The sequence below is a fragment of the Sus scrofa genome, chromosome 9, assembly GCF_000003025.6.
Source record: "Sus scrofa isolate TJ Tabasco breed Duroc chromosome 9, Sscrofa11.1, whole genome shotgun sequence".
NCBI lineage: Eukaryota > Metazoa > Chordata > Mammalia > Artiodactyla > Suidae > Sus > Sus scrofa.
Window position 1 is genome coordinate 32,199,929 of NC_010451.4, and position 121,896 is coordinate 32,321,824.

Genomic DNA, 121,896 nt, shown 5'->3' on the forward strand with positions numbered 1-121,896 from the left:
CTAAGTTGTTAGCTGTTCTCTGTCAGACTCAGGAGCTGGCTGGTTGCAACAATAAAATAAGATTATTTATGGACCTCTGTTGTTCAGTTTTTTATCTCTTAATCTCCATGGAACTCTTTTCTGGCTGTCCTCCAGGGGGCAGCCTCTGGTTTGGTTCTGCCGCAGCCTTGATGTAGAACTCAGGGTTTTGTAGCCCACCCCCCTGCCACCTCCTGCCCCAAAGCAAACCTCCTCCATGAAGCACTGGGAAAGAGCGATTGTAATAAAGATTTCATGTGGGTCGGAGAAAAACGTTTACATCTCACACCACAGAGCAGAGCAAACAGTTTAATACCATTCCGCATTTAATATTTTTGTTTTCATCCAAAGTTCCTAATTTAATGACCAAACTTTAGGATTTCTCTCTTTCCTTCTCCCTGTCTTTTATATCTCTGCTGTTGTATCAAACAACCCAGCTCTGACCTCACATTTGTAAACAGTGCTTTGCAAAATAAAAACACCCATAATTATTAGGGCCCTCCCTTTTTATAAAGTGGTTCAACAGCCATCTAAACTTAATCCAGCTGGTCCCTTGAGGATGCAGGCAGCATCTCACATTCCACCCTTGCACACACACCCTTTAAGCAGTTTTTCTGAGTATTAATTACCAAAGAAGTTCATATATTCCACCAGATTTGGAGTCAAATTTTTAGGTCCTAGCCCTGTAACAAGGTTATGTATTTACTCAAGACAATCTGCCTGAGCAATGATTTCTTCATTTAAAATTTGAGCCCAGCTTAACAGAAACACTTTGAATACTCTACTGTTTGATCCTTACAACACCCTTATCAGATAGACAAGGAAAGTATTGTCCTCAGTTTCCAAATCAGAACATCAGAGAGGTATAGGGTCTGACTCCAAGATACACAGTTCTTATCTGAAGCAGGATTAGACCTGAGATGTTCTGATTTCCATCTAGTGTTATTTCCACTCTATTTTTCCATTTTGGGGGGTAGATGGATGAAAGTAAGGTGTATGCTAGATATTAAAAAAAATAGTGTCAGAAGTAAGTTCCCTAGACTCCAAGGGAAAAAAACCTGGGAAAGTCATTGTTTTAGACTTAAAACTGAACTGGAAGTAACATAGTATAAATAATAGTAAAAAGCTCACAATGAGTTCATTCGATTAGACATTCTTTCCTATTATTAATTTCCATAATTTTATGAAGAAGGAAAGTACTCCTATCTAGAGTTTTCAACATTCATTACCAAGGCTTTAGGTTTTGTGAGTGTGTATGTGTGTGTTATTGTCTGGCAGTCACCCCGTCATGAGATTAAATCACCAGCATTTAATTTCCTCATCCAGGAGACACAAGTTCAGTTTTTTGTCACTATTAATATGCTGCTTGGCCTCTGAAATGGAATCCAGAAGATAGCTTTATAAATAGCAGCCTAACATATCATACAGACACAAAGAAGAGAAAACAAAAACAGCAATTTAAGTTTCTTTTATATCAATTTCCAAGAACAGGAACAGTACCATTTAGTTAACTTTTTTTACTCCAAAGCTAATGAGAAAGACTAGAATAGCTATGAGCTTATGCCACAATGGGATCACAGTGAAATCAATGTTAAGGCCAATGTTGTCATGTGAAGTGAAGTGCGTTGCCACTTGTTGATAGATTTTGGGAAAACCTGATTAGGTGAAAAGGAAAAAAAAAAAGGACAGAGAAAAGGGTCATAATAATAATCTTTCCAGGTATTTTTAACCTGGGGTTTATCAGAGGATATATAACACTCTGAAATATGTTTCTGCTTTGCTCTGGGGAAGGATTTATAGTTTCCATGAAATAATCCAGAGAAAGGAAAAGCTGCAGAGTCTAAGGACTGCCTGGGAACCTGGGTCAGCTGACTCAAAACTCCTCCTCTCATTAGCATCTCATCAATACCTTGGCTCATTCAGCCATGTCCTTTCTTTGAACTGGCCCCTAGTAAAACTCATGATAAACAAGTCTCACCCAGTCTTCACTACAGGCACAACGTTTAATGACCAGACTTTGAATCTCCTCTGATCAGAGGTCTTTTAGTTTAGTTATTTGTTTTTGTTTATGTTTTGGCTTCCATGGCTATAAAACTACTCGAGTTATACTTCCTTCAGAGAACACTTTTCTAACTCTAAACTTTTTAATATCCTACTTGCAGCCTGATGCCCTCACTTGGGTATCACACAGACTTTGCAAATTTAACATGTCTAAAACAAAATTCATCATTAGACAATGGTAGGTAGTACAGTATCATGATTCCCACATTCCGGGTTCTCATATCCCTGCCAGCATTCAGCATTATACAGAATTTTAATTTTTGCCAATCTGATGAGTGTAGATCTTGTTTAATTAGAACTTTTCTAATTACTATTATGTTTGAGTTATTTGTTTGCAAGTCCATCTCCCAATTAGACTGTAAATACCCTGCAGGTAGGGGCCATATTTTCTGTTTTACCTCCCAAATTTCCAAAACGGTGTTCGGAAAATGCTTAAAATCAGTGACTTTCTTTTTAATAAACGAATAGATGAATGAATTTGCAAGAATCCAAAGACCGCTGAAAAAGCGACCTCTAATTAAACAGATGTGCTGTATATATTTAGTTGAAGCTCAACCAAAGTTAAATGTGAGTAATTGACAATTTATTTTTTAAAAGTTATCAGTTAAATTAGTTTTGGCACCCCATTTGCCTAAGTGAATAAATTCAATGTTTTTCTCAGTGTGTGGCACAGTGAAAGGATATTTTTTGAAGTCAGGCATATCTGTGTTTGAATCCTGGATCTGACCTGTTTAGTCTATGGAGGGCAATTTAAACTCTGTGGAGAAAATAATATTTATTTCATAGGGATAATTTATAATTTGAATTTAAATAGGATAGTGTGTTACAAGTATCTGTCATTGCATCTGATATATTGAATCAATTTCCAAGAACAAGAAAGGATCATTTAGTGACTTTTTCCCCAAACCTAATGAGACAGTCTATCAGTATTTTGTTGTGAAGATTTCATAAACTTCAAAGCACAGTTAAAATTGAATCCCAACTTTATTCCACATGAGTCATTTTAAAAAAGAAGTATACTGTATACTCCTTGTGCCCTGTAACGCCATGCACAATTTATTGCCATTTTCAGGATGACTGACATTGACATGGAACAGCTGCATTGAGGTGCTGTTTTGGGGGGGGTTAATTGAAGTATGGTTGGTGTGTAATGTTATGTTAGTTTCAGGTTTACAACATAATGACCCATCAAATACATTACAAAGAAATCACTAGAACAGGAAGAGTAACTATCTGTCACCAAACAAAATTATGACAGTATTATTGGCTGTATTCCTTATGCTGTATTTTACATCCTCACGGTTTATTTTGTAACTAGAAGTTTGTATCTCTAAATCCTCTTCATCTATTTTGCCTGCCACTCCCCTCCCCTATGGCAAACCACCATTTTTCTTTCTGTATCTATTAGTCTGTTTCTGTTTTGTTTTGTTTGCTGGATCTTTTGTCCTTTTTTTTAGACTCCACATATAAATATATTTGTAAGTCTCTGACTTATTTGACTTAGTATAATACCCTCTGCATTCATCCATGTTGTCAAAAATGACATTTCTATACATTAATTATGTATTCTGCAATTTTACTGAATTCATTGATGAATTCTAGTAGTTTTTTTGGTGACATCTTTAGGGTTTCCTATATACAGTATCATGTCATCTGCAGTGGCAACAATTTTACTTTTTCCTTTCCAATTTGGATACTATTTTATTGCTTTTTCTTGTGTTATTGCTATGGGTAGGAATAAACGAAGCTATGTTTAATAAAATTATTGAGAGTGATTCATCCTTGTCTTGTTCCCGATCTTAGGGGAAATGCTTTCAGCTTTTCACCATTGAGTATGATGTTGGTTGTGAGTTTGTGGCTTTTATTATATTGAGATATGTTCTCTCTAAACCCACTTTATGGAGAAATTTTATCATCAATGTATGTTGAATTTTATTAAAATAGTTTTTTGTGTCTTTTGAGATGATCATATGATTTTTGTACTTCAGTTTGTTAATGTGGTGTGTAATGTTGATCGATTTTGGATATTAAATCATCCTTGTATCCCTATAATAAATCCTACTTGCTCATTGTGTATGACTCTTTCAATATATTAATGAATTCAGTTAGCTAATATTTTGTAGAGGATTTTTGCCTCTATGTCCATCAGTAATATTAGCCTGTAATTGTGTGTGTGTGTGTGTGTGTGTGTGTGTGTGTGTTTATGGTATTTTTGCCTGGTTTTGCTATCAGGGTGATACTGGCTTCTTAGAATGAGTTGTGAAGCATTCCTTTCTCTTTAATTATTTTGGACAACTTTGAGAAGGTATTAAGTCTTCTTTAAATGTTTTATAGAATTCACTTGTAAAACCATCTGGTCCTGTATTTTTGTTTGTTGAGAGTTATTTGATCACTGATTTAATTTCATTTGTAGTAATCAGAATATTCATATTTTCTATTTTTTCCTGATTCAGTCTTGAAAGATTATATGTTTCTAAAAATTTATCATTTCTTCTAGGCTGTCTAGTTTGCATATCATTTTTTATAGCACCCTCTTAGAATAATTTGTATTTCATTTCATTGGATTTAACTTCTTTTTCATTACTGATTTTATTTATTTGGGCCCTTTCTCTTTATTTTTTAAATGAATCTTGCTAAAGTTTTACCAATTTTGTTTATCTTTTCAAAGAACCAACCCTTAGATTCATTGATATTTTGTGTTTTTTTAAATTTAATTTATTTCCAATATGATTTATTATTTTCTGCCATCTACTAACTTTGGACCTTGTTTGTTCTTTTTTTTAGGTGTAAGATTAGATTGCTTATTTGAGATTTTACTTATTTCCTGAGATAGGCTTGTATTGCTATAAACTTCCCTGATAAAACTGCCTTTGCTTCAACCCATTGACTTTGGAATGTTGTGTTTCCATTTTAGTCTCCAAGCATTTTTATTTCTTCTTTGATTTATTCAGTGACCCATTGGTTGTTTAGTAACATGTTGTTTAGACTCTATATAGTTTTTTTTTTTTCAGCTTTTTTTCTTTGAGTTGATTTCTAGGCTCATACCATTGTGTCAGAAAAGATGCTTGATATGATTTCAATCTTCTTAAATTTATTGAGACTTTTTTTGTTGCCTAACATATGATTTATCCTGGAGAATGTTACAGGTATACTTGAAAAGAATGTGTATTCTGCTGTTCAAGGAATGTCCTATATATATCTAATAGCTCCATATTGTCTAAGGTGTCATTTAAACAACTTAGTGCCAACTTTTCATATTCATTTTCTGTCTAAATGATCTAACCCCTGATATAACCGGCCTGTTGAAGTCCTCTACTATTGTATTACTGGCAATACCTCTTTTATGTTTGTTAATATTCATTTAATGTATTTAGGTGCTCCTGTGTTGGCTGCATATATATTTATATGCTTTATTTGTTCTTTTTGGATTTATCACTTTATCTTATGTCTTTCTTTGTCTCTTGTTTAAGTCTTTGTTTTAAAGTCTAATTTTCTGATACAAGTATTGCTAGTTTGGCTTTCTTTTTGCTTCCATTCGCATAAAATATCATGTTTCACCCCTCACTTTAAATTTGTGTGTGTGTTTTGATCTTTTGTAGGCAGCATATATTTGTCTTTTTTAAATATTCATTAAGCCACCCTATGTCTTTTAATTGAAGCATTTATTTCATTTACAATTAAAATAATTATTGGTAAGTTTGTACTTATTGCCATTTTGTTTATTTTTTTCTGGTTATTTTTGTTGTTGTTCTTCAATCCTTTCTTCTTTGCTCTCTTCCCTTGTGATTTGATGACTTTCTCTAACATTATGTTTACATTCTTTTCTCTTGATTTTTCTGTATCTATTATTTGTTTTTCATTTGTGGTTACCATGAGGCTCCTTTGTAACAACCTATGTATGTAGCAGTCAATTTTAAGTTGATGGTTGCTTAAGTTTGAGCATGTTCTAAAAGCACCACATTTTTACCCCTTGCCCCCAACAGTCTGTTTTTTTGACACTTTCTTTTACATATTTTTTGTTTTGTGCATTCCTTATCTAATTATTATTGTTATACAAGATTTTACTAGCTTTGTCTTTTAACTGTCATACTAGATATATATAGGTGGTTGATCCAGTACCTTTACTATGTTTTTGCCTTTACCAAGGATATTTTCATTTTCATAATTTTTATATTTCTAGTGTGGCCTTTTTTCTATTTAAAAAAGTTCACTTTCACTTTTTTTGTGAGTTCAATTTAGTGGTCATAAACTCAGCTTTTGCTTCTCTGGGAAACTTGCTTCTCCTTCGTTCCTAATAAACTTTCCAGATAGAGTATTCTCGGTTATAAGTTTTAGTTTTTGTTTTTTTCTTTTTTTAAATATTCAGTGTTTTGAATATATCATGCCATTCTCTATGGCTTGTAAAATTTCTGCTGTAGAGTCAGCTAATAGTCTTTTTGGGGCTCCCTTGTTTGTAACACGTTCCTTTTATCTTGGTGCTTTGAAAATTCTCCGTTTGTTTTTAACTTTTGACATTTTAATTAAGTGTCTTCAACTGGGTCTCTTTGGTTTCATCTTATTTGGGACTCCCTGTGCTTCCTGTACATGGGTGTCTATTTCCTTCACCAGATTAGGAAAATTTTTAGCCATTATTTGTTCAAATATTTTTTCTGTTCCTTTCTTTCTCTCTTCTTCTGGGATCCCTATAATGTGAATATTAATGTGCTTGATTTTATCCCAAGCTTCCTTAGACTATCCTTTTTTGTCGATAATGTTTTTTTTTTCTTTTTGCTGTTCTGATTGGATGAATTCTACTAGCCTGTTTTCCAAATTGCTTTCTTTTCTTATGCATTATCCAATCTCAAGTTGGTTCCCTCTACTTTATTTTTTATTTGTTATTGTATTTTTCAGCTCTGATTTTTAAAAAAATTTTTTCTTTGTTGAAGTTCTCAGTGTATTTGTCCATTCTCCCTAGTTCTGTAAGTATCTTAATAATCATTACTTTGAATTTCCTATCTGGAAGATTGCTTATCTCCATTTTGTTTACTTTTTCTGAGTTTTTGTCTTGTTCTTTTGTTTGGAGCATATCCCTTTGTCTCCCAATTTTGCCTAACTCTCTGTTTGTTTCTATGTATTTGGTAGATTAGCTATATCTCCCCAATCTTTGAGGCGTGGCTTTGGGTAGAAAATAGCCTATGTGGCTCAGTAGCACATCCTCCCACCACCTCCCACCCCTGGTCAGCAGAGCCAGGGGCTCCAGACATGTCTCCTATGTTGGCTGCATGTATTCTCCTATTGTGGCTGGGCTATGTATGCTGTGGTTTCATTAGGGTGCAGAGCTGGCCCCTGGTGTGGCTTGCTGAAGTTGCTCAGTTGCAACTGTTGATGCCATAGTGTTCAGTGCCAGCCTTTATATCAATGTGCACTTTGAAGGAGCACTGGTGGAACTGGCAAAGCAGGAGACAACGTTAGAGGGGCTTTAGTGCCAGGCAATTGTTCCCACCAGGGTTGGTGTGGTGCAGGGCCACTTTAGAGATGCTCTCTTGCCAGCCAGGACTGGAAGGTGCACGTCTACTTTGGAGGAGTTTTGCCAAGGGTGTACATCAGGTTTGGCACTGCCAACTGAGGATAGCTACTGGGCCTGGCTGAATAGGGGAACTAATTTGGAAGCATGCCAACTTTTGTTCACAACATAATGCATACAAACACACATACACACACACACACACAAACACAAACTAGTCCACTAGTTTCTTCATACCCAGAGTTCCGATTGATCCATGACCCTTGAGCACATGCCCTAAAATTAGTCAATGAGTCTTTTTCATGTATGATCTTCACTTTTCAGTCTGCTGCTTCTATGCTGAGACTAGGAGCAAGTCAGTTTATGTATGCATTCTTTAAGAGTAGAATCTTCCTACAGCCCTCTGACTCACCCAGATGTAAGCCCCTCTGGTCTTGAAAGCCAGTTGCTATAAGGCTCGTTTTCCCAGTGCAGGTTCCCTAATTGGGGCAGACCAAGGTGGAATTCAGAGCCTTTGTTCCTCTGGGAGAACTCTAAGGCTGTGATATCCCTCCCACAGATGGCTGCAACACTGTGAGTATGGGTCCTGGCCAAGCCATGTCTCCCTCCTACCTATCTCTATGTGGTTTCCTTTTTATCTTTAGTTGTGGGAAATCTTTTATGTTAATCTTTGTGTTATTCTCAGAGATAGTTTCTCTATGGGAAGTTGTGATTATAGTTTGTGTCCATGGGAAGAGGCAAGCCCAGGATCTCCCTACTCCATCTTGTCCCACCTTCTCCAACCTGGTGGTTTGTGAATTGCAGTTTCTAACAATGAAAGAGCTAGGATCTTATACAATTGGTTTTTTGCTAATATAATTTTTTTATTTAAGGGAACACAATTATCTGTATGTGATTACAGTTGTTACTTGAATCAAATTTTGTAGAATTTATTTAGTGTCTGTTGAGTGTAGTATGTTTAATATTACAACATGTATCTATTAGTTTTGTTACAACAATACTTTATAGCAAACTACTCCAAACTCATTGGCCTAGGACAACAAATCATTTATTCCCATACCTACATTTGTGACTTGACTAGGATTTGGCTAGACCAAGGTCTTGGCTGTACTTCTTCCAAGCTATAGATTGTGTTTAGATCTATTTCGTATGTCTCTTATTCACCTTGTACTAGTGGACTACACAAGACATTTTTATCTTTTAACAATAGCATGGGAGTAAGAGAGAAAACCCAACTACACAAGCACATTTATATTTGGGAATTTATCTGTGAACAGACTAGCCAAAACTGTAAGTAATACAGTAAGCTTAATGGAGGAAGTAATTACCATAAATAGGCAAAATTTCAATAGATAAAAGACAAATTGACCTTAATTGAATACTTATTATCCATAGGCACTTTATTAAGGTCAACCGTACTTATTCCTATAAACAGCCTTGTGAAGCGGGTGTTTTTATCTTCATTTAGAAGTGATGAAACAGAGTCTTAGAGATATTAGATGATTTGTCAAGGTCAACAAGCTAGTAGTGGGGCTGAGATTAGAAATAAGTTCTCCAGAGCCTATGTTATCTCTAAAAATAAGGTAAAAGTTAATTTAAAACTGCAGAATAGGATTACCAAGAAGTGGGAAAACACAGGATTTATTTATTTGGGTATTGGCAGCTCATGTTTTTTGGAAAGTTTGGAATAAAAGCAAAAAACATAGAATACAAGAATACTCAGATTGGACAGCAGGCTAACTTGTGTTTATTTTTGTGTAGACTCTGAGGAATCATTGATTATAAAAGTAATAGTTCAGAGATATGCTTCGGAAAGACTACTTTGTCAAGTTATATGGAAAATTGGGAAATATTTGGAGCTGTGCAGACAGCTCAGAAAGTCATCACAATAATTGAGGTAAGCAGTAATGAAGAATGGTCTAAATTGGTGATGTGGAAGCAGAAAGAAGGAGAAAGATGTGGAGGGCAACAATCAAGAAGAGCATAATATATTGTCATCCAGTTGGATATGGGTAATGAAAGAGAGGAAAGAGGCAACCGTTACTCCAGTATATTGAGAAGGAACAACTAGAAGAATGGTGATGACATTAACAAATGTTGAAAAAGCAGGATGAAGAGTTGAATATGGGGGAAAATAATAAGTCTGTTCTGTTGAGTTCTGAACATGCTGAGTTTGAGGATAAAACAATTTCAGATACCTGACACTGATAAGAAAGGGTAGAATCAATATCAAGTAGAACACTTTCCTACTTTCTATCATACTCATGGAAGTGTAACTAGGCTATGATTGCAGCCAAGCATTCCCCAAGCCCTTGCGAATTATCTCACATGAATAATAAAATAATAAAAAAATTTAAAAAATAAGTTTAAAAAATTCCTCTAAATATGTGAGCAGAAGAAATCCATGCCTCTTTAGGCTTGTATACATGTGCCTTCATGTTTGTTTTTTGTTGTTGTTGTTTGTTTTGTTTTTTTGTGTTTTTTTGTTTTGAAATTGCATCTGCAGTGTGTGGAAGTTCCTGGGTCAGGGGTTGAATTGGAGCTTCAGCTGAGGCCTGCACCACAGACACAGCAACATCAGATCCGAGTTATATCTGCAGTATACACCACAGCTTGTGACAATGCCAGATCCTTAATCCATTGTGAGCCACAATAGAAACTCCTCCATACTCTTTAGACTTGAAAAAAAATGATGATCAGAGCCACCATGTTGATGATGGTAGAGCTGCTATCAAATTGCTAATCCATGTGAAGCACCTTCTCTAGAATGTTTCATGAGAAAGATATAAACTTCTGTAATTATTAAGCCACTGAATTGTTTTGATTTTTTCATTAGGTCACTCTTACTACTACCTTGAATTGGTACCCTGAAGTCATATTCTGCTCATAAGAGAAACCCAAACTATGTGGCATTGTCTTAGCAGTTGAGCTTGAAATCTGCCATCCTTGAACATTGTGGTAAAATATTTAGTAAGTCAGTTCCCTCTGATAAATTGGAAGGCAGGATGAGTACTTACTAGGCCTAAAACTTCAAGGGAAATACTTGGAGAATGCAAAATTTCCTGTGTTGGCTACTCCTTGATGTTTTTAACAAGGTCTAGCAGCGTTAAAAAATGAACTTAGTTGAGAATCAGTAAGGTTTTCCAGCAGAGATTAAAAGGAGGAGAAATTTCTTTGGGGACTTTGGAGGTATAGAAAAGTCTTTGTACCTCAAATAGCAAAAGAGAAGGCTTTTCTTGCTCAAATGTCTCTCATGAAGATTTTTTTTAAGCAAAAGAACCTAGCCCTGCTATAAAAGAGCAGATTGAGGTATGGACTTCTCAGTCAAGCCTATATTCAGATAGCCTCAATGGAGGTAAATTAAGGTAAAATAGATGCATAGGAGCAAGAGAGTGAGGAAACAATGTTAGCCTATGTGCTATGTCTAGAAAAGAACTTATGGGTAGAGCTGCTGGCATATGAAGTTGATAGCAAACAAATACATCTGGAGCTTTCTAAATTTTTGAAGAAGTCATTTTGCCAAAGAAACCATGAGCCTAGTCTGAAAAAGTTTGTGATTAATCAAGCCATACACTTTGGGTTTCCAAATTTGCAACAAAGATGAGTATTCCTCAGAGGAGGCAAAGTCCCTTGTAGTCATAAGAGGTATGACATAGGAGGTAGTATTTAAAAACCCTATCCCTATCAGAGAATTACATCAATGACCATGGAAAACAATGGATGTGAGAGTTCTTACCAGAAAGCAGAACTGGGGTTTAATCTTCCCAGAAGGATAGAAGTGGAAGACAGAACTTCCTCCACTGTCAGGGCAGGGGTCCTCACAATGCCTACCCCAGTATATGTTTATCATTGCTTTCACTTCCTACCCTTCTTCTGCTACCTCTCTCCTTTACTTTTCACAGAAATTTTACATGCAATAAATGTCTTGTGTGCCTAATTCCCTACTGGCATCTTTTTTCCTGGAGAACTATATCAGTGATATCAGCATTGGCCTAGGAAACCAGGTTGTAAGATGAAGTTTGAGGACTGACTCACTCACTCCCCTTGCTGGCAAGAGGGACTCCATCCCAGGCAGAACACTGAGCATGGAAAAACCATGGCACAAGATGACTGGTCAATGGCTAAAACTTTCACCAATACTGATCTGATAAAAAGTCCTGGTGGATGTAAAAGACCTTGATGGTGAGATGATTCAGGCATTTCAAAAGTGTGGCTGGAACAACATCTAGAGGGACAAGGAAGTTGGCTGGTTATTAGTAACTTGTATGGATGCTTAGCAGAGGTATAATGAAAAAAATGAGAACAGTTAACAAGATTATATATGAGAGCCACAGGACTCTTGGCCCTTATTTCATGTAGTGGAAGAGTAGAAACAGCTTAGGAGTGAAATCCGACCTTAAAATAATAACTTCAGGGAATTTTAATTCTCAGTCCAAAGAGATCTGTTATGCTAAGGTCAGGATCCTAGTTGGGAAAAATCTAAGACCACTGAAGTACAGGAGAGGGTTATATGGGGGCTACCATCCTAAAAATTTGGCTTAGAACCCAGAGCATGATATAGTAACCAACTCTCCTAATGAGTTAGAACTTCCCCAGTATGGAAAGACAGTGTGGGTTTATCTCCCTCATAACAGATGACTCCTCAGAGCATTAACCTCATCTCTTTCCTGGCTTCCATGCCAGTAGTTAGGACTGAATCCCAACATAACCTGGATGGAAATGGGCTAAGCCTAAATACGGAAGGGAAAATTATACCCACAAAGGATCTGCAAGAAAAGCTAGCAGGTTTATTAGCAGGAGATAAGGAATTATGCCTGGTATTTTAAGGGTGCTTGGTCAAGGGATCGCAAATAATATTGAATATAAGCAAGAATTCACTAACTTGAAAGCACTTTCTCAAGACATAGAATTTAACTTCTTGATAAGGATGTTAGACAGGGTGAATTTTAAGCATGGCTTTTAAAACTTGGAGAAAGTGATGGTCCACAGGGGTGAAATAGAATTGCCTGAGTTGTCATGGCAGGTGGTATAGGAAGAAATGGAAAGGCTAGGGAGTGAGCATTCTGACATGGATATATTTTGTGAGGCCAGAGGACTCACCAAAGGACTATGCCTAGGTTCAGAGGACCCCCTGACATGGACACTAAGGCCATCAGGAATCGGGTGCAAAGGGACAAACTTCACTAATAAATTCAATGGTACATTTCCCTAAAGACTAGGGATAATGGTAAAGATGCAGTCATAGAGCTGGATTCCTTAATGGCCATAGGGATGATAGAGCCCCAAAATAATAGAGGACAATTGGCATTGCAGAAGGCAGTCAGCTACAACTACCATAACAACTGATTATGTCACTGGGGCTGCCCAGGAGGCTTGACCACAGAGTTGTGGAGTTGCTTGATAGAACATGGTGTCCCTAGGGACAAATAGATGGGCACCTAACAAGGATGCTACCTAATATGTACAATCAGAAGGCAAGACTAGAGAAATAGGAAGTTGAGAGCTAGGCTCACTTCCTGAACCTGAGTCAATTTTCAGATCTGGAATCCATTAAATAAACACATGGCTGGGTTGTCAGGGGTAAGATATTATAGCACTGTGACAATTCTACCCTAAAAGGGCCTGCAGCCAGAGGTGTGCTGGAGTTTATTCTTACCATGTCCAATGAGTTGAAAGATGCATCTCTTTGCAGATCTTTGGTGGAAGCTTGGAATTGGCCATGGTGGGCATATTGATGCTCTGGAAATCAGCAAACATTACAAAAGAGAATGTTCCCCCCTCCCCACTACCCAATCCCAGAGGGCTAATTATGAAAGTATCTACCCATACATCACTGTCTATAGCCATTTACTCAGTGACTGTATACTGGGAAACATAACAATTTCCTATTGCAAATAAGTAAACATAGCACTCTATAGGCTTCTTTGAGTTGTGACGGCAATGCATTCCAAACCTAGGACCACTGTTATGATCCAAACACCTCTTACCAGTATTGAATGGAGCAAGAACTGGTAAAGGCTTTGTAGCAGGTTTAACTGCAAGTGCAATCCTGCAGACTTTTTGATGTTAAGGTTTCCAGATTAGAAAAGAGATGCAGGGCATAATTAATGGCAAGCCTTAGTGGGAGACCTGCAATGGAGGCTCTGCTTCTAGAGCAGAACTATGCTATCTGCAGCAGACACTTTTTTAGTAATACCTTCTGGGATATCACTAGGCATCCAGTGACAACAGAATACTTGGCTCTAAAGTACCATGTGACTCTGTGTCCAGAACTGCTGACTTGTAACAGAGTTTTGCTGAAATTAAGTCATAAGGATCAGTTTGGCCCAGCATCAGTCCATCATAAGAATGAAATGAGGAGTTCTCTTGTGGTGAACTAGGTTAAGGTTCTGGCATTATTACTGCAGTGGCTTGGGTTGCTGCTGTGGCATAGGTTTGGGTTTGCTGCCTGGCTGGGAACTTCCATGCCGTGGGCATGGCCCCCCAGAAAAGAATAAAGTGAAATGGTGCCCATCCTCTCAATTCCCACCCCAGAGAAGGAATTTATGTTTCCTGTTCTGACAATTCTAGGGTATGTTGGTTTAGTGATCCTGATCTGTGAAGTAGCATGCTCTTACCAGGGAACACAAGGATCTCATTGAAATACAAGACATGACTCCATTTTGGGTTCTTTGTGCATAATAATCATCAGATAAGAAGAGTCACTATTTTTGGAGAAATGATTGCTTCTAATAAACAGGAGGAGGTAGGGTTGCTTGTATATAAAAGAGGTAAAATAATATATATGGGGTTTAAAGGATCCAGTTGGACATCTCTTGGTTCTCCCACACCAATTGTAACCTCCCCTACCAATTATAAACCCATATCAGTTGTAATTGTAACAACCCTGGCCTAGGAAGGGTAAATTACCTAGGGCCCAGACCACTTAAGAATGAGAGTTTGGGTCACACCACCTGGTGGACCCCAAGACCTGTAGAGGGGATAGTTGAGAGAGGAATTTAGAATGGATAGTGGAGGAGGGAGAAGATGAGTACCTGTGTGGTCCTGAAACCAACTGAACCAATGTGTGCTGTGGTTCACTCTGTTAACATCTCTCTTCTAAGTTTCCCCTTAGGTAGAGGGGTCTACCAGAACCATAAAGGAGCTTCTTCTGAACCTGTATAGATGTATGTATCTTTGTAGCGTAAGGGATGGACTATGGAAGCCAGTGAAGGTGCATTGCTAAGATCTCTAAAAGAGCCTACAGCAAAGAAGATTTTTGGATAGCAGTCTCCACCTGCCTTACCTTCCCATCCTCAGCAGCATTCAAACTGAGTCATATCCTTCCCAGGGAAGCTTCTATCCAGTGACTGAGCATGCTGGGGAGATCACAACTACGTCATTCCATAATCTCCTCAGGTAGTTAACATGCTTCTTCTGTTCTTCTATTGTAACTTCTAGTTTCCTCTGTTACTATACGCAGAGCAACAATCCAGAAAATATGAGAAAAAGCTATATAAAGATAAAAATAACTATTTTTAAGATTTTTGTGTTTTTCCAGTCTTTGAATTTTGAGCTATTTTTCTAGTTTTCTTATTATCTATGTATGAATTTGTACACAGATATTAAATAAATATTTTTCACCTGATATTTAAAGTTTTGTGCCATACTTGTTTTCTCTTAACTTCAGATAGTGAACATTTTGCTGTTAAATGTTGTTTGTCTTCAAATTAAAAAAAAAATTGGAGTTGTTATTATTGCCTTTGAAGTGAAGGGCATGACTTTGAAAAGGAACAAGAGCTATTAGAAGAGAAAGGAAAAGATATTTTAACACCACAAAACAAATTGGAAAATAGATAAATATTGGAATAGAGCAAATAATGTCCTACTTAGTACTGATGCCTTGAGGAGGAAAGACATGAAAGTATTGGGATAGTCATATAAGGTACTTAGAGATGCTGAGCTCTGTGTTTTACCATTCTTAGCCTTGGGAAAGATTCCTATTTCAAACATACAGTCCAGAGCAAAGACCCTCTGGCCTTTCAGATACTGTAGACTTGTAGGGTGTCCATGGTGGCCATAATGGACAAGAGGCTAGAGGCCCTTCCCCTTCCAAATAAATGATTTGAGAAAATCAGATTTATTTTAACTAAAAGACAATAAAGGGACCTATCTTGCAAACTTGCATTTAGAGACCAGGATTTATACCCACTGTCTCTTAATCCCTAAACCAATCCTGCTACCTCCTAAACCAAGGTCCTACTTTAGAAACCTCCTGCTACCTTCAGTCTGTTCCCATACCTTGAAAAATGTTTACTCATTTCTCCTGGTCTGTAGGTTCTATTTCTCTCAACCACTTCACAGTTCTTCACAAGAAAACTGTATGGTAAAGATTTTTATTCTTAAACAAAAGATGAGATACCTAAATTAAACTAAGTATATTATTATTTTGAATCTGTTAGATTTCCCAGAATTGTGTGTACTGGATGGAGGTGATGGTGGGAGGGAGAGATTAAGCTCATTATTCTCTTTGCATTAATCCCACTCCCAGACTGATCTTCCTTTCAGCCAGAGTAAGAGAATCATTGTCAAACGCAGTGGCTTATTGGAGTTGCATAAAATGATCAGAAAACCTGGGTTGAACAGCATCCTTCCTCCCAGGACTATACTTGGGCAGCACAGGCAGTCCTGTTTCAGTCCGTGTGTTGACTGAGAACAGATGCTCTGATCCCATGCTGGGTGAGCACAGCTCTCTGTCCTCTGGGAACACTGGACACACCATCTCTAAGGCTACCAAACTAAGGCATGCGTGAAATTCCAGCCATTTGCCCAATCAAAGAGGCAGCAGAGAGAGATGGATAGAACCAGGGTTGAGATTAGATGAACCTAGGTAGAAAACCTAGTGGGGAATCCTTGGACTTTCTGCCTACCTTTGCATTCTCAACCTCAGCATCTTTATTTGTAAAATGAGAATAATCACATTTTATCTTGCAGGATTGAATATTTGCAGAAGTAAATGAGACACAAAGATAATGTGTCAAGCACAGTTCATAGTATATATCAAGTAAATTTACTCATAATTAAATGGTAATCATCTTTAAGAAAATAATATTAGTGATAATAACATTTTGAAAATTGACTATATGATAGGTATTGGGGTGAGCACTTTGCAATTCACATAAACTCCATGAGATAAGTACTGTTATTGCATCAATTTCACAGACTAGGAATTTAAGGCACAAGAGGAGTTAAATAAATTTTCCTAGCATCCCATAACTAGTAAGATTTCAAACCCAGGGATTCTGCCTCTAGAGCTTATGCTATTAAACCCCATGCCAGATAGTAAGGACTCTTCTTTCACAAAAAAAGTAGAAAGAGGTTAAATTATCTAAGGACTTTAAACCCATAGAAATACTTTATTATTCCTGGTCTTAAGTTTATCATTCAATGGAAGATTTTCCTTTGAAGCTCAAAGAGAATATTGAAATACACTTTGGATTGAAATCGTAAGACCTATGAACATTGTCTAGTTTGGATATTTATTGCAAGTCACTTGACATATTTGAGTTTATTCATATATGAAAGAAAATAATCACCATCTTATGAAGAGGTGTGAATGAAACAGATGTGAAAGCACCTTATAAATGTAAATGCTTCACCAACATTAGTTGCCATTAGTAAATGAGTATAATTATACATTATTTTTAAAAGTCTAAAATTGAAATAAGAATTAAAATATTTTTCTCCATTCTATTTGAAAAAAAGAAGCATATTATTTAATTGTGCTTTAGTATGTAACATATAGCTAATTTTAAAATATTTTTAATGTCCAAATTTCTAGAACCATTTTAAGATTGCAAAATTCACTTGGATAAAAACAAAGAATGATGCCACACAATAATACCCTCTTCTTTTTCTTTTAGGTTGTTTCATAAGAGAGGATGAGAAACAACATGTATCCAGCATTCTGAAGGATGCCGTTATGGTGTTGCGTAGGTGATTCACTAGGATGTATTATCATGTTATGCCTCATATTCTTTTCCAGTGAGTAGAAATGGGAAAGATGTTAAACATGGAGATTAAGCCTTTGGAAAACAAACTTGCATCATCACTCTGATCAGGAATGTGAAAATATTTATTCGTCATTTTTTCGTTGAATTTTTTCAATAACTTTAGACAAGTTCTGCCTATTGCACTGCATGAGGTATTGAAGGAGATGTAGCTAGAAGCATTCAGCCTGGTTGAACATACAGGATATATACATGTGACATAAATATCAGAAGGGTATATCATTAGGTGACAAAGCAAGTGATACAGCTGGTAAATACAAAGAGTTCACAGATGCGCATAATTGGCATGAACAAGACAGCCTGGGAAATCTTACAAGAGGGATAACAAAGGCTGGCTGTCAGGAATGTCTTTGGCTTTTCAGTTTCCTTGGCAGAAACATGGTGGATTAATGAAAAGGAACATGTAGCCAAATGACTCAATAGGTAGAAATATTTGACTATACCTAGCTCTGAATGTAGGCTAAGGAGCCTTGATATGTATTCTGAGTGGCAGGAGGGTAGAGGAACAAGAGTCCCTCTATCTACGCAGAAAGCAGCCTTCAATGGTAGAAGGTCACACTGGTTTTCTGTGAGCTGTAAACCCCAAACATAAAAATTACAAAGAGTAATCAGAAATAACTGACAGTGGCTTTATATACATAGGCTCCTGTTTTTGCTTGCTCGTTTTTATGTAACAAAAGGCCACAAGGAAACATACACAGGGCAGGTATGAAGACTTGGCTGCGCCTTACTATTCTTCCATCTCTACCATGAGGCTTTCCATCCTTACCATGAGGTGACAACGTAGCAGCCATGTTGCCAAACAAACAAGGAAAAGGAGAAAGGGCAAATGAAATGGGTTAAAAACAAAAACAAAAAACATGTGCAAATATGAGAATCTGAGACTTAAAAATGCTTTTTCCTAGAAATTGTACCCACTTAATCACTGCTCACATTAACTTGCTTGACTGAGGTTGCAAGATTAGCTTGAAGTGACAGCTTTAGCTGGACAAGTTGCTACCAACAGCAAAACTGAAAGTTGTTCTTGAAGAACAGTTGTTCTGTTCTTATCATATATATTAAATATATATCATATGTATTAAATATGAATGCCTTCTCATTGAATGTTTGAATCAAAAGGCAGTGGTGAAAGTTCCCATTGTGGTTCAGTGGTAACAACGAGCCTGACTAGTATCCGTGAGAATGCGGGTTTGATCCCTGGCGCTGCTCAGTGGGTTAAGGATCCGGTGTTGCTGTGAGCTGTATAGGTTGCAAAAGTGGCTCAGATCCTGAGTTGCTGTGGCCATGGCTGTGGCTGGCAGCTGTACTTCCAATTTGACCCCTAGCCAGGGACTTCCATATGTTGCAAGTGTAGCCCTAAAAAGCAAAAAAAAAAAAAAAAAAAAGGCAGTGGTGAAGATACAAAATGTTTCCTAAGTATCTCTTTTGAAGGTGTGTCCGTTCTATGTAGATAAGTGAAAAAAAAAAAAGCCTAGTGGATTTTTTCCTAGTTCTATCAGCTGGATAGTTTGTGGATATTCCTTACATATTCTGACATTATCATTATCAGTCTAAGTTTTCTCTTTTATCTTGTCTTTTTGTGACACTTCAAAAACTATATTATGGGAAAGTTTGGAAAAGCTACGCTAAGAGATGCCAGCCAGATGCTGTTTTAAACCAGTATTTCATATTTTCTTAGGCTTTAATTCAATGTCTTTATTCACTCTTTGATCTAAACAGAGTAGAGTATTTTAAACCTTGTTTATGAGTATTTTTTTAAAATGTTAAGTTCTTATTTCTAGTTTTATTATCTCTTGCTTAGTTTGTTTTTAGAGGCTTTTTCTTCCTTGTAGATATTTCCAAGCATGTTTTCTCTAGTATTAAACATAGTGCCTAGTTGTTTTACAACTATAAATTCTGATAACCCCACTATCTCAAGTCTTTGTGAGCTGGTTTTAGATGTCTCTTATTTCTGCTGGCTCTTGGTCCTTGTGTGCTACCCTCTGGGCCATTCAGGTGATAATATGTGTGTCAGCCACAAATCTACATGAGAGCTGTTTTATTTTCAGTTCACCCTTATTCTGAGTGTGGAGCCCTTCCATCCTCAGAGTAAGGGTGTCGTACCAGACCTTGGCTGTTTGAAGAGATCAGTTACCTTGGGCCAACTCTGGCTTTTGTACTCCTGCCCTACAAATCCATCAAAATCCGTTTGGCAAATGCCCTTGGGGAAAAAGTGACTTAGAAAATGAAGCTTCCAGATTTGGGGAAAATCATTCCTTACTGTGTCATTAATCATTAATACTTTTAAGATAATTTTTTTCTTTTTCTTTTTTTCAGTTGCCTTCAGTGAGATGGTTGTCTCAAATTGCCTATATCACTATTACTAGAAATTAAAATCCTACTTTTCTATTATAAACCCTTCTTTTTCTCCATTCCTCCCTCTGTTTTTCTTTCCTTCCAACCCTTTCTTTTCATTTTTTCCATCCTTTTCCTTTTTTAAAAAATGTATATTTAGAATCTACTATTCTAGGTCCTTTCTTGTATTATTGTTTATATTTATCTGACATATATATTCATAGTTTCTTTTATTTTTAACGTTTTTGTGATTTTGTTTTTGCGGTTGTAAATAGCATATGGATTATTATTTTTAACCTAGTATTGGCTATATTTTTCTGTAAAGGGTTTATAATTTTATATTTAATATCATAATACTTTGCTGAATTTGGAGGCAGACAGTTCTTCAGTCTTAGCTCTGTGTTCTTGGGCAAATTAATTAAACCTCTTCACTCTCATTTTCTTCATTTCTTTAGTAAACATAATAAAATTGATTTATTAATAGGGTTTCTTTGAGTTAAACAAAATAGTATATTTAAATATTTTGTAAGGTCAACATATTTAATCTCTGTTATTATAACCATCATTTTTTTAATTATAAAAAAGATTAACTCCTTTACACTTATTGTCATTGATATATTTCCTTTATTTGTAAGGTCGACATATTTAATCTCTGTTGTTATTTTTTTTTTTTTTTGTCTTTTTGTCTTTTTAGGGTCATACCCCCGGCATATGGAGGTTCCCAAGCTAGGGGTCCAATTGGAGCTGTAGCCTCCAGCCTACGCCAGAACTACAGCAATACAGGAACTGAGCCACATCTGCAACCTACACCACAGCTCACAGAAACATGGGATCCTTAACCCACTGAGCAAAGCTAGGAGTTGAACCCGCAACCTCATCGTTCTTAGTCGGATTCATTAACGACTGAGCCACAACGGGAACTCCTAATCTCTGTTGTTATGACCATCATTTTTTTAATTATAAAAAAGATTAACCCCTTTACACTTTTGTAATTGATATATTTCCTTTAATTCTATCATATTTTTTACCTTTAAAAGTATTTTTTGATATGTTTTCTATCCTTGTTTAAACAGACACAGAGATTTATAGGAACAAATTCTGAGTTAAGCCTACCAGTGGATTACCTGTAAAACATATGTAATTAATAAAGTATAAAAACAATTAAATGAATGTATTTTAATTAATTAATTGAATTAGAAATTTAATAATATGGGTCTAAATTTAAAAAGATATAGTGAGAAAATTTCCACCCTGTTTTCTGGCCACTTAATTCCTTTTCACAAAGGCAACTAATTTTTCAGTTTTCTTAAGTATCATTCAATACATTATTTTATGCATTTGAAGTTACATATTTTGTGGTTTTTATATTATATTACCTTCCATATTTTAATTATATATATATATCAATTTATCTTCTTTCCCTCCTTTTACACAAATAACCACATATTGCTTTATTTAACCATATGTTAGAATTCGTTGCATATTAACATAAAATCCTTGAGTCATTTTTAATGAATTCTCTGAATTCTATCATATGGATTAATCATAGCTTGTTTACTTGCTTATTTAAGGACTTTTAGGTTGATTCCAACCTTTCCCTTATACAAACTAATTTTAGGAGTTCCCATTGTGGCACAATGGGATTGGAGGCTTCTCTGGAATGCTAAGTCGCAGGTTCAATATCCAGCTCAGTGCAGCTGATTAAAGACCTGGATTTGTGGCAGCTGTGGCGAGGCTGTGACTGTGGCTTGGATCTGACCTCTGGTCTGGGAACACCATATACTGTGGGGTGTCAGAAAGAAAGAAAGAAAAGAAGGAAGGAAGGAAGAAGGGAGGGAGGAAGGAGGAAGGGAGGCGGGAGGGAAGGAAGGGAAAGAAAGAAACTAATTTTCAGTAAATAAATTTATACATCTGACATTTTTCATATATGCAAACTAATTTTAGGTAAAATCGTTATGAGTGGAACTGCTACATCATGGGACATTCATATTTAAAATTTTGACTAAATTTGTGAAATTTCCCTTCATAGAGATTGTATCAATTTACACAGTTACTAGTCATGTGTATAAGAGAATGCCTATTTCTCCACATAGTTGCAAATATTTTAATCTCTGCAAGTTTGAAGTAAAAAATGGCATCTGTGTATAAGTTTGTTTAAACTTGATGTCAAAAAAATGAATGAAACAGTAACTTGTGACTCCCTTTTACCCAAGCCAAAATTCAACTCTGCTTTCCTCCTCTATTCCTGTGATCAATAATTAAAATATCCCCCTCTCACTTATTCTCAGAATTTCCAGGACCTACAGTCCTTTGTTCCTTCGAGTTCTCTTATCCATCAGCCTTTTCTGGTCCCAGCTTTCCTCCTATCTAGCTTAGAATCCCCCTTTACACACTAATTTCATCCCTTATTTGATATATTATTCTACTATATCCATGTGGTGAACTCACCACTTCTGATTATCCAACTCTCCATCTCCTTGTGAGCATCTGGGCAGCTGGACACTTCTGCAGAAAATCATGGCAACTGGACAGCAAGTGCCCACATTATCAGACATAGGTCTCAAGTCTCATCTAGGCCCTCAAGGCCACTAGCAGTTTATTCAAGTACCTCATTCTTTCATTTCAGACTGGCTATCCCAAACCTTTTTCATTTTTCTCAGACTCTGACACTCCTCACACATACTTTTCATTTTCCATGGAAGACTCCACATCTACCTTGCATATAAAAGAGAAACTTTCACTGAGAATATTCCTCAATTTTATACTATCACCAAATACAGACCTCATCCATTTCCTCTCCACTTCCATTCTAACTGGAAGGATGAATATCAACATCTCTTACATAAGATCTATTTCTTTACCTTAGCTCTTTTTTAAAATTATTTTTCATATTTACTCAGATCTTTTTTTATTTTATAATTTATTTTTTCCATTATAGGCTGGTTTACAGTGTTCTGTCAATTTTCTACCTATACAGAAAGGTGACCCAGTGACACATACATGTATACATTCTTTTTTCTCACATTATCGTGCTCCATCATAAGTGACCAGATTTAGTTCCCAGTGCTATACAGTAGGATCTTGGGGGAGGGAGGGGGATGGATTGGGAATCTGGGGTTAATAGATAAGTGATGAGTACTTAAGCTCTTAAACGTTTGTCTTCTTGCCCTCTCAAGGAAATTTCACTACTGAGTGTTTTCTTCGTCCAGTCAGCTTCTCTCCATCCTGGTCTTTTGCATCAACATTTAAACATGCTTCAGTCACTCTACTTCGATAATAAAGAAACTGCTTCTCTTAATTCCCCTTTTCTGTTCCAAGAGTTGAAATCCTGAAAGGGGTTTCAACATAAACTATGCTATTTCTATTTGCCTATTTGCTTTCTTTCCCACTCCCTCCTCATAAATCTACTCCCAGTTTACCACCTCCCACGTCTTCATGGGGATTCTCCCTCAAGTCTGCAATAACTTCCTTGTGCTAATTGAAAGAACACTTTTTTGTTTTTATCTCACTTGACCTCAACTGGAGGGGGAAGGGTGTGGGATGGACAGGGAGTTTGGGGTTAGTAGATACAAACTATTACATTTAGAATAGATGAGCAATGAGGTTCTACCCTATAGCACAGGAAACTATATCCAATCTCTCTGGATTGAACATGATGGAAGATAGAATGAGAAAAATAATGTATATGTATATATATATATGTATGTGTGTGTATGTATGTATGTATGACTCGGTCATTATGCTGTACAGCAGAAACTGATACAACACTGTAAGTCAACTACACTTTAATAAAAAAAATAAACTAAATAATTTACATAATCTTGTTTGAATTAAATGGGTAATTTTTCATCTGAAAGAAAAAAAGACGCCATTGGTCATTTGTTCCTTTTTGAAAACTTCAGAGTTGTATGACACCCATTCTCCTAGTATTCCTCCCTCCTTCCTGACTATTCCTTCTTGGTCCTACTTTTCTTCTCTCCTTTCTCTGCTCATCCCTTAAGTAGATTCTCTCTTCCCAAATCCTTCTATCTTCTCACATTTAACTTCTGAATTAGAAAGGAAGACCAACTCAACCTGCCCCAAATTAAACTCTTGTTTCATCTACCCTTCTCTTTAGTGTTTCCTATCTCATTAAATAAAACTACCACATACCCAACAGCTGTAGCCAGAATCTTAGTAAGCATCACCAAATTCTGACAAATTTTACCTTTAAAATATCTTTTAAATCATCCATTTATATCCACCCAAACTGTCTTCATCACTTTCTTCTCTTTATCTTGACTAGTGCAGTAACCTCATAAATGTCTCCTTTTGGTTATTCATGCCCAGATACATCTATGTCCCACTCAGAAGTCAGAATGATCTCTCTAAAGTGCAGATTTGATCATGTAACTTTCCTGCTTAAAATGCTTCAATGACTTCTCATTTTCCCCTGGGATCATGTTTAAGATTAACATGGCTTATGAGACTGTATCCTGTCTCCTGTTTGCCTCTTGCCTCCTCTCAAACCAGTTTCCCCTTTGGTCTTGCTGTTCCAGGTAGAATGCACCATATTTTTTATTTTGTCCTCAGATTTCAAATATACTTTTCCATTGAGGTGATGTAATCTTCAGCCCCTACTCTTCCTTCCCCTTTTCACATAGGTGATTAGCTGCCTCTTATTCTCCAAGTCTTCTGTTGTAGGTTATGTGCCTGGGAATGTTTTTTTCTGATAAGCTCTTCTCACTTCACCCACTTCCACCATTCTAGATTAGGACCCTGTCTAATGTTCTCCTTTGGCATCTGTTCTTGTCTTTTATTAATATTCATTATGCTTATATTTATTTTTTCACAGCTTTATTGGGCATTTTCATGTGTACACAGCCTTTTAGATATACATTAATACATTGGAGCTTTGAAGTTCCTTAGGGTAATCTAGTTCTCCTGGGTCCCTAGCCAGGTTCTGGTTGGCCCCAAATGAAATCACAACCTTAGGCCCTTGGATGTTGCCTGCAGTTTGCTATTGTTTTGGTAATGCCTTTAGGGTCACCTCCTTTCCTCCCCCAGTCATGAGTTGAGGTCTGAGTCAAATCAGATAGACAACACTCTCTGAATAGAGATTTTTCAGAGAAATGAAAGTTTGGACAAAATATTGATGGTGCTCTGAGGATAGAAAATTACTATAGTCAGATTTTTCCATTGTCAGAAATGCTGTCAGTTTTTGTCTATTATGCCACTGAACCAAAAAGGAAAGATGGATAGGAATAGCCCCAAGGTAAAAATGTCACAAACCTCACTATTTTACCAATGTTTAGTAGATTCTTAGACAATTTGCTGTTCCTTTTGTAGTTTAGGTTAATTGCCAGAGTTCTGAAGTCATTAATTTAAGTCATTTCATTTGTATTTTCCTTATTTTTGAGTAGTTGAGGAGTTCACTGAGGTCCTCATTCTGCCATTAGTAAAGGTGATTTGCTTGTTTGTATTGTTAATTCCTGTATATCTGATTAGATTCTAAGTTTCCTTTCTCCCTTCCTCTCTCTCTCCCTCTCTACCTGCCTGCCAGTAATACAGTGTTTACCATAGGGCAAGTGCTAATTTAGGTGCTGGAAGCATAACAGTAAAGAAATCTAATCAGGTCCTTGGCCATTGTATTGTTCACTGATTTATCACCTCTGCAGAGCATAGGATTTTGGCATATGTTGGATATACTAAACAAGTAACTGATGAAGGCCACCTTGTCTCAGATTCTGTTTACAATCCAACCCACCGTCTCAACTGGCAACCAATCACTTCAGAATGCAGTGAGCTACCATGTATCTCTGTCTAACTTCTGAAAAGATGTCTGAGAGTTGTAGGACACATAGAACTTACTTGCAAAGATTACTTCTCAATCCATCTCCATAAACCTGACAGTTAATAAATATTTAACAAGCAAGAGAATTACTAGATTTAGTACTTTCATATATTTTTGACTATTTTAAAGAGAATCTTAAGAGAGGTAATATCTTATCAATTATCATGTTAACCTATGTCTTCTTATTTTGTTTTAAATTATTAATTTTTTGTAAATAAAATATTGCCAAACTCACAAGTTGGTGAATAAAAATGAGGTGATTTAGTCATTTTTATTATACTTTATTTTTAATGTAGAGAAACACAAACATACATGAAAAAGTCAACCACAATTCTACCCCTTGAAACCACCTAAAGAGAGAGTCACTCATCTCCTCTGCTCCTGTGAATCTCTCTCCTCTGTGATAATCAGTCTTAACTCTTGGCTGCATTTCATTTCTTACTTTTATCTTTATTCATGCACAGAAAATTCTTTCCTTTTGATGAGATTGAAATCATTTAAATCTAATATTTACTTTTGGTAATTTTATATCACATTTCCAGATCAGTAATGTTAGGTCCAGATCATTAGTTTTAATGATAGCATAGAATTATTTAAATTCATGCTTTACACTTTACTCAGTCACACTAATTAATAATCCATTGGTTTTCCTTTTTAATGTTTATGTGAGTGCACTTTTGTATATATAACTTTCTCCAAACTTTCACTTTTTCATAAAAGGTAGTTAGTTTCATGAGTCTACAAGTCTCTGGTTTATATTTTCTTAACTAGTTCTACCATTCAGATAGGTTTGTTAGAACACACATTCGGTACATGTGTGACCCAAGCCTATGCCACAGCCATGGCAGTGTGGGATCCAAGTTGCATCTGTGACCCAATGCCACAACTTGTGGCAACACTGGATCCTTAACCCACTGAGAAAGCCCAGGGATTGAACCCAATCCTCACAGACACTATGTCTGGCTCTTAACCTGCTGAGCCACAATGGGGACTCCTATGAGCAATTTTGAAAGGTGGTTTTTTAGGGTTTTTTTAATTGAAGAATAGTCAATGTATACTATTAATTTCAGGTGTGCAATAGAGTGATTCAAAATTTTTATAGATTATACTCCATTTAAAGTTACTGAAATATTTTTTATATCCCTGTACTTACAATATATCCTCATAAGTTATTTAAACCACTAATTTGTTCTTTATATAAATGAGTTTGTTTCGGTTTTATTATATTCAATTGTTTGTTTTAGTTTTTATATTCCACATGTAAGTGATAACACAAAGTATTTATTTTTCTCTGTCTCACTTATTTCACTAGCATAATACCATCCAGGTCCATCCTTGTTGTTGCAAAAGGCCAACTTTCATCCTTTTTTATGGCTAATATTTCATTGTGTGTGTGTATACCATTGTCTTTATCCATTCATGTCTTGATGAGCACTTGATTGCTTCTGCGTCTTGGCTGTTGTAAATAGTGCTGCTGTGAACATTGGGTTGTATATATCTTTTTGAATTAGTGCTTTTTAAAAAAGATATGTGCATGAGAATGGAGTGGCTGGGTCATATGGTAGTTTCATTCTTAATTTTTAAAAGAACCTCCATACTGTTTGTCATAGTGATTGCACAAATTTACATTCCCATTAACAGTATTCTAGGGTTCATTTTTCTCCACACATCATCATTAACATTAGCTATTTGTAGACTTTTTGATTAGAGCCATTCTGACAAGTGTGAAGTGATATGTTGTTGTTTTGATATACATTTTTCTAATAATTTGTGTTGATGGACATCTTTTCATGTGCCTGTTAGCCATCTGTACGTCTTCTTTGAAAAAAAGTCTATTCAGGAGTTCCCTGTTGTGGCTCAGCAGATACGAATCTGAATAATATCCATGAGAAAGTAGGTTCAATACCTGGCCTCACTCAGTGGGTTAAGGATCTGGTGTTGCCGTGAGCTGTGTGTAGATCACAGACGTGGCTCAGATCTGGCATTGCTGTAGCTATTCTGTAGTTTAGTAGCTACAACTCCGATTCAACCCTTAGCCTGGAACCTCCATATGCCATGCCTGCAACCCTAAAAAGACACACATAGAGCAAGTCTATTCAGCTCTTCTGACCATTTTTTGATTGAGTTTTTGAGTTTTTTTGTTTTTTGGTTTTTGGTTGTTGTTTTTTTGCCACACCAATGGCATGCAGAAGTTCCCAGGCTAGGGATCAAACCAGCCACGGCAGTGACAATGCTAGATCCTTAACCCACTGTGCCACCAGGGAACTCTGAGTTATTTTTTTATATTGAATTGTATAAGCTTTTTATATATTTTGGATATTAATCCCTTGTCAGTCATACCGTTTGCAAACATTTCTCCCATTCTATAGGTTGTTTTTTCTTGTTGTTGATGGCTTCCTTTGCTGTACAAAAACTTAAGTTTAACTAGGTCCCATTTATTCATTTTTGCTTTTGTTTCCTTTGCCTTAGGAGATAAATCCAAAACAAAATATTGCTACAATTTATGTCAAAGATTGCTCAGCCAATGTTTTCTTCTAGGAGTTTTATAGTTTCCAGCCTTAAAATTAGGTCTTAAATCTATGTTTAGTTTATTTTTGTATGTGAGAAAATTGACTTATTTCATTCTTTTACATGTATCTCTCCAGTGTTCCCATCACTACTTATTGAAGAGACCGTCTTTTCTCTATTGTATATTCATGCTTCCTTTGTCATAGATTGACTAAGTGAAAAGGTTTATTTCTGGACTCTCTATTCTGTTCCATTAATCTATGTGTTTGTTTTTGTGCCAGTACCATGCTGTTTTGATTACTTCTGTAGTATAGTCTAAAGTCATGGAGTATGATACTTCTAGCTTTGTTCTTTTTTCTCAAGATTGCTAATCAAGGACTTTTATTGTTCCATATAAATTTTAGAATTATGCATTCCATTTCTGTGAAAAATGTAATGGATTTTTTTGATAGAAATAGTATCAAATCTGTATACTGCTTTGCATAGTATGAGCATTTTAACAATATTAATTCTTCCAATCCATGATATAACCCACAGGATATTTTTTTTGGATTATCTTCAGTTTTCCTCATCAATATATTATACTTTTCAGGGTATAGGTTTCACTTCCTTGGCTCAATTTATTCTTAGCCTTTTGTTTTGTTTATTCTTTGTGGTGTAATTTTAAATGGCATTTTTTAAACTTTCTCATTCTGATGTTTCAAATTTTGTGTATAAAAACACAGCAGATTCTGTATATTAATCTTGTATCCTTCGGCCTTGATAAAATCCTTTATTAGTTCTAATGGTTTTTTCCAGCGGAGAGACTTCAGGGTTTTCTGTACATACTACATGTCATCTGCAAATAAAAAGAGTTTTATTCTTTTCTTCAAGTTTGGATGCCTTTTATTTATATATCTTGTCTGATTACTGTGACTAAGACTTCTAATACCATATTAAATAGAAGTGGTGAAAGTGTGCATCCTTATCTTGTTGCTCATTTTAGAAAAGAAAAGCTTTCAACTTTTCACCATTCCATGTGATGTTATCTGTAGCTTATTCAAGAATGGCCTTTATTATTTTGAGATATGTTCCCTTTATACTAATTTTGGTGAGAGATTTTATCATGAATGAATATTGAATTTTGTTAAATGTTTTTATGCATTTATTTAGATGGTAATGTGATTTTTATACTTCCTTTTGTTAATATGTCAGTGTGATTTTTAAACATTGATTTGTGGATGCTGAAATATTCTTACATCCCTGGAACAAATCTTGCTTGATTGTGGTGTATGATTCTTTTTATATATTCCTGAATTAAGTTTGCTAATATTTTATTCCATCAATAAATCACAGATATTGGCCCATAATTTTCATTTTCTTTTTGTAGTGTCTTTGGTTTTAGAATCTAGGCAATGGTGGCCTTGTAGAATTCATTTGAGAGTCTTCTCTCCTCATTTTTTGAGGGATAGTTTGAGGAGGATAGGTATTAGTTCTTTATATGTTTGCTGGGAGTTTTTTGTATACTAATTCAAGTACCAATAGCCAGTCTCTTCAGATCACATGTTTCTTTCTGATTCATTCTCATAAATTTGTATGTTTCTAAAAATTCACCCATCCCTCTTATGTTGTCCAATTTCTTTGGCATAAAACTGTTCAGAGTATTCTCTTATTTTTTTTATCTCCATGGCATCAGTTGTTGTTTCTCTTCTTTTATTTCTTATTTTGTTTTCCTCTGAGCTCTCATTTTTCTTAATGGGGCTTGCTTAAGATTTATTAATTTGTTTATCTTTTTTAAAACACAGCTCTTGGTTTCAGTGATGTTTCTATTGCTTTTTCGGTTTCTATTTTCTTTTTTCTCTGATCTTTATTATTTCCTTCCTACTGCTGACTTTGTTCTAATTCTTTTAGATGGTAGGTTGTGTTGCTTATTTGAGGTACACCTGTATCACTATATACTTCCCTCTTAGAACTGCTTTGCTGCATCCCAGAGATTTTGGAAAATTATGTTTTTATTTACATTTTTTCAAGGTATTTTCTGATTTCCTCTTTGATTTCTTCATTTACTTTTTTTTAGTAGCATGTTTAATCTCCACTTGTTCATGTTTTTCTCGTTTTTCTTGCTGTCATTGATTTATATCTTTATACCATTACAGTTAAAAAAATTCTTGATGTAATTTCTTCTTTTTTTTTTTTTTTTGTCTTTTTAGGGCCACACCTGCAGCATGTGGAGATTCTCAGGCTAGGAGTTGAATCGGAGCTACAGCTGCTGGCCTATGGCACAGCCACAGCAATGCCAGATCTGAGCCATGTCTGTGAGCTACACAATAGCTCACAGCAATGCTGGATCCTTTACACACTGAGCGAGGCCAGGGATCGAACCTGCATCCTAATGGATACTATTCAGATTCATTTCTGCTGAGCCACAATGGGAACTCCATTGATATAATTTCTATAGTTTTAAATTTGTTGAAACTTCATTTTGTGACCTAACATGTGATATATACTGGGAAAGTTTCCATGTGCACTTGTTAGGAATGTTTGTCCTGCTGTTTTTGGATGAAATTTCCTGTAGATATTAAGCCAGATCAGTCTAATGTGTCATTTAAGGCCACTGTTCCACTCTTTCTTTATTGATTATCTGTCTGGATGATCTGTCCAGTGACATGAGAAGGGTATTAAATTCCCTTACTGTTATTGTGTATGATCAATTTCTCCTTTTTTGTCTGTTAACATTCGCTTTATATATTTAGATGTTTCTATAGTGGTGAATATATACTTACAAATGTTATATTCTCTTTTATTGATCCTTTTATCATTATGTAATCCATAAGCTTATTACTATCATAGTATTTTATTTTATACTTATATAATCCTTAAGCTTATTCACTATCATAGTATTTTATGTTATACTTTTTCTACCACAAAATTCATTTTATAGTAAAAGAAATGTAATTGGCTTATATTCATTTCCATGTGCCGTTTTTTTTTACCTTATCAAGTGGCACATGGGGGACTGAGTTAAGATACCATCTGAGAGCTATCTCTTGATAAAGTCTGGTTGCTTGTGGTTAGCCATCAATATATGGTTTTATTTTACTCACAGTGAGAATGATTGAGTCCAGGAATCAAGAAGTTGAAATAATAGTCAGATATTTTATATCATTTACATAACAGTTTTGCTTCCATCTCCACAATTTTGTGTCTTTCTGGCTTAAAATTATTAGTATCTAAGAGAAAAAATGCTTTCATTAGGGATACCGCAGTGTTACCTGACCATCAGAACCATCTTATTTTCATAAACCAATAGTTTAGGAAGATCTGTATCTAGAATCCAAGGGGTTATTTAGGGTGCCTCTTAGTACTTTTATATATAAACCAATAAAAACAAGAACTGTATAGCTGAGGGCAAGGGGACTATAGATTCTTTTATTAAAAATAATTAATATGTTAGTTCAGTTACATATATGGGTGTGATTTTACTTGTCTAATTCTTTCCAAAAAGATAACTATCTGAGAAAAAGTTTGGAGGGTTGGAAGAGGGAAGGAAGAGCATAATGGCACTAAGAATCAGCTTTGACAGAGGGGTAATACCAGGCGGAAAACAGATGCCAGAAGTTAGAAGACTGTTAAGCAAATTAATGGCTATTGCAGAGCTTACACTGTGTTGGCCTTTCCTACAGTATTGTTGCATTTACCTGCTGCAGATACTGACTGGGTCATACTGACATTAACCTCTAAACAGACGTTTTTCAGAGTTGACTAGCCTGACCTGTTTCTTCCATGTCATATGAGCAGCCCTCATAATACCTACTTCCGTATTATGGTGTTTGGCTACAAAAATAACACCTGGCCCACTCCAACCCACCTCTTCTTCCCAGAGACTCTCAAAGAAGCCTGTGCATCAACTAGGTCTGGGAAGTAGTCTTTTCTCTGTAACCCTGAATATACTTTAAGTACTTAATACAGTTTAAGTACAGATACAGATTGTAGGAGCACTACAATCTGATATAATAGAAATTCCTAAGGAATATTTTCTTCTTAAATTTACTCTCTCGTTTGATTTGAAGAATAGATTGTCAAGACCCACTTTTGTTACCACACATCAGGTCAAAATGTATAAATGGGAGTGAATCAAAAAGCCAGAACGACCTGAGAAATATCTAATCAACTGTCTTGTACACTGTAGATGTCAAAAGCTTATTATGCCAAGAGCACATTTAACTGATTGGAGAGAAAGGAGTGATGTTTGAGCTTTTACACTCATCTATTTGACAATTTTAAGTTTTGGGCATTTAACTTCAAGCCTGGGGAAACAAAGGGAATGTGTTTTCCTACAGTTTCTGAGGTTTTGGTTAAATATTTCTCAAGTTCTGTCTAACCAGTGGTGCTATATCTTTAGGTTATAGAATTATAATCACAATTATTTTAAAATAGTAATCATTAAATTTGTTGTGACATTAATTGAAAAAATTGGGGAGCCAGATGCCTTAAAATGATTGAAGAAAAAGGACAAATATTTTCAATATACACTTGTGTTTTCATGTATTTTCTCTAGTATTATACATAAAAATATTTTAATCTAAATAAGGTTATAAAATGTATATTGATCTAGATGTTTAGTTATGAAGTCATTCATAGTGCTTATCTATCTATATTAGTTTAAAATGTGTTAGAAAAGAACCCTAAAACAAACAAACCACCTAACTCAAGAAGCCATTAACGTGTTTCCCACTCCATATTGTGTCCTTTATCTAATGTTGAAGGCTGATCACTATTTTCAGTTTTGTGATTCATATGTATATATATGTGTGTGTGTGTGTGTGTGTGTGTGTATAATGTTTTGTTATGTTAGTATATGTGTTTGTATACCTATTATTATTTATTTACTTTAAAATTTAAAATAATTGGTATCATACTATTTGCTTTTCTGCAACTTACTTTGTCCATTCAACATTTTAGTTTGGGATCCAATGCCTAGTCCTTTGTACCCCAACTTCACTCAGTCACCAGATGCTGGCTGCCCTGGGAAGACTGTGACCTTGGGCAAAGGGGCTTTCTAAAGCTGAAGCTGACCCTGAAGGAGTCAGGCTTCATTTAAAATTTGTTATTTTTATAATGAATTTTTTCATTACTTTTTATTTTTTAAAGATTTTATTAAAATATGCTTTCTTTATTGGGGAGTGTTTTGGTGCCCCTTTAAATTTTGCACCTTAGGCAAGTGCCTCGTTTGCCTGATTGACCTCAATTTAGTCCTGGTCCTGACAGCTGAGAAGCTGTCCCGTGACCCTACTCCCTGAAGCTAAGCAAAAATCGCTTCCTCCAACGGGTTTCTGGGCAGTGCATTTTAGTTTCTACCACCTAAAAAGAGTGATTCCCAATGGTGGATTCTATCTCACTCTGCATCATTAAGTTAGTATGACATGAAACAGAATCTCTAGCCAATCTGTAGAGTGAGGCATAAATCTTTATTATTTTAAGACCCAGAAATCTGGGGAGTCATTTATTACCTAGGCCAACTTGACCTGTACATAAATTGTTACTCAAAGTAGAATGCCTAACAGAAACCTAAAATATATAAAGCATTTGGCACCAGTGTAATAATCAGAGTGTATACAGTGAGAAAATTGCTATTAGAAGCTGGAAAGAGGACAATCCATTTTGTGTAGTGGCAGAACATTCAGTGAAATTAGCCTCTTTGGTTTTTGGGATGAAGACTTTCTACATATTAAACTTTTTGTTATAGAAATGGGATCAGAAAGAAAAAAATTGTGGTGTGTTGGTTTCTATGTCTGTCTTTGGTGACTTTGGTAAATTATCATAAGACATGTGCTCAGAAAAAAAAAAAAAAAAAAAAAAAAAAAAAAAGTCAGTTTACAAGCAGGAATGAAAAGAAATAGAGCCCAAAGTTCTTGGATTAACAGAATTAGAAGAGGCAACTGCCTCTCAGTCTCAAACATTAACAGACAAAATTGAGAAAAGCTTGAAACAATAAAGTCTGGTAAAAACGAGGCCTTTCAGTAAGGGTCAAATTAAAGATATGATTGTAAATTTATTGTTAAAGTACCATGAAGCATAAATGTGTGATGTCCAGTAAATTGCACCATCTAGATTAATGTTGATTTTCTCTCAGTCTTTATAAAGATATTATTTTCCTATTTTGAGCTACCATCCTTGCTGTTGAAAAAGAGAGCCTATCTTTTCTTTTAGATTTATATTTTATCTATATATGCTTTGATGATCTTTTCTTTGTCTTCATCGACCTGAAATTTGATTTTGGTGTGCCTAGGTATGGTTTTATTTATATTTCTTGATAAACTTTGTGCCAGTGCATTTATTCTCAGCCACTATCTTTTCCAATATTGCCTTTCTCCCATTCTTTGTTGTCATCTTTTCTGGAACTGCAGTTGGAAATGTTAGACCTTGTTCTATTGTTTAGATTGCTTAGTGATTTTTCATATTCCTTTATCTTTTCCTATCTTTGGGCTGCATTCTGAGTAACAAAATTTTAGATCTGTTTTCCAGTTAATGAGTTTTTCATTAGTTAGCCTACAAACACATACAATAATTATATTTTTATTACTGTAGGATTTTTTGGCACACTGTCATTTATGCCTGGTTATTTTGAAGGTGCATTATTTCTTCCTCATTTTTAAAATTCTAGCCTTTATTTAAATGCATTAAGTATAATCATTTCATGTTCTTCATCTGAAAATCTCAATATCTAGCATCTTAAGTGTTCCAAATTTATTTTTCATTATTTCTTTTGACTCTGGATTTTTTTTTTTTTTTTTTTTTTTTTTTTTTTTTGTCTTTTGTCTTTTTGTCTGTTGTTGTTCTTGTTGCTGTTGTTGCTATTTCTTGGCCGCTCCGCGGCATATGGAGTTCCCAGGCTAGGGTTGAATCGGAGCTGTAGCCACCGCCTACGCCAGAGCACAGCAACGCGGGATCCGAGCCGCGTCTGCGACCTACACCACAGCTCACGGCCACGCCGGATCGTTAACCCACTGAGCAAGGGCAGGGATCGAACCCGCAACCTCATGGTTCCTAGTCGGATTCGTTAACCACTGCGCCACGACGGGAACTCCTCAGTGGATTATTTATTTATGTATTTGGTAAATTTTTACAGTGTGATCATAATTAGTTGAACTTCATCTTTGGGAATCTTCAGAAACTTGGCTGAAGATTCTTTTATCTAGAGAGGGTTTGACTTATTTCTGCCAGTGATAAGGGGAAATTGCTAAACTGGGACAAGTTAAGTTTAACATATACTGAATTTTTTCTGATTCTTTCTGCAGTGTAATTTTTGATATAATTTATGTTAAAATAATTTCAAGATTCTATAAAAGTTGCCACATCTGTCTTTCACCAAGATTTCTGAATTCTTAGTATTTTACCACATATGGCCTTTATTTATCTAATTATTAATCTTTTTAAGAACCATTTGAACAAGCTTTAGACATACTGTGTCATCCCTTGTAAATCCACCAGTGTACATTTCCCAAGAACAAGGACCCTTTCCAAAATTACCGTCATACAACTGTCCAAAAAGGAAATAACTATTAATGTAACAGTACCATCTATTCCACAGACTCCACTGAAAATGTTCCACCTGTATTAATAGGCTTTTTCTTTCTGATCCAGGATCCACTCCAGAATGACATATTTCATTTCCCTTTACTTTATTTCAATCTGGAATGATTCTTTGGCCTTTCCCTTTTATGAATTCGATAGCTTTTTTTTTTTTTTTCCTATTTTCAAACTATTGCTCACATTTCTGCCTATACTTCCTGGAGAATAATTAAAATCTTCATGCACTGCTTGAAAGGTCTTCCAACTCCTTAATATCCTTTACTCCAGGCTAACTATTCTTAGCTGTTTTAACACACTTAACTGTGTCTAATATGTCATATTTTTATTTTGATTCTTCATCTTTTAAAATACATATTCCAGTTTTTAAAAATACTTTGGATTAAGTTTCTTCCTTTCTTTCTTTTCTTTTTTTTTTTTTTTTCGCCATGCCCAAGGCATGTGGAATTTTCTGGCCGGGAACTGAACCTGCAGCACCACAGCTGTGATCCAAGTGGCTGCAGTGACAATGTCAGATCCTTAACCTGCTGTGCCACAAGAGAACTGTATTAAGCTTCTGAGTAGGATAAGCAAAGATGATTCTGTAGACTAGACACAGATTTGCAACCAAAACTTTGGAGAATTTTTGACAGTGAGAGACTAAACATGATTATAGGAGGACTGCTGCTTTGAGAGTGTTTCCTCTTTGCTGTAATAGTTTGATTTTGTCTTTTTCAGTTTCATCTCAGACACATCAAAGGAAGTATTAAAATTAGTTGAATTAGGGTGATGGGAAACAACAGAGTTATAGTGTGTAAACAACTGACTAAGTTGGAGTAAAATATGTAAGCAAATGGACTAAAATAAAGATTGGAAGTATTTAATATGAATATTTCTTCCAATCTTTATTTTAGTCCATATCCTTACATATTTTGCACACTTATAATGTGTACTCCAACTTAATCTGTTGTTTTCAATTAACATTTATTCATAAGTCTTTCTTCCGTTGCTATATGGAGTTCATAAGTAAAAATTTTAAATTTCGTAACAATTTTAATTTTAGATTTAAAATTTAAAACTGGTTTTCCATAATTTCCCTAATATGTCCATATTGCTCTGTATACTTATGAATAATTTTATAATTTTCTATCATCATGGATAATTTTGGGAAAAATCCTTCAATGAGATGCTTTTTTCTCATTAAAAAATTCTGTTAATACACATTTCCAGGAATGGTATTATTCGGGCAAAACAGAAACATTTTTACAGTTTATGTAATTACGTTCCTTAAGACTTGGGACCAAATGCAATGCCATCAGAAAAGAATTCATGTACAAATTTCACAAGAAGTTCACAAATCAGATTTTTATCCACATATTTTTATAATATGATCATCTGGATCTTTTTAAAGAACTATGGTAAACCATCACATTTTTTGGCTCTCTTTTCCAAGTAATTGTATCACTGACAGTCAAATAGTGCATTTTCTTCTTCAGATGTATGGATGGTCATAGAAAATCTGTGATAAACTATGATGGCTAAATATATCTGTATGATCAGCCTTTGCTGTAATTAAAAAGAAATCTCAAAAGCTTATAATCACAAGTATTTGCTTTTTGCTCATGATACATGAAATGGTTTTGGTGCAGCTCAGCCTGGTATGATCTGTTTGAAAGGATATACATTCTCATTAAAAGATATAGGAAGAAGAAATAGTCCCTCTCTGGGATATGCAATTTTTGTGGCAAAGGGAAGAACTACAAGAGACCAAGCCAAAATGAGCAGTTCATTTTAAAGCTTCTGCTTGTAATTGGCACAGTAGCACTTCTGTTCATATTCCATTGACCCATATAGCTAAGCCTGATAATGGAATGGAAAAATATACTCTAGCTACAGGCATGTACTCCAAGTTACATACCTTGATGTAGATGTGGATATAAATAATCCTCATATGAAGTGAAAAGATAGTTGGGGATAGTCCCTGAAGCTTTCTTAGCAACCCTTGTTCCCTATGTATTTTCTATCATAGGATTTTAAAAAATTTTATCATTTTTATTGATAGATTTATTTCCGTATGCATTTATTTACTTCAAGTTCCGTAAGAGTAGACATAGTGCTTTACCATTATTTTTTATAACCTCAGTGCCCAGGATACAGTGCAGAATGTATAGGTTCTCAAAATAGATATGTTGGACTGAATGGTTTTAGTCTATGCTTCTCCTGGAATAATGATCAGCTTCTATGTTCTTTGGTCTTAGAACTAGAAAAAGGTAATACAAGTTAGTATTTTCCAAAATTACTGGACTCCCTGATGTGTCTTTTTTAATGTAAGAAAAGATTGCTACTCATATTTATTTTTAAATTCATTTCAGGACTGCAGGAAGAAAAGCAGTCTTTTCATTTGTATTAGGTAACAGGACAGGGAGCATATTAACACTACTCTCATTCAAAACCCCAGGGCATATTAGACTGCACTCTCAATTCAAAAGAAGCTCTATGATCAAGCCAGGCTCTGCTTGAAAAGAAGATAAATGTAACACTGGCTGACTTCTCTACTCTTGGAGAGAGAAATTAAAGGTTGCCTGCTGAAGAAAGGGCATTTTGTTTTAGAAAACTATCAAAAATTATTATTCAAAAGGGAAACCTAACAGGCCCAACTTGTCCATTGGCCACAGAAGGGACAGTGCCCAGGGCCCATGATACTAATAATGGTGCATGAAAATAAAAATGCTTTTAATATCATTTAAATTTGAAGAAAAATGAAAATAATAAGCATATGCCAATAAATCCGGTCAGGAAGGAGTATATTTGTCTTCATAACAACATGGTCATAAAATATAATTTTAATGTTTGATGGAGGAAGAGGCTGCAAAAACAAAGATGCCCAGCGCCCGCAAAAGTCGTAACACATTTACGGGGAGAAGATCTTTTTAAGAAGGAGGAGAGGATATAGAACCATGGAGTTGAGCAGATCTCCCAATAATTGTAGGTTTGGCCTCATGCACACAGTTACTGGTAAAATGATCTTCATCTTTTCCAGCTTTGTTTTGTTGTTAATGATGGAGTTGACTTGGTGCAAAATCATGAAGAAAATTATGTAGGGGGCCTCCAGCCCCTCTCTCTCCCTACCTCCCTCTCTCCACCCTATAAACAGAGGTGTATTAAACAAAAATATAAGAGTTTGAGCAGGAATCAGTTTCATTTGGGGAGCACAAAACTGGAGGTGGTTAGGAGCACTTGGCAGACAGGAGCAAGGGAAAGACGTATAGAGAAAGTGCAGAAACAAAGAAAGAAACTATTTATTTGGCTGCAGATTAAGGCTAGTTGGCTGTTTTGGCTGCTTGTGATTGTTTATACTTAGTGTTTTGATTTTGTAATCTTGAAGAATTTGTAGGCTTAGATTTTGGTTTGCTTACATAGACTGCCATGGAATTATAGCCCCCTCAGTCTAATAGCCTTCTTGTTTAAGTAATTTAACATTATGTACGTATACACACATATGTATATCACCATTTATACAGTTCAATATGTATTTACTCACTATTTCCGTGTAATATGTTGGGGCATATTCTAGCCACCTAGGACATATCAGTTAAGTTATAGCTTTAAATATTTATATTATTAAAAAAATTGGGCCCAAGTTAAAAGCTAAAAAATATGTGCAAATTAAACACTAAATAGGAAGAAGGACTAGCATAGATATCAATGATGTAGAAAATTGAGAAAACTGAAAAAAGCAAAAAATGGTTCCTCTAAAAAGTTAATAGAATTGACAAATTACTAGCAAGGTTAATCAAGAAAAATAAGAAAAAAATAAAGAATTACAAATCTTGAGAATTAAAATTTGCCAATCACTACAGACTCTACAAACAGCTAAAGGATAATGAAGGAACAGTTTTATGCCAACAAATTCATCTTGCTTCAACTACCTTTAAAACTAAAGCTTGCCAAAAGTTGAAAAATAAGATATGTATAGTTCTATACCTACTAAAGAAGGAAATTAAATGTCTTTTAAGAACATGCCCACTAATAAATTTGTAGACCCAGATGGCTTTACAGGAAATTAATGAAGAAAGAAAGAAATCTCAATAGCCCCTGCTTTTGAGAGCAGTGGAACTTAAAATGTGGTCTGTGGACTAGCTGATGGCTTTATTCTTTAAAATGAACAATATGTCTTTATGGTTTAGCAATCAGGTTGTACGTATTTTTTTTTTAATGGCCATTAATTTGTAGTGGTTTTCATTGCAATGAAGATAATTCAAAAATGTATTTTTATTGATGGGCATCTAATTTATGTAGTGATTTTAGCTATTATTAATAAAGTTTCTATGGAAAATCTTGTACAAGTCTTTTTTTTTCCTTTTTAGACTTTTTTATTATTTCTTTTGGGTAAATACTTTGGTCACAAAGTATAGGTTTAGGGGTTTTTTTTGTTTGTTTTTTTAAAGAATTTAACACTTTCCATGGTACCATCACAAGTAACACTTTTTTTCCCATCAACTTGTATGAAAAGTCCAATTATCTACATGTTCATCAATATTTTCTGCTGTTAGTTTTAACCATTCTGTGCGTGTGTTGTGATTTCTCATGGTAGTCTTAATTTTCAGTTCCCTGATAATTAATTATGTTGAAAACTTCTTAATGGTTTTTTTTTTGCCATTTACGTATCTTCTTTTCTGAAGAATCTCCAAATTTTTTGCACATTTAAAAAATTGTGTTATTTGTATATTTATAATTGAGTTGTAGTTATTCTTTACATATGCTAGATACCAATCCTTTGTCATCTTTATTGAATATATGCATGGTAACTCTATCTATCCTCCCAGTGTTTCAGTTGATTTTTCACTTTCTTAGAGCATCTTTGATGAACAGAAAGCTTTAAATATTGATAAAGTTTATCGTTTTTTTTTCATGCTTATTGCTTTATGTGCCCAGACTGAAAAATCTTTGTCTAGCCTCAAGTCACAACAATGGTCTCCTGTTTTCTCCTAAGCTTGATGGTTTCAGCATTTGTATTTAAATCCATGATCCATCCATCTCAAATTAATCTTTGTGTGCTGTGAGTTAGGGGGTCAAGATTTATCTTTTTCTGTTTGTCTTTCCAGTTGTGTCAACACCATTCATTGAAAAGAATTTCTTTCCCCATTGAATTGTAGTATTGGTACTTTTGTCAGGAATCCAGTCATTACATAGATGCAGGTCTACTTTTAGGCTGTCTATTCTTTTTTACTGCTATATTTGTTGATTCTTATGCCAGCTATCACATTGCTTTGATTATTACATCTTTACAAATGGATGTGTGTGTGTGTACATAGTTATTTTGATGACATTTTATATTTTATGTCTATATATATGTGTTTATATATATAAAATCATTATCCCAAATATATCATACATCTTTTTTCCTTCTGGACTCAAAGTTTTCTTTTTTTGTTTTGGAGGAGTTTGATTTTCCTCCTTTGTAATTTTACTGAGTATGGCTGATTTTTTAATCTCCATTTAGTTTATATTATTTCACCAAAATTGTGGAATTACTTGGCTATTATTTGTGCAAGTACTTTTCTACCCTGATAATTTTTCCTCTTATTAGAAATATAATTGTGTTATGTTAAAATGATTTGTATTATCCCTCAAGTCATTGAACCTCTATTCCTTTTTCTCCAATTTTTCAACTCATTGGATTGGAAATTTTCCATTAATACGTTTTTCATATTATCTCTTTTATCTTATTACCTCTCCAATCTGTTATTAAATCCACCCAGTTAATTTTTTATTTCAATACTGTAATTTTAAGCTTTATAATTTCCATTTTGTTCTTTCATATATTTACCATGTACATACTAATATACATCATTTGTTCATCTCGTGAGCATATTTTCTTTATCTCTTAAATATATGCATGACAATTATTTTTAAGTCTTTTCTCTGCTAATTCACAAATCTTGGTCTCCTTGACTTCAGTTTCTATTGCTTTTTTTTTTTTTTTCTTGACTGTGGTTCCCATTTTCCTGTTTCTTTGCATGTCTAGTAATTTTTCATTGACTTCTGGATATTGTAAATTGTACACTGTAGAGGCTCTAGATTCTGTGTCTTCATCTGAAGATGGTTGGTTTTCTTTCGCAGAAAACTTACTTTACTTGGACTGAATCTAAACTCTATCTTTCCTTTAGTGTTTGAAAGCTCTGGTCACTCTTGTCAGCCTTCTCTTTGTTGTCATCTTCTTGGTCATTGTGGATGCAAAGATCAGGGATTCAGCCAAAGTGTTTGGAAAATTTTTGCTCAGATTTAAGTGCTCCTCATCTGTAGCAACCCACTTTCTGTGCTTCCCCACTTCAAATCTCTCCTGCAGACCTGAAATACATCCTTTTACTTCCCGACATGTTAAGACTGCATCTTTCTGCTTAAGTTGCAGCTGCTCCACACCAGGGAGACTGGATAGTACTTTTAGGTAAAAAGCTACATAAATACATTTCTTACCCAGTGTAGTTCCTCTCTGTCAAGATTTAACTCCTCTCCATTTTGCCCCTGCTTTAGGGGACTCTCCAATGCCTTTAAATTGTTGTCTTTATATATAATGTCTACAGTTTATAATTATTAATTGTGTGTGGCTACAGCATGCTACTCTGTCATTACTACAAGTGGAACCCAATGTCTGACTGACTTCTAAATTACAAACTTTAAGAATAATTTTTCACAATTAAGGTGGCTATTTGTTTGAAGTCTTCTCAAATTCAGTTTTTTTAAAATTCTCTAAAGTGTATTCTCTGAATATATTTATCTCAATATTATAAATTTGAATTTTGTATGTATGAATATGTGAATTTGAGAACGAGTCTTCTGAGAAGTAAAGTTCAAATAACAGAAAAAGAACAATACACTGTTGAGAATATTTGCCCAAAATTTTGACTGATAAAATTATTTGTTCCCTTGGACCTTAGAACATGTCTGTCTATGCCAGTATTCTCTCCCGTAGTAAATTCTTGGAAAAATACTGGGTTGGAATTCTGGAAATCTGGATTCTATGGTTGCATCTACTACTAACTATGATGTTGGTCAATTAGGATACTTGTACCTCAGTTGTTGTTTTTTTTTCTGTAAAAAGAAGAGATCGCATCTTAAAGACTTTTGAGAATCTTATAGTCTCCAGTTCATAATTACATATATGTATCAATCTCACCTCTTGACTTTATCTTTTTTGGCTAGTTATCCTAGTATGGTTTAAAAATGTTTCCATTGTTCCTTTCTTTGTCACTAATTGAGTCTTCCTTGGCCGTGCCTTACCTGGCACTCCCTCTACCCTACACCCTCCTTTCCCTGCTCTTTGCCAGACACCAGATTCTACTGTGCTCCAACTGCTATTCTGAACTGCAGATGCTATGACTTAATCTGGTGTCTATCCTTCTCAGATCTAGAGAAAATGTATCTTCCCAGATGCCTGTTAACAATTCTAATTTATAAGATGGCTTGTTAACTGGAGAATATAAAAGCAAACAGCAGTGTTAAGAATGTGCACTATTTTTTTAAATTTTAAAGAATTTAAGTGTAATTGACTTACATTATAATATTAGTTTCAGGTTACCATATAGTAATTTAGTATTTTTAAGCACAAAATGATCTCTACAAGGATGCACACTAAGTTTCATCATGTAGAAGAGAATGTTAGACATCTTTCCCCATCCAAATTTGAGGAAAAATAGCACATATAGAATTTCCAACATTTTATGTTTAAAAACTACTTATTTTTCTCTGTACTTTGGGATCTGCTGCTAGTTATATACAGTTGAATTTAAGATATTGAAGACTTCCACGTACTATGGTTTTATTTTTTATTTTTTTAAAAGAGTTCAGAGACACATTATAAATTTAATTTTAAAAAGAGGTCATGATCATGAGAGAAATACAAATTAAAACTACAAGATACTGACAACACCAAATGCTGGTGAGGATGTGGAGCAACAGGGACTCTCATTCCTTGTTGCACTGATGGGAATGCAAAGTGTTGAAGCCACTTTGGAAGACAATTTGGAGCTTTCTTACAAAACTAAGCATAATCTTATCATATAATCCAGCAATTTCATTCCTTGTTATTTACCCAAATTAATTGACAATTTAGGTTTATACAAAAATTGCACACAGATTTTTTTCTTTTTTGGCTTTATCTTTAATATATTGATATTTTATTCTGTTCTATGAGAAGAATTATGACTTTCTGGGAGTCCATAACCTAAAAATATGGAATACCTAGGTAATAATTAACAACTTTTCAATGAATTTCTTTTAAAAAATACAGAAAAAAATTCAATTTTATGTTAAAGTTATAGCTATACATCCTATATAGTTAAGAAATTTTTAAAGCCTCTATTTTGTTGACTGTAGGCAACTTTAGTAGTTGAACTAAATTTTTGGTGACTGAACTGAATTTACAGTTTAATTTCAAACTCTGATGGTTTTTGCAATTTTATTAGGGAGTCAGGTATTTCTATATTTATTGTCAATGAGTCCAGTTAGGACTCTGTTACTACATTGAGTTAATAGAAATTAAGAATAGTACCCTGATATTTGTATTACTTATAAAGAATTGAGCTTGCTGCAAACTCAAATTTCTGGTAGAAAATTTGGTAGAAAAAACAAATTTCTCTGGATTGTATATAGCTACCAGTTTAATAATTATGCCAAAGTAAATCCAGAAACCCTATGGATTTATTTACTTTTGGGATAGAAATTTAAACAGTTTTGTTCAGTATACTTATAATTACCTATGTCTTATTTTTTATACATATGTGTGCATATTTCACATATACATATATATATTAAGTATATCTTCTATTTTTTTACTTCTTGAGAAAGATATATAATTTAGAGCAAATATTAAGAGAGTCAAGTACTCCTAGCTACCAGTTAAGTACCATTTCATGAACTAACCTCTACTTTTCTAAACATTTGCTTGTTTATTGTTCTTTTACCTGTCAGTTGCCCTCTGCCCATTTCATAGCTTCAAGCTCTTTCCTACGTATTCTGAGATTTAATTACCTTATTAATATATTTCTATTATTCTGAATTTTAAATATTTCCACCCTTTTTTCCAGTCTAAACTGTCTTTCCTATCATTTGAAGAAACCATGTTCACCTTCAGTCTATATTCTGTAGGGCTTAAGGAGATAAGTAACAATGGGTTATTTAGTCCAACTATGCTAAATTGACGCACCAAGCATGGACAGCTTTTTATTTCTTGTATATTTACTAAATAATTTTTTAAACTATTAAATATGTTTCATGTAATATTAAAAGGTCTAGTCATATACAGTTTCCTATGCTTGGTATTCTTGTTTTTTCATCTGTTGTTATAAATATAAATATCTATTCTTCAAGGGAAAAAAGGCAGTTAAACACAATCTCTTGATATTTTGGCTACTTTTATAGACTGCAATGAATGGATGAAATTCTGGTGTTTCCTCTTTTGGATCGTAAATCTCTATATTATATTTTAATTAGTTAATTATTTTATTTCTCTATTAGTTTAAGCATTTATGTCAAATACCTTACTAGACAGAGCATATAAAGATGTATAACACACAATCTCAGCTCCCAAGAAGAAACATGTGTGAATAGCACTGTATACACTGTGAACAAACATGTGTTATTTGGTTGAGTCCCTGAGTGTTTATTTACATGTTTCCTTATCTATTTATTTACAGTTCTTTTTTTTTTTTTTGTCTTTTTAGGGCCACACCCATGGCATATGGAGGTTCCCAAGCTAGGGGTCCAAACAAAGCTACAGCTGCCAGCCTACGCCACAGCCACAGCAATGCCAGATCTGAGCTGCGCCTGCGACCTACACCACAGCTCACGGCAATGCCAGATCCTTAACCCACTGAGAGAGGCCAGGGATGGAACCCACAAGCTCATGGTTCCTAGTCAGATTCATGGGAACTCCACTTATAGTTATTTTTATACTTTAAAATGTGTCACTGTTTGGACAATAAATTATAGATACTATCATAATTGAACTTAAATAGCATGGCTAATTTCTTTCTTTCTTTTTTTTTTTTTTACTCTTCTCTTTTTTTTAAATGGCCACATCTGCAACATATGGAAGTTCCAGGCTAGGGGTTGAGTAGGAGCTGCAGCTGCTGGCCTATGCCTCAGCCATAGCAATGCCAGATCCAAGCCACATCTGCAACCTATGCTATAGCTTATGGCAACACCGGATCCTTAACCAACTGAGGGAGATCAAGGATTAAATCTGCATCCTCATGGACACTACGTCAGGTTGTTAACCTGCTGATCAACAATGGAAACTCCATTCTGACTAATTACTAAATGAAACTTGAATATATAAACTTTTAACAATATAAATTAGTCAAAATATCTACCTATATTATTGGCATTTAGCAATTGAATTATGAATTCATGTTTAAGATTTTCTTATGTGTAATGCACTAATTCAGAATTTTCCATTTTAACATTTTATTAACCAAACTTTATCTAAACGATCCATCTGATTATTTAACATTTGTATTTTTGTCTTTAGTAAATATTTTCGGGGATCTAACACAATTTTTCGAAGTGTATATTTATTTGAGATAAATCATTTTTGGAGGAATTTATGTGTGAGGCAGAAATTTCAACATTTTTCATTAACACAGGGACAAGTTCACCCTCCCGTTCATCATGTAAATATATATTTGAGATTTTCTTCTTGCAACCAACTATCTAGTGGTATTAAAGTGTAAATTTTTTAAAGAATAAATTTAGGGATTTTAAAACTTCTCATATTTGCATTTGCAAAGTTCTATCCCTGCACCCCAGGTATAATTAGTAATTCTGAGTTAAATTTATTTCTCTTATTTTTTTTCTCCTTATCAGGTGACAGATAAACATCCCAAATTAGCATCATTTGAATTATTTTAGACTTGCGTGTTCTTACCTAAGAATACTTTGTCATTTAAAATAAAAACAGTATTACCCAGCAACAAGAGACTTTCTAAGGACTTAAAATACAAAATTATGCTTCCTTTTCTTAGGGATTACTTTATATAAAAACTCAGTTGGACATATTTTAAAATTATGAAAGTGTGGTAAATGCTATGACAGAGAGGACTATATGAAATTTGGGGAGCAAATAACGGAAAGAATTGTCTTGCAATGTCTTCAATAGGCAGAAGAGGGAAGGAGAGGAATATGTCCCAAGAAGAGGGAAGAACAAGGAAAGTGAGAATGAAAAGGGTGCTTCAGAGTCCTGCAAATGTGAAAGAAATGTGAGAGACAGGTCTGGCAGGACTCCATACAGGTGTGGCTCATGGTGGTCATGCCTTCCAAACCTCAAAGTGAGACATATGGTGACCACAGATATTTCCAGAAAATTCTGACAAGGCATAGACTTTTAAGCCACCTTTGACTATTCATTTAACCGACTGCTTTTATTAAAGAGATAAAATCTCTATTAAATTAGATGATTGGCCATGTGGCCCATCACTGCCATATTTTATGTGAAGCCATTGTGAGCTCAACTTGAAAGACAAAATGAGAGATTATCTTGCACATTTATAGTTTGTAGTACACAGCATAGGAAGGTTAAGAGACTTTTCACCTAACATCCTTCTGACATGTGCCAGTCCATATTCACCTGTAGAGCAAACACAGAGATGAGACAAATAATTTTCAAAGACTTCTGTATGGTGAGCTGGAATTAGGCAACCTGAAAAGAGCAAGCAAAAGAAATATTGGGAAAGCCTGCAAAAATGGAGAAGTACTCTAAACCTCTAGAAAATGCCAACGGCTAATTCAGAACAACTCAGGATGGGAGCAGTTCTCTTGAGAAGTCTCATGAAATCAATCAGTGAATATATTTGCCGGGAGTACACATGGTGCAGAACTCCAGGGGGTGTTACAACAGGAAGAGCAGTGTCCTTGACTACGTCACAGAGACAGTGTCAAGAACCAGTTGCCCAAGGAGATTCAGTTTCTTCTTACTTAAGGTATTTTTAGATCATAAAAGTTAAAGCTGCTTACTACAAAAACATAGAAAAAATCAAACACAAAATAGAGAAAAAATTAATCAATATAATTCCATGATCCAGAGTTACGTGTCCTGGGTCAAAACCCAGAGTATTTTGTTCCCCTAAGATTTTAATATAATGAAAGATTTTGAAATCAAGAGAGAAATCTTGAGTCCTTTACCTGTGAGATCCACTAGTATAAATGGATATGAAAAGAAACCAGAAGTTTCTTATAAGTTGTACTTTTCCCTTACTTAGTATTTAAAGCAAACCTATACAAGTAATAGGGTACTTCCCTACCAATATCTCTACCAGTACCACTACCCTGCTCTCTGTCAGGTAAATTGTGTGTGTGGATGGGGAGAGTGAAGGCTTGATCTGGAAAGAACAGTCTGGAGGAGAAAGAATTAAATATTTAATAGGTGGCATCAGTGCAACTGCCCTGTAGTAAAATGTAACACAACTAAAACAGAGCAACTTCATAAGATTTGGGGAACAAGCAGACCTCATTGGTGCAGACGAAGAAAGTTCCTCCTGAAGAGGGCAGCCATTCTACTTGCCAGAACATATACCTATAGGCATAGGTTTCATTGTCCTAATCCACGAGGCTTTCCTGTCTCCATTGCCTCATTGCTGCATTTAGGGAACAGAAATCTTTTGCAATGTTGTAATATTTTTTTTCTTTTGGGGGAGGTCTTCTATCAGTAATGCTGCTACAAAGCTGGGTAGAAGGTGAACCTACAGCAGTCTCGATCCCTTCCCCTACCTCTTCTAGCCCGAGAGGGTCTCGTTCTAGTCAACAAATGGGGTTAGGTTGGTTGGGAAACAACATTCTTCTTTCAAAATATTTTGTCTAAACATTCACCTCTTTGCTCATTTAGAGACACAAAAGCCGTAAAAACTTGCAGGTCTTTCTTTTTTTTTCCCTGACACATACGTTTCCTAAATCAGTGAATACAGAGTCAGTAACAAACTTAAATATGGGGGAATGAAAGGAAAAGGAAAATTCAGAGAGACAAAAATAATATGTAAGTTGATATCTCAAAATCGATTTCAGTTACAATTTCTGACCCATGTGATTATTTGTTATGATAGATTTCTAAGCAGATCCTACTGCTGTATTTAGCAGCTTGATGGATGCCCAAGCAAGGCCTGCAAAACTAAGCTCTGAAAGTATAAAGAAATGTGCTATTGGACCTGCTCACATCTTTAATATGGATATTGTGAAAGAATGTAATGGTGAGAAGCAGCAAATTGCTTTCCCCTGATATGATGGTTTCTATAGTGCAGGTACCACAGTTAGAAAACCAGCATCCAAATCCCCTTCTACTCATGAGTTATGTAACCTTGGATGAGTCACTTATTAATGGTTGCTGCATATTTGGACAGAAGTTACTTATATGTGGAAGCTGAAAAATGATACCAAAGAACTTATTTATGAAACATGAATAGACCCACAGACACGTTTATGTTTACCAAAAAGGAAAGGAGGGGGAGTTTCCATTGTGGCTCAGTGGTAACAAACCCGATTAATATCCATGAGGAGGTGGGTTCGTTTGATCCCTGGCCTTGCTCAGTGAGTTAAGGATCTAGTGTTGCTGTGAGCTGCTGTGTAAGTTGCAGACGCGGCTTGGGTCCCCCCTTGCTGTGACTGTGGTGTAGGCTGGGGGCTACAGCTCTGATCCGACCCCTAGCCTAGGAAATTCCATGTACCTCAGGTGAGGCCCTAAAAAGACAAAAAAAAAAAAAAAAAAAAAGACAAAAAAAACAAACGAGGAAAGGAAGGGAGGAATAATTAGGATTTGTAGATATCTTCACAAAACTGTTTACAAAACAGAAACAACTCACAGATGTAGAGGACAGACTTGTGGTTGCCAAGTGGAGAAGCAGGTAAGGGAAGGATAGATTGGGAGTTTGGCAGAGGTGAACCATTTTATTTTATTTTATTTTAATGTCTTTTTATTTTTTCCATTATAATTGGTTTACAGTGTTCTGTCAATTTCTACTGTACAGCAAAGTGATCCAGTCACACATATGTATACATGCTTTTTCTCATATTATCCATCATGTTCCTCATAAGTGACTAGATATAGTTCCCTGTGCTATACAGCAGGATCCCATTGCTTATCCACTCCAAAGGCAATAGTTTGCATCTATTAACCGTCTAACTCCCAGTCCATTCCAGTCCCTCTCCCTCCCCCTTGGCAACCACAAGTCTGTTCTCTAAGTCCATGAGTTTCTTTTCCGTGGAAAGGTTCATTTGTGCCATATATTAGATTCCAGATATAAGTGATATCATATGGTATTTGTCTTTCTCTTTCGGACTTACTCAGTATGAGAGTCTCTAGTTCCATCCATATTGCTGCAAATGGCATTATTTTGTTCTTTTTTATGGCTGAGTTATATTCCATTGTGTATCTTTATCACATCTTCCTAATCCTTCATCTGTTGATGGTCATTTAAGTTGTTTCCATGTCTTGGGCATAGTGAATAGTACCGCAATGAACATAGGAGTGCATGTATCTTTTTCAAGGAAAGTTTTGTCCAGATATATGCCCAAGGGTGGGATTGCTGAGTCATGCAGTAGTTCTATATTTAGCTCTGAGGTACCTCCATACTGTTTTCCATAGAGGTTGTACCAATTTACAATCAACAACAAGGTCCTACTGTAGAGCACAGGGAACAATATTCTATATCCTGCAATAAACCACAATGGCAAAGAATAAAAAGAATATATATGTGTACAAAACTGAATTGCTTTGCTGTACAGCAGAAATTAACCCAGTATTATAAATCAACTATATTTCAATAAAAATTTTAAAACCTCATTGCCTATTCACTGTTATTTACTTCAGGTCTTTAAATTGAAATGGTCTTTGGGGAAAAAAAATGGCCTTCAGTTTTCTTTGATAGGCTTTTATATGCCCATAAATGTACCATGCAGTTATAGTGATAAATAATGCCTCTCTCTTATCAAGAACACACTTTGTGACAATTATCTTACATTTATGTTCTCAGCTAATCATTTATAGAAACACTGCAAGGTAGGTATGTTATTATTCCCAATCTACATTGGAAGAGAGGATCATTAAATTTCTCCAATTTAACTACTAATTTCAAGTTAACGATAGTTTCACAATCTCTGACTGCAGGGCATCAGGATTGCAGCCATGCCTTGATAAAATAGGAGCCTGTGTTCACTCAACTGATGGTATGTGATGTCCTGTTTATCCATTGTTTGTTAAACAAAAGTTTAGTGTTTATAGGTATTAAGAATATGGAGAACATTTCATCTATGACATTCTCTCTTTGGGAGGTTACAGTATTTTTTTAAGGTTATATGGCCTGGAAAATCTCAAAGGAGTAGAACTCACAGCATCTGGCTTGGCTAATTCTAAGTTTTCAGAAAGGAAAAGCAACTCTGTATCACCAGTGGGGCATGAGGAGGTGAATAAGTGTAGGAGGTTTTTGTTTTATTTTATTTTTTTAATGATTTTTATTTTTTTCCATCATGGCTGGTTTACCTGGGGATTTTTTGTTTTTGCTTTTGTTTTTTAAACTCATATCAATGTTATTTGTTAAATTTTATATTTGTATACCTGTTTTCACTCTTTCTGCCTCAAATGCCTTTTTTGAACAAAATGTGAGATGACCTGAGTCTTCTTTATTTATGGCCTTCAGGATACAGAGTAATGATTTAAGGTTTAGGAAATTTTAAAATGGTAGCGGTCAGGATTTGAACCCAGGCAGTCAGATTCCACAGCCTGCCTTTATAGCTTACTCTGCCAGTTGTCTTCCATGGTAATAAACGTATTCATAAAAGCACTCATTGAAGAGTTATCAACTCCTCATACTATACATTTCCCAAATTTCCTGGCATTGGATGTGTACATGCTGAGGCTAATAGACAACTAGTTGAATATGGTGGAGCAGATTTCATTATTGGGTACAAAGTTGGGTTATGTGGACTTTTAAGTATAGTATTTTAAAATTGAAATATGGTTGATATACAATATTATATTATTTTCAGGTGTGTTATACTTAATACCCTTCACTTATTTTTCCCACCCCTGCCACTCTCTGCCTGTCTGACAATAACTTATTGTTTTTCTTTTTTTGGTTGTTTTGTTTTTTTAGATTCCACAATAAGTAAAATTGCACTATATTTGTCTTATTTTATTTCACTATTTCACTTAGCATAAGACCCTTTTGATATACTCATGTTTTTGCAAATGACAAAATTTCACATATATATATCTCATATCTTCTTTATTCATGATGAACACTTGACAAACACATATATGTATGTTAAACTAGTAATCTTGTTTTCTTCAGATTAATATCTAGAAGTGAATTTGTTGGATCATTAGGTAGTTCTATTAATAATTTTTTTTAGGAACCTCCTCACTGTTTCCATTGTGGCTGCACCAATTTACAATCCTAGTAACAGTGCATGAGGGTTCCCTTTTCTCCACATTATCACCAACACCTGTTATTTGTTATCTTTTTAATGATAGCCATTCTGACAGGTGTGAGGTGCTCTCTCATTATGATCTTTGTTTTTGCATTTCCCTGATAACTAGTGATGTTAAGCCTCCTTTCATGTGTCTATTGGCCATCTGTATGTCTTATTTGGGTAAGTATCTGTTTAGATTCTCTACCCATTTTTTAATCTTGTTATTCATTTTTTGATGTTGTATGTTCTTTGTATATTTTGGATATTAACCCTTTCTTGTATATATCACTTGCAAATATCTTCTCCCATTCAGTAGTCTGCCTTTTGTTTTATTGATAATTTCTTTCACTGTGGAAAAACTTTTTACTTTGAGGTAGTTCCATTTGTGAATATTCTTTCCTGTCAATTTTTGGAATAGTTTGAGATGAACTCAAACTCTTCTCTCAGTGTTTGTTAAAATTCACCTGTGAAATTGTCTAGTCCAAGATTTCTATTTGTTGGTTAGTGTTTTTCATTACCATTTCAATTTCAGTACTGGTAATTTTGGTCAGTTAATTTTTCTGTTTCTTCCCCTGGGAGATTGTACGTTTTTAGGAATTATCAGCACATGGAAGTTCCCAGGCTAAGGGTCCAGTCAGAGCTGCAGCTGAGGCCTACACCACAGCCATGCCGACACCAGCTCTAAGCTCCCTCTGCAACCTACACCACAGTTTATGGCAACACCAGATCCCTAACCCACTGAGCAAGGCCAAGGATCAAACCCACATCCTCACAGAGACAATGTTAGTTCCTTAACCAGCTGAACAAACAGGAACTCATATTTGAATATTTTTTATGTCCCTCCCTTCCCTTCAGGGATAGCAATGGTAGACTGCTAGAAGTTTCCCCATAGCTCACTGATATTTTTAAGTAGTTTCTGCAAATTCTAACATCTAATATTCTAATATAATATATAATATTCTAATATAATTCTAATATATGTGTTACCTCTTGATTGTTTTAATTAACTTTTTTCTGTTCTTCATGATTCATATCTTCTTATTTCTCTGTATTCCTGCTGATTTTGAATGGATGCCTAGAATTGTGAATTTTACCTTTTTGGGTGCTGGATATTTTTATAGTGCTATAAATATTCTCAAACTTTGCTCTGGGATACACTTAAGTTACTTGGAAAGACTGACTCTTTTTGGTCTTGCTTTTAAAATGTGTTAGGTAGGATAAGAGCAGTGATTTATCTAGCCTAATTATTCCCCAACTACTGAAGCAAGACAATTCTGGTATTCTATCTTATATCCCATAAATTGGGGATTACGTGTATAAATTATAGTCTGGCTGGTAGAAAAAGGCACTGTTACTATCCTTGTGTGAGTGCTCATCACTGTAACTAGTAAGTCTTTTGGGATTTTTCTACCACTGTTTTGTGTTTTAGAATACACATGTGTCTATTGATACTCTGTTGTAGGCTCAAAAGGACCCTATGGGAAGCATCTAGAGTTTCTCCTCTGCAGTATTCTATCCTACCTACTCTAAGATACTTTGATCTCTCTGAACTGTCAGGTCCATCTTCTCAACTCTGACCAGGCTCTGCCTAGGGTTCCCTTTTCTCCATTGTAGCTTGGAAACTATCTCAAGATAGTAAGGTAAAGAATCTTTAGAGCTTACCTTATTTATTCATAGTCTCTGTCCTTTGTCGCCTGGAGTTCAGTACTTGTCTGATTGAAATGTTTATTTCATATATTTTATCCAGTTTACAGTTATTTCAGACATAGAAGTAAATCTAATCCCAAATACTTTATCTTATCCAGAAGCAGAAGTCTCTTACTCTTTTATTGCTTTCTTTCGTCAACGAGTATCAAAAACACAAACTCTCTCTCTCTCATAAGTACATGCTTTTTTGCCCTTTGCTAATTTGCACATTCACAACACATAACTGTCTGTAGAACTTTACATGTTGGAGCAAGAACAACTATATAATCTCCAATGTAGCAACCCCACTGTCTAACACAATTACTAGCAGATTATGTTCACTTTATAAATGATAGATTGAATAAATTAATAAATGAACAAATATATGAAGAACCATCTGCGCTTTCTCTCTCTCATATGTTGAATATTACAGATGCTATGTTTAGGGAACCTACAATTCAGCCAAATAATTACGTACATAGAGTTTGGTGGGAATTAGATTAAGTACAAATCTAACAAAAGCAGAGGGTATTATACATAATTTAAAAACTGGATGGGAATTTCCACTGTGGTGCAAAAGGATCTGCGGCATCAGGATTCAGGTTAGATCATGGCCCTGCACAGTGGGTTAAAGGGTTGGGCATTGCCGCAACTGTGGTGTAGGTTGAAACTGCAGCTCCAATCTGATCCCAGAGCTGGGAATTCCATATGCCATGGGTTGGCCAAAAAAGAGAAAAGAAAAAAAATGGAGATTACCAGATTACCTCTAAAGTCCTTCTAGCTCTGTGTTTCTCTTATCTGGAGGAGCCAAAGATAAGTGAGCAGTATACTAGGTCACATTCATTTATTACTTACTACTTAAAGCAGCATAATTTCACAGTTTTTCCCTTAACTTGGTGTTCTTCCAAAGAATTATTTTAAGATATCATTAGCTTAAAAGCATTTCATATTTTAAATGCTATATTTATTACTTTTTAAATGTTAATTTTCTATAGCTACAAACTGAGGCCATATTTAAAGTTGAATAAGCTTAGGAGCAAAATCACATTACCAAAATTATAACTGTTCACATGAAGATTTGGGGTCTATGTTTTATTTCCCTCAATTAATATAGCAGTATTCCAAGAAAACAAAATGAAATAAACCACAAAAATCATTGCCTTTTTAAAGTTAATTCTTCCATGAAAACCATGATGGGTCAGGACAGCCTTGTGTATTTTTATACCTGCCCATCTTGATATATGTCTAATATTTTCTCCTGCCTTAATTCTGTAAACATTCTATCTTCCGTTAGTGCTTATCTTGATGCAATCAAACCCATGGCACACCTGTCTCTGCAGAAGAAAAGAGAGTGTGAGTCATTTGGGAGGAGCACGGTCACATTAACTCTTGGAAGACACAAAAGATAATTTATGAAATTGAGTTTCTGAGGACATAACATGATGCCCTCATGAGTAAAAAGAACCCATGGATATCCTGAAAGAGGTCATATCTTCATTCTCACTAAAGGGTTGCAGAGCCATTAAATGCCAAATTAAACTCTAGAAATAGTGCTATAGACTTTAGTAAAATAATTGTAAGTAGTTGTGATGAACTACCATTCAGAATGTTTATTCTCAGGCTGCTTCTTTGTGGCTGCTGATCAGCCTGCTTGAACACGTTTGTACCTTGCTGTTCTGCTTCACTTTTGGAAATGCACTTTCATCTTTAGTATAGATACCATTTGTGTTTTAGGGACACAAATCTGAAGAATAACAAGACCAGTATTACTCCATTGAGTTGTGGCCTTCTATTTTCAGTGAAAACAGCACTGAGTTCTTTCCCTGGCTCTATACTAAAAGAGGAGGAAGGCAAAACAAACAAACAAAAAAAGGTAAAAGCCAGCCCTCTCATAGACCTGGGCAAAGAGAACACTGTGTCAGGATGGCATTTCATAATGATAAGGAAAAAGCAATTTGCTCATCTAGGTGAGTGCTTTATCTTCTAGGGGTGTGTAACCTGAAGAAAGTAAATTATTTTTTCCTGGTACCAGTTGGTATCCAAGAGGAGGTAATTTACCTCATAATGTCAAGACACCCTGCTGCCATAAAAGTGGTTATATCCCTAGCTTGCTACGGGGAGCGTGCTTGCCTCGCAGTTGAGCTGATCCCTTCATAAATCACCCAATCCAAGGCTGAGATGTTTCAGAGCATAAGAGCAAGTGTACAAATGAATGATTTTTTAAAGGGGGTAGCTAGAATTATGTTTTTTTAGCCCCTCCAGTGGTTGCAATTTGACTGCACTGTTTCCTTGGAAACAAAGTTTTTTTTTTTCTTTTCCTTTCTTCTTTTTTCGTTCTAAGATGGTTTTTTTGTTTTGTTTTGTTTTGTTTTTTGTTTTTTTGTTTTTTGTTTTCTAAGTAAGCTTTCCTCACTGGTCTATAGGACTGCACTTCAGTCTTACACATGCTTCACAGCTGGATGTTATAAAGATCACTTCCTCTGCTTGCTGTTGGAGACCACACATGTGGGAAAGGGAGGGTTGGTCTGTTGAAGACCCTGAGATAAACCTGCCTCTTGAGGAAGAGTGGTTCAACTCATTGTAAAGTACTGATAACAGAAGAGCATCTTATAAGCAGAATATTATTTGAACTCTTTCTCTGTGACTAAGGAAATAATTTATCATTTGGCTGGGGATTTATTACTTTTTCTACATCATTTGAGACATAGGTTTAAGGAAAGTAACACTGAAAGTTAATATTCATATTAAGACATCTTTAAACAAATAGTCACATTGCGCAAAGCCACTCAAATTGAAAGTCTTTAGCTCTGCTTTGGCACATATGTTTTTCATAAACTGATAAGATTACCCTGCCATTTTGTTCCAAGTTGTGTGTGAAACTCAAGGAGAACCGGATTGCATATATAGATGGAAAGTTAGGGTATCATTTCTTCATTCATTTATTCACTAAGTGTTTATTGGGAGCCTAACATGTACTCAATACTGTGATAAATGCCAGGGTTAGAACATAAACAGCACAAGCACAGTCCTAACGCTAACATCCTGGGGTTTCTAGTTCAGTTAGGCACATGGGCTTTAGGGGGTAAATCTCAAAAGTAATTAGAATTTTGATAAGACCTAAGAAGGAAAAGTATAAATTTCTTTAAAGTATGTACTGGAGGACTTAATTTAGTCTGGAAGGCTGAGGTGTCAACAGAAAGCCTTTTTTTTTAAATTTTTATTACAGTATAATTGACTTACAGTGTTGTGTTAGTTTCAGGTGTACAACAAAATGAATCAGTTGTACATAGACATATATCCATTCTTTCTCAGATTCTTTTCCCTTATAGGTTATTACAGAATAGTGAGTAGATTTCCTCGTGAAAAGCCTCCCTTTTTAAAGTGGACACTAACAAGATTGAGGTGGGAGTTGGAAATTCCTGGCAGAGAAATTTAATTGGGCATAAGTGCCACGGGGGGGAATAAGACTGAAATAGTTAGAAATTAAAGGGGATACTATCATGAAGAAAATCAAATAAGGGGAGAATAGCTCAAAATTAGATTTATTGATTTGTTCATATAATAAACACATTTGTATGGAATTGATTCTGTTCCAGGAGGAGCTATAAGTGCTTTACAAATATTTATCCATTGAATCCTTTTAATAATCCTTTAAGAGATATGTACAATTATTATCCCCATTTTATAGATGTGGAAACTGAGATAATATTTTATAATGAGATTAAGTAACATACCATCAAGGAACTAAAAACCAGGCAAAATATTAAAATTTTGATCCTAATAGTAATAAGAATTTATAGAATGGTTTTAAGCAGAGGAATATTTTCATCAAAATTTTTATTTTAACTAGATATCTCTGATCCATGCCTGAAGAGAGGTTGAGGGGTAAAACGTCTAGCAAGAATGAATGAGAAAACAGGTTAGGAGGCTACTGCAGGACCCTGGGAGAGAGACGACAGTGCCATGGTACTGGGCCTGCAAAACATGGATGGATTCAAGAAATGTTTCAGAAATTGAAGGGACAGGAATTGGAGATGGAATAGATGCGTGATTGTGGGAGGGACAAGTCAGGGGTGTCATTTCAGACTTCTCTCATAACTAGTTAGATACAGGACCGTTTATTAAGTTAGGGGACACAGGCAGAGTTAGTGGGGATAGAGACGAACCTTACATTTTGTTTCAGCTCTAATGAATTTGTAGTTCCTAGGGTATATTTACATGGAGATGTAGAGAAAACACTTGGATTTGGGATAATGAAACCCAAAAGCAAGATCTGAGAAAAATATGTATTAATTTGGAGGTTATTTGACACTTATTTATTTATTTTTCAATTTGTTTGTTTCTTCTCTAGACTCTAATGTAGAGGCAAAGAAATATAAGACAATAATTAAGAAGTACCGATGTAATGATATAGTCCATAACAATACTAGGGGTTTTGAGACCACAGAAATTGTACACAGATGAAAGCGTTGAGGATGTTTATGTTACTTCTGTATCTCCTCTGTATTGATTTAGAAGAAAATATGCAGGAGGAACTGAGGCTGGAGGGAGGCACGGTGATGACCAAAATCTTCCTAGTTATCATTTCTTGATCTTTATTAGCAGAAATTGTTGGCAGTTTATATTCTGACTTCCAAATATCGTAACAAAATTGTAAAAGACCTTCATTTCATTTTTACCTCTAACCCTTTCTACCAAACATCCACTAAAAGCTTTCTCCTAAAATCAAGATCTGAGAAGAGTGATGTGTTATTCTCCATGTGTATTTAACATGTATAATTGTGAGGCCTGATTTTACTGGGCCAGATTCCATACTGAAGAACAGTTCTGGTCCTTTTTTTCACCATGCCATACTATGAAATGGAGCATCAAATAAATGGATCCATAGAAAAAGTAGTTCCACCTAAATCTTCTTTGTGATAAACTGTTCCCTTGCAATTTATGGCATCTAATAGCATTGTCTGAGAAAAGAGCAAAAGCTTTGGAAGCTGCTGCCCTTCCTTAAATCCTGCAGTCTCCTTGCTTTATAACCTTCTCTTCAGTTTATTCCCTCCTGCTTTTCTGTATCTTCCAATAAGTTTGACTTTTCCCATATCTTCCTTCAAGCTTTTTCAAAATTTTATCTTCTTAGTCCATTAATAGCTGTTTGACATTTTATTGGCATCGAAGCTCAAGGAATTTGTATATGTTTTTGTGCATGTGTATGTATATGTGTGCACATATGTCTATATGACTCTATCACAAATATATTTATAAAAGATGAAAATAGATAGGAGTTCCCACTGGGGCTCAGCAGTAATAAACCCGACTAGAATCCAGGAGGATGCAAGTTCAATCCCTGGCCCTATTCGGTGTGTTAAGGACCTTGCTGTGAACTATGGAATGGTTTGAAGACACGACTCCAATCTGGCATTGCTATGGCTGTGGTGTAGGCCGGCAGTTGCAGCCCTGATTTGACCCCGGGCCTCAAACTTCCATGCGCCGCAGGTGTGGCCCTAAAAAGAAAAAATAGAGGTGACAGTAGAAAACTATCTTTCTTTTTATTTAATGAGCTCTAGTCTTCTAGTCAACGTGGAGTCTAAGGGCAGATCCTCAGGCTCTGAATATGTACTTTGTGCTCTGGAAAATGGGCAGAAGACTATATGAAGTCAGATATACTTTTGACTCCATCAAGTAATTTCTTGGGCCTTTGTTTTCTCAAGAGTTTGGCCAAGAAGATCTGCAAAGTTCTTTCTAACTCTAACATTCTGTGATTCTTCTTCTGAGTAAAGTACTAGTTTATGATAAAAGTAAAATAAGAAAATCTGCTTCCAGTGGTAGAAGGCTAAGCCTTAGAAGAGAGGAGGGAACCATTCTTCTGAAAGTTAGGACAGATTTGGAAGTTAAAGTTCTGTGTAGAACGAGAAGGACCTCTATTCACTTTGTGAAATAGGAAGCAAGCTCTCTGCTGTCTCACTATTATTTTCCAAGTGACTTTCTTTTCCTCTGACTAAACTGTAAGCTCCTCGAGGGTAGGGGCTATAACATTTTCAGGGATTATTACAATGGCTGGTACATAATACATGCTCAATAAATATTTATGGACTGATCAGAGGCAAGTAAGTGACATGAAATACATAAAAGTGACAAAGATCAGAATTGGAGCTTAGTAGAATTTTTAATGGAAGCCCAAAAGGCTTGGAGAATAGGGAAGGGCAAAGAGGGGTAGACTCATGCCTGGGTTCACAAATGACAGAATGAAAACTACCTCTCCCTTGATGGTTAATCTCTATCAAGGACTTTACAATCAGAAAGTAAAAAACAATCGCATGTAAATGGAGACCCAATATGAGAATACTTCACTAATTTAGAAGTCTTGGGAGAAAGGTACAAATGCTGAAATGCTTGAAGAATCACAGAAAACAGAAGTACCAGACTTCTGGAGATGGGAAAATACTGAACAGTGACTGGGAAAAAAAATGAGTACTAGACATTACAATCTAGATACAAATTGGATAATTTTCAGCCGAATCTCAGAATGGATATTAAACAAAGCCAGTCTGACTTAGTTGTGTGCTGGCTTCACCAATTTCCAGCTGTACGGCTTTCAACAAGTGATAGAACCTCTCTGTGCCTAAGTCTCCCCAAAAGTAAAATCAGAGTACCTATCTTACAAGAATGCTTGAAGATTAAATTCTCTTAAGGCATGTCGAAGATTGCAGCCACATACTAAGTGATCTATCAGATTGGGTATTATTATTATTATTATTATTATTATTATTATTCACTCTTAAAAAGGAAGTGATATCACCAGGGGATCTCTAATAAGAATAAATCATACTTTACAAACTCATTTTCAATTTTTTTGGAAAAAGTTTTTAGATTTCCTATTCAAGGGCATTTCATAGATAAATTTGGATGACAGTAAACCCTCCAGATAAAGTCTTTGCTGCCCTCCTCCTAAAGAGAGTGATGGTGTCCATTTGTGAGAGATGTTTAACTAGGAGGATAAAATATTAAGAGAGTAAATGAGTTAGTATACTTTCTCCCTTTAAGGAGAGGAGAGTCTACTGTACAGAATACTGGAAGAATTTACAGTTAAGATTTTTGCTCATTATAAACAACTTTATATTAATTAAAATTTTCTTTAAAATTATTAACTTTTAGGGATTTCCCCCCATGGTTCAGTGGGTTAAGAATCCAACTGTAGGTGGCTCTGTCTCTGTGGAGGTGTGGATTTGATCCCCAGCCTGTCTCAGTGGGTTCAAGGATCCACTGTTGCTGTAGTTGTGGCTTGGATTCAATCCCTGGCCCAGGAACTTCCATATGTTGCAGGTGCAGCCATAAAATTAAAAATTTAATAAATGATAAAAATAAAATAATTAACTTTTAGAGTTGAAATTACCCGAAAGAAAATTTTCAGAGCAAATGTTCATATCACAGCTGAAAAACTGAGGTTAAGAAAGTCCAATGAATAGCCCACAGGCACACAGCTAGTCTGCCACATAGCTGAGGTTTGAAAAAAATTTTTGATGCCAGGTGTGTTTCAGGCTACCTCCTAGTAATAGGAAAGTTAAGGTATAGATCTTGTGTGTTTCTCCCTCTAAGGGACTATTTCCTTACCAAAATCAAAGGTGCTGTTAATGTCCATTGACTGACCATACTGGCAAAGGTAATGAGGTTACCTGTTCTTATTTCAGGGACTGAGGGACTGTCTTGCCCATCTTCCCATTTCAAATCTGATCTGGCCTCCAATAGTAGCAGTGGTACTCACTAAGGAATTTAGACAATTTTCCTGATGCTACATAGAAATTTTATTTGCGGGTCAAGTATATTTCCTGGATTAACAGGCATAAAACTTTGCTATCTAGGCTATTGTGGTCAGAATTTCTCTCTCTCTCTCTCTTTTTGTCTTTTGTCTTTTGTCTTTTGTCTTTTCGAGGGCTGCACCTGCGGCATATGGAGTTTCCCAGGCTAGGGGTCTAGTCGGAGCTGTTGCTGCCAGCCTATGCCAGAGCTGCAGCAACACCAGATCTGAGCTGAGTCTGCAACTTACACCACAGCTCACGGCAACACTGATCCTTAATCCACTGAGCGAGGCCAGGGATCGAACCTGCAACCTCATAGTTCCTAACTGGATTTGTTTCCACTGTGCAATGACAGGAACTTCGTCTTCTTCTTCTTCTTCGTCTTCTTCGTCTTCTTCGTCTTCGTCTTCTTCTTCTTCTTCTTCCTCTTCCTCTTCCTCTTCTTCTTCTTCCTCTTCTCTTTCTTCTTCTTCTTCCTTCCTCTTCCTCTTCTTCCTCTTCTTCTTCCTCTTCTTCCTCTTCTTCTTCCTCTTCTTCTTCCTCTTCTTCTTCCTCTTCTTCTTCTTCTTCTTCTTCTTCTTTTTTTTTAATGGCTATACCTGTGGCATATGGAATTTCCCAGGCTAGGCGTTGAATTGTAGCTGCAGCTGTGACCTGTACCACAGCCAGAGCAACGCTGGATCTGAGCCCCATCTGGGACCTAAGCCTCAGCTTGCAGCAATACTGGATCCTTAACCCACTGAATGAGCCAGGGATTGAACCCACATCCTCACAGAGACTATGTCAGGTCCTTAACCCAGTGACCCACAATGGAACTCCAAGGCAAGATTTTTTTTTAATTTAAATGCCTGTAGGTTATGCAATTTAAGCAAGTTTTCTTTAATCTGATTGAGACTCCAGCACATCCTACCTTTCTGTTTCTTGTAGTCATTTGTGATTCCTAACACAGAACTCCAGGGTGTTCCACATTGATGTATCTTCATCTCCAGGTACTCTCCTTCACTTGTAGTGTTTATTAATTTAAACTCCTCATGTCAGTTTTTCTATCCTCACCTGTTACTCCCAGCAAGCATAATTTCTTTCCAAACTATGTGTCACTTCCTTTATTCTCTGAAAAATGTTACAGCTTCAGACAACTGCAGAATGTAAATTGCTTCTGAGGAGAGAGTGGGTTCTGGTCTCAATGCTTGTTATTTTGAGGAATAGGGAGTCCTGTGTCTAGTCAAGAGGGGTATAAAATTGTGTGAAGATTTCAGGAGTTCTGTAATGGCACAGCAGACATAAATCCTGCTAGGAACCATGAGGTTGCAGGTTCGATCCCTGGCCGTGCTCAATGGGTTAAGGATCTGGCATTTCCCTGAGCTGTGGTATATGTTGCAGATGTGACTCAGATCCTGTGTTGCTGTGGCTGTGGTGTAGGCCAGCAGGTGCAGGTCTGATTCAACCCCTAGCCTGGGAACTTCCATATGCTGCATGTGTGGCCCTAAAAAACCAAAAAAAAAAAAAAAATGTGTGACGATTTCAGCTCAGGACTACAACTGTACTTGTCCTTCAGTATCTAAAATCAGACACACTTGGCCACAATACAAATTTTTTCCTTTCTGAAATTCTCATCAATTTTATTTGAAGAATTCATATTTTTAAAGCTAGTATAATGATGGAGAAACAACTAGATCCTACTGAATAATAAAGAGAACTATAGTCAATGTTCTATGGTACACCATAATGGAAAAATATTTTATATATATTTTTATATATAAATAAATAGAATCACTTTGAAGTACAGTAGAAATTAACACAGCATTGTAAATAACCCTACTTTAAACAAAAATAAAGACTTTCTCAGAAAAAAAAGTAGAATACACACAATGAAATACTACTCAGCAATAAAAAATGAAATAATCCCATTTACAGCAACAGGTAGGACCTAGAGATTATCATACTAAGTGAAGTAAGCCATGCAAAGACAAATGTCATTATGCTGCTTATATGTGTAATCTAAAAAAATGATACAAATGCATTTATATATGAAATAGGAATAGACGCACAGACACAGAAAAAAAAGCCACGGTTACCAAAGGAAAGAGGGATGGAATAAATTAGGGGTGGAGTTTAGGATTAACATATACATATACACACAAGCATATAGAAAATAGATAATCAACAAGGCCTAGTGTATAGCACAGGGAAACTATACTCAATGTTTTGTAATAACCTATATGGGAAAAGAAACTGAGAAACTGAACCACTCTATTGTACACCTGAAGCTAACACAATATTGTAAATCAACTACACTTCAATAAAAAAATTAAAAATTTTTGAGTTCCCTGGTGGTTCAGTGGGCTAAGGAGCCAGTATTGACTGGTTGCTGCTATGGTGCAAGTCCTATCCCTGCCCCCAGAACTTTCACATACCACAGGAGTGACCCAAAAAATTATCTAAAAAAATTAAAAACCTAAAAAAAATAGTAAAAGTAGTATAATGTTGACATCCCTTCTGGGAATGAAATAACTGGTTTTTTTTAGTGTTAAAGAATACATTAACCTTCTCACTCCATTGGGTATATTTGTAAATTTACTTACGTTAACAGCCAACAATGCCCCTGAGCCCAAGCTGCTTTTCTCTATCTTAAATTTAGCTCTGAACTTTAGAAAATGATGAAAAAAATTTAGCTCACCCCCACTCCACTGTACTGACTTACTTGAAAAAAAAAAAAAGTTGAATACCAACTATGCTTTGGGTGCTGTTATTTATCTCTGCATTCCCAGTGTCTAAAACAGAGCTCCTGCCCTAGAGGAGATGACATTTCTGTGGTTTTTAGATTTATGAAATCCAATGTAGAAGATCAACAAGAGCTGGAAGAGACTGGGAAAGAAATCTTCATGAATCAACTGAGGATTTCTGTGGATTCTGTGGGGTTAAGATGTACAGAGGAGATAGGGAAGGATCGCTACATAATGGGAACAGCACACATGGAGGCATGGGGATGTGACAGCAATGGAAGAGGAGGGTTAGTGGATTCTAGAGGGAGAGAAGCACAGTATTAAGAATTAGCCATGATTTATTTATATATAAATGATTTTCAAAAAAACAATAAAAACAAAAAAATAGTGTAAACGTTAAAAAAAAAGAATTAGCCATGAAAAGAGTGTGTAGGAAATCAGATTCAGAATTTTATTTTTAATCAATTTATAAGGCACTACATTTACATTTCACCTCAGGAAACTAAACTCATTTGCCTATTCAGTATTTCCTGAACATCTTCTGTTTGTTAAGCTCTGTGCTAAAATTTTATCATAAAGGGGTAAGTGAGATACAGTCCATTCCATTAAGCAGCTTTCAGTCTAGTTGAGCCAAGACCCTCTACCCAACCCTCTACTCCCATCCAAACCCTATTTTGGAAAGGTGACAAAAATGGACTTGGAGGAGGCTAGATAAGGGGTATAGTGCAATTGTCCACCTGCTAAGAAAAATTGCCCCAAACCTATATAATGTCCAAGCCTATCCTAAGTATCATGTAATAAATAATGTCAAAAAACATATCTTCCATTTTGCTAGCATTTGCATATTCATCCATTTTTAATTTAAAATAGCATCCTTATTGTGTGTCAGGTATTATGTTAGATTCTGAGGATTCAGAAATGAGCATGGTAGACTCACTACATAGCTTTCTTGAGTTTATATCATAGCTAGAAATATTCAGAGTGTTACAGAAGTATATGAGAGAGAAACACACATAAGTAGATTTAGAGGGGCAGTGTAGGGAGAAATCTGGGAAGGTTCCTGGAGGAAACTCAACTGAGGATCCATTGGAGTTTTCTAGGAAAAAAAAAGAGGCGAAAATTATACTAAATCTAGGGAACCACATGTAAGAAGATCTGAAGAAAAGGTGAAGTATATTTGGTGGAACTATAAGTCAAATATATATATATAGTCTTTTTAGGTCTGCATCCGTGGCATATGGAAGTTCCCAGGCTAGGGGTTGAATTGAATCTGTAGCCACCGGACCTATGCTACAGCCACAGCAATCAAGATCTGAGCCGCATCGGCAACCTACACCACAGCTGACTTCATTGCCAGATCCTTAGCCCACTGAGCAAAGCCAGGAATCAAACCTGCAACCTCATGGATACTAGTCATATTCATTTTGCTGAGCCATGATGGTAACTCCTTATATAATATTTATATAGAGGTTCATTATAATATGAATAATTATTCAAAAGAAACAGAATGCTAATATCAAAGAGTTGGAAATATTAACTCACACAACATATAGCAAGTTTCCTAAAAAAATAGTTTTTATTGTCTCTATTTAGATCCCTTAAAATCAGAAAAGCAGAACCAGAGGCAAGGACCAGGATGTATGTGATTCATTCAGAGAACATTCTGCAGGAAGAACCAATAAAGGAAACAGGATAACAAAGAAGACAGAGCTGAGCAAGGATGTGGTTTCAGGTAAGAAACCTTGATGTACTAGCCTTGGCCTGATGTACTAGGAGAGGGCAATCTATGTAACATAAACCACTCCCACTCTGAAAAAAGAGGCTGGTTTTTTGTATCCCTAACACCCAGTCCATGGCACAGGCATAATGTTGGGAGCATAATTTTTTGTTATGATATGTATAGCTTCTTCTTTTTTCTCCATTATCTTGACCACACAATGGTGTCAAGAGCTAAGTAACATAAAAGCTTAGTAATACAGATTTCTTAGAAAGTAGAGAGGTAAAGAAAACTAGGATGTTTATGTTGTGATGCCTTGGTCATCCTTTGTGTAGGGCAGAGTGTGAGGGGTGGGGCTTGGGGAGAAACTAAGACTGGAAAGGTAAATAGGAAGCTGAGTGATAGGGACCATAGCAAAGCAACCAGCTAGACTCAGGATGAATCAAGTAAAACAGAGTTTCTCAGAAGGAGATCTGAAAATGTGGATTGCTCTGTCTCAGTCAGAAGCAAAAGACTTGAGAGTTTGTATTGGCCTCTGATTCTTCCAAAGTGAATCATGGATTCCTAAGAGAACCATAAACTTAGTTTTGCAGTTGTCTGGAGGTTAGGGCAAGAAGAGTATTTTTCTGTCTTTGGTTGGGGTTAGAGTGACATACTCCTACAATGATATTGTAGGGCCATAAAAATAGAGAAAGCTGCCTGGAACTGTGTCCTCTACATGTCTCTTATGGGGTCCTCACTCCCTCAAAGTTGATCTTTCAGAAAGAAATCACTTTATTTACGTATTCTGATATTTGAGCATCCATATGTGTTTTTTATTTTCTAACCACACTAGTTGAATATCCTCTTTATAGGTTAGAACTTTACTCAAGATAAGTTCTTTTGTTTGTCCTTAGAGTTGGTTACTTTTTATGATGATTGTTAATTAATAAGACATCTTTTTTATGGATAGTACATAGAGAACCTAATTATGTTGTTTAGACAAGCAACTCTTAAAAGTTAATAGTGATATATTCAGTTTCCTGATTTTTGGAGCATGTGGTCAGATATGGATGTGTTTATAATCCACTTTTCAGTATTGTTCTTGACCTTTTTGGATGTTATAATGGAAAAAAATTGAAATGATTCCTACCTCTGAGGAAATAACAAGCTAGTGGGAAGAAGTGGGACAAAAGCAAATTAAAATACTCCATATTCAAGAACAAACAAGAAAAACTTGTTGTCACGAGACACCCTTAATTATTTGAGGGGCAAATCTTAGTGTTTCATAAAATTGAATGACTAAAAGCATGTACACTCAATTTTATAAAATATTTACCACTCAACATTCTTATAAAAATGATTAATTACCCCATAATATTCAAGTGCTCTGAAGTTGTTTCAGAAATAGAACAGAAGCAGTGGATATGAATTGAAAATTGGCATGATATTAGCTTGATGTTTCAATTAAGGCTTCCCAAATGGGCACTAGAACTACCCATCTGGATTTGAAAATAGTTTCCAAGGGTCACCCCAGACCTAGTGCATTAAAATGTCTTGGTTTCAAGTTTTTGTTTTCGGAAAGCCATACAGATGATTCTGATGCCCAATCAGATCTGAGAACCGTATCATAGGGACTTATCTCAGAGCTACTCTAAGCCATTTCTAGAATGCACCTAAGGGTTTTGTAATCAACTCAAGCTACAGAACTTTAAGAGATCAGTTCCTCATTGTATTCTGCATTTCCCTGTAATATAGCTTTCTGGAATTCTAGGAATATGTGAGTAGGGAAGAATTTATGATTAACTCACTCACCAAAACATTTCCAAAACCACGCTGAGGATACCCTGTAAATACATCCACTCTGAGGTTATCTCTGAACTCCAATAAATCAATCTAAATCTCATTTCTTCACTGCCTCAAGAGAAAAAGATATCCAGTGTAGATCTGTGGGGTTCATTGAGCATACCCATATACCCGTGTCTTGGAAGGGCTGATAGCTGCTAGTGGTGATTCCTGAGTCCTGCAACTTCCTTAGGATGTGGCTGTAACAAGTCAAGAGCTCTTTTAGGATTATCAGAAGTGTTAGAAGATCAGTCAGAAATACGGCAATCGAGGGTAATTTATCTGAAATGATTATGACCTTTATTTTCACTGGAAAAATAAAAAATGACTTGTTCAGGAAAATCTTCTTCCACAAGACAAAAACTTTAATACTCCTGTTTATAAAGAACAATAAAAGAAGCATCGTGCATGGAAGTCTTGTGAAAAAACAAACCGGGAGAAAATATTTGCAGCATAAATAAAAGATGAAGGATGACTAACCATCCTGTTTATTAATAACAAAAAAGTAATAACCCTGGGAACACAGAGAAAGTGTATGAACAAGTAACTCATGTAAGAAAGAAAAAATGGCCAGGAAATCGAACATACCAAGCTTATTTCTGCCTAATTGTTTTTCATGTTCTATTTCTTTTTAAAACCCCATGTCCTGCAGATATTCACATGACTCATCTTCTCACTTCCTTCAGGTCTCTGTTTTAATTCCTTCTATTCAGAGATACCTTCTATACCCGCCCCCATATGATTCTCTATCTCCATCCTCTATTTATTTTGATTCAGAGAATTTATAAACACTTGACATATGTGTTGGTTTATTTATTGCATGTTTCCCTGGAGGAGAATATAAGCTCCATGAGAATGGGGACGTCTGTTTTACATACCAGTTTAAACCCATTGAAATACCCATCTAATAAGTTAGCCTAATAGCAGCGCTTAGAAAAGGTCTTGACAAGAGATGAATCTCCAAAGTATACAAACAGCTCATACAGCTTTATATATATTAGAAAAAAATAAAAAAAATGGGTAAAGGACCTAAATAGGCATTTTTCCAAAGATAAACATATGGCAAAAAAACACATGAAAATATGCCCAACATTGCTATTTATTAGAGAAATGTTAATGAAAACTACAATGAGGTATCACCTCACACCAGACAGGATGGCCATCATTGAAAAGTCTACAAACAATAAATGCTGGAGAGGGTGTGGAGCAAAGGGAACCCTCTTACATTGTTGGTGGGAATATAAGATGATATAGTCACTATGGAGAACAGCATGGAGGTTCCTTGAAAAACTAAATATAAAAATTCCATAGGATCCATAAATTCCACTTCTGGGCATATATCCAGAGAAAACCATAATTCAAAAAGATACATGCACCTGCATGTTCATTGCGGCACTATTAACAATAGCCAAGACATGGAAGCAACCTAAATGCCCATCAACAAAGGGATGGATAAAGATGTAGTACATATACGCAATGGGATATTACTCAGCCATGAAGAGAACAAAAGAATGCCACTTGCAGCAACATGAATGCAACTAGAGATTATCATACTAATTGAAGTAAGTCTGACAAAGACAAATACCATATGAGATCACTAATATGTGGAATATAATAGAATGATAAGAAAAAAGAACTTATTCACTAAGCAGATACAGTTGCCAAAAGGGAAATGTTGGGGGGAGGGATAAATTAGGAGGCTGGGATTAACATATACTCACTACTATTTATGAAATAGATTACTAACAGGACTTACTGTGTAGCACAAGGAAATCTACTCAATATTGTGTAATAACCTATGTGGGAAAATAACCTGAAAAGGAATGGAGATATATATATATCATATATATATATATCTGATTCACTTTGCTGTACACATGAAACTAAAACAAACTGTAAGTCAACTATATGACAATAAAATTTTTAAAAAGAGACATCTTATATGTTGTAAGTACTCCAAAAAGAGTTTGCTGAATTAATGAAAAAACTTACTCAACTAATAATATAGGGAACTTTATTAAAATAACAGTGTGATATATTTTTCCTGTATATTGGCAATTTTTTTTCTTTTTATTGCCACACCTGTGGCCTGTGAAAATTCTCAGGGCTAGGGGTCAAATTGGAGCTGCAGCTGCCAGCCTACACTACAGCCACAGCAATGCCGGATCCAAGGTGCATCTGCAACTTATGCTGCAGCTTATGGTAATGCCAAAGGCCAGGGATCCAACCTGCATTTTCATGGACATTATGCCAGATTCTTAACCTGTTGAGGAATGTGGGATATTGGCAATATTTTAAGATTAATACTATCTAGGGTTGATAAGGCTACGGTGAATTAGTTTCACAGATACTACCAAATTGCTCTCCAAAAAATGACACCAATTACAAATTGAGTATATCATATTTAAAAGCCATATATCTTTATAGGAGTTCCCATTGTGGCACAGCAGAAACGAATCTGACTAGTATCCATGAGGATGTGGGTTCAATCCCTAGCCTCACTCAGTGGGTTAAGGATCTGGTGTTGCCCCGAGCTGTGATGTAGTTCACAGATAAGGCTTGGATCCCACTTTACTGTGTCATAGGCCAGCAGCTACAGCTCCAATTCCACCCCTAGCCTGGAAACTTCCATATGCCACAGGTGCAGCCCTAAAAAGCAAAAAATGAAGTAAAATCCATATACCTTTCAGTAAGGCACAGATAGCAATAAGGCATGTATACGTGTTTTTGTAACAGTGATAGTGACAGAAAAAGCTAAAAAGAAAACTAAATGTGCACCAATGAGAAAGTAGTTAAATTATTACATCCATATGATGATACATCATGAGACTATTAAAATATGAAGGTAAAAAGGAATGGGACAACATGGCAGAGTAGGAAGATCCAGGACTCACTTCCTCCCATAGATCCTCCAAAATTTTAATTACGTATAGAGAAACTATCTCTTGAGAATATCCTGTAGGCTATCAGAAAAGACTTTACACAATTGAAGATAAAAAGGAAAAGCTATATTGAGATGGGTCGGAGGGAAAGAAATACAGGTTGGCCAGGATTCACCCCTCATCCCCTGATGCTGTGACCTAGAGGAGGAGGGATAGCACTTTTTTTGTTGGTGTGGTTTTTAGGGCCACACCTGTGGCATATGGAGGTTCCCAGGCTAGGGGTTGAATCAGAGCTACAGCTGCCAGCCTATGCCACAGCCACAGCAATGTGGGATCCGAGCCACATCTGTGACATACACCACATATCACAGCAACACCGGATCCCTTACCCATTGAGTAAGGCCAAGGACTGAATTCATGGATACTAGTCAGGTTCATTTCCACTGCCACAATGGGAACTCCAGGAGGGACATCACTTGTAGCTTCCCATGAAGACCAAGGGCTCTGAACCCCCACATTGAGCTTCATAGCCCAGGTGGACCTACACTGGAAACAAGAGCCCCTGAAACATCTGGCTTTGCAAATCAGCAAGGAGAGCTAGAAGGCTACGGGAAATCCAGACATCTTTCTTAAAGGCTGTGGGCAAAAATTCTTTTGCTGAGTCACAGCACAGAGGCAGCAGTCTGAAAAGCACCCAGTGAGTGAAGAAGATTAGTTGACTAATTTTTATTATTTATTTTTAATTTTTTATTGCAGTATAACTGATTGACAATATTACAATAAGTGTATAGCATAGTAATTCAGTATTTTTTATTATAGTTAACTTGCAATGTGCTGATTTGATTCACTATTAATATACATTACAAAATGATCACTATATGTTTAGTTACCATCTGTCATCATATAATGTTATTAAAATAGTATTGATCATATCCTCTATGCTGTACTTTACATCCCTATGACTTACTTAGTCTGTAACCAGAATTTTGAACCTCTTAATCTTACCTAATTCACTCATCTCCCCAAAAGTCCCCACTGCTCTAGCAGCCACCCATTTGCTCTTTGTATCTGTGAGTCTGTTTTTGTCTTGTTATGTTTGTTCATTTCTTTCTTTTGTTTTTTGGATTCTACATATAAGCAAGATTATATGTTATTTGTCTTTCTCTGTCTGACTTACTTTACTTGGGTTAATACCCTCTAGTTCCATCCACGTTATTACGAATGGCAAATTTCATTCTTTTTTATGGCCAAGTAATATTTCATCAGATATAATATATGTATATATGTATGTGTACATGTACACCATATTGTGTGTGTGTGTGTGTGTGTGTGTGTGTGTGTGTGTGTGTGTGGAGAGAGAGAGAGAGTCTTTATCCATTCATCAATTGATGGGCATTTAAGTTGCTTCCATATGGGAGAGCACCCATAAGACTATCAGCTCACTTTTCAGCTGAAACTTTACGAACCAGAGGAGAGTGGCACAACATATTCAAGATACTGAAAGGAAAAAATTTACAACCAAGAATACCATATCCAGCAAGATTATCATTCTGAATTGAAAGAGAAATAAAAAGTTTCCCAAAAAGCAAAGGCTAAAGGAGTTTATCATCACTAAATATACCTTATAAGGAACATTTAATTTCTTTAAACAGAAAAGAGAACATTATAACCAAAAATTAAAATATTATGAAAGAAAAATCTCCAGTAAAGGCAAAAATACAGTGAATGTAGTGGATCAACTAGCTGGCATTAAAGTTAAAAGACAAAACTAGTAAAATAATATATATCTACAATAATTAGCTAAGAGATACACAAAATGAAAAGAATGTAAAAGATAATGTCACAGACAAAAAATATGAAGGGGGTGTGATAAAAATGTAATGCTTTTGGAATGTACTCAATATTAAGTGACCACTAACTTAAAATAGGCTTATATATACATAGGTGGTTATATAAAAACCTCATGGTAACCACAAAACAAAACCTAATAATAGATACACAAAAAAATAAAAAGAAAATACTAAAGAAAGTCATCAAATCACAAGGGAAGAGAGCAATAGAAAAAGAAAGGAACAACAACAATAAAAACACCTCAAATAACAAGAAAATAATTAACAAAATGGCAATAACTACATACCTATTAATATTTACTTTAAATGTAAATGGACTAAGAAGGAAGTTTGTAAAAATACAGACATAACTCTTGGGACAAAAAAAAAATCTCAAAAAAAATCTAATCTTATATCTAAAGGAACTAGAAAAGAAAGAATAAATAAAGCTTAAAGGAAGTAAATAATAAATATGTTATTGGAAATAGGTGAAATAGGTACTACAGAAACAGAAAAGGATCAGTGAAACTAAGAGCTGGTTCTTTGAAAATGGAATTAATAAATGTTATTCAGAATCACAAAAAAGGAAAAAAATGGCCCATATAAATTAAATCAAAAATGAAAGAGGGGCAGTTAAACTGATACCATAGAAAAACAAAGGGTCATAAGAGACTTTTGCAAATAATTATATGCCAATAAATGCACAACCCAGGAGAAAGGGATAAATTGCTAAAAATATAAGATTTCCCAAGACTGAATCAGGAGAAATAGAAAATATGAACAAACAAATTTCCAGTAATAAAATTAAGTCAGTATTTTAAAAAATCCCAGCAAATAAAAGCCCAAGGTCAGATGGCTTCACAGGTGAATTCTGCCAAATATTTAATAGAGTTAACCCCAATTCTTCTCAAATTGTCCAAAATTAAAAAAAAAAAGAAATCAAAGTGGAAGTAATGCTTCCAAATTCATTCTAGAAAATCAACATAACTTTGATACCAAAAATTAGAAATGTCACAACAAAAATTACAGGCCAATTCTCAACAAAATATTAGAAAACAAAATATTAGAAGGATCATCCACCTTGATCAAGTGGGATGTATTCCAGGGATGCAAGGATGGTTCTATGTCTGCAAATTAATCAATCTGATACATTATAAATTGAAGAATAAAAATCATATGATTATCTGAATAGATGCATAAAAATATTTTGATAGAATTCAACATCCATTTATGATAAAAAAAAAAAGCCTCCACAATGTGGGTACGGAGGCAACATACTTAATATAATAAAGGGCATATATGCAAGCCTATAACCAACAGCATTCTCCAGTGAAAAGCTGAAAGTATTTCCTCTGAGATCAAGAACAAGACAATGATGCCCATTCTTGCCATGTTTATTCAACATAGTTTTGAAATCCCTAGCCGTAGCAATAAGACAAGAAAACAAAATAAAAACATCCAAATTGGAAAGGAAGAAGTAAATCTGTCACTTCTTCAGATAACATGAGATAGGCACAAGCTAGGAGAAAGGGACAAATTGCTAAAAATACAAGATTTCCCAAGGCTGAATCAGGAAAAATAGAAAATATGAACAAACAAAGACTACACTATAGACTACACAAAAAACCTATTAGAAATAATAATAGATTCAGTAAAGTTGCAAGATAAAAAAATACAGAAATCTGTTGCATTTCTACACACTAACAATAAAGTATAAGAAAGAGAAATTAAGAAAACAATCAAATTTACAATTGCAGCAAAAAGAATACAATATCTGGAAATAAATATAACCAAGAAATGAAAGATTTTACTCTGAACACTTATAAGACATTGATGAAAGAAAGTGAAAATGATGCAAACAAATGGAAAGATATATAATGCTATGGACTGGAGGAATTAATATTGTTAAAATGGACTATATTACTCAAGGCAACCTACAGATTCAATGCAGTTACTTTCAAAATATCAAGGGCATTTACAAAACTAGAACAAATAATACAAAAATTTGTATGGAAACACAAGTGTTCCCAAATAATCAAAACAATCTTGAAAAATAAGAACAAAACTGGAGATATCATAAGTATACTGCAAAGCTATAGTAATCAAAATAGTATGGTACTGGCACAAATACAGACACAGATCAATGGAATAGAATCAAGAGCCCAGAAATATACCCACACTTATATGGTCAATTAATCCACAATGGAGACAAGAATATGCAATGGGGAAAAGACAATCTCTAACAAATGCTGTTATAAAAACTGGACAGTACATGAAAAATACTTAATCTGAACTACATTCTTACTCTATATACAAAAGTAAACTGAAAATGAATTAAAGACTTAAATTTAAAACCCCTAAAACTCCTATAAGAAAACATAGGCAGTGTGTATGCTCTTCAGCATTAGTCTTCGCAATATTTTTTGGATCTGTCTCCTCAGGTAAGGGAAACAAAACCATAAATAAATGGGAATAATCTAAAAAGCTTTTGCAAATGGAAAGAAGGCTTCCACAAAATTAAAAGGCAGCCTACCAAATGGGAGAAAATATTTGCAAATAATATATTTGATAAGGGTTAATATCCAAATTTTCTTAAAAAAAAAAACCTCACAACTCTCTCTATATATACAAAATACAGTTAAAAAATTAGCAGAAGACCTGAATTGAAATTTCTGAAGAAGACATACAGATGGCCAACAAACACAGGAAAATGTACTCAACATCACCAATCATCAAGAAAATGCAAATCAAAACCATAATGAGGAGTTCCTCTGTGGTTCAGTGGGTTAAGGATCTACCACTGTCAGTGCTGTGCCTTGGGTCTCTGTTGTGGCACAGGTTCTATCCTTGATCCAGTAACATACACATGCCATGGTCAGGGACCAAAAAACAAAACCCAAAAACCTCCCCAGAACCACAATGAGATACTACTTCACATCTGTCAGAATAGCTATCATCAAAAAGACAACAAATAAGAAGTATTGGAGAAGACATGAAGAAAAGGGGAACTCTTGTACACTGTTGGTGAAAATGTAAATTGTTACAGCCACTATGAAAAAAAAATGGAGGTTCCTCAAAAAATCAAAAATGGAATTACCATATGATCCAGCAATTATGGCTATTTAGCCAAAGAATTTAAAAAAACACACCAGTTCAAAAATATGTGTGCATCTCTATGTTTATTGCCACACTATTTACAATAGCCAAACTATGAAAGCAATCTGGTAGGTTATCAATAGATAAACTAACGGATATGAAAAAAAAAATATATATATATATATATGCACCAGAGGATATCATTTTGTCATAAAAAATAATGAAGTTTTGTCATTTGTGACAACATAGATGGGCTGAGAGAATATTAAGCTAAGGGAAATGTCAGACAAAGAAAGATATCACTACTTATGATTTCACTTGTATGTAGAATCTAAGCAAACAAACAAATAAAGAGAAACAGCCTTTTGATGCCAGAGGGAGGGGGTGAGGTTTGTGTGAAACAGGTAAGGCTATTAAGAGATAGAAGATTCCAGTTTAAAAATATATGTCACAGGATATAATATGTAGCATAAAGGATAATACTGTAATAATTTTGTAAGGTGAAAGATGGTTACTGGACCTCTCATGGTGATCGTTTTGTAATGAATTTGATTGTTGGATCACTATATTGCACATATGAAATTAATGTTACATTGTTCATCAAGTATACTTTAGTAAAAATAATCAATAAAACTCAAGAATAAGAAGAAAACTCAGCTTTTAAAAAAACCCAAAAGATTTGAACAGATACTTCACAAAGAGCATATACAGAAATCAAATAAACACATAAAAAAGATGTTCAAAATCATTGGTCATTAGTAAAATGCAGTTTAAATCACCAGTACTACTATATACCTATTAGAATACCACTATATACCTATTAGAATGGCTGAAATAAAAATACTATATATATTTATATAGTTTTATATTATATATAAAATATATTTTTATAATATACAAAATAATATATATATTTCATATATATATATTTCACATATATATTTCACATATATATTTCACATATATATTTCATATATATATTAAGTAGCAAAGATGCCTAGCAACTGGAAACATTCTGTTAGGAATGTGGAATGCTAACAGCCATTCTGAAAACCTGTTTGGGAATTTCTTGTAAGTTTACCATGAATTATTGTATGACCTAGCATACCTACTCCTAAAGAAATGAAAATTTATGTTCACACAAAAACCTGTCAAATGCTTATAGCAGCATTGTCAAAAACTAAAAACAACCTGACTCTCCTACCACAGGTGAACTGATAAACAAATTGTGATTTTATCCATACAGTGGATGCTCAGCAATAGAAAGCAAGGAGCTGCTGATTTATGCAACAATATGGATGATCTTAAATGCAGCTAAGTGAAGGAACACACTTTACAGTTTCCACATTTGTGATGCCATGTATATGATGTTCTGGAAAAGATCGAACAATAAAGACAGAGAACAGAAGGTAGTTTCCAGGGTGTAGTAGGGTGAAGTTGACTGCTAAAGGTGCAACATGAGGAGGTTTTTATGATAAGGGAATTGTTCTGTGTCCTGATTGCGGTGCATCTTTGACTCCATACATTTCTCAAAACTTACATAATTGTATACCAAATAAGTGAACTTAAAAAAAGTAAACTTAAGAATTATATACAAACACTATCCTTCCTGAAGTATGAACTTAGAACTATATAATAATCCATAGTAAATATACAGTAATTTACAGTTTAAAATTCCTTTGTGTTTCATCAAATCTTGGAATTTAAATTATACATCTCAGAGTTCCCATCGTGGCTCAGTGGAAATGAACCGGACTAGTATCCATAAGGATGTGGATTCGATCCCTGGCTGGGTTAAGGATCCAGCATTGCTGTGAACTGTGGTGTGGGTCACAGACACAGTTCAAATCCTGCATTACTGTGGCTGTGATGTAGGCTGGCAGCTACAGCTCCAGTTCAACCCCTAGCCTGGGAACTACCATATGCTGTGTAAATGTGGCCCTAAAAGACAATAAGTAAATAAATAAATAAATAAAGTAAATAAATAAAATTATACATCTTGATTTGTCTTTATTTTAACATAAATATTTTTAATCATATGTTAATATAAAGGTAAATGTTTAATAGATGTATTGGAACAAGAATTTTAAAAATCTATAAATCTACATTAATAATATAAAGTTCTCTGAGAGCTACTTTCTGAAATAACAAATGCAAAAGGATGATTCTGTTTCTTTATTTTATTTTATTTTATTTTCCCACTGTACAGCAAGGGGATCAAGTTATCCTTACGTGTATACATTACATTTACTTTTTTTTTCCCCAGCCTTTTTTCTGTTGCAACATGAGTATCTAGAGAAAGTTCTCAATGCTACTCAGCAGGATCTCCTTGTAAATCTATTCTAAGTTGTGTCTGATAAGCCCAAGCTCCCGATCCCTCCTCCTCCCTCCCCCTCCCATCAGGTAGCCACAAGTCTTTTCTCCAAATCCATGATTTTCTTTTCTGAGGAGATGTTCATTTGTGCTGGATATTAGATTCCAGTTATAAGTGATATTTGTCTTTGTCTTTCTGGCTCATTTCACTCAGTATGAGATTCGCTAGCTCCATCCATGTTGCTGCAAATGGCATTATGTCATCCTTTTTTATGGCTGAGTAGTATTCCATTGTGTATATATACCACCTCTTCCGAATCCAATCATCTGTCGATGGACATTTGGGTTGTTTCCATGTCCTGGCTATTGTGAATAGTGCTGCAATGAACATGGGGGTGCATGTGTCTCTTTTAAGTAGAGTTTTGTCTGGATATATGCCCAAGAGTGGGATTGCGGGGTCATATGGAAGTTCTATGTATAGATTTCTAAGGTATCTCCAAACTGTTCTTCGTAGTGGCTGTACCAGTTTCCATTCCCACCAACAGTGCAGGAGGGTTCCCTTTTCACCACAGCCCCTCCAGCACTTGTTATTTGTGGATTTATTAATGACGGCCATTCTGACTGGTGTGAGGTGGTATCTCATGGTAGTTTTGATTTGCATTTCTCTTATAATCAGTGATGTTGAAGCATTTTTTCACGTGTTTGCTGGCCATCTGTATATCTTCCTTGGAGAAATTTCTATTCAGGATTCTGTTTCTGAAGAAATTATATATATGCATGAACACCACAAAAAAAAAATAAGAATAACATACACTAAACTATTTTAAATGGTTCCCTCTGGGGAGGAAAAGATTTGGACAGGTTTGGGTGTGAAGTGGGTACCAGACTTGAAATTGCTTTATATACTTTCCTATTTTTCATACAATCAGAATGTATGTATTTTATTACTTATAGAGACATAAGATAAAAGGAAAATTGAATCAGACAGATTAGGAGAAAATCTTGAGCTAATGAAGAATGGCTTCTACCATTTTTATTACCACACCTTCAGGATGTGGAAAAAAAAAAAAATGGAACTGCCAGTTCTGCTGCATCAAAGAAGGATTACAAGACATAGCCACTTACTAATAACGAAGGGAAATGGCCTCTTCTCACTTTGATGTTTGAGACCTTCATGGCCCTTCACAGGGACTTGCTGGGTCACTATGTTCTCCTCTTGCCTCTGAACTGCCCTGATCCTTGGTCACTTGAGTATCTCTGTGAGTCAGATTTTAACGACAGAGGCATTTATTACTTGCCAGAGAAAAGATTCTCTGAGATAATTCTAGTCATATGACGGTAGTATTAGTAGATTTTTGGGAATAGACTAAGAAAACAATCTCTTTTGAAAGGGTTCTGGTTAGAACAGTGTCTAGGGAGAAAAATGAGAATAAATATGTGTGTGTGTGTGTGTGTGTGTGTATATATATATAATTTATTACATTCCCAGCAGAGTCTTAGGGTGTGTAACTTTAAAAGATATGTTTTTTTTTGATCAGTTTACCAGCTTATGAACTCTTAAAGTAGGGTGACAATACTTCTCCATTTACCTGAGATTTAGGGGTATTCTGTGGTAAAAGACTTTTAGTTGAAAAACCAAGAAAGTTCTCAGTAAACTGGGGCAAGTTGGTTATTATACAAGTAAGGAGCAAGACTAATTGATTCAGCAATTAATTCAGTAAGTATTTAACAAATTCCTAGCACATGCTGTGTAATGTGTTGTATGCTAGGGATTATTGCATAGAACAAAAAATATATATATCTGTATATATATAGTTCCCAACTTTGCAGAGTTTAAAGTCTTTTCTTAAAAGAATAGAAGAGTAATACTGATTATGCCACACTGATTTTTCCATTACTGTATGTGGCTTAAGTGCTGTTGTTACTCAGGGAGAGAAAGCTACAGTGTCTGCGGAAAATTGCTGTGGAAGAGAAAGGACTTATGCAGATTCTCAAAAATATGACTGAGTTTCCATGAGCTAAGCTCATTGCATATGGTAGATATGCAACATATATTCTCAACAGATGTTTGTTGAGTTAAATTAACATGAATTTTTGAGCAAACTTTTTATTCATTGATTGAAACCGTAGAAAAGGATAAACCCATATGATTTGGAGTCTGGCTTCTGTTTTGGGCAGACTCTCAAATGTTACTGTAGTTACATGCTCTGAAGTCTTGTCCTCTGACTCTCCAACACAAGATACAGAACCTTGTTTATTTACTTAGAAATATTGCACTCTGGTGGACTGGCTCAAAATAATTTTGGGTATGTAGCTAGTAGGTAGATTAAATATTTATGTACAATAATCATGGCTGCCTCTTTCTTAAATGAAAGGAACTGTTTAAACTGATGAGCAACCAGAAAGATTTGGGAGAACAGAGAAGGCCAAGTTGGAGTCCTTAGTGGATAATTTTCATCAAGCTGTGGTGGTTTGATGATTCACTCTTTTCTCTGTGTGCCAAGACTGCAAAGTGGACATCATGTTGATGTCACTGCTCAGGATAAGTATTGTGATATAATGTATGAAGCACAGTGTTGGGACTTGGGAGGACCTGAATGCTTCCCAAGCTTCTATGTGACTTGAGAGAAGTCACATGAACCTCTCTGTCCATAGATTCCTTATTTCTAAAGTTACAGCGTTGAACAAAACCATGTATAAGGACAGTTCTATCAATGATAGTCTGGATTTTCACTCTTTTTTAACTCTAGATACCTTTATCATTAAGATACCATACTTTCTCAAATTTAGTGGCCTTTATGACATGCTACAGCATAATTTATGCTATTTTATGGTGGTGACTTTTTAAAGACATGTTTGGAAATACTTTAAATCTCATCAGTAATATGCCTCCCCTTACACTATAGGTGGTAAAACAGGGAAGGAGGAATGAATCTGAGAACGTTGACCCCAGAAGACAATCCTTAAGAAGCCATATAAACTGTATTTCAGAATATCACATTGGTGGGAGGGAAAGGCAAAGAATTACCTGTGGTATTTTTCCACTGGTTAAAGGTTTATTCTCCAGAGCATTGATACCTTTATTTTTCTGTGTTACACATGTATGAACATCATGTGTAGTCGCGCCGCATAAGTGAGAGGTACATTGCACCTGCACTAACATGAGAAATGTTTGGAGGTTGCCTTAGAGCCCACTAAGAGCTGATCACTATAACAGCAGCAAGAGCAAGAGACAAGAGAGAGGAGGACTAGAGGTTTGAAGTGATACTTAAGAGATTGCTGGTTCGTCTTTGGGGCAGGGAGCTAGATGAGGGAGATATTCATTTTAATCTCAGAGGGAAGCTTTTCCAGTATTATGAGATGGAATGGAGCTATCCAGTTCTGCCATTAGACTCATATATGAAATTCCATCATGGAATCAGATATGTATTTGATTTATGGTTCATTAGTTACTAGGCTTTTTTTTTTTAACATGAAAAAAATCACTTAGATCTATAAAAATGTTATGGAAAGGTGGAGGAGAAATCTTTGGATTTGTATACCTAGCCCCTTCCTCTGACAAACTAATATGTAGTGGCTATAGGTTCCTCATTCTGTAAATTAAAAAAAAAGGATAAATGTGTGCCAGTGTTCAGAATACGTAAGAAATAAATTTAACATTTAAAATCATGTAGACTGCTAAGCTGATCTATATGGTGTAAATGTTTTCCCACTTTGTCTAATGGATGAGAGATGGGGATGGGCCTAAAATCTGATTTATATGTCCTGATTGATGTGTCCCTTGTAATTATTGAGGGGTTCAACCGCAAGGTCATAATAAATTACCCTAAGGAAGATAAAAGCCTGACCCCAGAAAGTGGTCAGCATGACTTTTCTCTGAGTAGAGACTTTGTGTTGTTCCTGCACTGAAACTCCCTAACTTCTTTTTGACTTTTGCCTATGTAGGTCCATTGCCATGAAAAGCTAGCCAGCCTGTTGCCATTCAGTCTAGGGCAGGAACAGGCTTCCCTATCAACCTAATGCTTACCTCTTCTCCCCAGTGTTGTGTGTTTACACTGTGATGCATTGCAGGCTGTAGTTCTTAAATGATCCAAAACCAGGAAACCTTTGTCTTCTCTAACCTGCATCTCTTGGCTAAAAGAAAGCAGGAATTGAGATGAAAGCAAACAATATGCCCTTTCTTTAAATCTTTCATTTTTCCTGACATTCTAACTTGTATCTAAGTCTCAAGGTAGGAAGCATCAACTGTTATAATTATGCTTGTGAATCAGAAATCGCCGATTAATCCTAAGCTGTTGTCAGTGGTGTGGATTTAGTTGTTTCTGGCAACATAGGGTGGATCAATAGATGTCTGTTTGTATAAGGAGCTTGCTGGGAGAGAATTCAGCCCAAGGAAGACATGAGCAAGAACCAAGTATCTGATTTAATATAAAAGCTTAAGTGGTCAGAGTGGAATGTAGCAGAGCACAGTGAATGATTGATTTATTGCATGGCACCACCAACCTTGGTCTAGATCCTTGCGGGACAAAAAAAAGGGGGGGGATTAAAAATGCAAATGACTGTTGCTTTACTAAAACTCTGTTGGAGGTCAATGAAAATAAGTGTTTGCTCCAGTGTTTTATAGACTGGAGTAGAGCCTGTCATTCAGCGTTGGCAACCAGAAGATTCCAGTGATGAGAAGCAGTGTGCAAGCAGGAAGTAGCAAAGCATAGAGTTGTTAGAGGGGCTCAGCATCTCTTTCGTGGAAAAGGACTAGATTATTTTGGGGCACTTATGAGATACTGCAAGGACTTCAAGGAATTGAGGTTCTGTGTTGATGAGTGGAAGCAACTGCGATGAGGTTTGGCTTAGAGTCTAGGAAAAAATGGGAAAAGTACACTTAGTTCAAGAACACACAACAGGTGAAAGCCCCTTGACACCTGTGAAGTCGTAAAAATTCCATTTCTTTCCTCTTCCTCCCACTGCCCATGCCATGAAGGAAATGCCTACATAGACATGGAGCTCGGGCTGTGGCCAGTTTCACTAGTGGCTACGTAATGGTAAGACAGCTGTATTGTTAGTGTTATTTGAAAGAACTCTAGTGCCCTGGAGTCACTGGGGATTCATTCATAAATACTTGGATAGGTATCTGCATGTCACTGGAAATGGTGATAAAAATTCGTGTGACTACATTTTTCTAAAAAGTAGGTGCAAAATATTCATTAGAGTCTCAAAGATATAAATGACTCTCCCAAAAGGTTTTAAAAAACTTGTCTAGTGAGGGAGAAGGCATGTAAATGAAAAACAATTTTGATAAATTATGCATTTGTTACACAGAGCCAAGAAAGTTCATATAAATGAAATTGTGGGCAGTGGAGGAGTAGATTATGATCGAGTTGATTTTGTAGACTGACTAAATGAGAGGACAGAAAAAAATTCTATACAAATTGTTCTAGTAGATACAAGGGCATTAAATAGCACAATACTTTGGTGTTCCTGAAAATAATTTGGTGTATCTAGGTTTTAGGGTAGGGGAGCAGAAGAAAAAGCAGGCCATGAAGGAGTAGACTTGAATATCGAGCCCAGAGATATAAGCAAGCCTTTTGTGAAAGACACCCAGAGTTAGAAATCCTTTTGTTACTTCACACAATATTCAGGATGAATATTGGGTCAATACAGTTGGGTTTAAAATTTAGAAGTCTTAATCTGTAGCGAGAAGATAGATGAGGACAAGCTGGATACAAAAAGAAGTCTATTGCCAGGTGAAAGGTAATGATGCCTGAATTGAAGCTGTTAGTGAGGTTATAAACAGGATAGACCCAAGGGAAGAAGTGGAATCCATAGACCTTGCTAACTTTCTGAAAAGAGGAATGAGTGAGAGGTTAGGATATCCCAATATCTCAGTGCACTGGAGATCAACTTATAGGATAGGGATTTTAGGAAGAGAAGCCTGTTTGAGAGAAATCAATATGGAACCTCACTTACAGGGTTGTTGAAAGATTGAACAACTTAAACAGTATAAAGCAGTGGGACCATTGCCTGTAACATACTATTCAAATTATGCTGTGTTTTAATTCAGGAAATGAGATGATTAGACTTATGATGTGAAATGATCATTCTCACCTCAAAGAGGGGAATAATTTTAAGTTTTTGCAAAAGTGTGCAAGAATACTAATTTTTCAGTGTGGAGAACAGTTGGATGTGTGCATTGGTTGTGGGTAAGCAATGAGATGGTGTTCATGGTAAACACCTTATTGAATTGAAAGAGCAGAGTTTTCAAATTTTGAAACAGAGAACCTTACATGATCCCTTAGCTTTAACATTCTCATTTAATATACAAGTAAGCTGAGGTTTAGAGAGGTTAAATGACTTAAAGTCCCATGGCTAGTTGAGAGACAGATTTGGGAGGAAACATCAAGCCCTTTAGATCTTATTCACTTCTCCCTCTGTGTCCTTAAAGGACCATGAGACCAACAGATGAGTGATCATCAAGCCCTGAAGTTTGTTTCTTAGACCTCTCTCTCTGTAGCAAGTCTCATTCAAGCTACCAGGGAACACTGTGCCCTGCCTTTAAATAACCTCCCCAGGCACTATGCACATGTTGAAAGATTTTCATGGATTTTGTTTTCCATCTCACATTTTAAAAGACCAAAGGAGCTCTCCATTGAGGATATTCTATCTATTTTCCAAGTTCTGACCAAATCCTTTAAGCGAGATGAAAAACAAACCACCTTCTTGAGTGCAAGTGCTTCTTAGGGATGGCAGCGACCTGGGAAATGTGTTTTACAGAGTGTCCCATAATATAACCTTTTAAGAACTTCTTCAAAAGCAGCATTTTTCACGGTGGAAAATGGGGAGCAATTTTGATGCTGTTTCCAATCCAGGAAAGCTTTCAGGGTCTCTGGTTCCATCTCTCTCCACCGATGCATTGTTTATCAGAACTTCACAGATGGCCTTGTGTGTCTCTACATTGAATGGTAGAATCATGGGACTTGGTGCCAACATTGTTTGTTCTGTGCCTTTGAGCAAATAATTTTATCCCTTTTCATCCACTTATGAAATGAGAAAGATTAAGTGGGTGTTTTAAAAACATAGCTCTCAAGTATGACATGACACAGTATTCAACAGACTTAATTCAGAAAATGGAACTCAAAAAAGTACTTATTATATTATTTTCTAAATTTTAAAAAACTTATGGAAAATAATGTCATTTTTTAATTTTTCTTGGAATTATTAGCATTTAAATGTATAACACAATATTTATTATGCTGGTCTATTCACATCTATCTCTTGCCACTATCAGAATATCATGTTGGTGAAGGACACTAATACAAAGATTGCATACCAGAACAGTGAATATCAGTTGAATCCCTTTCTCTAGAATTAAGCAGACTGATGATCAGGGTTGGATTAATATCAAAGGACAATAGACACTTGCCTTATAAGCTTACCTACTTGATTTGTGCTTACCTCTAGCATTTGTGGGAAAGGGAGCACACAGGTCCTGCCGTCCCTAGGAAGGGGGCTTCCATGTTACCTGTTCATTAGGGAGCGCTCATTTTCAGCCACCACCATGGGTTTAATAAATAATATTCTGAACCAGGCCCAGTGCAAAATGTGTGATTAATGTTTGTTTTCTTTAAGGAGGGAGTTCAGGTTGACAGAGTTTATTTCACATTGTATCCATGTAGAAGGGAGGATGAGGAGAAAGGAGCATTTCAGCAGAGTAATAGAACTTAGCAAAAAATGCATTAGGGGTTTGAGATTATTGATCTAATACTTTCATCGTTTGTTAGACTATAATTCTTAAGCACTTCCTGTTTATAAATGTATGTATTATCCACAGATTTTCTTAACAATTTGCTGAGCATAGAACAGAGAGGACTAGTAGTATAGTTGTGATGGTGAAAGATATGAATGGGTGGCATCCAGTACCTAGAATATAGTGTGCACTCTGAAAGGCAGTGATTGCATTAAACATCTGGTCATTTTGAGGAGCAATGATTCATTCATTTAAGAAAAATCCTAGGAAGATTGTAGAATTAGAAGAGCTAATCACTGCCTTTGACCAGTTTGAATTTTGGTATGGGAATCAGTCCTCTCCCACATTTTCTCCACTATGAATCAAATTGAATAAATTGTCAGTATCACTGAAAAACCTAAAACTTATCATTCTCATTTTACTGCATTGCATTGGGTTCAACTCATCTTTATGATTATGAGCCTTGTGACTTTAGGCAAATTACTTAACCTCTTACTTTCCAACGTCTGGTATGTGGGGCACAGGGAGGGCTGTTTTTTAGATCATGGAAGGGTTTAAAAAAACGTCAGAACATTTTAAGCCTAGGAATGACAAGGTATGGCTTACTTTTTAAAAACTACTGTATTTGGAGGATATTAGAAAAATTTGAGGAGTTCCATTGTGGTATAACGGAAATAAATCCGAGTAGGAACCGTGAGGTTGCGGGTTTGACCCCTGGCCTGGCTCAGTGGGTTGAAGATCCAGCGTTGCCGTGAGCTGTGTTGTATGTTAGACTCAGCTTGGATCTGACGTTCCTGTGGCTGTGGCATAGGCCGGTGGCTACAGCTCCACTTAGGCCCTAGCCTGGGAAACTCCATATGGTGCAGGTGCAGCCGTAAAAAGACAAAAAGACAAAAAAAAGAAAAAGAAAAGAGAAAGAAAGAAAGGAAGAAAGAAAGAAAAGAAAGAAAGGAAGAAAGAAAAGAAAAGAAAAATTTGAGGGAATTCCCATCATGGCTCAGCAGTTAATGAACCTAACTGGTATCCATGAGATAGTGGGCTCAATCCCTGTCCTTGCTCAGTGGGTTGAGGAGTCAGCATTGCTGCTTGGATCTGGTGTTGCTTAGTCTGTGGCCTAGGCTGATGGCTGCAGCTCCGCTTTAACCCCTAGCCTGGGTACTTCTATATGCCATGGGTATGGCCCTAAAAAGGCAAAAAAGAAAAAAAAATAAGAAAAATTCAAATAAAAGATAAGGAGATCTTAGACTAGGATGGCGACAGGAAGCATGGTGAGAAGTAGTCAGATTCTGGATCTTTTTTGAAGGGGGGAGTCCGCTAGATTTCCTTGTCAGATTGTTTGTGGCACATGAAAAAAAAGAGCCAAAGATAATTCTAAAGTTTATGACCTCAGCAACTAAAATTAAGTAGTAACAGCAGCTCAGATGGAAAAGTGGCAGGTGAAACAGAATTGGTGTGTGCCTGTGTGTATGGTGGTGGCAGGGTTTATTTGCAGTTCAGCTTTAACATATTAAGTTTGACATTTCAATTCCCCTTTTTTCCCTTTTATTTTTTTTTTATGGAAGGCAGATTTAGCCAAACAATCTCAAGACTGTTAAATAGGCAAAGAAGTAGTGAAGAGGTATGGACAATAGGCTCCTGTGAATCTCCAGCACCAGCTTCTCCACTTACTTGCTGTTGGAACTTTTGGAAGACACCTTAATCTAGTGAGTATCAACTTCACGATCTATAAAATGAACACAATGATATATAATTTCCTGAAGATGATATAAATACTGTAAGTGAAACAACTGGCACACAGGGTACAATTAATAAACGTTGTCTACTATCGTTATTATTGGTAGTATTAATACTAAGTATTGTTCCAAGCATAGCTAGTGAGTTATGACTTCCTTGATGCTGCTTTAAACTCTGTTCTCAATCTGCTCCCTGGATTATAGATCCCAGAATAATGTTCCCTAGGCCTATCCACCTCCCTGCCTTGATTAGTACACTGTGTTGTTCTTCCATTTTCCACCCATAGAGTTGCCTCTATCTTAGTCTAATATCCCCTTTTCTTAAAGAAGACCAGGTATTAGTGGAGTCCAGATCTACATTTTGTTTATTTGTTTGTGTTTGTTTTTTACGTTCAGGTATTTAATCCAATACATTAATATTGACTTGTCCCTGATAGATAGAAGGCTATAGAAACAGGGTGAAGCCTTTTTCCTAATGTTATTTAAGAAAATATGATAATAATAGGGGGAACTTCATACCCCGAGAATGAGCTGTGAAACTAGACCCAGCCCTTCTGGCTAAAGGATTAGAGAAAAACATTGAGAAACCCACCAGGGACAAGAGTAAATTTTGGGAGGTCCCATGAGTGTATTTGTCCCTACCCTCCCCTTTTTTTTTTTTTACTAAGGGTTCACCTTTGAGGATGCAAAAGCCTTAGTTCCAATTTCTTCTTATAAGACCAAATCAAGTCTGCAGCCAAAACTCGTATGATAAATTCCCATCCCCTTAGTGCTGGGGCTTCCATCAGCATCAGACTTCTAGAATTTTTTTGGTACCTTGGATTTTCCATTCTGTTTGGAAAATTCAGCTAAGAATGTACAGTATACACACATAAGCACATTTTTATAATCTATCTATGTATATGAATGTCAAAAGATAGAGTGGCTTCAAATATTACCTCTGTCCTATTTTTTTTCAGAATAAGGATTGATATGCATTAAGCTTTCTTATTCTACCCTCTGTGTATGTTAATCTCTTGTATTTTCCATATATTTGGCTCTTTTGCTACAATGTAGATTTCTTTTTCTGATATATTTTCCAGTTCACAAATTCTTTAGTTTTGTCAAAGTTGTTGTTACAACCATCCAAAGATTGTTCTAAATATTATTGATTTATTTCTTGAATTTCTACTTGACACTTTAATTTTTCTGTCATTCTAGTTTCCTGTCCCCTGTGTTGATATTTAAGTTTGTTTTTTATTACCTTAAATATAGTAAACAACTATTCTGTGTTCTCTGCCAATCTATTTCAATTGCTATTTTGCCTGGTTTTCACTCATAATGTCTTGTTTTATTTAAAATACATTTTATCATATTTTTACTGTTAGCTGTGCATCTTCATCATACATTTGTTTGTGGGAATCCTTTGATGTGTAGGATAAAGGCAATTTACTTAATGCAGATTTGCTTTATTTACTTCTCTAGAGGCACTACCTGTGTGAGATCATTTTAACTAAAATCAGCATTTAAGATATTTTGCCTTACCCAGGCATGGGAATTTGAGGTAGAAATCTCTAAGTTAGCTTACATCTCACTTCACAGGGGTGTTTTCCCCTTTCAGTCAGTGCCTTGATTGAAACAGGCACTTTTTCTTAACAAGAGAGGGGTTAGGAGGTGATGAATTTATTTCTAATTCACTCTAAAACTGAGAGTGTGTCTGCTGAGGCACTAGTTTTATGAGGATAGGGTCTCCTTTATCCTCTTTGCTTTGGTTGGCCTTGCACTGTTTATTTTGCTTTTATCCCCCAAAAAGAAAGAACAAAGCTCAGGTTCTGCAGACTTAACTGTTCAGGCTGAAAGCTTGTTTCTATATTCCTTTAATTATATAAGTTCTTGACCTCATGTGGATTTGACCTTAATGTTGTGTACATGCTTTTTAGTTCATTGATGATTTTATATTTTACTAGAACTTATTAAAATTGAAGTATATTTATTGTACAATATTATATAAGTTACAAGTGTAAAATATAGTGATTCACTATTTTTAAAGGTCATACTCCATTCATGGTTATTATAAATATCAGCTATATTTCTCATGCTGTACAATATATTCTTACAGCTTATTTTATACTTAATAGTTTGTACCTATTAATCCCCTATCCCGTATTGCTCCTCCCCTTCCCTCTCTCCACTGGTAACCGCTGGGAAGTTTGATCTAGTTACTAAGTCTATCACTACTGAAAATGGAAAGTCCCTCCAAACTAATTTCCGCTGGCAGCCATATGATCTGATTTGTTCTCTAATTTTTCATGGTACCTCAAAGCTGAAAATCCTTTAGAAGATTTCTGTTTCCCTTAGGATGAAGTAAAAATGTTGTCCTGCCTTACAAAGACCTGCATGATCTACTTTCCTAATGCTCCAGTGTCATCGCATGCCACATTACCCCCTTGACATTCTGTTCTTTAGTCAGACTGCCCTTTTTGCAGTTCCTTGCATGTCTTGTTCAAATGACTGGTAATTTTGATCAAGATTTTATCTCTAATTTAAGAACTTCTGTTTTCCTTTGGTAGGTGCTATTTATGTTATCATGGTAAGGTATGAGATGTGCCACTAAATGTGGTATCCCTCAGCTTAACTCCTAGGAATATTTGATGCCTACCTCTCCAAAAGCTCCTTTCTGCCCTTCCAGCCCATGTGCCCCTGCAGAGCTGTAACCTGTAAGCTAATGCTGCTGCTGACTATTGCTCAGCTGAGGTCAGGAAGAGCAAGGAGACAACTGGTCCACCTGCTTTGAACATAGTGACTAAGGCAATAATTTTAATTATTTCCCTAGGGCTTCAGTCTGCTCACTATATTTCCTGGTACTAATGTGAAGAAAACCTCAGTCTGTTTTTCCCCATAAGTTTCAGACCAAAATTCCTTAATTTCAGAGTGAATATGATTGCTTTTACTTATTAATTTATTTAGAAATTGTTCACATATTGCCTGTGATCGATTTTATGTATCAGCATGGCTATACCACAGTACTCAGATATTTGGTCAAACATTATTCTAGAAGTTTCTGTGAAGATATTTTCATGTGAAATTAAAGAATATTCTCCTCCAAAATATGAATAGGTCACATCTAATCAGTTAAAGGCCTTCCCGATATTCCCCAAAGAAAAGGGAATTCTGCCAGTAGACTGCCTTCAAGTTGAACTGTAGCAGCATCTTCGTAGGTCTCTAGCCTGCTGACCTACACTGCAAATTTTGGACTTACCAGACTCTAAAATGACATGATTATATATATATATTCTTTATTTTTTATATAATTAAAATTCCACACCCTCTCCAGCATTTATTTGTAGACTTATTAAGGATGGCCATTCTGACTGTTGTTGACCAGTATGAGGTGGTACCTCATTGTAGTTTTGATTTGCATTTCCCTAATAGTGATATTGAGCATCTTTTCAGGTACCTAGTGGCCATCTGTCTTTCTTAATTGGAGAAATGTCTATTTAGGTCTTCTACCCATTATTTGATTAGGTTGTTTTGTTGTTGTTGTTGAGTTGTATGAATTGTTGATATATCTTGGAGATTAAGCCCTGTTGGATGTATGATTTGTAACTATTTTCTCCCATTCTTTAGGTTGTATTTTCATTTATGGTTTAATTAGGTCCCAATTTATATTTATATTTTTATTTCTGTTGCCTTGGGAGACTGACCTATGAAAACATTTGTATGGCTTATGTCAGAGGATGTTTTGCCTATGTTTTCTTCAAGGAGTTTTTTGTTTTTGTTCTTTTAGTTTAGTTTAATTTAGTTTTTTTCTTTATTGGTCTGCTCCTGCAGCATATGGGAGTTCCCAGACCAGGGGTTGGAAAGGAGCTGCAGGTGCCAGCCTATGCCACAGGCACAGAAACAGCGATGGGGATCTGAGGTGCATCTGTGTCCTACACCACAGCTCCTGGCAATGCTGGATCCCTAATCCACTGAGTGAGGCCAGGGATCAAATCCACATTCTCATGGATACTCTTTGGGTTCTTTACCACTGAGCCAAAACAGGAATTCCCTCTTCTAGGGGTTTTATGGTATCATGTCTTATGTTTAAGTCTTTAAGCCATTTTCAATTTATTTCTGTGCATGACGTGAGGGTGCATTTTAGTTTCATTGATTTGCATGCAGATGTCCATTTTCCCAGCACCATTTGCTGAAGAGACTGTCCTTTTCCCATTTTATGTTTTTGCCTCCTTTGTCAAAGAGTATTTAACCATAGGCTTCTGGATTTATTTCTGGGCCCTCTATTATATGTTCCATTGATCCATATGTCTGTTTTTGTAGCAGTACCTCACTGTTTTGATTACCATAGCTTTGTGATATTGTCTGATGTCTCAGAGAGTTACATCTCCTGCTTTTTCTTTCTTTTTTTTTTTTACTTTAATGATTTTTATTTTTTTCCATTATGACTGGTTTAAAGTGTTCTGTCAATTTTCTACTGTACAGCAAGGTGACCCGGTCACACATACATATATACATTTTTTTCTCACATTATCGCACTCCATCATAAGTGACTGTATAGCATAGTTCCCAGTGCTATACAGAAGGATCTCATTGCTTATCCATTCCAAAGGCAATAGCTTGTATCTATTAACCTCAAATTCCCAGTCCATCCCACTCCCTCCCCCTCGGCAACCACAAGCCTGTTCTCCAAGTTCATGATTTTCTTTTCTGTGGAAAGGTTCATTTGTGCTGTATATTAGATTCCAGATATAAGTGATATCATATGGTATTTGTCTTTCTCTTTCTGACTTACTTCACTTAGTATGAGTGTCTCTAGTTCCATCAATGTTGCTGCAAACAGCAGTATTTTGTTCATTTTTATGGCTGAGTAGTATTCCATTGTGTACATATACTACATCTTCTTAATCCATTCATCTGTCAGTGGACATTAGGTTGTTTCTATGTCTTGGCTATTGTGAAGAGTGTTGAAATGAATATGCGGGTGCATGTGTCTTTTTTAAGGAAAGTTTTGTCCAGATATATGCCCAAGAGGTTGGATTGCTGGGTCGTATGGTAGTTCTATATATAGTTTTCTGAGGTACCTCCATACTATTTTCCATAGTGATTGTACCAATTTACATTCCCACCAAAAGTCCAGGAGGGTTCCCTTTTCTCTACACCCTCTCCAGCATTTGTTATTTGTGGACTTATTAATGATGGCCATTCTGACTGGTATGAGGTGGTACCTCATAGTAGTTTTGATTTGCATTTCTCTAATAATCAGTCATGTTGAGCATTTTTTCATGGGCTTGTTGGCCATCTGTATATCTTCTTTGGAGAAATATCTATTTAGGTCTTTTGCCCATTTTTCAATTGGGTTGTTGGCTTTTTTGCTGTTGAGTTGTATAAGTTGTTTGTGTATTTTAGTGACTAAGCCCTTGTCAGTTGTATCATTTAAAACTATATTCTCCCATTCTATAAGTTGTCTTTTTTATTTTTTAAAATTGTTTCCTTTGCTGTGCAAAAGCTCATCAGATTGATTAGGTCCCATTTGTTTATTTTTGCTTTATTTCTGTTGACTTGAGAGACTGACCTGAGAAAACATTTGTAAGGTTGATGTCAGAGAATGTTTTGCCTATGTTCTCTTCTAGGAGTTTGTTAGTGTCCTGTCTTACGAGTCATTTTGAGTCTTTAAATCATTTTGAGTTTATTTTTGTGCATGGTACGAGGTGTGTTCCAGTTTCATTGATTTACATGAGGCTGTCCAGTTTTCCCAGCACCACTTGCGGAATGGACTGTCTTTTCTCATTTTATATTCTTGCCTCCTTTGTCAAAGATTAATTGACTGTAGGTGTCTGAGTTTATTTCTGAGTTCTCTATTCTGTTCAATTGGTTTGTATGTCTGTTTTGGTACTGCTACCACACTGTCTTGATGACTGTGGCTTTGTGACATTGCCTGAAGTCTGGGAGAGTTATACCTCCTGCTTGGTTATTGTTCCTCAGGATTGCTTTGGCAATTCTGGGTCCTTTGTGGTTCCATATAAAATTTTGGATTGTTTGTTCTAGTTCTGTGAAAAATGTCATCAGTAATTTAATAGGGATTGCACTGAGTCTGTAGATTGCTTAGGGTAGTATGTGGCCATTTTTACAATTTTAATTTTTCTAACCCAGGAGCATGGAATATCTTTCCATTTTTTTTTGAATCCTCTTTAATTTCCTTGATTAATGTTTGATTGTTCTCAGCCTTTAAGTCTTTTACCACCTTGGTCAGGTTTTGCTTTTTTTTTTTTTTCCTTCAGGATTGCTTTGGAAATTCTGGTCTTTTATGGTTCCATGTAAATTTCTGATTATTTTTTATATTTCTGTGAAAAATATCATAGGTAATTTGATAGGGATTGCATTAAATCTATAGATTACTTTGGGTAAAAGGGACCCTTCTACACTGTTGGTGTGGATGTAAATTTGTACAACCACTATGAAAAATGAAGTGGAGGTATCTCAGAAAAGTAAACGTTGAACTACCATGTGATCCATCAATCCCCCTCCTGGGCATATATCTGGACAAAACTACAATTCAAAAAGATATATGCTCTCCTGTGTTAATTGTAGCACTATTCACAATAGCGAAGACATGAAAACAACCTAAATGTTCATTGGCAGATGGATAGATTAAGAAGATATAGTACATATAGACAATGGAATACTACTCAGCCATAAAAAGAATGAAATACTGCCATTTGCAGCATCATAGATGGAACTAGAGACTCTCATACTAAGTGAAGTAAGTCAGAAAGAAAAAGACAAATACCAAATGATATCACTTACATGTGAAATCTAAAATAAGGCACAAATGATCCTACCTCCAAAATAGAAGCAGACTCACAGACATGGAGAACAGATTTGTGGTTGCCAAGGGGGCAAGGAGGACAGAGTGGGAGGAACTAAGAGTTGGGGTAAATAGATGCAAACTGTTACATCTAAAATTAATAGACAATAAAGTCCTACTATATAGCACAGGGACCTATATACAATCTCCTGGGATAGACCATGATGGAATGATATTTTTAAAAAGTAATGTATATATACATGTATGGCTGAGTCATTTTGCTGTACAGCATAAATTGGTCCAATTTTATAAAGCAAGTACACTTTAGTTAAAAAATTAAAAAAACCATAAAAAATAACAAAAAACCCTCTGAAGGTGGATAAAAATATCCATAAAACTGTATATATTTAAAGTGTAAATGTGATGATTTTATGGATGTGTGTATATATATATATATATATATAGTGAAATATATATAAACGTGTGTGTGTGTGTGTGTGTGTGTGTGTAGAGAGAGAAATGATGACCACAATCAAGTTAATCAACACATCCATCACCTCATATAGTTATCTCCTTTTGTATTTTTGGTAAGAATACTTAAGATCTACTCTCCAGCAAATTTCAAGAGTAAAATAGAATATTATAGAGTATTGTTAATTGTTATAATTATGCTCTACATCCTATCCCAAGAACTTAATCATCTTACAATTGGCAGTTTGTAGTCTTTGACCAGTATTTCATTTCCCCCAACCCCAGCCCCTGGTAATCACTCTTGTACTTTCTGGTTCTATTAGTTTGACTTTTTCAGATTCCACATATGGACAAGATCATACAGAATCTGTCTTATTGTATCTGGCTTATTTCAGTTAGCATAATGTTCTCAAAGTTCTTTTGTCGCAAATAGCAGGATTATATTTCATATTTTCTTTATCCTCATCTCTGGATGGACACTTAATATTGTTTACATATCTTCATTATTGTGAATAACAATGAATATGGGAATGCATATATTTCTTGAAGATACATAATTCATTTACTTTGGATGTACACTCAGAAATGGAATTTCTGTGTCACATGGTATTTCTGTTTTTAATTTTTTAATAAACCTCCATGATATTTCCATCCTGGCTGCACGAATTTACATTCCCAACAGTGTTCAAGGAGGTATCTCTTTTCTCTATTCTTTGCCAACATTTTTTATGACCCGTATTTTTGATAATAGCAATCCTAACAGATGTTAAGTGATATCGCATTGTGGTTTTAATTTTCACTTCCCTGATGATTAGTTATGTTGAGCACCTTTCTTTTTTTTATTTTTTATTTTTTTGTCTTTTTGCCATTTCTTGGGCTGCTCCCGCAGCATATGGAGGTTCCCAGGCTAGGGGTCGAATTGGAGCTGTAGCCGCTGGCCTACGCCAGAGCCATAGCAACGCAGGATCCGAGCCGCGTCTGCGACCTACACAACAACTCACAGCAGTGCCGGATCCTTAACCCACTGAGCAAGGCCAGGGATCGAACCCACAACCTCATGGTTCCCAGTTGGATTCGTTAACCACTGAGCCACGATGGGATGTGGCTTTTCCATGTAACTGTAGCCATTTGTATTTCATCTTTGGAAAAATATCCATTCCCTCCTTTGCCCATTTTAAATTGGATTATTTAATTTTTGCTGTTTACTTGTATGAGTTTCTTATGTATTTTAGATATTAACCCCTTATTAGATATATGGTTTACGAAAAATATTTTCTCCCATCCAGTAGACTGCATTTTCATTTTGTTAATTGTTTATTTTGCTGTGCAGAAGAAGCTTTTTATTCTGATGTAGCCTACTTGCTTATTTTTGCTTTTGTTGTCTTTGCTTTTATTGCCTTTGCTTTTGGTGTCATAGCCAAATAATTGTTGCCAAGACAATAAAAATGTCTTCAGTCCTTCTTTGTAAATAATTAAATCTGTGTTTCACAGGAATGCATTCCCTATCACTAATCCTTCTGTCATTCTGGATGAGTTTTCTTCCCTCTGGATTCAGTTTTGCAAATCTCAATTTGGGATTGCATATTGATTTTCTTCTCTGTTTGGTAGAATCTTCTTGTGAAAGTTAGGCTGGAAGAGTATGAAAAATCTACTTACCTTTCCATATGCACTTTGAATCTAATGTATTTATGGCAATATTGTCTTTTCAGACTATCCACCAATCAGATTACCATTTTCAATGATATATTACAAAAACCATTGCACAGTACTCAGACAGCCCTGTTTTGTTCTTGCCCTGATTAAATACAAAATGATGGTCAGATTTTTGAGCCTGCTACAAAGTTGAAATGTGATAGACAAGAACAGAGTGGACTTTTATCAAATTGCTCTACTGGAAACATCGTGATTTTTCTTCCAAGGGAAAGAATAATTCTTTGTCCATTTGCTTTACTGGAGTTATAATAGAGTAGTTAGCACAACATTCTCCAGCTAAGATTGAATGATAAATGGTAAGAAAAACATTTGGACTATGTATAGGTTGATTATAAAATAAAAAATATGCTTCTGCTCTTTTTTTTTTTTAAATAGGAATGCCTAGAAGAGAGGATATCTCTTGAAAATAAAATAACAATTAAAAGGAAATGTTTTCTTGAAATTGAGAAAAAAGTAAAAGTAATTAGTACAACAAATAGTTGTTGTTTCCCAAGTGGTAGACATTATGCTAAGTACATAGAGATAAGAAAATCCAGTCTTTGTCCTTAAAAGGCTCATGGCCCATTAGAGGAGACACAACACTCAATTTTATTTTACTTGGTACGATTTTGATATTGTACTTAGACATGTAAATGAAAAATGAGGAAACACAGCAGAAAGAATATCTCCACTTATTGAGGTGGAATTTAGGAAGCTGTTCCACATAATGTTATATCCTAGCTACAGTTAGAAGGCTGAACTGGGGTTCATTAAGTTCTTATGGTAAGGGCTACCTAATGGTTGAAAAAGTATTTCATACAAGAAGAGAGATATGTGCAGAATTATGAAATAGTCTGTTATACTTAGGAGTTCAGAAACAGGTTAGTGCTGGTAGAGTATAGAACCTCAAGGACACCAGGGTGGAGAGACAAAAGACTCACTGGGGACATAGGAAGGAGAGCTCAGGTCATGATGTGTCTTAGGTTTTAAGATAGAAGCTTAGATTTTGCTTTTAGGACTATTCAAATTTTGGATACATATTAATCACCTGGGGGAGCTTTTAAAAATTCTATATCCCATTTCCAAAGATTTTTATTTAATTTGTATGGATAGGAATGGGCACCAGTATTTTTTTAAAGGCCCCCAGTGTTTTTATTTGTTTGGTTTTGCATTACTTTTAACTAGCAGCCAGGATTGAGAACCATTCCTTAGTGATGGTTAGTCAGTAAAGGGTAGGATATACACTCACATGTATATCGTCAACAGTTCGTTTTGGCCATAGACTCGAGGAGATAATTTGGATTCAGGGGTCATCAAGAAAATAAAGGAAACAATTCTATCATTAGCTGCTAATCCATGTAATTTCACTGTGGATGGACACTTGTTGTCTCTGAACCTCAGTTTCTGCATCTGTCAAACTGGGAATCAAGTAATATCCATATAGCACAATTGTCATATAATTATAGATGTGAGAGCTATGATTAGGTATGAATCTTCTGGCATAGAAGCAGTCTACATTTGAAATGGACAATGTTCTTGAGTGTGTATAATCATTACACCCAGCCAGTTATGAGATTTCCTTTTCCATTTTGCAAGTTCTACTTCTCCTAAGAGAGATCAATATAGAGAGATGGTTTCTCTTCTTCCAATAGACTCTGTTATTTTTGAAAGTAACTTCAGAACTGCTATAGTCACTTTGCTATTGAGAAGAAAAAGCTTATTCTGTGTACTTGAAGACAGTGTTCAGGATGAAATGGCCAACCTTTGAGCTCACACTATTTCTGAGTTTATTGTTATATGAGATAACATATTTCCTTATTGTTTTGCCAATTTGAATGTGTTCTCAGGTGGCTGTCGGGTAAAAATGCTGAACCCTAATCACTTGATGTAGGTCCCCAGAACTTTGTCTCTTTGGAGAAAGAATTTGGCAAAGAGACTGAAGGTAATTAAGTGAGGCAATTAAGTGTTTATTTGAAGAGAGAAGAGAGAGAAGATAGGTGCAGAGAAGATACAGGCACAGGCAGACTAGGTGGGGAGTGGGTGGAAAGGGAGAGAGAAAGACAGAGACAGACAGAGAGAAAGAGCAAGAGAGGAAGGGGGTGACGTGTACTTTGGAGACCCTTTAAGTCACTGTGTGGGGGCGGTCCTTCCAGGCTTCCTCTGGCCAATCATCTTGCTTCATATGGCTTTGGCCTGACTCAGAGCCCTGCTCTCAGGATGGATTTTAGCACAAGTTGATAAGAAGTACTATGGTTTGGTTCCCCTCCTTTCTTAGACTCCTAAGGAACTTTGCTGTGAGTGTATAATTCTGGAGGTCTCCTTGACCTCAAGAATGAGAAATAGATGATCTCTATCTTTTTTCCAAGCAGGATGCAGCTTTTATCTTGAAGTTATCTGTCCACAGGGAACAGATTACAGTTGCTCAGCCTAGGACCCATCTATCTCGTGCTTCAAATGCAAAAAAAAAAAAAAAAAAAAAAAAGTGTAAACTGTGGATCAAAAAATAAGATCATTCATAGAGCAACTACTCAGCTTATTGAAGCAGACTTAATTTTATCTTGAGCTTGAGCAGTTTGACTAAATGAAAACAGACCCAAGGAGTCTGCCCTAAATCTGATTTAAACTTTTTAAAAATGGAAAATTGATTCCAGTTAGATGAGAGAAGTTCCAGGTCTGTAATGGGGCATTAAGGACTCATGGGGGGAACTGTGAATTCCATTGAACCCTAGGTCCCTGGAGGCACTATGGCTATACTTTTCTATGTATGATCGGAATAACAGCCTCTAGGGAAATCATGTGACGTAATGCAAAACACAAGCTGTAGGGGATTGCTGATGCAGTTTAACTCTGTATCTTTCTAATTGTGTGATATCTGAAAGGTATCTCTGAGCCTCATTTTCCTTGAATGTAGCAGAAAGAAAATATTAATCACCTCAAAGATCTGTTGTGAATATTAAATTAGGTATTTTCACTTAGTTCATTACATGTTAAACAATAATGATAACAACAATAATATTGGTGGAAATAGCCATTTGTTGAATATTTTTCCCAGTTATTGAGAAATCACTTTTAGCATTCTTTTTTTTTTTTTTTTTTTTTTTTTTGTCTTTTGTCTTTTTAGGGCCACATATGTGGCATATGAAGATTCCCAGGCTAGGGGTCAAATCGAAGCTGTAGCTGCCAGCCTACACCACAGCCACAGCAACATCAGACCTAAGCTGCATCTGCAACCTACACCACAGCTCACCACAACACCAGATCCCTGACCCACTGAGCGAAGCCAGGGATCGAACCCACAACCTCATGGTTCTTAGTCGGATTCATTTCTGCTGCACCACAATGGGAACGCCCACTTTTAGCATTCTTTTTAAAATATATTTTGGAGTATAGGTTAATCCCAACCTCCTGTGTTATCCCTCCTCCTCCTTTCCTCTTTGGTTTGTTTTCTATGTCTGTGAGTCTACTTCTGTTTTGTAAATTAGTTGATCTGCATCATTTTTTCAGATTCCACTTTCTCTGCCTGGCTTATTTCATTTAGTATGATAATCTAAAGGTCCATCCATGTTGCTGAAAATAGCATTCAAAAAATGGGTAGAAGATCTAAAGACATTTCTCCAAAGAAGACTTACAGATAGCCAACAGGAACATGAAAAAATGCTCAGCATTGGTAATTGTTAGAGCAAGGCAAATCAAAACTACAATGAGGTATCACTTCACATCAGTCAGAATGACAACCAAAAAGTCTACAAATAATGAATGCTGGAGACGGTGTGGAAAAAGGAATCTCCTACACTATTGACGGGGATGTAAACTGGTACAGTCACATGGAGAACCATATGAAGGTTCCTTAAATAACTAAAAATAGAGCTACCATATGATCCACAAATCCCACTTCTGGGCATATATCCAAAGAAAACGTAATTCAAAAATATTCATGCACCCCAGTGTTCATTGTAGCATTATTTATAATAGCCAATACATGAAAGCAACTTAAATGTCCATCAACAGATGAATGTATAAGGAAAATGTGGTACACATATATAATGGAATATTACTAAGCCATAAAAATGAAATAATGCCATTTGTTGAGTATTTAAAAGGAGATAGAGGAGCCATATTTGGCAGTGGACACTTCCCCTAGACATTTCAGACTAAACTTAGTGCCCAAAGCTATGTCTGTACAGACTCAATCCCTGTAATATATGTTGGAAGCATGAGCTGTCCTCGTCTTTAAAAATTATAATTAGCTAAAATGTAGGAACATCTCTTTTTCAGTGTAGAATTTCTGCAGGAAGCTTCTTATATAAAAAGCAGACATTTTTGTAAGTAGCATGATAACTTCACACAGGAAAAAATTAGTACTAAAATTAACATGCATGATGATTACCTTTCAACTTGAGTTTTGCCTTCTTTCCTTAGACTAACAGCCTGAATTTCAGGAATTAAGGAGTTATCTTGTAGTGATTAATGTCCCACATGCTTAAAAAATGCTCAGACTCTAAGAATGCAAAAATAGAAAGATGAGATGGGAAAATGGAAAATAACTGTCTTTAGAATAAAATGGTTAAACTATATTTTGGAAGCATGCTAGGGCAGATAATATAAATATATGATTAATCTTTAGAATAAGAAAAGATATTTAGAAACAAATTTACTTAGGAATTAGGCTGGATGATAATTAGTCTTTATCTTTCAAAAAGACATGCAATTGAGTTTTAAATCAAAACTAAGCCAAGTTTTAAGAACAGAAAAGTCTGGAATGAGGGGTGTTGATGGACTATTAAAAGAAAAAGGTAAAAGTAGCAGATTTAAGGAATGAGCTGCTTCCTCTCAGGATTGTTCCCAGCCTTCTTTTTCATTGTCAACACAAATCTAATCTGGTCAGAATCCTTACTCAATTTAACTCCTGGGTCATGTTACTCAGCCAACTCTATAAAAATCCTCAAATTATGTTAGAGTTGTCCTCAGAGCCCTGCCACTGCCTAGCTGTGTGCATGGCACTCATAAACTCTATTCGGCTCCTGCTGAATGTATTTTATTTTAACTCTGCTCTGTAGGATAAATAATCTCATTGTGTAAAACGAAAGAAGTGAATCCAGGATTTTGTCTTTAAAATAGAAGGCAAATATAAAAATACAAGAATTAGAAAATAATATTTGGTAAACAATGTCATCATTTATTACAGGTGTTTCTTTACTGCTATAATTTTTAAAATCTTATTCCTGTGGGAATAAAGTTCAGGCATTATTTAGTAGAACAACTGTACCTTTGAGATCAATAACATTTTCAACTGACTGTAAGGATGCTATGATTAAGATGAGTATCTATTGAAGGACTTTGTTTTGAAAGAAGCCTGTATGACCTACCTAATGCATTTTTTTTAAAAAAAAGTATGTATTTTGCAGACTCATAAGTAATATCAATCAGATATTCTTGTGATCTCCAAAGTTTTATATCTAGTTCAACTCCATCACTTTACTAATGAAGAAAAAGACTGTGGCACAATGGATTAGGTGGCATCTCTGGAGCGATGGGATACAGGTTTGATCCCTGGCCAGGCACAGTGGGTTAAGGATCTGGTGGCTTGGATTTTACCACTCACCCAGGAATCCCATATGCCATAGGGTGGCCAAAGAAAGAGAGCGAGATGAATAGAATAAGAGGATCATACAAATTCTGAGTGAATCAATAGCCCACATTTCCTAATACTTAAAAGCCTTTCCAAAATAAAGTGTACGCTGATTTTACAAAATAGAATGAAAATTTAGGTGAGTTCTTGAAGCCTCATCAGTGGTTCTGGAACTTTAATTGAAGCTAAGCTTAATATACAAGAGTCAAAGTTACTTATCTAGGATTTTATCATCAGAGAACAATTATTTTGTGAGGTATTGAACTATTTTCCAAAAATGGAAATGTCTTTGGGAGATATGAAGTGGAATGTCAGTAAGTTATTTACAATTTAGTGTGATTCTTTTTTTTTTTTTTTTTGCTTTTTCTAGGGCTGCACCTGCAACACATGGAGGTTCCCAGGCTAAGGGTCTAATTAGAGCTGTAGCCACCGACCTACGCCAGAGCCACAGCAACTCAGGATCCGAGCCACGTCTGAGACCTACACCACAGCTCACGGCAATGCCAGATCCTTAACCCACTCAGCAAGGCCAGGGATCAAACCTGCAACCCCATGATTCCTAGTCTAATTTGTTACCACTCAGCCACGACGGGAACTCCTAGTGTGATTCTTTTTAACAATGCATCTCCCCACTGCCACCCAAACATCAAGCATAAGTTAAATTATCTTTTTCTTTTGGGGAAAGATATTTGATAGTAACGTGGCCAGTATGAATGGATGATTGTAGATTATTGAAAACTGTCAAGTGATGGCAGATTCAGGTCAGTAGCAGAAAGCAGTTGATCACATAGTAGATAGGGGAGTGTGGGGAACAGAGACCTGAGAAATGAACTTCAGAAGAGGAGAGGGACATCTTGGTCTCCTTGACAACTCTACAGAAATGGTCCTTTATCCCTTCACTCTAATAAATTAGACCCCAATATTCCTTCTAAACCAAACTGGTAAATAGTGGTCCAACACTAAAACATTCCAGTATATCACTAATGTCCCTAGGCTTAGTTTCAGCTGTGGCAAAGCCCTGGTGGGCTGAGCAGAAAAGCATCTTCAAGAGGTCAAGCCAGGTCTTTAGGATGAAGGGGCTCTTCAGGGAATTGAGTGAGTGGTCCAGGCAGCGTTTCTCATCCTACCTGCCCTGGCATGTTCTGGTGTGAATCTGGTATGGCAGTTGATGGCGCTTGAATCCTTTCCCATCTGAAACCCCAACCTCAAGATAAGAACCAGGTGTCCTGATCTGAAATTCATGTGAAGATATCCTCACCTAGTCTGAAGGCTCTGACCTATACTTCTCTCTCCCCCAGCTTCCATTTCCAAACCACTTTTCAGCCTCCTCCCCAAATGCTCTCCCCTCAAGCTGCCCACAGTCTCTCCGGATTTCTTCTAAATACATCAAGCTCTTCTCCTCCTCAGGGCCTCGCAGCCACTGGCTCTCCCCCGTGAATTACTCCTTCTCCAGCCCTTTGCATGACTTGCTTTTTTTTAGACTGAAATACCATTTTTCTTGACTGCCCTGTTACAGAAAGTGTTTTCTGTTTATTTTCTTTCTCAGGTCCCTTTTAATTATTTAAATGCCTTAAAGGAAAGAAATCCAGTCTCTAACTGTGTATTCTCTGGCCTCCTCTCGCTAGAAGGTAGGCTGCCTAATAGGCTGTGCCTTGCTTACTATTGTTTCTGTCTTGCCTACCACATGAATACCTTTCCTAAAACACAGATACTGTACTGGTTTTCATGAGAGTTAGGTGGGGTAGATCTCAGCTCCAGAAACAGCCAGGCTGCCACTATGCTATGGAAGATGGCCAGCAGGATTTGCAGATTTGCCTTGACAGAGGGGCAGGTGAGAATCTCCCTCAAGGCATGAAAAAGGGCTGCAGCAGAAGGAGCCTGCATTTTCCTCAGGATAGAGCTAGATCTCTTTTCCAAAGCTAGCTCAAGCCCTTTCATGAGGCTCCAGAATTTTGCCCTGTGCGAAGGGCAAAAAAAGTCTGAAAAAGTGAAAGAAATGTAGTTTGATTAAATGTTACTTGAGGATTATTATGTCCACAAAAAAACAAACAAGTAGCTTTATGGAGCCTGTGTGACACCTGAAATTTAAGAATTGCTATCTCAAGACTGTAATCTCCTTGAAGGAAGGAATTCTGCCTTATCCATCCCTGTAGCATAAAGCCCTGGACAAAAGAAAAATGATCCATCATTTAAAAAATACTAACTGCTCCTAAATACTACTGCTAATACTAAATTAAATACTAACCACTCCATCCAGCACGAGAAGGCTTTCAAGAATACTCTCAACAGCTGGGAGAGGAGTTCCTGTTTTGGCTCTACAGGCAGATTAAAGACCTAATGTCTCTGTGAGGATGTGGGTCCAATCCCTGGCCTTGCTCAGTGGGGGAAGGATCAGGTATTGGCTGTAAGCTGCACCATTATAGGTGGCAGATGCTTTTGGGATCTGGCATTGTCAGCACTGTAGTGTAGGCTGGCAGCTACAGCTCTGATTCCACCCCTGGCCCGGAAACTTCCCTATGCCTTAGGTGTGACCCTAAAAAAATATAAAGAGCCAAGAGAAAACATTGGTTAAGTTTAGTTAAACCTGACATGACTATTCCTAAGGTAATAGCCATTCCTAGCTTCCTATTCTCCTTGATATTGGAATTGAATAAATCATGGGGAACAAAGGTGGGGGCAGGGCAGGAAACAGTTTACAAGTGCTTCCCGTATAGCAAACCCAGATCTACATGCATTCCTTCCAGTATGATGTAAGAATTACACAAGCCAGTCTACAATACTGTTATTATTTTTTCTGAAATTGAGATACAGAGTACCTACTTTCTCATAATCCCAAAGCTAGGAAGTCGCAAGGCTGAAATCTGAAATGAAGAAAGGTTGTCTGACTTAGAAAAAAGTTCTATTTCCATTGTAAGACGCTTTCAATAAAACACTCTGAGAAACTGCAGAAATCATTCACATGCTGGTAGGACCCCAGGGCTCCCTTCAGAATGGCTTCCTTTTTTAAAGGGACTGCATATTTAAAAGGGTGATATTTGGACCAAAGAAGAACTCTCCAATAGAAGAATCTCAGGCAGAGAAAAAAATTCACAGCCTGCTGTACAGGTCACTCACATCCTGGTGAGAGGAAGCCAGAGAATAAACCAAAAAATCCATTAAAACCTGGAATTATTCCCTTTAAGGTATTAAACAGTGGCAGGAGTTCCTGTTATGGCGCAGCAGAAACGAATCCGACTAGGAACCATGAGGTTGCAGGTTTGATCCCTTGCCTCGCTCAGTGGGTTGAGGATCCGGTGTTGCCATGAGCTGTGGTGGCTGTGACAGAGGCGGCTCAGATCCCGCGTTGCTGTGGCTCTGGCACAGGCTGGCGGCTACAGCTCCGATTGGACCCCTAGACTGGGAGCCCCCATATGCTGTGGGTGCAGCCCTAAAAAGACAAAAGACCAAAAAAAAAAAAAAACCCCACAAACAAACAAAAAATCCATAGTAGCAGAGAAAGAGAATGAAGAGAAAACATTTTCTAAATAGGGCCATCAGGGGAAATGATGTCTGTACAAATTTGGGGAGGAGCATGTGCTTCTATGCTTATAAAGTGGCACTCACCTGATCTTCACCTGGGCCAGCCCTCAAGCTTCACCATTTCTTTTCTACAATTCTTATTTTACATCTTATTTCCTCTAGTTATTCAATATTTCTAGTACCTGGTGGTTTTTGCAGTTTTTAAGAAATGTTAGTACCCAATGTCTTGAAATGCTATTAAATGCATTAGTTTTTGTTTTCTTTTTTTTCCCCGCAGATACAAACCTTGACTAAAGCTCCAAATTTGTGTTTTGACCATGTGACTGCCCGTGGTAAGCATGCCAGATGTTGTCCCAACCTTTGTTGTTTCCTCTTTAAGGATCAGAGTGACAAACCTGGCAATTAATCCAGGTTCGCAGAGCCCGTGTCAAGGTGTTTTATTTGAAACTCAACTAGGTCACAAAATAATATGTAAGTCAAAAACTGAGTTTCTAAAAAGATCAGGGCACAAAGATAGAGACATATCAGTTATGAAAAGCATCTCTTGGAAGTCACTCCACAGCATTTCCGTAAGCTCAGCAATGCACCACATCCTGTTATAAGAGTGACAGACCCAAAAATCTAACTATTTTTATTCCCACATCCATTATCTCTGTCATTTCCAGAAAGGTCCTCTGAGATAAGTACCCTTTAAATAAGAAAAGTAACTGAGGCAAAGCAAGATAAAGCCACAACTAAGTTCCAAAACCTGAACCCATATGAATCTACATTCTCTGGAGCAGGATAAGCCAGGGGTGGAGAACACAGATGCTGGAATCAGACAGCTATGTTTGAGTCATGCCTCCATTAATTATTAATCAGAGATTGGGCAAGTTCCTTCGCCACTTCATGCTTTGGTTAAAATAGGGGTACTAGTTATCACTATTTTAAGGATTACGTGAGGATTAAAAAATCATGATCTATGCTGTTGCTAATTATTATTATTGGTCTGTCTCCAGGTCCATCATTCTTTCCAGTTCACTTCAGCTGCAAGTGAGCAGTCTTGCCACAGGAAGTAGCTTCAATCCAGTTGCTGGCGAGGGACCATCTCGCCATCTCCCACAGCGCCTGGTGCAGACATCTTTATTGTTACTGCAGGAGACATTGACGAGGAACAGCACTGTTTTTCTCCAAAACTGCATCACAAAATAAGAATGGTATTTGGTTCTGTCTTTAAGCGTAGATGAATGTGAACATATCTTCCAGTCTTGATGCCTCTAAAACCAAGATATTGTATTTTTACCACCTGTTCAGAAAGGTATATGCCTTAAGCATGCAAGGCCCCCAGGATGGTTCCTTTATAATTCCTACAATAGAGTAAATCCCCCAACCACAAGTAACTGTGATCCCTCTGCGTACAGAAAAAGAAAATTGGGCTTCTTTATAAGAGCACCATGAGACACAGTAAGTCATGGTCTTGGGGCTGGCAGAGGGCAGGGACTAGATCTAAAGTGATGTCTGGAGAAGTGGTGGGACTGGTAGAGCAGGGGCTTGTGGCAGGTCCCCAAGGCAGCCCTGAATAAGGAAGAGGGGGACTTTTTTTTTTTTGTCTTTTTGCCTTTTCTAGGGCCACTCCTGAGGCATATGGAGGTTCCCAGGCTAGGGGTCTAATCGGAGCTGTAGCCGCCGACTACACCACACTCCATAGCAACACCAGATCCGAGCCACATCTGCAACCTACACCACAGCTCATGGCAGCACCGGATCCTTAACCCACTGAGCAAGGCCAGGGACCGAACCCGCAACCTCATGATTCCTAGTCGGATTCGTTAACCACTGCGCCATTACGGGAACTCCCCAAAGGGGACATTTTTAAGGCACCTGCACCAAACATGGGATAGAGGGGCTCAGGGCCAAGGTTAAGACCTGATCATTCAGATAATACCTGTGCAAGAGCAGGTAACTGCCTTTTAGCCTATGTCTCAAATAAGATTCAAATGCTTCTCCGACATACAGAGAAGTCCCAGGGTATTAAGACTTGCAGGACTCTGTGTGGGTTGCTTCTAAAACCAGAAGGAATGCAGCAGGCTTGCCAAGAGATGAGCTGCCCCTGCCTGAAAGCAGAGGAAAACAGTTCTCTTTATTCTTTCCTTCTCCCATAGCAAAATGAAAGTACACCCAAGGCCATGGAGACCTGTTCTGCAGGACAGCATGACCTTTCATGCTCAAGCCTGGGCCAGGAAATAAGGCAGAACCTGCCACTTAAGCTATATATCCCGTTTGGGAAAAATATTTTCTATTTAGATTTCTAGAAAATGCATGTTGCGCACTTGTGTATTTTTAAAAAGCTTCTCCTTGTTTAAAATTTTATTAATGCAAACATTTGGATATGAGATAGAGACAGATTTTTAAAAGATGAAATTTAAAACAGTGTTCCTTTGCCTAATAATTTAGTAGCCTCTGCAATGACTTTTCAAAAAACACACACAGAGTTAAATTCCTTCACCTAATTAATTTCACTTTTTGTGTCAAAGTCAAAACTAAACTAAAGATGGTTTAAGCATTCTAGAAGATTCTAGGAAATCAGTTTTTAGATTCATTTAATGACTTTTTTTTTTTTTTTTTTTTTAATGGCTGCACTCGCAGCACATGGAAGTTCCTGTGCCAGGGTTTGAATCAGAGCCGCAACTGTGGCAAAACCAGGCCACGCCTCTGCAGCGACCCTAGCTGCTGCAGTTGGATTCTTAACCCACTGCAGCACCAAGGGAACTCCAAATGACTTTTGTCAAATGTTGGCTTTGGTGATAGTGAGGCTCCATATATATCAAAATGAATTTTAATAGGACAGTGACTAAATTAAAATTTGACCAAAGTGAATAATTGAAAATGGTTAACTATCATTCTGTTTTTTATAAATGGCAACAGAAGATAAAGAGGTGAGAGGATCCCAAATACTAAAAATAGGCCATTTCATTCTTTCATTCTGCACATCGAAAATGTTATGTTGTTGATGTAAATAATACAACCCTTCCTTTGGAAATTGTTCTAAAGATAAGACTATCATGTTGATCTTACTGTATTTTTAAGAGGAAACAAAAAAATTATTCATATGCTGATGAAGCTATGTTATCGCCGACATTATGAATTATTCTGAAATACTTAAATTGCTCGTGGGCATCTCTCCCCACTGTATGCAGGAGTTTTACCTCAACACTCTGATAGACCAGCAGTGCCTTCTGCATGGGCTGCTGATGCAGCAGTTGGCATGGACATGGGAGAAAAGATTCAGAGGATGGAAACTACAAACACTGGGACATGAAAAAAATACCACTAAAGCAGCTGAACATGCTGACGGCAACCTCAAAATGACTTTTTTGCCAGTTTTTGCTAAATTACACATCTTTCCAAAGACATCCTACATCAATCAGCATTCAGATTCAACAAGTGCTTCCCAAGACTAATATGGGCCAAGACAACTGTCAGGCATGCTCATGTATTTAGCACATGTAACTCCCACTACAAACCTTTGGAGTAGGCTTGATTCCCACAGTAACCCAGCTGAGAACTGGCTTTGCTTTCTTGCTTTGGAGTCATAGCATCTCGTATATGCCAATTGACCTGTATTAGACAAGGATTTTGTTTTGCTTTGTTTTTCTTACTGCTTTTTAACCATAAAACCCAGGCAGACATAAGCAACGGTTCTCCACCTGGGGTGATTTGACCCTATTGTTTACCTCTTTTATTTTTTTATTGAAGTACAGTTAAGATATTATATGAGTTTTAGGTATACAACATATTGATTCAATATTTTTATAGATTATACTTCATTTAAAGCTATTATAGAATATTGGCTATTTTCTCCATGGCGATATGTCTTTGCAGCTCATTTATTTTATAGTTAGTAGTTTGTACTTTTTTTTCACTAGCCACATCCACAGCATATGCAAACTCCTGGGCCAGGGATTGCAACCTATACTGCAGCAGTGCTGAATCCTTTCACCCACTGTGCCAGGCCTGGGGTCAAATCCATGTCTCCACAGCTGGAGCCACTGCAGTCAGATTATTAACCCATTTTGCCACAGAGGGAACTCCAGTAGTTTGTATTTTTAAACCCCTACTCCTAGCTTACCACCCCTCCATCGCTTCCCTCTCAATACTGAATCACCAGTTCATTCTCTATAGTTGTGAATCTGTTTGTATTTTGCAATGTTCATTCATTGTTTATTTTTTATATTTTTAAGATATTGCTTTTATTTTTTATTTAATTAGTTTATTTTTATTATAATTGATTTAGAATGTTCTATCAATTTCTGCTGTACAGCAAAGCGACCCAGTCATACATATATATATGTGTGTGTGTGTGTGTACACATTCTTTTTCTCATTCTTTTTATCCTTGAGAATATGATATAAACTGATTAGAACCAAGTAGGCCCAAGATGGCAGATCTAGTTCAGTGGAATCCTAGATCAATGGAAGAGGATAGAAAGCCCAGAAATAAACCACATATTTATGGTCAACTAATCTGTGAAAAAGGAGGCAAGAATATACAGTTGAGAAAGAAAGTCTCCTCATCAGTGGTGCTGGAAAAACTGGACAGCTACGTGTAAATGAATGAAATTAGCATATTCTCTAACACCATGCAGAAAAATAAACTCAAAGTAGATTAAAGGCCTAAATTTAAGATACTATAAAACTCTAAGAGGAAAACATAGAACACTCTTTGACACAAACCACAGCAACATCTTTTTGGATCCACCTTTTAGGGTAATGAAAATAAAAACAAAAATAAGCAAATGGGACCTAATTAAACTTAAAAGGTTTTGCCAGCAAAGGAAACCATAAACAAAACAACACAGAACGAGAGAAAATTTTTGCAAATGAAGCAACCCAGAAGGGATTAATTTCCAAAATATACATACAACTCATGAAGTTCAATATCAAAAAAAAAAAAATCAAAAAATAGAAAAGGAATTCCCACTGTGGCTCAGCGGATTAAGAACCCGACTAGTATCCATGAGGTGAATTCAATCCCTGACCTTGCTCAGTGGGTTAAAGGATCCAGTGTTGCTGTGACAGCTCAGATTTGGCAGTGCTGTGGCTGTGGCATAAGCCAGCAGCTGCAGCTCTGATTTGATGCTAGCCAGGAACCTCCATATGCCATGGGTATGGATCTACAAAGACACATGCACAAAGGAGATCTAAGTAGACATTTCTCCAAAGAAGATGTATAGAGGGCCAAAAAGCATATGAAAAGATGCTCAGCATTGCTAAAATTTAGAAAAATGTGAATCAAAACTACTATGAGATACCACCTTACACCAGCCAGATGGCTATCATCAGAAAGTTTACAAACAATAAGTGCTAGAGAGGGTGTGGGAAAAGGAAACCCTCTTATACTGTTGGTAGGAATGTAAACTGGTGCCATCATTATGGAAAGCAGTATAGAGGTTCCTTAAAAAACTAAAAATAGAACTAACATATGACCCAAGAATCCCACTCCTGGGCATCCATCCAAAGAAAACTATAATTCAAAAAGGAGCATGCACCCTAATGTTCATTGCAGCGCTGTTTACAATAGCTAAGACATGGAAGCAACCTAAATGTCCATTGACAGAGTAAGGAGTACACAATGGAATATTACTCAGTCATAAAAAAGAATGAAATAATGCCATTTGTAGCAATATGGATGGACCTAGAGGTTATTGTACGAAGTGAAGTAAGTCAGAGAATGCCTAATATCGTATGATACAAGAATGATACAAATATGTGGAATCTAAAAATGATACAAATGAACATTATAAAACAGAAACAGACTCACAGACATGGAAAACAAATGTATGTTTACAAAAGGGGATAGGTGGACGGAGGGATAGATTTGGGGTTTGGGGATTAGCGTATGCACACAATTGTATATGGAATGGATGGCCAACAGGGACCTGCTGTATGCACAGGGAATTCTACCCACTATTCTGTGATAACCTATATGGAAAAGAATCTGAAAAAGAATGGATATATAGATGTGTATAACTGAATCACTGTTGTATGGAAGAAATTATCACAACATTGTAAATCAACTATACTTCAATAAAACTTGAATAGAAAAAATATCTATTGAATTTAAAATTCAATATTAATCTCATCTCTTCCTCTATTCTTCTTGTTAGTTGGGTGGAGTTAGGGGAGGGAGCTTGTTGCACTCTCAGCTTCGGTGGGACCAGAGGAAGCATGGATTTGCTTTTCCTCTTTCTTTAAAGTTCTAACTCCCAAACTATGCCAGGCAGATAGCATTTTTCCTTCCCTCAACCATGCTGGTGGTTGTTTCAGTGCTCTCTCTGTTGGTTGTTGCAGTTTCTCTGGCTAATGCTGGCTAAGCCCTTTCATTTTCTGGCTTCTACTTTGTTTAGTTTTGTTTTTTGCCACCTGTGGCATGTGGAGTTCCCCAAGGCAAAGGATCAGATCTGAGCTGCAGCTGCAACCTGTGCAGTAGCTGCAACAACACTGGGTTCCTAACTCACTGTGCCAGGCCAGGGTTTGGTATTGAACCTGCATCTTGGTGCTCTAGAGATGCCACCAATCCTGTTGTGCAACAGCTAGAGCTCCCTACTTCATTTCTGGTTTTTTTGTTTGTGTGTTTGTTTTGTTTTTAACAGAGAGAGGTACTACTCCATCCTTCAGTTTTGGTTTCCTTCTATTTTTACCACTCTATCTATATCCTCCTTCTGCCTCTTGACTCTTCCCATCTTTTATTTGGAGAGTAGTTGGTAGCAGTCAGTCACAGGGATCATCTGTTGTCTCAGAATAGGCCTCTTTAAGGTGTGGACAGCCTTCTGTAGAATGGCTCATCAATGTCGGATAGGTCTTAAAGGGAGTTCTCATGGGCTCAGTGGGTTAAAAGCCTGGCATAGTGTCTATGAGGATGCAGGTTTGATCCCTGGCCTCTCTCAGAGTGCTAAGGATCTGGCATTGCCACAAACTGTGGTGTAGGGCACAGATGTGGCTCAGATTTGGCATTGCTGTAGCTGTGGTATAGGCCAGCAGCTGCAGCTTGGATTAAACCACTAGCCTGGCAACTTACATATGCCAGAGGTGCAGGTGTAAAAAGAAAAAAAAATCAATGTCAGGTAGGTCTTGAGGACCTACAGTATCAGGGAGGGTGTGGTACCATGAAAATGTGCCACCCAGATCTCCTGCTGCAGAGAATATGATTGACCGGTGGCATTAACTGCCACCCTTCTGAGTGGCATGCTAGGACCAGGTTTCCCATGGTTTCTTCCAACTAATACAGAAACATGGTTAAGGAACTAATGCAAGACTATTCCTAAACAACAAGACTTTTAATAGGCATATTTTCTTGAGAACATCAAATTGGCCAACATTTTCATAGAACTGTGCTGCAGTCTGAAGCTCTTACTACTCACTTCCCTTTGCTTTCTCAAGATCTCCTCACCTTCACAGGCTTCAGACTTGTATATAGGCCAAAAGGCTCTCCCTGCCTTCTGTGGTATCTTCCCCTTAATTCTTAATTGGCATCTCCTCCATTAAATCAAATCCCATTTTGACATATGCTTCTCACTGGAGCAGAACTAACATAAGTGGTGAAAAATGCAGTAAGGTGGCATCTGGGACTGGCTTGCTCATTGCTCTGTGACCAATAAGGATGCTGTCATGAGTGGTGTATAGTACAGAGGTGTTTTCTGGCCTAAGGTGGTATTGCAGGTGCTAAAGATTTCACAAGTAGTGACCTGGGGAAGCTCCCTGGTGGAGGGGAATATCTTGGTTGGTGCAAGATTCAAGCTTTTGAAAAATATGAGAGTGCAATGTCTGTGGAACAAAGTTGGTCAGTGACTGCTAAACTATGTTGATACCCTGCACAAGGATAATGGAAAACTGAGTACTTTTAACAGGCATTTAAAAGTAAGTGTGAGAACCAGAGGGCTTTATTAGAACCTTTTTTCCTACGATGGGAGGGCTGACTCTGCTAAGAAGCTGACCAGAGATCTGACTGCTGAAGCTGGAGCTCCTAAGATATAGACAATAGTGAGATAGCTTGGAAAAGGTCGAGACTCTGAAAAATCAGATGAGGGCCTTGGGAAGTATGCTAAAAAGTATGAGAGTGTTGGCTCTATACATACCCCCGGCCCCCTTGACAGCCCTCAGAGCTTGCAGCAAGTTCCCTACCTCGTAAGAGCTAACATTCCCTCTAGACTGGAAGATGCAGCCGACACATCTTCCCAACAAGGCAAGAGGCACCCCCTTTAAGAGCCACTCCTACTTTATCTCCTGTATTGAAGACAGATAGTCAATTGAAAAATCCATTGGCCAGGTAAGAGAAAGAAGAGGTCATATATTGGAAGGAGCTACAAAACTGGCCAGTCTGTACCAGTACTGGATTTTGAGGATATATGATCAAGGACAATGGAATGTTAAGAGTGGATATTCAAGACTTCATTGACTTGGGGGAAATCTCTCAAGACACTGAATTTAACACCTACCCTGGCAAGGGCCTAGAAGATGAGGCAAACTCTCTACTGGGGTGTTTATTTAAAACCTAGAGAAAGTGATGGCCCAGTTTAAGTGCAAATGCTTGGGTCCTGGAAGATGGTAGAGAAAGGAATAAAGAGACTGAGGGATGTGGGCATGCCAGCATGGATGTATTGTGTGAGGTCAGAAGATCTAGCAGAGCACTCTGTTTTTCAGGAAGGTCCAGAGGACATACAGTTCACCAAGGCCACCAGTAATGCACTGATGAAAAGGATAGCAGTTTAGTGGGAGCTCTCCTCAGCAGGCCAGGGCTTATAGTGGGAGAGGCAGCCATGTAGCTGACAGACCTGAGCTTGTTGGTATCTGTGGGGATGAACCTTGAATTATTAGAGGTTAGGTAGCAGTACTTAACTGCCAGAAGCCAGGAGAACATAATTACCGTAATAACTGGCAGGTACAGAAGGAAGCCAAGGGGACTTGAGCTTCAGGGAGTTTTGTAGATGGTTAATAGAGCATATCGTTCCCAGGAGCAAAACGGATGGCGGCCAGAAAGGCTGCTGTAAAAATCTACAGCCTGAAAAAGGATGAACAGGGGAGCAGGAGGCTGAGGACAGTAATTCCAATACAAAGTCAAAATTCTCTGCTCGGTTCCCAGACCAAAGCCAAATTTCAGGTGCATAACTGATTGACATTGTCTCCTCCTGGGAGGAATGGCGCCTCCACTAAATACCTAAAGGATGCAGGGCTTGTGGTCCCTATCATATTTCCATTTGGGCAACATTCTGGCCTCTACAGAAACACGATGGGTCCTGAAGATAGAGAGCACCATGCCCCAAGCTCAGCCACATAGTGGACCTGCTCCCACTGACCCATTACGGTGATGACAATGGGCTGATCAGAAAGGTCAGGGAGTCCGTGGCTCGTTTGGGGCTGCACTCCACAGACCTACAAGGCCCCGTGCTTGTCCAGTTTCAAGACTGAAGGAAGAACCTGGAGTCAGTAATAGAGACATCAATGGTTTAATGGATGAGGGAGCTTATAGGACTGAAGCAAGGTCCTGGAGCGACACCCCACCCTGTGCGGTGGATGGTAGGCAGGACATGGTGGCCGTAACACCCCCTTCCTGTCGGGGAAGGGGAGATTACCGGTTATATGGGGAATTACATCAGGTTGGCTAATTAGTTACCAGGGAAATCATCAGAGAGGTATGTCCCCACTACCCGTTTGATGAGCTCTCACCAGCTGGGGCCTGGGGCAAGTACCTAGGAAGGTCAGCCGTGTGCACGGGTGCACGGGGTAAAGCAGGCACAGGTTGGGTAGGGGATGGACAGGCAGCAGGAGAACAACCATCCTGAGTGGCATGACACACACTAGTGAGGTGAAAACACTTGCACTCCAGGTTGGATGAGTGTCCTCCACCCCTGAGTATCCACTTTCTCTCACTGGTGCCTGTCTCTGCCTGCCTTCTCCATCCCCCTCCCTTCATCCTTCCAGCCACTTCCTTCCAATAAGTCTCTTGTGCATCCAGTCCTGTCTAGAGTCTGCTTTTAGGAGTGTCCAAACTAACACAGGAGCCTTTGATGTTAGTTTATGCAAAAAAAAAAAAAAAAAAAGTCAGAAAGAGTAAAAAAACTCCATCAGGGCTTATTTTTCTCGAGTAATTTTTTTTCCCCCTTGGATATTTTCCCCAACTCTCTGGTAAACAACTTCAAGTAATGAAGTGTTTGTCCCCCAGCTCTTGCTATCCTCTTGGACTAAGGATTCTATTTCCCAAGGCTACTCCCATCCACAGTAGTGACATAAATTATAACCACAGCAGGGCTTGAAGAATGTGAGCTCAATTCAGGCCTCCAAGACCAGAGGTTCTCACTTTATGCTCAAGGCTCCTATTCCAAATCAGCTTTGACAGGTGATCATTAACGCAAAAGGAAACCTGCTGATCTTTGTCTGTGTGGTCTCCCCCTCCCTGCCTTTCCTTTTAGTCTTCGTAGTATTGTAGGTGGCCCTTGAGGGAGCACAAGGTCTGTTCCACATGTGGCCCACCCTAGGCGAATCGTTGTGTGGTTCTGATAAGATTTCAGGATCCACCCTGTCCAGGGTTTCTGTGATCTTCAGGAAGCACCCTCTTGGGATAAACTGTTTGAAGGTTAGAGCCCCCACCATGCCAATGACCTTGCCTTTGAGCTGAAATTAAGTCACTTCCACCAAGTACACTTTCACAGGTAAGCAAGGAATCACCGGGCCAGTATTGACCGCCTACATCATATTATTCCCCCAGACTCCGGGAGCATGGACTTACACAAATACCCATCAGCATCCTTCTTCACCCACGAGTAGCTCTGTATCATGTTAATTTGCTATGCAAGGTGCATATCACGTCTTTATGCCTTTTTCAAAATGAGTATTGCTGAACACTCATTTCTTGAAATGCTAATGTTTGTTCTGCAAAAATTGTTCCGTGGTACAAATTAAACCATCAAACTGAGGCAGATCTAAAGTCATGGTGACCTACGTAAGCAAATCGAAGCCTGTAATGGCCTCAAGGGTTAAAAAAAAAAAAAAAAAGCTAAGGATAAACAATCACAAGCAGCCAAGTGGGCTTTAAACTGTAGCCAATCAATAATTTCCTTTCTTTCTTTTTTCCTTTCTTTCTTCTCTTTCCTCCCTCCCTTCCTTCCTTCCTCTCTCTCTCTTTCTTCTTGCTTTTCTCTTCACTTCCTCTTTATTAGGCTTTCTTCTAGCTGCTTTCAGAGTGTTCCTAACCACTTCAGTTTGGTGCCGCCTGATACAAATTGATTTTGCTCAAATAAATTTTTTAAATGTGCAATATGCCTCAGTTTGTCTTTTCACAATGATTAAATAAATTTTGAAACTACTGGGGTAAAACAATGTGTAAAGGAGTACAAAAAAAATTTGACTTCAGAACTTCTCAGATGTTTTAAAATGACCGAGAACATTATCAGTCTCTCAGAGTGAACAGAGTAGATACTATTTGCCAAAATTATTTACCAAGAAACCCATGGAGTCCATCCTGATTTCCGCAGGGTAACTTTCCACAAGTAATGCCTCAGGGACAGACATGCGTAAAATTCAAGGTGGAGTGATGGAAAGGATGCAGAATGCCATCCCCGTCTAATAAAGAAGGCCTTGAGGGTCCAAGGAATAAGGCTGGAATAAGGCTGATTCCTGCAGCCCCTCTCCATGGAGCTTCCTGCAGCCAGACCCATCAAGACCAGAAACAACTTGATTTTAAGTCCCGGATGCTTCCTGGTAATATAAGGATTTAATTCTGGTCCCTGCCTTCAACTTTATAAATGTTGCCACATCTAGACTGTGAGGTATACAGTTAATGAGTCTAGTTCCCTTTTTCCAGATTCAACTGGGCCCCTCAGAAAACAGACTTATGGTGGCTAAGAAAAACAGAAAACAGATCACAGTTTGAATTCATTTGGCAGTGAAGGGTAATGAGTTGTTGTGTCCATGAATAGCTCCTTTGGCAACAAACTTCCAAGCTTTTGCTAAATAAAAGTTTCCTGTTTACACTCCGCAACCACCGTGAGTCTGCCCTACCCTTTGGTTGGAAGGCCTTTAACTTGTGGTTTGTATTCAAACCTGTTGCACATCACCCTCCGATGTTTAGCAACCCGTCCAGGAGGCACACACGTTCAGAGGTTTCCTGGAAAGCGCTGCAGTCTACACAGACCTGAATGGCTTCAGAGTGCACCTGCGGACTCCTCTCTGGAATGAGGGGAGCATTGCCACACTGGGCATGACAGGTCGAAGCAAGAAAATAGCCCAAATCGAATGGAAGAGACTTCAGTGCTCAGCTGATACAGCAAATGCTAGGATTTAGGAAGAGTACCCTTGCAGGAACACTTGCTAGTTTTCTCAAAATCTTGAGGCTCCGTCTGACAGCTGGCCATAATTTAATTTTTAAATACCCCATGGCTAGGCTCAGGAGACTGTCCAGAAATGTAAAGGGATTTGCTGCTGCACAGCAGAATATTCCAGGGGGTTCATGAAATTTCTTTAAATATCTCCACGAATTTTCTTCATTTAACCCTGGTAATTTACTTCAATATTTATTTACTTTTATGGATTTATTACTTCCTTCTATTAAGGATCTGAGGGCAGGAATTTATCCCAAGAATGAGATTTTTTTCAGATATACAAACATGCACAGACATTGCTTATTCTGCATCAACGCCCCAAAGTGAATAATACATTGACATTCCTATAGCAAGAGGACATTGGGGACTTTCCTCTTTGCCACCACTTTTATTTTTTTCCCTTGGAAAACTGTCAGGTGTTGATAATATTTATTTATTTTTTCAAGTCTGTGCCCATGGCATATGGAAGTTCCTAGGCTAGGGCTCAAATTGGAGCTGCAGCTGCCGGCCTACACCACAGCCACAGCAAGGCAGGAATCAGAGCCACATCCTCAACCTACACTGCAGCTTGCAGCAACACCGGATTCTTAATCCACCAAGCGAAGCCAGGGATCAAACTCACATCCTCAGGAATACTAGTCATGTTTTTAACCTGCTGAGCCACAACAGGAACTCCAGGTGTTAATAATATTAACGCATGTGTTGGGGTCACAAAATGGAGCCAATGACCCAGGTCACAAATCTAAACCTATGTCAGCCTGCGCTTCTGAGAAACACTTGTCAAAGAAACTTAACAAACCCCAGTCACAACCCACCAACTCAACTTTAACTACCTTACCTTTCCCTAAAAAATAGGACCCACTCACCTTCTCCCTGACCTTCCAAGTTGCAGCTTCGAATTCTCCATAAACTCATTTTTGTCCCGGATCCCCTGGGACAAAATGCTGGGGGCAATGCTTCATTGCTTGTGAGAACTGTACTTCCCCAACCCATGGAGGGTTCCCTTGAATAAAGGAAGTCGAACTTTAGCTGTTGTAGTTTTGTCAAAATTGGACAGTTGATATGAGGAGGGCTCGGTTGGGGTTTAACAGGCAGGTAGGGGGAGGGCTTGTGAAGGGGGGTTGGTGGAAGGTGGGGTTAGGAAAGGATTGGGGGAAATGAGGACAGGCTTCAGCAGCAGGTAAAGAACAACTTGAAGATGTCAGGAAACCCTGTGTTTGACTCAAGTATCAAATTTAATTATATGCATTCGCCTTGTGGCAACTTCATGCAGCTTGACGGGGCCCTTTTCTTCCTTGAAACACTGGCACTTCTTGTAAAAGACAAGAACCCTCCAGCTGAATACATTTTCGAGGATCTTTCTCTTTTAGGTTTAAAGGGAATAAAACAAAGATCACAGTTTTGTAGGAGAAAAAAAAAATCATGACATAAAGTTAGGTGCACACAGACCCAGGCACCACCATGGGGGTGCAAGTGGGACAGAGGCCTGGGGAGCAGCCTGAGCAAGGAGGCTCACCCCTTGGCCTGAAAGGGAGGACGGAGGTTGGGGACATGGCGGAAGGAACTTAGAGCACGTTCACCTATCATCTCTCTTTTTTTTTTTTTTTCTTTTGAGGCCACACCTGAGGCATATAAAGGTTCCCAAGCTAAAGGTTCCCAGCTGCCTGCCAACACCACAGCCACAGCAAGGCGAGATCCTTAACCCTCTGTTCGAGGCCAGGTATAGAACCTGCATCCTCATGGATCCTATTCAGGTTCGTTAACTGCTGAGCCACGATGGGAACGCCTCAGCTCTTTTCTAATCAGTTTACAGGAGGGGGACATGAGGATTATATGTAGGAAGGCCTTCTGCATTCCTTAGTGCGGTGTTCTCAACGGCCATGAACTGAGAGGTTTTCTATAATTCTCTTTATCTATAGCAATAGAGTAAATCACTCCCTTACCTGTACTGCATCTTGCAGCTTTCATGCACGGATCTATTGTCATGCTTACCACCCTCTACGATCCCTCATCGCCTTCTGTATTAAACCGGTCCCGGAGGCGCAGTATTGCGCCACACTGACCTCACTTCCTCAGCGCCCAGCACAGTGCGAGGCTGATGTTTGTTATCCTTAATTGACTAGAAGGTGGGGGTGGAGAGGGGAGAGAGAGAGAGGTACAAAACTGACTTTCTTTTCATGCTCAGGAGGAAATTAAGAACAGAGCTCTTAGAATCATTAAGTTTCATTTTCCCTCTTGCAGCCCGAAATCTGTTAACTTCAGTTAAGTTTGCACAGACATACAAGTATTAACCACAACCCTACCTCCTCTATAGCCCAGATTGAAAACCAAGGCTCTATCTCCGTAGTTCATAGCCTACACAAGCCAATCTGGGTTTGTACCAGCCACCAGCTGCTCCTTGTCCTTGTCAGACAGAAAAATAGATACATGACCTATACCTGTCACAAATTACAGTGCTCATGCTACCCAGAATAGTACAAGCTGTTCTTTCTTTTCTCAACAGTCAATCAACCTAGATGTGGAAAGCCCATTAGGGCATCTTTGCTGTGCTTCTTCTGTCTCTCTCATCCTCTCATTGCATCCCTGTAAGACGGCCTCCAGGCCCAGCTATTTCTTTTTCTAAGTTAATTAAGGTGGAGGACAGCCACTGCTACTGATGGGAGGTGATTACCCACAGAAGCAGTTTTACCATTACTCTGTCCCACTTAAACTGTTCCATCTTCAGTTTGCCAGGGCTCAGTTTCATCTATTACTCTGAATTTGAGCCAGCTCTTACCTATTCAATTCATCAGGTATTTATGAAGTATCGGCCAGGAGCATGAGTTGGGTCTGTAACCGCTGGCCAGAAAAGGACAAATCTAAATGCCATCTATGCTCTTATGTTCACCGTATCACTATGATAGTATAAGGTGGACAGCTCAAGACCAAGGTGGGAGGAGTAGCTAGGGCTGGTCACGGTCACCGGTCACCTGGTTACTGTTGGGAGTATTTAAGCAGAGATTTTCATTGTTCAATCATTTTTTCAACTGGCTGTATTAAGTGCTTACTGGGGGCAGAAGTCCCAGTATTGTCCACTGTTTTCCTTCCATGTCCAGTCAGGTGGCTAGATGAGAATTTAGAATTGATGGTGGTGATTGGGGAATGGGGTTAGAGATCATTTGCTATCAAAGTTTAAGCCCTCTGACTCTCCGACAAAACTGGGCAGAGCTGATTATTCGCAAACGAATCCTCCCTGCCGAAAAAAGGAAATTTATTTCAAGAAAGACAGCTTGAGCTATTGTTCTCCTCCTGGGTCTCATTTAGTCATTTAAAAAATATGTTTTAGTGATTTAAAAAATTCTTTTGAAGACTGTTTCAAAGATGTCAAGTTATTCGTATCCACAAAGTTACACTCCCAACATGTTTAAAGGTAAATTTTATTACTGATCTTATGAATTCTGTGGAAAGCGGTTGCAGGGAGTGTCTCTCTGCCTATCTATCTATCCATCGATCCTCAGAAGTTTGGGGACCTCTCAGCTGGACCTCTTCCTGAGGGCAGTTGGGCTAACATCCTAGGAGTGCCCTTCCCAAATGTGCATAGAGGGACAATGGCACCCTCTAGTGGCCGACTTTTGTCAAGATGCTTTCTGTGGCTCTCTTTGCCTGGTAAATTGAAAGACAATTTGTTCTTTACCAGACTTCACCGCTGATGGGTGGGAGCAACTTGACCTGAGTTTGACGACTGCTTCAACACTCTTCCTCTGGAAGACAGTCTCTTCTTTTATTGTTATGTAAAATGCAGGCATAAAGCACCAGCCTTGGCGTTAAAA

General features: G+C 36.8%; 2 long non-coding RNA genes across 9 annotated transcripts; one reads left to right on the forward strand and one right to left on the reverse strand.

Annotated features, from left to right (window-relative positions):
• LOC102166056 lies at positions 5,843 to 110,402 on the forward strand. 8 transcript variants are annotated; one of them, XR_002335610.1, is made up of 8 exons: positions 5,843 to 8,155; positions 9,344 to 9,479; positions 14,686 to 14,980; positions 17,485 to 17,605; positions 66,099 to 66,237; positions 87,470 to 87,610; positions 106,013 to 106,067; positions 106,734 to 107,368. It is a non-coding gene; the product is annotated as an uncharacterized LOC102166056 (long non-coding RNA). The 8 variants fall into 8 exon arrangements; XR_002335606.1 differs by having other exon boundaries at positions 5,843 to 9,479; XR_002335612.1 differs by having other exon boundaries at positions 5,843 to 9,479; positions 14,913 to 14,980.
• On the reverse strand, positions 106,905 to 120,180 carry LOC106504862. The gene is made up of 3 exons (XR_001298748.2): positions 120,031 to 120,180; positions 118,954 to 119,090; positions 106,905 to 106,991 (listed from the first exon to the last, which is right to left on the reverse strand). It is a non-coding gene; the product is annotated as an uncharacterized LOC106504862 (long non-coding RNA).